At 41.9% G+C, this 144,179-nt stretch overlaps 5 protein-coding genes across 16 annotated transcripts; 2 read left to right on the top strand and 3 right to left on the bottom strand.

The window, feature by feature from the left end:
- Window positions 1-38,519: 38,519 nt before the first annotated feature.
- On the bottom strand, window positions 38,520-40,543 carry LOC140068776 (tigger transposable element-derived protein 1-like). The gene has a single exon (XM_072114172.1). The coding sequence runs from the start codon at window positions 40,427-40,429 to the stop codon at window positions 38,636-38,638; it is 1,794 nt and encodes a 597-aa protein (XP_071970273.1). The 5' UTR covers window positions 40,430-40,543; the 3' UTR covers window positions 38,520-38,635.
- A 2,708-nt stretch (window positions 40,544-43,251) lies between these two features.
- On the bottom strand, window positions 43,252-53,418 carry BAG5 (BAG cochaperone 5). Of its 3 annotated transcripts, none has more exons than XM_072115948.1 (2): window positions 53,279-53,418; window positions 43,252-45,678 (listed from the first exon to the last, which is right to left on the bottom strand). In XM_072115948.1, the coding sequence occupies exon 2, from the start codon at window positions 45,646-45,648 to the stop codon at window positions 44,290-44,292; it is 1,359 nt and encodes a 452-aa protein (XP_071972049.1). In that variant the 5' UTR covers window positions 45,649-45,678; window positions 53,279-53,418; the 3' UTR covers window positions 43,252-44,289. The 3 variants fall into 3 exon arrangements, with proteins under 3 accessions (XP_071972049.1, XP_071972050.1, XP_071972052.1); XM_072115949.1 differs by lacking the exon at window positions 53,279-53,418 and adding an exon at window positions 50,938-51,034; XM_072115951.1 differs by lacking the exon at window positions 53,279-53,418 and adding an exon at window positions 49,932-50,063.
- A 92-nt stretch (window positions 53,419-53,510) lies between these two features.
- COA8 (cytochrome c oxidase assembly factor 8) lies at window positions 53,511-61,424 on the top strand. Its single transcript, XM_072115952.1, has 5 exons — window positions 53,511-53,644; window positions 56,903-57,100; window positions 57,391-57,454; window positions 58,049-58,139; window positions 61,293-61,424. Exons 1-5 carry the CDS (start codon window positions 53,534-53,536, stop codon window positions 61,378-61,380), a joined length of 552 nt encoding a protein of 183 aa, XP_071972053.1. The 5' UTR covers window positions 53,511-53,533; the 3' UTR covers window positions 61,381-61,424.
- A 16,922-nt stretch (window positions 61,425-78,346) lies between these two features.
- On the bottom strand, window positions 78,347-81,686 carry LOC140068775 (protein kinase C delta type-like). The gene is made up of 4 exons (XM_072114171.1): window positions 81,435-81,686; window positions 80,384-80,478; window positions 79,811-80,124; window positions 78,347-79,614 (listed from the first exon to the last, which is right to left on the bottom strand). The coding sequence occupies exons 1-4, from the start codon at window positions 81,631-81,633 to the stop codon at window positions 79,134-79,136; spliced, it is 1,089 nt and encodes a 362-aa protein (XP_071970272.1). The 5' UTR covers window positions 81,634-81,686; the 3' UTR covers window positions 78,347-79,133.
- A 10,137-nt stretch (window positions 81,687-91,823) lies between these two features.
- KLC1 (kinesin light chain 1) lies at window positions 91,824-141,936 on the top strand. Of its 10 annotated transcripts, XM_072115942.1 has the most exons (17): window positions 91,825-92,024; window positions 112,186-112,447; window positions 112,827-113,057; window positions 114,558-114,636; window positions 116,096-116,321; window positions 116,659-116,746; window positions 118,609-118,710; window positions 119,735-119,908; window positions 121,044-121,143; window positions 122,237-122,286; window positions 122,618-122,682; window positions 122,798-122,906; window positions 125,195-125,365; window positions 132,602-132,732; window positions 135,011-135,077; window positions 137,985-138,005; window positions 140,361-141,936. In XM_072115942.1, the coding sequence occupies exons 2-16, from the start codon at window positions 112,187-112,189 to the stop codon at window positions 137,985-137,987; spliced, it is 1,857 nt and encodes a 618-aa protein (XP_071972043.1). In that variant the 5' UTR covers window positions 91,825-92,024; window position 112,186; the 3' UTR covers window positions 137,988-138,005; window positions 140,361-141,936. The 10 variants fall into 10 exon arrangements, with proteins under 10 accessions (XP_071972040.1, XP_071972043.1, XP_071972042.1 ...); XM_072115939.1 differs by lacking the exon at window positions 137,985-138,005 and having other exon boundaries at window positions 91,824-92,024; window positions 125,210-125,365; XM_072115941.1 differs by lacking the exon at window positions 137,985-138,005 and having other exon boundaries at window positions 125,210-125,338.
- The last annotated feature ends 2,243 nt before the right edge of the window (window positions 141,937-144,179 follow it).

Here is a 144,179-nt window from a genome sequence, read left to right as displayed (position 1 = left end):
CCCCTCCAACCATCCGGACTCAGCCATATACGTCAAGAGGTTCGGGTGTCTTTGCATTGTAAAACTTGGCATAGAAATAAGGGCAGACCTGTACTGGCGTGGACATGAACACCCCGTGCCAGCCCACTTCCCCGCTGGCCGTACCCTCTCCCCAGCCAGTCAAACACCCCCCCCCCATCACGCCCCCAGGTGGTGAAAAAAGAAAATAATCGTAAGTGCTAGCAATAAGCTAGCATTTGCGATTATTTCAGCGCTTCTAGCCAGTGTCCTGGCGCAGAAGCCCTTCATAATAGCCCCCAGTGTGTTTAACCGATATGATAATGAAGGCAATAAGTTTTAATATGAAATTGTTTAAAGGAAGTATACTACCAAAATCAATTATGATAAACCAGGGATACTTAGCATCATGACTACTTACAGCTTTTCCAATTTGATCTGAATAACACATCCCCATTATTGTTGGGTTGGTACAACAGTACAACAATCTTTTGTATACCGTATATTTTTTTCTGTTCCGCCATATTCTGATAACTTCTTTATACTTTGGAGTGAAGAGCTGCGTAAGGTATCAATCTTTGTGGGATGACCTAATATTTTTTTGATGCCACTTTGATTCACACATTTGGCCATATTTTTCATTACAGAGTTTACCATATGTGATAATCATTTTTCTTGATAGATCAGGCATTTTGCGATGCAGGGACCTAACAAGTTTATGATTATGTTTATTTTTATTTCCTTTCAAGTAAAAGAGTCGATTTAAACTTTCATGTTTATTTTTTTAACTTTATTTTAATAATTTTTATACTTCAAGGGGTCTGTATTTCAGTAATATAGTTAGTATACTGCATCTGAATTATACTCCAGATACCTTCCCCCGATGAAGTCACAGGGTACAATGAAGAACAATGCAGCACTTAAAGGGAACCTGTCAACACATTTTTCACAAATCCAGCTAGTGATAGGTTCTCATAAAGCTTTATTAACTAACTGACACTCTTTTTTAAGCGTAAAATTTTTCCGTCCCCGGGTAGCCTGGCTTCATTACAGCTTGTGAATAGGCACTTTCTGGCGAAATTACTGATGCAGAATTACAAAAAGCCTTCCTCTTCTCACACAAGATGCCACTCCCCTGTAGTGCCCAGGAAAAGAACTATTAAATATTCTCCAGATGGTATGGGTGCCCTCCTCAGCACCATAGAATTTTCCCTGAGGTGTCAGATGTGTGTTGGTCGATGCGGTGCACAGGTGGGTACTCTAGTTCATATCTGGTGGAACTGTTCAGTGCTCCAACCCTTTTGGAATAAGATACCTACCATCAGGTTACCGGTAGGAGGGTCACCCCATCTCCCCATAAAGTTCTGTTGCCGATTATACCTGGCTCCATCTCATCTATCAAAAAAGGCCTTTTCCCCCACTTCCTAGCTGCGGTACACACTGTAATCCCAAGACATTGGAAGAGCCCTCAACCTCCCACAGTGGCCGAGTGGCTTCAGGAGCTCGGCTTCATCAATGGAATGGAGATGGTGGTCAATGACTCAGCAGACGATCACTGCATGGGCCCCATGGCACAAGTATCAAAGTTCCAAGGAATTCCAAGACCTGTTCCTTTCATAAATAGTGTGTGTCTTCGTTCTTCCAGCCCACAAGACCCCAGTCTTAAGTGCTCCCCAGTCCCCTCATGTGTCCCCCTTCCCCTCCCTCTCCCTCCGTTTCCTTTTCACGTTTATTTATGTTAATATATTGACATACTGTAACAGTTACCCATTTGAAATGGGTGCACATATCTGACCACATAAAATGACAGCATGCCTGGATGGAGTTCTAATCCTCTCCATGCAGGCTGCTGTGAATTCATGTGCTCAGATATGTGCATGGTGTAAAAAGTCTGACACAAAAATTGGTGCACGAAAAATGTGCCCCATTGATGATTGAGAATAGGACACACATATGTAGCTGTATCCCACTGTAAAGGAAAGCATCTGGCTTATACATTAAAGGGATTGAATGGGATATCCTTTTACACCAGAATCAACATATAAGCAGGTTAAGACGTGTGGACCACTGTAAAATTACAATAACTAATGGGTCGGGAGGACTAGGGAGAATCTTATGCGATTATATTGTACTGATCCTATAGAGAAGCTTGATGAAGCAAACTTATTGGAACGAGACTAAAAACAGAGAACCTTGTGAAGCAGATGGTAAATCATTTTTTCTTCTTTTTTGAGACATTATTTAAAGGTCACTTCCTTCAATTCGGAAGGAAAATGCGGAAAATGCATCCTGTTTCTATCTTTAAACCCACAGTAAGTAATACACTGCTATTTTGGATACAGGCTTTTATGATTGCCCATGTAGTAATACTGTATATACTCGAGTATAAGCAGAGTTTTTCAGCACAATTTTTGTATAAAAGTATAAAATAACCATGAGGGGGCTGGATCATTAAGCTCAGCTCACTTAGACCTGACTCTACTTGCTTCTAAAGATTTACCCTCTCCACAACTTTTTTTAACATTAAAAAGGGACAGGAATTGCGATTTAGGGGCAGTGCTAACTATAAAGGGGTGGGGTTAAGAGAGTCATTTGCACTGAAGGTAGCCGACACCCATAGTTTACCTAAAAGATAAGGGTCTTATAGTTCTTGAATGACACATCACTACAGGGTTGAAACTGTGTGGTGAGGGGTATCATGAGAGAGAGACATGACTGGGTAAGTGAGTTTGGAAGTGGGAGAACTTGGGGTGGGGGCAGACTGAGAACGGGGGAGAATATGTAGGGGGCAAATTGTGAGAAGGAGGCAAATATGAAGGAGGCTAGCTCTGAGGAGAGGGGAAGCAATTACGAAGGGAGAGGGCTTTACAGTGGAGGGGGCAAAATATGAATGGGGGCTCACTGAAATGAAGGGTCAAAGATGATGTGGTGCTTACTTTGAAGAGACAGGACAAATACAAAGGGAAGGAAGCTGAACTGAGGGCTGACTGTAAGGAGAAGGGGAAATATGATGGGAGGGCTGACTGTGAGGACAGGGGGCAAATTTGATGGGAGGGGGTTGACTTTGAGAAGAGGTGCAAATATGATGGGAGGGCTTATTGTGAGGAGTGGGCCAAATATGAAGGAAGAGCTGAGCTGTCATGAGGGGGAAGAATATGAAGGGAGAGATGACTGTGAGGGGTTGTTAACTGAGATCAGAGGGGGCAATCATCAAGGTGAAACTAAGGCCCACTGCACAGGAATGTGCTGTACCCAGGGAAATGGACCTGCATGCAGGTCATATCCCACAAACCGAGGACTTCCTTCTGTCCAATGCTTTGTAGTTGGTCAGTGAGATCTGACCTGAAAGTGTGTACATTTCCAAGGGCTGGGGGAAAAGTCATGTGCGGAGACAGAGTGATACCAGTTTTATAAAAAAAAAAATCTATTTTTTATAGCTGCATAACATATGTACACATCTTTTGAATATGCTACTGGCTGCCAATTGGTTGCCATGATAGTTGGGAACCTCAGAACGGTTCCCTGGTTGCCATTGGACAGATGTGCAGTGTATTCACTTGTCAGAACCCAAGCAAGATCTAGATCTGAGTTTTCTTGCTTGTAGTTCCACATCCAGGCCTTTGCTCTGCGGAGAGCTGCTTGATTGACTGTTCTAGCAGCCTCCCAGGCTGGGAATGGATGTACACCATCTCCCATCAGTGTACTCAGTATTCCAGCTTCTGAGGCACTGTCCAGTCACTGCATATATTCCTCATTCATTAACTGTTCTAGCAGCCTCCCCCGGCTGGCAATGGGTGTGCACCATCTCCCATTAGTGTGCTTGATGTTTTAACAATCAACTTGTAAGTCATTGTCCAGTCTCTGTATATATTCCTCAATTGCAAATAAACAAGTACTTGATAGAAAAGTATTTTGCTCTATTTTTCTTTTGTGGTGATTCTGACCTTTGTTTGTTCCTATTGACTATTCAACTGCCTTTACAATTTTGTACCGCCCAACCATTTTTTGTTTTTGATTCAGTTTTAATGACCTTGCTATTTGTCTGTCTCTCTTGTTTGTTTGTCTTTCTGTTCTGTGCGCAAACCCAGAATACAGACTATCACCCAGTTGTCGGCTGTGATTAGCAGGACCAGCAAGTAGGTAGAGACATGGGTTAAAAAGTATAGTGCTGCAGTTGTAAGACCATTAATATCTGATTAATACACACAACTGTGTCTGAATTTCCTAAATCTATATGTAGATATCCCTCTCATGGTTCAGGCTAAGAGTTGTTGGACAAACAAGGAAGATTTAAAGCTTTTTCCTTTCCATGAGAAGAAAAAATCTGGTTCAAGGAGCATTGAAATCACCGCTGTCAGTTTAGGGACACACTGCTGGGAAAATCTAGGACGTTGGCATCGCCTCTGTGTTGCCATAGTGATTCCAAAGACAAGCTTGATTAATAGGCCGCATTCCCAGGAAAGTTGATGCAGCAGCCAGCAGTGGTCTCATTTATAGTACAGATCACAGTTTATTACCATCATTACCACATATGGACACTGGATAGTGCTGCGTGCAGATATGAATATTGTCTTGAGAAGATGTTATAATTAAAGACTAGATGATGAGACATATACAATAAAACTGAAGAAATTACTGTTACCATAGAATCCTATAGTCGCAGATGTAAACACAGGCCAGAAGTACAATAAATTCACCTAACAAGGCAAGAATAAAGCAAGGACTACACAATGATAAATTAACAGATGAAAAAAAATGAAAATGCAATTTTACTATCATGTCATCTAAAGTTACTATGTTTGGCTCCATGCACATAATACAAGGGATGCAAAACATTGTTCCATGGACCGTTGTTTACCTCCCATGTGTAGTCGGCTCACTCGTCACTAACAATAATAGAAGACTTGATGGGTCGCAAAATGTACAGGAATATGATCTCCCCTATGGGCAGTCAGCTCATGCACGGGATTGTGGAATCCAGGGCCTTGTGCATAAATCCATATAAAGTGGATGGATAGTTGTATAAAATATGTCTAGCACAAGCCGTATATAACATTCATATGCATGTAGCTTTGTTTTAGAAAACTAAAGTTGTAACACCACTACAACACATTGGGGATTATTTACTAAGGGTTTGTGGATCGCATTTCCGTCGGACTTCCTGACATTTTTCGGGATTTGCAAAATTGGGGGGCGGGCCGTTGGACGATCCGACTGATTCAGACTTAGTACGGGATTTAACATTCAATTTGTGTCGCAAGACAATGCACTTACATGCACCAGGAAGAAGAAGGTGAACTCCGTCGGACCTGAGCGGGGAAGCGACAGATGCAGGATATCGGGCACACAATTTTCGTGAATCGCGGCAGATGTGCATTCCGGTCAGACAATGCACTTTTGGGGATCGCGCAGGACGGGTAAGTAAATGTGCCCCATTATTTGTGGAATGGGTGAGGTTTAACCTATTTGTATCAGTTGTATATACTGTATTTCTGTAAAGCTATCCTAAGCTACCTGTCTACTTACGGTATTGCAAGTATTGTGTTTCATCCTTTTGGTTTTGTGTAAATAGTTTACAGTGGATATTATGCAAAATTACATAGGTTAATAAAATATGTCAATTACATTTTTGGTGAACCATGTAGCGTTGTGATGTCCTTTTCTTCCTTTGATCTTGCATATCCATTGTGCTACTCCTTCTTTTGAGATATATAACTATCAGTTAAAGTCTGTTTTCTTTCTTATAGCTATTCATGATCCCACGATGGCTGGAAAGAAAAGAAACAAAGAAGCTGCTTTGTTAACAGAAACTGACTATAGCTAGATGACTTAGAGGCCATTATATGATGCTCTAGTGGTAGGACCATCCAACTGTAGATAAGATTCATACATGTGTAGAGGTTTCTAAAGTTTGTACATGTATTATCTTTTTTCCAATACTTCAAGAGGGTGACCATGTACTAAAGACTTCAGATTGGTTACAGTCTTCAGAGTAAAATGAGTGCAGCAGGAGACTGACATGGGAACCTCAAGTGATTTGGAAACTGGTTATTTGTTGTTCTGACCTTTATTTGGTTTTATATTTATAGGGATGAAACCCCTTGTTATCCCAATCAGTGACTGATGTTCATGCAGAGAACAAATAGGATATGATCAGCAATGGATCAGGCTACTACTTTTTATCTGTACATTATTCTTATTATTAATATTGCACCATTAATACCCTGGTGCTGTACATTCAGTGGGGATTCACATACAGTACATTACGACAAGAACAGATGCAAGAATACAATTACTACAGAGATCTGAAACAATTGGAAGGAGGACCCTGCCTGTGAGATCTCACAATTTGGATTGGTAGATGGAGATACAAGGGGTGGCAATCATTATTGACTTACCGACAAAAAACTGTCATTCTTTTACCTGTTCCTGCGCCACTTGGGAATTCAACACTTTCCCCTACACTTAGAGCACGCTTAGAGCTGAAAAAAGCTGGATTGTGGAGTGCTATTTCACCTTCATGGAAAGTTAATCAGTCGACCAGCCGACGGCACGCCCCCAAATTTGTGTTGCATCATGTAGTATAGCACCCCCACACACACACATAATGCAACTATATCATATAGCTTCGGTACTCCTGAGGATGCCACTATTGTGGCAAAACATGATTGACAGGAGTGACAATTGTGCCGTCCTTGGGATTGTCAGGGATAATCTCTCAGGGACTATGAGGGTCCAATACAAATAACAGTGTCCCCCACACTCTCTCCTTATACACAATCGGGAGACACCCATTGAGAATTACTGTGTTCTTAAATCGTATTACTGTAAATAATTTTAATGATCACAATAAAAGTTATGTTTTAGGAGAATCCAATGGGCAGGGATGTGTGCTGTAGTTACTGAGCGCACTGGCCTGTAGCTTGGTGACCTTTCTAGTGGATGGACTATCAGTGGCTTAAGCACCAAGTCTGGGTTCAGGATGCAAGTTCTAGGTGCTCTAGTGTGCTTGTCATAATACTGTAAAGAGTAGACAAACCACCTCTCCCCACAACTACCAGATAACAGGAATACCGGCTGTTCAAATTAGGGAGCATGTAAAGGTGTCGTGCAATATGCAAATTGTCACTACTGAATTTTTCTGTAGATTTATTCTGCAGTGGAGCAAGTTTTGGAATATAAATCCCTGGGGGTCTATGTGGATCAGAAACTTGATTAGCACTTTCATGTGAATCAAAAGGTTAAAAAAATTATGTTCATTAAAATCTTTTAATATTTTTAGTTGATTATTATATGGCAGTGTGTTATTCTTTGCAGCTGCAGCGTAGGTTCCTGTTCCGGGAATCACAACATGTGAGTGCAGGAAACATTTAAGAAAATTAGTAGGGATCTAGGAAACCCGGATTATGATACTCTAGTTGGTCAGCAAAATTTTATTCCATTTTCTTTGATATGTGTAGTGAGGGTAAAACCCATAGGTAGCAACACTCAGCCTCTACAGGCGCCATTTTGGACCAAGCGGCCATTTTAGTTTTAGCCGGGGGTGCTGCTGACCTGTGTATAGACATGTCATGATTCAGACTTTAGTGCAAACAAACAGAGTGACATGTTAAAGGTACCGACTCAATATATAGTTTTTGAAAAAATATCAAATATCTTTATTTAAATTCATACTACAGACAAGTTAAAAACATTTAAAAGCACCAACATGTGCAAATTCATGTCCTATGTAATCAGTCAAATATGTGCAAAATGATGCAAGGATTACAATAGCAGCCACGTAGATAAATGCAAAGAATAAGCAGTGGTTGCTGTAAAACCCTCTCCCCTGTAATGGCCGCACGATGCAATCAATTTCCTAGTATAATATAAAGCATAAATAAATACAATCAAAGCTCTATATGCTGTGAAATGGCTAAATAAATGAAAAGATATCACCGGGATAACAGGATATGTATTAATGTTTGTTTCTTGTTGTATTGTTCTTTTATGGAGTAGTTATAACATCAGCATTTCCTTTTTTTAGAATGATAAAGTAATTATTAGTATTTGTGTGCAACAGTTATTTCTTCCTATTATCCATTGTGACATCACTGATGTATTATCCATGTACTTTGACATCACAGTGTGTATTTTCTCTGTACAGTGACAGCAGCGTGTAGTATCCCTGTACTGTGACATCAGCATGTAGTATCCCTGTACAGTGAAGCAGCGTGTAGTATCCCTGTACAGTGACAGCAGCATGTAGTATCCCTGTACAGTGACAGCAGCGTGTAGTATCCCTGTACTGTGACATCAGCTTTTTAAAATGTCACAATGGATGGGATCCCTAATCTAAGTTTAGCTATGGGGCCCCATGGACACCAGTTGCACACCTGTTTTTGGCTGACTCTTCTTGCGCTAGATATAATTTCGAAGAAATTTAATTATGGGAACATTGATTGGCAGTAGGCAGACAGATTGCCTATAGGTACAGCAATAACTCCCTGTTTTACTGCACAGACACGGGCATGTCATAAATCTTATTCATTATGTATTCTGAGTGTCAGCAGTCTCCTAAGGCTGAGCTTCTTTTATTTATACTCAATTCAAATAGAGACTTCAACACATTGTAAAAAGGTGACCCTTCCGGGGAGGAAGAACTAGTCGCAGAGAAGGTTTGGGTTGTTGGCATAATATATTTTATTCACAGCTAGCCAGAGAGAGAGGCGGAAGAACATGCTGGACCACTTTCTCTTGCCTAAATCTGGACAATCCTCAGGATGGAAAAGGAGGTTCACTAAATCTGAATCTGTAAAATCTGTCACCATATGGTATTTTCTGTGGAGCGCCACCACTGGGGAAATAAAGTATCGCACATTGTCTGTTTACATTGAAGAGGCTTCATTATTTTTAATAATTCAATCCACTTACCTAAACTATGGCTTTGTGCACCAGTTTTCTGGCATGCAAATGTCCCAGATCTAGAGACTTTTTGAGCCATTTGCTCCAGCTGCACATGCTGGGGAACAAGGCGCCCTGGCGCAGGTTATAGCTGGTATAGTTTTGGTCGGACCTGGTGTAAATTTTGATACTGGTTCGCAAGTGCTGTGCTAGAATGAACAATAGGTCAAACCTTTTAGTAATTCTGAAGATGATTAAGACTTGGACCCTATAGATGTAGTAAAATGTGGTAAAGCAAGGTATAGAACTAGCTTGGGAGGGGATCAGGGACAACTGGAAGTGTTTGTGGTTGCGTATGCCTCAGGTTGGATCGCATTGGTGTGTGTGCATTGCTTCTGTTGCGCATCCCTTTTTTCTCTGTTGTGTGTAGCAAGCAGCGTGTTGTGAACCCACTGTGCTATCTAACTGGTTTGGCTTTGGGCCACACACTAAGGGTGTTATACCTGAACCTCTCCGGTATTCACAGGGATCTGGACTTTGCTGTGGAGAGATTACAAGGCCGGTACCTGTTGTGGTGTCCCAGTATAGATAGCAGCCTTGTACGTGGTACCAAGGGGGTCAGGCAGAGCGGGTAATCAAAGTCGGTCAAGAGTTATGGCTGGCAGCATACAAGCAGAAACGTATACAGGCAGAACGTTGTGGCAGCCAGAACAGGTTCAGAATACAACCCGGGGTAAATATACCAGGGAGCACGGAACAGGAACAGAGTCAGGGACAAGCCAGAGGTCACACACAGGAAAACAGCAGGAACAAGCAGGGAATGTGACCAGGCACCGAACCGGTCACCAGCGTTACATTGTGTCTCCATTTTGTGTCCGTTTTTGTCTCCACATCTGCAAAAAAAACCTTAAGGTTTAACATTGCTTTGAAAACGCGGTGGCTGAGTGAGTAGCACTTCTGCCTTGCAGCACTGGAGTCCTGGGTTCAAATCCCACCCAGGTAAACATCTGCAAAGAGTTTGTATGTTCTCTCCGTGTTTTCGTGGGTTTCCTCCCACACTCCAAAACATACTTTTAGGTTGTTTAGGCTGTGAGCCCCATTGGGTACAGGGATTGATTTGACATGCTTTGTGCAGCGCTGCGTAATCTGTGTGCGCTATATAAATAAAGAATTATTATTATTATTATTAAAACATAATGCCTGGTTTCTCAGCCTAACCAGTGAAAAAAAAAACTGGCGTTTCATCAGTTTTTGTTGCGGACCCATAGATTTCTATTGCCTTCTGTGATCAGTATGATCAGAGATTGATCAGAAATCAGCCAATGTGAAAACAATGGCTTTGTGAGGCATCTGTGGAAATCGCGGAACCACAGATGTGAAAAACAACGCCAATGTGAAAGAACCCTATAGGTGTGCAGCACTTACATTTTGCTATGGGATTATCCGTTCTTTAAAGACATCTCTACAATTTTGCCATCTACATCTTTATTATTTTATTTTTTATTTTTATTTTCACTTCATCTCCTGCAGTTTACGTCACTCTATCCATTTTTAAAACCACTGAATTATTCACAGTGAAATGTCACCTTTCATTGTGGGGAATCCAGCGTGTGAAAGAGCAAGGTTTATAGCTGGCAGGGCCGACTTACTGGAGAAGAGACTTTGGCTGACATAAAAGCTTGTTTGTTTCCATTGCTAGGCTGGATGACACGGGGGACACCAATGTCCCACCAGAGTAAATTTTAAATTATTCAGGATAGACACTTAGCTAAATAAGTCAAGTCAGCTGAAATTTCTAAAGTGAACCTTACAGGAAATCATGGAAGGCAATAAAAAAAGGCGTAACCATGTCTTTCTACTTTTTCATCTAATGTGCATTTGGTTAAAAGTGGTTATTCAATTCAATTTGTAGGAAGGAAAATACCAGATAATATGCCTTAATTTTCTATTGGAGATCCATTGATATCATTCCGCTGCCCATGTTCTTGGCAGGAGGCAGAGCAGCTTCAGGAGGACAAGTGGGAGTGTGGGAAGGGATAGGCACTATAATGTTTAAATGCTCCCTTTGCACTATTGAAGTCTAAGATCCCTTAGACTAGTGAGTGTGAAAATGCAGCAGCGGGGCAATCATACGCCGGCGCACAAATGCCAGCATATGATAAATATGCCCCATTGTGTAATTTTTTTTTACACAGTACCTTGTGTTACATTCATGACATGTTACCAGTGACATCATTGCAGGTCCTTCACCCTTCTAAGAACAGCAAACTGTACACCATGTATGTGATTATATTAAATCAAAGCAGCCTCCATGGAGGATGGAGAGGAGTAGAAGTCCATGGAGGCTGCTGTGACTCTGGTCACATGACATGATGTATAAGATAAAACCTGAATTATGTGAATGTAAGTGAAATTTTTTATTTTTTGACAATTTGTCAGTTAATACAGCTCTATAGGAACCTGTCACTGGCTGCAGTGGTGTAACAACAGCTGTAGCAGCCATAGCGGTTGCTACGGGGACCGCTTTGCTTATGGGCCCAGGATGGACGGTAGAGTCAAAAATCTCAAAGCTTGACAGTGGCGCAGAGGCAGAGCAACCAGTCCCGCCTATGCACCTCCTCTGCAGGGTGCATGGCCACCAGCTTCCCGCATCGAGCTAGACGCTGCCAACCCAACAACACAGCCACCTCCCCGCCCTCCCCCACAGCCAAGTCTCTGTCTGTCCCCAAAGCCACCTCTCTACCAGCCCTGCCCCCACAGTCGCCTCCCCGCCTGCCCCCACAGCAACCGCCACAGCCAACACAGCTATATTTATGTGTGTATATGCTGTATGTGTGTATATATACTGTATGTATGTGTGTGTATATGCTGAATATACTATATGTATGTATGTATATGCCCACCAACCTTAATCTGGCCCTCACACATTTGTTGTGGACACCTCTTAAATACATGTGCAAAGTCAGACAAAAAATGGTGCAGGTGCACTGTGCATAGTGCACTACCATAGACTTGAAAGGAGGCTGAAGACTTAAACGGTTTTCCTACAAACACAAGTTAGGCTCTATCCACAGGATAGGGCCTAACTTGCTGATCAGTGGGGGTCTCAGTGATGAGACCTCCACAGATCACAAAAACGAAGGGTCCGCTGGGGTCCCACATACCTCCGTCAGACCCCTTGTCGCTCCATTAGAGTAATGGAGCAGACGGACGTGAATGAGCGTTCTGCTCCATTAAAGGGGTATTCCCATTTCAGCAAATTAATGTTATTGTTTGTAATATAAAAAATTTATACCATTTTCTAATATACTTTATGTATACATTTTTCACAGATTTCTAGACCTCTGCTTGCTGTAATTCTATAGAAAGCTTCTCTGTTTGCTACCAGTGGACAGAAATCTGACCATGGTCACACAGGTGCGCAGCTCATTAATATCACAGAGGTTAATCAGAGCTGTGTGTTATAACGAGGCGCACACCTGTCTGACCATGGTCAGATTTCTGTCCATTGGTAGTAAAAATAGAAGCTTTCTATAGAAGGACAGCAAGCAGAGATCTAGAAATCTGCGAGGAATTGATACAGAAAGAATATTAGAAAATTGTATAACTTTTTATAATACAAACAATTTAATTTGCCATAATGGGAATACCCCTTTAATCTCTATGGAGCTGACGGAGATCAGTGAGCGCAGAGCTTGGCAATTTCCCCACCAGACCCCACGTTTTTGTCGGTGGCTTATTCTACTTGGTGGCTGCATAGGGAGTCATGGTGTCAGTGGTTGGTGCCTTGGTTGGGGACAGGAATGTGTCACAGTAGGTTTTCTCTGTGTAAGGCAGGGTTTTCTGGGGTAGTAGTGCAGCATCTTTTAGCAGCCGTTTGTTTCCATATCCAGGATGCTATTTGATGTATAAAATGCTATTTGATGTGTGGTTTGGGGTTGATGAGGTACCTCCTTACCTTTTTAAGACTATTCCACAGTCCTTGGGCCACAACAGCAGAGGAATTTGAGGAACCTGCAGGAGACAAGACCAGAGAAATTATGGTGAAATCAAGCTTGCGATCGTACATAAGTCGCCCATAGGAGGCAATGGCCGCACGGATCGATACCGCCCTATCTTTCCCCATGTTACAGGGCGTGCGTTGTGGATTGCTATGGAGAGGGGAGTTGTCACCCCTCCTCCTCTCCATGGCGCTGGACATATGCCTGCCCGGCTGTAGCCGAGTGTGAATGCTCACTAATGAAGATAAAGATAAAGAATAACATAATTAATTTTGTCACTGCATGAGCAAAGAGAAGGGGGACCTGGAGCCCAGAACATGCACTCGTTTGTTTGTGTGCATGAGACCTAAGAGTGTCGGGTCCTGCTTTTGGACCTGCTATTAGTTGGTCTAAACTGTGGGCCACAATGTGACGCACCCTCCTAATTTTTGTCGCACTGACTATTTTATACCCCTTTTGCAGAGACCATATCCCCTTTGTCGGCCAAGTCGGATGAATGGTTTATAACCCTTCATAAATGTGGCAGAAGGCTCTTTTGGCGCAGATAATGCCAGAAGTCTGGCCAAGGTGCTCTCTGCTTATACATTTACTACACTGTTTGATAGGGGTGGAATACATCCCAATGAGCGCCCCATAGTGACCTCTTCATGTGGACCCAACATAAACTATAACTCACCTCTTCTATTCTTTAGACATTTCAGTCTCCACCACTTTTGCCTTGGCCTAATAAATAAAAAAAATAAGCTGATAAAACCTCTCTGTAAGGTTCTGTATATTGTTAATGTTCTGAGTCATGTTCTGAAAGCAAAAACTCCAATGTATGGACGACAGAAATGTAGTCCCCCCCTGTATATTATATATATTATAGGGGAGACTCCATGCTGGGGGAGGCCACTTCCAACTCTGATTCTACAGATCTATAATAGAAAACATACGGATCAATGTTCAATGTATGGACCCAAGCAATGTAACTACACTGCTATATTATCTATATACTTACTATAGATTCCATAATGGGGGAGGCCACTTCCAACTCTGATTCTACATGTCTATAATATAAATATAAGGATTGTATGGAGTCCAGGTACATAATATACAGAATAGTGGTATCATATAATTACCATTTTTCGGGGTCTGATCCATATATACGCCACCACCAACTGTTGGGGAATATGATGAGATACATGATATATACACATCAGAATATTGTCATTCATAGATATTCGGTCTGATCCATATATACGCCACCACCAACTGTTGGGGAATATGATGAGATACATGATATATACACATCAGAATATTGTCATTCATAGATATACTATAAGGTGACGTCACCGTATAGTCCTATAGAGACAATTAATCACATTGCCTATGTTCCAGACAATTGGTCCTCTATGAGCTGTGATATTATGGTATTTCCGTTATGGGTGTCTTATGTATTACATGGAAGATTTGGGACATTGTTCAGAAGATAAGATATGATACATGTTACCCATTGGTCATTGCTCTACACAATGGGGGAGATTGATCAAACGTAAAAGAGGAGTCATTGCCCATACTAACTGAAATAATAAATAAATAGGTCAGACAAGTTTTTTTATTGTCCTGTTCTAGGTAATTTGTAAAAAAATCAGAAAACATGTCTTATAACAATCTATGATTCAAGTCACTTTCATTGACAAATAGCACTGTAATTGCCAAAAATCAAAATGGGTAAGGAAATTTTCTAAAATGAGATATCTTGAGAAATAAGCAAAAAAATATGTGACAAATATTTCTTTAAAAAAATCCAATGCTACAAAATTTCACCCTCTATCTCACCCACACCACACCTCGGGCATCAGGTGGGGTAAATTCAGCAAACTATAGAATAATGATTTGGGTGTAGTAGTTTTCTGTTCTCTTTGGGGGCTGGTGTAATGTGAGTCTCCTACCCTCTGAAGATAGAGCATTCGAGATTTGAAAAATCCCTATTTTTTTTTTTATTTTTATTTATAAATTTTTTAATATACATGTTAACAGTTCATCAAAAAATTGCAAGCAGAATTGTAGAATAACACGTTATAAACTCCACAACAAAAAGGCATACATTGCCTGATTATAAATCTTATTATGATACATACTGTATTATCACATTAACAACGTATACGCATATATGAATAACACGTTATAAGCTCCATAACAAAAAGGCATACAATGCCTGCTTATAAATCCTGTTACGATACATACTACATAATCACATTACCAACGTATACACATATACATTTATAATGTTGGTCATCCAGACCAACTTACAGATACATATTCTGCTTCTAACTTATTACATACCATCTATCCCCAACCCTCCCCCCTCCCTTCTTCCCCACCCAACCCCGGTAAGAGGCAGGAGAAAAAAAAAAAAAAAAACTCATATTTCCTCCTCGCCTTTACCTAACCATCTCTTTAGCCATGCTTCTTCCTTCCTTATCTCAGCATATTTAATTCTTTCAAATTTTTTTAATCTATTCAGTCTATTATACCAATCTCTGATCGTCAGGGGCCTAGTTGATTTCCAACCATAAATCAGCATACATCTTGCTGTTTGTAATGCCATCACCAACCATTGTACTTGGTCTCTGGAGCCCTCTATATCTAAAGTGTTCCCAAGTACCAGCACATCCGGTGATTTATGGAAACTCAGCCCGGAGATCTTATTTATCTCTATTAGAGATGAGCGAACATACTCGTCCGAGCTTGATGCTCGTTCGAGCATTAGCGTACTCGAAACTGCTCTTTGCTCGGACGAATACTTCGCCCGCTCGAGAAAATGGCAGCTCCCGCCGTTTTGCTTTTTGGCGGCCAGAAACAGAGCCAATCACAAGCCAGGAGACTCTGCACTCCACCCAGCATGACGTGGTACCCTTACACGTCGATAGCAGTGGTTGGCTGGCCAGATCAGGTGACCCTGGGATAGACTAGCCGCTGCCCGCGCTGCTCGGATCATTCTGTGTCTGGATGACGCTAGGGAGAGAGCTGCTGCTGGTCAGGGACAGCGTTAGGGAGCTAGTAGATTACTGTTAGGCAGGAGTGATTCAACAAGAACCCAACAGCCCTTCTTAGGGCTACAATAACGTTATACTTTTTTTTTTTTTGTTTGCTTGTGGCTGGGCTTGCTGGCACTAGTAGTGCAGCTAGTACCATATTGTGAGGAATTTGCAGGGGGACTTGCTACCGTTGTGTTTAGCTCTTAGTGACACACATATCCACCTCAAACACCAAAGTGGGAAAATGTATTAGGGGTTGGATTTCAATTAGCCACAGTCTGTCATTTCCTTTTTATTTTTCGTTTATTTTTTCATAACTCAGCGTCATCTCATCAGTGTGCTTTCATACTTGGCTAGAAAATAGCCAAAGGAGAATCCAAACGGCTTACTTACGCCTACAATAGCGTTATATATATTTTATTTCTGGTTGATCTGCTGGTGGCTGTCCTTGCTGCAGTGCATATACTAGCCAATTGTGAGGAATTTGGAGTGAGACTTGCGACCGCTGTGTTTAGCGCTTAGTGACGCACATATCCATCGCAAAGACCGAAGTGGGAAAATTTATTAGGGGTTGGATTTCAATTAGGCACAGTCTGCCATTTCCTTTTTATTTTACGTTTATTTTTTCATAACTCAGCGTCATCTCATCAGTGTGCTTTCATACTTGGCTAGAAAATAGCCAAAGGAGAATCCAAACGGCTTACTTACGCCTACAATAGCGTTATATATATTTTATTTCTGGTTGATCTGCTGGTGGCTGTCCTTGCTGCAGTGCATATACTAGCCAATTGTGAGGAATTTGGAGTGAGACTTGCGACCGCTGTGTTTAGCGCTTAGTGACGCACATATCCATCGCAAAGACCGAAGTGGGAAAATTTATTAGGGGTTGGATTTCAATTAGGCACAGTCTGTCATTTCCTTTTTATTTTACATTTATTTTTTAATAACTCAGCGTCATCTCATCAGTGTGCTTTCATACTTGGCTAGAAAATAGCCATAGCAATAGGATAGCATTGTTTGGTTTTAAAAACTAAAAAACACAAAAAAAAACTAAAAAACACAAAAAAACACAAAAAAAAGTTAAAAAAAAAATTAAAGTTATATAACTTTCATTTTCAAAATGTTTAACCCGAGGGCTAGGGGTAGAGGACGAGGACGAGGGCGGGGACGTGGGCGTCCATCTACTGCAGGGGTCAGAGGCCGTGGTCCTGGGTGGGGTGAGACACCACCTGCTGATGAGGGAGCAGGGGAACGCCGCAGAGCTACACTCCCTAGGTTCATCATGTCTGAAGTTACTGGGACTCGTGGTAGAGCACTGTTGAGGCCAGAACAGTGCGAACAGGTGATGTCGTGGATTGCCGACAATGCTTCGAGCTATTTGTCCACCAGTCAGTCTTCCACGCAGTCCACCCATGTCACCGAAATCGGCACTCCTCCAGCTCCTGCACCTCAGCCTCCTCCCCCCCAGTCTGCCCCCTCCCAGGAAAATTTGGCATTTGAACCGGCATACTCTGAGGAACTGTTTTCTGGACCCTTCCCACAGTCACAAACCACTTGTCCGGTTGCTGCTGAGCAATTTTCCGATGCCCAGGTTTTCCACCAGTCGCAGTCTGTGGGTGATGATGACCTTCTTGACGTAGTGGAAGAAGTGTGTAAAGAGGTGTCCGACGATGAGGAGACACGGTTGTCAGACAGTGGTGAAGTTGTTGTCAGGGCAGGAAGTCCGAGGGGGGAGCAGACTGAGGGATCGGAGGATGATGAGGTGACAGACCCAAGCTGGGTTGAGAGGCCGGGTGAACACAGTGCTTCTGAGACGGAGGAGAGTCCTATAGCAGAACAGGTTGGAAGAGGCAGTGGTGGGGCCAGACGGAGAGGGGCAGGGCCAGAGCAGGTGCATCAGCGCCAAATGTGTCACGTAGTGAAGCTCCCGTGGCGAGGGCTCCCGCGGCGAGGGCTAGATTTTCAGAAGTCTGGAGGTTCTTTAAGGAAACACCGGATGACCGACGGACTGTGGTGTGCAACCTTTGCCAAACCAGGATCAGCAGGGGTTCCACCACTACTAGCTTAACTACCACCAGTATGCGCAGGCATATGAATGCTAAACACCCGAATCAGTGGCACCAAGCCCGTTCACCTCCGGCCGTGCACACCACTGCTCCTTCCCCTGTGTCAGCTGATAGTCAGCCCCCTGCCCAGAACCCTGGCACAAAAACCCCATCGTCGCCTCCACGATCCTCCACAGCATCCACCAGCGTTCAGCTCTCCATACCCCAGACGCTGGAGAGGAAAAGAAAATATAGTGCAACCCACCCGCACGCCCAAGCCCTTAATGTCCACATCTCCAGATTGCTTAGCCTGGAGATGCTGCCCTATAGGCTAGTAGAGACCGAGGCCTTTCGCAACCTCATGGCGGCGGCCGCCCCTCGGTATTCGGTCCCCAGCCGCCACTACTTTTCCCGATGTGCCGTCCCAGCCCTGCACCAGCACGTGTCAGACAACATCATCCGTGCCCTGACCAACGCCGTTTCTGACAAGGTCCACCTGACCACGGACACGTGGACGAGTGCTGCCGGGCAGGGCCACTATATATCGCTGACGGCACATTGGGTTAACTTGGTGGAGGCTGGGACCGAGTCTGACCCTGGGGCTGGTCATATACTGCCGACGCCGAGGATTGCGGGGCCTACCTCGGTCCAGGTCTCAAAGGCCTACTATGCCTCCTCCTCCTCCTCCCACCCCTCCTCCACCTCCTCCTCCGAACTACCATCCGTGGGCATGGCGCCATCAGTCGCTAGCTCTAGGCACAGCAGCAGTGCCGTCGCTAAGCGACAGCAGGCGGTGCTCAAACTGCTGAGCCTAGGCGATAAAAGGCACACCGCCCAAGAACTATTACAGGGCATCACGGCGCAGACTGATCTGTGGCTGGCACCGCTGAACCTGAAGCCAGGCATGGTTGTGTGTGACAACGGCCGTAACCTGGTGGCGGCTCTGCAACTCGGCAGACTGACACATGTGCCATGCCTGGCCCATGTGTTAAATCTGATAGTTCAGCGTTTCCTCAAGACATACCCCAATCTGTCAGATTTGCTCACGAAGGTGCGCCGCATCTGTGCGCATTTCAGGAAGTCCAGCACAGATGCTGCCACTCTCAGGGCAGCGCAGTGCCGCCTCCAACTGCCCGCTCACCGACTGTTGTGCGACGTGCCCACGAGGTGGAATTCAACATTAACCATGTTATCCAGAGTTTACCAGCAGCGCAGAGCGATTGTAGACTGCCAGATGTCAACTTCCACCAGAACTGGTAGTCAGGTCAGTCAGCTTCCTCAAGTCTACAATGAGGAGTGGACGTGGATGTCTGATATCTGTCAGGTGCTGAGTAACTTTGAGGAGTCAACACAGATGGTCAGTGGTGATGCCGCCATCATCAGCCTCACCATCCCGCTGCTTGGCCTGTTGAAAAACTCTCTGATCAGCATGAAGTCGGAAGCTTTGCGCTCGTCACAAGAGACGGGGGAAGAAGATTCCCTTGTTGATAGCCAAAGCACCCTCAGGTCTGTTTCTCAGCGCATATCGGAGGAGGTGGAGGAGGATGAGGAGGAAGAGGAGGAGAATGTTGGCGAGACACAAGAGGGGAGCATTGCTCAGACCTTCACTGTTCAGCGTGTATGGGCAGAAGAAGAGGAGTTGGAGGAGTTGGAGGAGGAGGAAATGGGCAGTCAGGCCAGTGAGGGGAGTGAATTCTTGCGCGTTGGGACTCTGGCGCATATGGCAGATTTCATGCTAGGCTGCCTATCCCGTGACCCTCGCGTTCAAAGAATTTATTCCAGCTCCGATTACTGGGTATTCACTCTCCTGGACCCACGGTACAAGCAAAATCTTTCCACTCTCATCCCTGGAGAGGAAAGGAGTGTGAGAATGCATGAATACCAGCAGGCCCTGGTGCACAAGCTGAAACAGTATTTCCCTTCTGACAGCGCTAGCGGCAGAGTGCGTAGTTCTGCGGGACAAGTAGCGAGGGAGAGTAGGCGAGCAGGCAGCTTGTCCAGCACTGGCAAGGGTACGCTTTACAAGGCTTTTGCCAGCTTTATGTCACCCCAGCAAGACACTGTCACCTGTCCCCAGTCTCGGCAGAGTAGGGCTGATCTTTACAGAAAGATGGTGAGGGAGTACGTAGCTGACCATACCATCGTCCTAAATGATCACACAGCTCCCTACAACTACTGGGTTTCAAAGCTGGACATGTGGCACGAACTGGCGCTGTACGCCTTGGAGGTTCTTGCCTGCCCTGCCGCTAGCGTCTTGTCCGAGCGGGTTTTCAGTGCAGCTGGTGGCATCATCACCGATAAGCGTACACGCCTGTCGACCGACAGCGCTGACAGGCTGACGCTTATTAAGATGAATAAAGCCTGGATTTCTCATAATTTCCAATCTCCACCAGGTGAAGGAAGCTCAACCTGAATAATTTATGCACTCCTCCTCCTCCTCATTTTCCTCCTTCTCCTCCTCTTTGTACACTAAAGCAGAGGAAACTGGCTATTTTTTGACAGGGCCCACTGGCTCTAGCTATAGTACTTTATGCATTTAATTTTTCTGGAGGGCCACCTACCCGGTCCTCTGTTTTAAACAATTTTTGGGAGTGCCACATACAGGCACTCAATCTATTCAATTTTTCTGGAGGGCCACCTACCTGCTCCTCTGGTTTGAAAACTTTTTTGGACTGCCACATACAGGCACTCAATCTATTTCATTTTTCTGGAGGGCCACCTACCTGCTCCTCTGGTTTGAAAACTTTTTTGGACTGCCACATACAGGCACTCAATCTATTTCATTTTTCTGGAGGGCCACCTACCTGCTCCTCTGGTTTGAAAACTTTTTTGGACTGCCACATACAGGCACTCAATCTATTTCATTTTTCTGGAGGGCCACCTACCTGCTCCTCTGGTTTGAAAACTTTTCTGGACTGCCACATACAGGCACTCAATCTATTTCATTTTTCTGGAGGGCCACCTACCTGCTCCTCTGGTTTGAAAACTTTTTTGGACTGCCACATACAGGCACTCAATCTATTCCATTTTTCTGGAGGGCCACCTACCTGCTCCTCTGGTTTGAAAACTTTTTTGGACTGCCACATACAGGCACTCAATCTATTTCATTTTTCTGGAGGGCCACCTACCTGCTCCTCTGGTTTGAAAACTTTTTTGGACTGCCACATACAGGCACTCAATCTATTCCATTTTTCTGGAGGGCCACCTACCTGCTCCTCTGGTTTGAAAACTTTTTTGGACTGCCACATACAGGCACTATCCAAATTAAATTGTCTCCATAGCAGCCTCCACACGTTGTCTCCATTGCTACCTCCAAAAGTCGTCCATATAGCTGCCTCCATACATCGTCCCCTTATCAAACGAGGTGTGTCAGGCAGAAATTTGGGTTGTTTTCATGGATTCCACATCAAAGTTGTTAACTTTGTCGCCACCCTGCTGTGTTATCCAAAAAATATACTGGCAAACTTTTATGATTAACCGATATTATTTCAGCGCTTCTTGCGCATCTGTTTACATTCCCCTCACCCGCCATATCCCAAACTTATAAGAACGCTACTACACTTAACTTGGTGGAGGCTGGGACCGAGTCTGACCCTGGGGCTGGTCATATACTGCCGACGCCGAGGATTGCGGGGCCTACCTCGGTCCAGGTCTCAAAGGCCTACTATACCTCCTCCTCCTCCCACCCCTCCTCCACCTCCTCCTCCTCCGAATTACCATCCGTGGGCATGGCGCCATCAGTCGGTAGCTCTAGGCACAGCAGCAGTGCCGTCGCTAAGCGACAGCAGGCGGTGCTCAAACTGCTGAGCCTAGGCGATAAAAGGCACACCGCCCAAGAGCTATTACAGGGCATTCCACATCAAAGTTGTTAACTTTGTCGCCACCCTGCTGTGTTATCCACAAAATATACTGGCAAACTTTTATGATTAACCGATATTATTTCAGCGCTTCTTGCACCTCTGTTTACATTCCCCTCACCCGCCATATCCCAAACTTATAAGAACGCTACTACACTTGATCTTATACAAAAGGTTCTTAGAAGTGCTGTTTGGGGAGTAGCCTAGAGACAGGGGCTTGGATTGGCGAAAGCTCGCCTGGCAGCGGAGCGCCAGCTCCATGCCAAGATCCAACTAACATAGTTTTAACTGCAGCACCTTTAATCTACTACTAGTTCACTGCCTCCATACATGGTCCCCTTATCAAACGAGCTGTGTCAGGCAGAATTTTGGGTTGTTTTCATGGCTTCCACATCAAACTTGTTAACTTTGTCGCCACCCTGCTGTGTAATCCCCAAAATATACTGGCAAACTTTTATCATTTACCAATATTATTTCAGCGCTTCTTGCGCATCTGTTTACATTCCCCTCACCCGCCATATCCCAAACTTATAAGAACGCTACTACACTTGATCTTATACAAAAGGTTCTTAGAAGTGCTGTTTGGGGAGTAGCCTAGAGACAGGGGCTTGGATTGGCGAAAGCTCGCCTGCCAGCGGAGCGCCAGCTCCATGCCAAGATCCAACTAACATAGTTTTAACTGCAGCACCTTTAATCTACTACTAGTTCACTGCCTCCATACATGTTCCCCTTATCAAACGAGCTGTGTCAGGCAGAATTTTGGGTTGTTTTCATGGCTTCCATGTTAACTTTGTCGCCACCCTGCTGTGTAATCCACAAAATATACTGGCAAACTTTTATCATGTACCGATATTATTTGAGCGCTTCTTGCTCACCTCCTTTGGTTCCTCTCTGCCACCCATTGGTTTGAAGCCTGAGTCCATTTAGGGTATGTCGCCATGACACTCTCTAGCCTGCTGCCGCTGCCTCTGCATGCCGTCCCCTATAGTGTCAGGGTCAATTATTGGATGTTTTAGATGCTATCTAGCTTCATTCTGTCACTCTGTCATGGCCATGCTGTTGCCCATAATTTTGGCATAATGGTGCGATTAAGCAGCCTCAGAGGCATCCATGCATGCTGCCCCTGCTGTTTCCTGTCCATTTCCGTGGTGTTTCCAACCTTTTCTGAGGTTCCCAGGTGTTTGGCCAAGCTTCCCTGTGCAGAGCCTTGGTCCCCTTGAAAAATGCTCGAGTCTCCCATTGACTTCAATGGGGCTCGTTATTCGAGACGAGCACTCGAGCATCGGGAAAAGTTAGTCTCGAATAACGAGTACCCGAGCATTTTAGTGCTCGCTCATCTCTAATCTCTATATATATTCCCTCCCAAAATTGTGATACCTGCCTGCAATTCCATAACATATGCAAGAAGTCTGCGTTAATTTCCTGGCACCTTAAACATTTTTCTGTCTGTGTTTTCTTAAACCTATTAATATTTTTGGGGGTGTAGTATAACCTATATAAGATTTTAAGTTGTATTAATTTAACAGCTTCAGACATTGCTGGATTACCGGCATTCTGGTATATACTTGCCCATTGCCTCTCTGAAATAGACCCGATATCTTCTTCCCACTTTCTTTTGCTACTATGATACAAGCCATCATAAAGGTTTGTTGAAATAAGTCTGTATATTTTGGAAAGTGTTTTTTTCCCTCCTCTTATTTTCCCCAAATATTCCACCACATGACTCGTATCTACTTTTAAATAGTGCTTTCTACTTATAGTTTGGATTCTGTGAGATAATTGAATATAGTGAAAATAGTGTTTCTCCTCTATTTTGTACAAATCCTTAATCATATTAAACGACATTAATTTCCCATCTACAAAAATTTGTGCAACTAAATCAATACCCCTACTTTCCCAGAATCTCCGATCCTTAAATTGCTGCAACTCTTTTAGGTAGTGATTACTTCATAGTGGTGAGTATATTATACTATCATTCAACTCGTGTTGTTTTTTTACCCAATCCCATGTTTTACTAAAACACCTACATATTGGTATCCGTGCTAGTTCTGAAAGTTTCAACGCCCCAGATTCCAGAAAAACAAACCCATTATTAAATTCCATATTTACCCTTTGTGCAATAGCTTGAATTATTCCATCATCTTCCCCCCCTAGTACATATTGCAATATCGAAGCCACAAAATAAAGAAAGAAATTTGGCAATGCCCAGACTCCTTTTCCTTTGGGCTTATAAAGATGTTCCAATTTAAGTCTCACCCTCTTCCTACCCCAAATTAACTCATTCAAGAGTCTCTCAATAATTTTAAAAAATTTGCCATTTATCCATATAGGTGTAGCTGTTGTAACATGAAGCAGTTGGGGTAGCAAGATCATTTTGACCAATGCTAGTCTGTCTGACTGTGATAGTGGTAATTTAATCCATGCAAATATTTTCTTACGGATTTTTTGTATTAGTGGCATTAGGTTATTTCCAATATACTCTTTTGGTTCAGTAGACAGTTTAATACCCAGATATTCAATGGTGTCTCCTTTAGCCAGCACCGTCAGATTTCCCCTGTTTTCAAAAGAGAATTCATCCACTGGGAGAAGAGAGGATTTACTCCAATTTACTTCTAGTCCAGAGTATTTCCCAAACTCTGCTATTATATCCATAATGATCGGAATAGATTCCTCTGTATGTTCTACTGTAAACAGTATGTCATCAGCATACAATAGCATTTTATCCTCTGACCCGTTGCGGCCCCATCCTGAAATACCTATTGAATGCTTGAAGTGCTCGAATTTGGTAGCATTGGATAGCTTTTAGAAAAATATTGTATATATTTTTTTTAAGATTTTGGATCTGATGTGTATTTATCGAAGTATCCCCTTTGTGAATTTTTTGCACACATTTAAAATTTTTGGCGATTACAGCGCCATATGTCACCAAAATTGAAAAAGACTAAGGTTGAATCAATGTAATTTTTCTAGTGGAACCCAAATCTGCAATAAAGAAAATTGGGGGTTACTATTTAAGATTTTTAAGTTGCCGCCCTGCCTAACACCAGGGAGTGGGGGTTGGGTTGGTAGCATTGGATAGATTTTTGAGAAACGCCAACCGGGGCTTTTTGTTACACCCTGTATATATGTGTATTTATGCACTCATGTACTTAACGTCATCTCAATATCCGCTTCTTCATTCATCTTGTTGTCGTCCACCTTCTCTTCTTTGTTGTCACTTTCCTCCCATGCTCACTTCACCTCCTTCTTCATATTCTTCTTCTCAATGCTCTTATCCTCCACCTTCTCTTCCTTGTTGTCAATTTCCTCCCATGCTTTCTTCACCTCCCTCCTCCTCTTCTTCTTCTTCATGCTCTTAACCTCCATCTTCTCCACCTCTCCGATTTTAAATACTCCCGACTCCATCTTGTCCATCTCCTTGTTGTTACCCATCCTTTAAGTAATAAGACAATGAGGGGGTCATTTATTATGGCCTTTCAAACGAAATTCTGCTTGTGCTTCTTCTTTTTCCCCCTCTCTGCGCCTCTTGCGCCTTAATTTATAAAGCGTTAGCACCACAATATTGGTGTTTTCCGATACTCTTGACTTGTCCAGGAGCCTACTTAAACCTGTAGCCGGCCCTGAGTTTATGTAATTAAATGTATAAATGTGTGTGTGTATATATGAGTTTATAAATGTGTGTGATTGTATATATGTGTGTGTACAAATATGTATAAATATTTTTTAAGGAGAAGGGGGGACCCATGCAGTAATCTGCTACAGGGACCTGCCTCTCCTAGTTACGCCCCTAACTGGCTGTATATGTGCAAATGTGGTGACAGATTCCCAAATGTTTTGGACGACAATAATCCCCAGGCCTGAAAGATTTTCAGGAACAAAAGATGGGACCCTATTGGATCAGCTAAAGGTTACTGTGTCCTTTTCTAGAAAATATCTGCACACTCTATGAGACAAGAGGCAATTAGCCTTCACATAATCTGAAGAGAGAAGATTTGCTGCTGCTATAATGACAAGTACAATTCCCAAGTGGTCCTTCAGAAACAGATGACAATACAATGAGATCATACAGTATGATATGTGCTTCATCTGCCCAAGCAAACATCTTCTGTAAGCAGCATGCTTTAAATATGGACTGGGTTCTGGATTTAAGGACATGTCCCTTATTAATAAATAACAAACAACTAAATGACCAACCATTTCTATTTGACCTATTAATATGTTTCCTAAAGCCTTGGCATGCAGCTCTGACGTAATATACACATTCCCTGGAGATCAAAATTAGAGCACACACAATTTGCTAAATGTCATTGTATAGTCTTATGTGAATATATCCTAACATGAGTAAAATAGCTTATTTCATAAACTGTATATATTCTAAAGCACAGAATAAAAGGTAAATCAGATAAGTGTAAATCAGATAAGTTTCATGTCCAAACCAGGAGTGGAGTGAAAAAAGAAGAGGAACAGAATCTCCCAATTAAATGTTCCTACCTATGTGGATAAAAGACTAAAGTAGCTGATAATGATGCTTAAAGGACACCTGTCATCAGGTCTGTGTCACTTGTCCTGTCACCTCTACCTGTTGGAGCAGCTCACAAGGATCCCATCCCAGCCTTTATCTAGTTATTTCATACATTATTCATTGTAAAATCATCTATTCTTTATCATATAAATGAGGCTGGTCACATGGTCAGAGGCAGTGATGTCACCCCTGTTACCCCTCCCCTCTCCTCCCCCTGCTCATGTCTGTGTGTAATGTATAGTAAAGCATGGCTAGTGTGTGCTGCATCTGCTGACATGCTGCATCCTCCTAATATAGAGAGACACAGACATCAGCTACACATGTTCTGCTGTAACATGGCTGCCTGGAGCTGCTGTATCTCTCCTAAACACACACACACATAGGCTGCAGGGGGCGTGGCCACCAGCACCAGGAAGCACATCACTATACAGCCTCACATCATTATACAGGCTGTCAGTCATGCACTGGGGGTGTGGCTGTGCCTCCCACTCATGAATAGAGTGGACAGGTTGAATATGCTAATGCTTCATTGGACATTTCACAGGTCATTTTGGTGAGTCCTTTTTTATATCATTTTTTGTGGAACATTGAAATACACACAAATATGGCATATCTTTGAAGGACTCTTCAGTCTATGGTAGAACTAGACATTTGGTCTATTCCTTTTAGACAGTCTAATTGCTCATAAGTGCTCTCATTTTTTCAACACTTGTTATTTTTTTATCAATAATTTTAATTATCGACATTAAAAGTTACATTTTATTCACTCTTTATACTGTCTACCTATGTGGATGCACCCTCAGCCTAACTTTACAGTTTCACTGACTTTACAAAAACGGTGTGCCGTTCCAAAGTGACTGAAAACCTTCGGCAGCTGATTGTCCGGAAGAAGGCCAAAAGGGGTGACCCTATTAGCCATTGCAAGAAAAGTTGGTTGTTCCATGTCTGTTATTTTGAGAATTTTGCATCTTTACAACATCACAAATATACAATCATTCCCCTCAAGTCCCCTCGAAAGACAATGCAAAAGAGGACAGTATAATGCAGAGAATCTCCATGGGTAATTGTTACAACACTGCAGCTGGAATCAGCACTGAACAGGGTAAGGATCTGTCTCATCATACAGTGTCACAATGTTCAAGAGCATTTGGACTGGAAGCCCACTCTGCAGTGACCAAACCTCTCAGGATGAAAAGGCTGGACTCACCTTTGCTGAAGACCATGTTGTGCAGAGGAGAAGTGTTCCACGGTTCATGCTAATGATTAAAGCAAGTTTAAAGTGAACCTGTCATGAGGACTGTCATTTTAACATGATGACAGGTTCCATTAGCATCTGGCATGTTGATTTCAAAAATGCTTTTGTCATGCATCTGAATAATTCCATTGCTTTTTAATAGTTTTTTTTAATTACCTGGCCCCCTGCCAGAAGCATATGGTGGGAATCCTGGGGGGAGTTCAAATGGCACAAGTCATCTTATCCTCACTGCATACTCCTCACTCATAGCCCTGCTGATGACAGGGAACGTTTTGAAAGGCATGTGCATCAGGCAAAAAGACATCACAAATCACATCAGTCTTAATGAGGTGCAAACACAATGGGGCACATTTGCTTACAATGCCACTCGAGTTCACTAAAAGTGCACAGTCTGTCTATAATGCTGCGTGCGGCGATTCACTACGATCGTTCGCCAGATATCATGAATGTGTCGCTTCCCCGCACAGGTCCGACAGAGTTCACCATCTTTTTGGTGATGCTCCCTTAACATAGGGCGTCCGACACAATTTGAAAGTTAAACACAGCTCCCAGTCTGAATCTGTCAGACCGTCCGATGGCACGCCCCCTAATTTGTGTCGCATGGAGGCCAGCACAGCTGTGCCACAAAAGGGTTGTGTGCGACACAATCGCAGCACACTTTTTAAATACCTGTGCAGGCAGTTTTAGCCATGAAGAATGTGCACTGTCCAACTTAAGTGCAGCGCGCCACCATTAGTAAATGTGCCCCTTTGTGTGAGCACAGCCTATAGCCATATTCACAAGAGTAACTCCTCCCTGAACAAAGATGGGTTTAGACACAAACGCATCAAGTAACATGTTTTGACGTGTTAAAAAACACTTGTTGCTACTTACTAGACGCAGGCATTTAGATCTAAACATGTCTGCAATCAGGGAGGAGAAACTCCAAATTAGCTTGAAGTAAATTTTAAAACGCAATTAAATCTTTAGATCATGGACTTAAGGTCAGGCATTAGGTAGAACCTTTTATTAAAAGCAATCTGTGCCTCTGTCAGCACATACTGTGGCCACTCTTATCCCCCCCTCCCATATTGTGGCTTCTCATCATCCCCTCATATTTTGGCCCCTCTCATCATCCCCTCATATTTTGGCCCCTCTCATATCCCCCTCATATTGTAGACTCTCTCATCTTCCCCTCATATTTTGGCTACTAATTTCCCCCTCTTATCCCCCTTCATATTGTGGCCCCTCATCTTTTCTTCATATTATGCCCCCTCTTCTCTTCCCCCTCATCTTGTGGGCCCAGATACCCCCTTAAATTGTGGCCCCTTATACCCCTTTATCTTGTGGGCCCTTATATCCCCTTATGTTGTGGCCTCTCCTCTCCCCCTCATATTGTGGTCACCTCTCATCTCTCATTAATATTGCAGCCCCTTTAATCTCCCCCTCATAGTGTGGTCTCTCATTTTCTTGAGGCCCCTCATATTCTGGCCCCTCTCATATCCCCCTTATATAGTGGCCCCTCATCTTGTGGCCATTCATACCCCCTTATATTGTGGCCTCTCATCCCTTCCTCATAGTGTGGTCTCTCATTTCCCCCCCATATTGTGGGCCCTTGTACCCCCTCATCTTGCGGCCCTCTCTTACACCCTCATCTTGTGACTTTTCATCCCCCCTCATTTTGAAGCCCCTCATCTCTTCCTGCTTTCCATGTTTTAAATGTATTTTTAAAGATAATAAACACTAAATACTTACCTGTCCCCATCCCACAGCAGCTCTTCTCTTTCCCTGTAGCTGTGATGTCTGCAAATGATGAAATAATCACTCCGCAATTGCCGGCATCACAGCACAGAGGAACAATGATGATGGAGTGCTTTCACCCTTTTAAGCGTGAGTTGTACTGAAGACATTAGCTATACAGACCTATAAGCTTCTTACCCATTTATGTTACACTGTAGCTGAGTAGTAAGGTCAATATATCAATATCCATGGCTTAATATTCAAATCATGTTTCCTGATTGACAATCCACTTCATGAAGCCCCTGGGATTCCTTCCAATAGAATGTTATTGATCCATCCATTGACTAGTGTGAGTAGTGGGGTGCTGCTCATCTGCTCATGTCATGCCATAAATATTATCAGCCATCATTAGCTTGAATGATACAGGACTCAACTGATACAGGTCCTTAAAGGGCTACTGCAACTGTGGGCCTCCTAGAAAGTAAAAAAAAAGAAAAAGAAGCAAAGATTTATTTGAAATATATTTTAGATATTTCTTGCAGCCTTGTCGTTTTTTAAGCCCACAGGGGTTCTGTAAATCTTTAGAGACCTTCTTTCACAACAAAATAGTGTCAAATAGTGCGGCTTCTTTTTGGAATCCAATCCAGATAGAAGGGGGAAGGGCTTAGTCAATCATATTTGCATATCAACACATGTGATTGGTAATGAGCACCTCGTGTTTCGGAAGGTCCGACCTTGCGTAGTTTTGAGTAAAAATCTGTAAACATGTGAATGTTCACACATTTTCAATAAGGTCGCAGGCAAGGGGTAACAGCCTGTGCAGCTACAGCACAGAGGGGCTCTGGTAATGCCATTCTGACTCATTACCATCATTTTAAAAGTTGATTTCGAAGGTAAGAGGTCATTTATATCAAATATAAATAGATTATTACAGTCATTGTGCCTGGATCATTGTGTAAGTATACTTGGTTTATCATGCTTCATTTTTTGATGGTAGATTTCCTTTAAATTCTTAAATTTAGGCTTGCTTCTCATGTGCTATCTAGTAGTATAGAGACAACCCGTTCACATTAAGCTGCTGCCTACACAGACAAGACTAAAGCAATGCCTTTGATATGAATCCATTATCTGATAGTAACAAAGCTGTTCCTACTAGCTCATGCCTGGATTCTCACATCTACTGTGACAGCTGCAGCCTATACATGATTCATAGCTTTTCCTAACCCAGGATGATGTATCAGACTGTTAGAGGGAGGCAACACAAGGAGTTCTGTAACCAAGAGCTGCAGTGCCAGAAACACATGAGCTGATAGCACCATCTGGCGGTGGAATCATGCACTAACGGTCAAAAGGGAGAGTAGGACAAAGTAGAGGTTATCCATGATGAACCGATGCCTGAAATGAGTACAAGGACAGTAACACACAAACTGAGTGTAAAATTTTCAGTAAAAAAAAAACACTCCAACCATCATTCATTTTATTTTGTAGCTCTTTATATTTCAGATGTGTCAGATATTTTCATCAACTTCCTTGAAACCTGTGCAGGAAAAACTGACTGCAATAGGTTGACCATCTGAAGTAGGACATGTGGTGTTTGTCAAGGATTGAATCAAAGAAATAGCATTAAAACATATTAAGAACGTGCAAACTGCTTGTACATGTATTTATAAAGTGTCTGCGCCAGTTTTGTGGCGTGGTTGCATTGTGCTGGCCGCACCGCGAAATTCTGCACCTAAAGGAGCGTTTCTGTGCAGAGTTGGACCATGCACCACATTTATTACTGGGAGTCGACAAAATTGTGTAGAGTGCTCTGAGTTAAAGGTGCACCAAAAAAAAGATGCACACTACCCAGCAGTGCAGGGGGCACCAGATTAATAAAACCGTGTGCTAGTATTTAATAATCTGGCGCAATCTGCACACTCGAAAGGAAAATTGCACATAGTACAATTCACTCTACTTTGATAAATCATGGACCATTGTGTGCCGGTGTATGAAAACAAAAAAACACATCCCTCTGATGCACTGGATACACCAGGAGGCCCCTATCATTATGTATTATTGTATATGTCTCTGTATATAAGTGAACATGTCTATCATTATATGTATATATTGGTGTATGTGATGTACATGTCCATCATGCATTAATTATCATATCTATATATGAAGAGTGTGTAGGTCTATCATGATGTACTACTGTAAATATCTGTGTATGTGAAGTACCTCCTCCACATTCATTATAATATCTTGTGACATCACATGCTATAAATAAGAGGAGAAAAGAAGAGAGGGATAGGATAAGGCAGGTAAGACGCCAAAATGTCTCACATACTGCTCTGGGGGTGTCCCAGAGGTCTTATGACCCACTGAGGAGTCTCACAGCCCACCCGTTCTAACATTTAGAAGAAAGGTAGTGATAAATCTCCCCCATGGTCTTCTCTGGGTATGACTAGTAGTCACAACCTGCTAAGGGGGTGGCCCAGGAGTCTCACGGCCTGTGGAAAGCCTGATAGTCTCATGGCCACTAGGTGGATGGTCAGTGGGTTTAATAGCCTTTTCTAGGGGTGGCCCAGCAGTCCTATGGCCTGCTCTGCAGGTGGCCAAGAAGCTCTGGGGGTGGTTCAAGATTCTCACAGCCCACTCTGGTCCAGTAATCTTACAGCCACTTTGGTGGTGGTCTAGGAGTCTTAGGGCCAGCTTTGGGGGTGACCCAGGATTTTCACAGCCCACTCTGGGGATGGCCCAGGAGTTTTACAGCCCATTCTGGAGGTGACCCTGAAGTCACACAATCCGCTTTGGGGATGGCCCAGGAACCTAAAAGCATGCAGCCTGCTCTGGTGGTGGAAAAGGAGTCTAAGAGACAACTTAGGAGACTCTTAGCCCACTCTGGAGCTGGCCAAGGAGTCTCAGGGTTCTCTCTGGGTTTATAGTACATGTCTACCTTTAGGTACTACTGTAGCTATCTGTGTGGGGGAGTGCAGGTGAGTACTAATATATATATATATATATATATATATATATATATATATATATATATATATATTTATATGTAAAGTGTATATTTCTCGCATTATGTACTACTGTAAATATCTGTGAATGTGACTGTATTGATAGTCTAACAGCCAGCTCTGATGGGGTCTCAAGCCTGCTCTAAAAGTCACACAGCCAACACTCAGGAGTCTCACAGCCCATTGCAGTGGTAGACCAGGAGTCTTGTGGCCCACTCTGGGGGTGGCCTAGGACACTTATGGCTTGTTCTGTGAGTGGGCCATGGGTCTAATGGCTGTTATGGGGACAGCCCAGGTTTCTCAAAGTCCACTCTTATTGTAGTTTAAGGGTCTCAGGGCATGCTCTGGGAGTCCTACAATCTGCTCTAATGGTGGCCCAGTAGTCTCAAGGCCCACTCACTGTGCACAACCTTATAACCCAGCGTCAGCATGGGTTTATGAGAGATCGGTCCTGTCAGACTAATCTGATTGGTTTCTACGAGGAGGTAAGTTCAAGACTGGATCTGGGAGACGCTGTGGATGTTGTATATCTGGACTTTTCAAAGGCATTTGACACCGTGCCACATAAAAGGTTGGTATATAAAATGAGACTGCTGGGAATAGGAGAAAATCTTTGTATTTGGGTAAGTAATTGGCTTAGTGATAGAAAACAGAGGGTGGTCATTAATGGCACATTCTCAGATTGGGTTGATGTTACCAGTGGAGTGCCACAGGGGTCAGTATTGGGGCCACTTCTTTTTAATATTTTTATTAATGACCTTGTAGTGGGTTTACACAGTCAAGTTTAATATTTGCAGATGATACTAAGCTGTGTAAAGTAATAAATACTGAGGTTGATAGTTTAGCATTACAGAGGGATTTGTGGAAGCTTGAGGAGTGGGCAGAGAAATGGTTGATGAGGTTTAATATAGATAAATGTAAAGTTATGCACTTGGGCCATGGAACCAAAAAGTATAATTATGTTCTAAACGGTAAATTACTTAGTAAAGCTGGAGCTGAAAAGGACTTGGGGGTATTGGTGGATGGTAAACTTAATTTTAGTGACCAGAGCCAGGCGGCTGCTGCTAAAGCAAATAAAATTATGGGATGTATCTATCAAGAGAGGAATAGATTCTCATGATAAAGACATAGTTTTGCCCTTATACAAATCCCTGGTCAGACCACACATGGAATATTGTGTACAGTTTTGGAAATCGGTGTATAAAAAGGATATAGTAGAGCTGGAACGGGTGCAGAGGAGAGCAACCAGGATTATTAGGGGAATGGGGGGATTAGAATACAATGACAGATTACAAAATTTGGGATTATTCAGTTTAGAAAAAAGACGACTGAAGGGAGACCTCATTACAATGTACAAATACCTGAACGGACAGTACAAGGATCTCTCCAAAGATCTTTTTATACCTAGGCCTGTGACCAGGACAAGGGGGCATCCTCTACGCCTAGAGGAGAGGCGATTTTACCATCAACATAGACAAAGGTTCTTTACTGTAAGAGCAGTGAGACTATGGAACTCTCTGCCGCAGGAGGTTGTTATGGCGGACTCTATGTACATGTTCAAGAGAGGCCTGGATGCCTTTCTGGAGAGAGAAAATATCACGGGTTATGGGGATAAAACATTTATTTAATTCTTGAAGGTTGGACTTGATGGACTTGCGTCTTTTTCCAGTCTTATATACTATGATACTATGATACTCTGGTCCAGGAGTCCTACATCCAATGGTCCATTATGCGGATGGTGCAGCAGTCTTGCACCACTCTAGGGGTTACCCATGACTCATACTGTCCAGTCCACCCTGTCTAGTGATGGCCTTGCGAGCCAAAAAAAACACTTCTTTCAGAGAGATAGCTTCATAATGAGACCATTCATCTTCCCAGGTAAAACCCAATAGGCACAAGGCCACAGAAGGGGGGACTGATTTATTCAGGGTATCAGATTGCATTTTTTATACTTGAATAATTCATTTGTTGGTGAGTAAGCCAAACATCCAACTCAATTTCCCAAACTTCAACTCCAACTCCTCAATTTCCCAAACTCTGACTCCACGGTCCTGTTTTCATGCTCGCTCTAGCAGTGCTGGAGATAAATGTGGGCAATCCTTCCCAGTGCCTTGTTTCTATAATCTATAGCAGAGGAGCTACATGCCTGAGCATGTTTATAAAATTAAAATGTAGTAGTGACTGGATCTCAAAGCTTCAGGTCTATAGCTCTTTTCTGATGAATTCCAAATATAAAATCCTCAACAATATTTCAGAAAACACACCAAAATTCCAGTCTTGAATTCTTGGAATTTTTTTTAAATATTGATTATTTATTTGGAATTCATCGGAAAAGAGCTATAGACCTAAAATGTTGAGCTCAAGTGACTACGACTTATGATTTTTAGATATTGACAAACGAATTGTGGGACCAGTTTGGGACTGCATTATTCGTGTTTGATGGCTACTGTGTGGGTATATGCCGACACAAGCTTTGAAAAATGTATATAAAGTGCACCACAAATTCATCTCTAAAAGGGAGATCAGGGGTGCACAAGCCGCACTTACAGGCCACATGCAGCCTGTGGTCTGCACCCTACTGACAGAGTCCAATGAGCAACTGTTGCAACATAACTGATGGAAGTTTTCATTAGTGCAGGAGACCGGATAGCGGAGAGTGGAGCTGAAAAGTTCTCACTGCTTCCAGGTTCTCTCCTGCTGCTCCGCTGTGTCGTGACTCCTGACACTGGTTGTATGCGTCAAAATCAGGACCCAGAGCAGACCGCCCACAGGAGAGCACCCAGGAATGGTACAGGTCAGCTGTAGTATACTGTTCCCGGGTCTTCTCCAATCCTGGCACAGTTCTGAGAAAAAGCTGCAGTGTGGCGCAGGGAAGAAGAGGATTTATTTATGTATTTGTCAACTCTAGGTCTCAAGTATTATTAGTTTTATGCTTTAGGGGTCTCCAGTATTAGTAGATTCATGCTCTGGGGGCAGTGCTATTATCTACGCTGGTGTCTGCACTGTTATTGTCCGCTCTGAATGTTGAATTTGGTTGCTGGGGTGGTATTTATTGTTGTACTGTGGCATTCATCATTTCTTTTTTTGGCATTTTGTGCTGTAGTTGTTGGTGCATCTCTGATAGTGGCTACTGATACAGCCCCTTGAGCAGTATGACAGCATAGCCCTTTGACCAATAATAATAATAATGTAATATTGATCAGTCTTCTTTTACAATTATCTTATTTACATTGTGTGCTTTAGAATATATACAATTTATGAAATAAGCTTAAAGGGGTTCTCCAGTCACTATATGTACTTTATTTTTTTTTAACTAACCAGTTCTTTTGCATATTTTATAGTTGCACACCCTTACCTCACCACCCTGGGCTGTATACTTTCTTTTCCTTCACAGCTCACTGCTGCAGCTGCATCACTCCAAGATGGCTGCCCCCATTCTGCTTTAAAGAAAACCCTCACCTCTTTATGGGGGAATTTGAGAATAATTTCATTATGGGGAACTCAGAACACAGTGGAAAGATCAAGATGTTCAAACAATACATTGACGATCTGTTCCTGATCTGGGCCGGCACTGAACAAGAAGCCCATGACTTCCTACGCACTATCAACGCTAACTCTTGGGGCATTGCCCTCACCCTAAACATCTCACCACTTCGCATTGAGTTTTTGGACCTTCTAATCTCGGTGGATCCCAAAGAGACAACACTAATAACAGAAACATACTTTAAATCTGTTGACGTGAATAGCTTTTTGGAGTTTTCTACTTCCCATCATAGAAAATGGCTTAATAATATTCCATACAGCCAATTTAAACGGATACGGAAAAACTGCTCCTCCAGACCAACATACATAGAACAATCGGGGATTCTGAAGGAACGGTTTTTACAAAAAGGGTATCCCCTCAACATCATTAAGGACGCCTACCAAAAGGCGAATAATTAAACTCAGGATGACTGCTTACTTTCATCTACAAAAACCTCCACGTCAGAAACAAATTGGCATCTTAATTTCATCACCACTTACTCATCTGACCATACGACTATCAGATCAATTTTAAGCAAACATTGGCCAATACTCCAGCAAGATCCTTATTTGGCAAAGACCCTCTCCAAGAACCCCATGCTTACATTTAAACGAGCTCCGACTCTAAAAACACTTTTGGCACCTACAAGGTTACGTTCCATCACGAAGAACGCCACCTCTAATTCCCAACACAACACCTTGTCCCCATCACTAAAAGGCTCTTTTAGGTGTAATAGTTTAAGATGCCTGACGTGCATGATTATGCAACACAAGGCACAAACTTTTACGTCTCATACTACATCTGAGACATTCTCAATACAATCATTTGTTAACTGTTCCTCAGACCATGTTATTTATCTACTAGAATGTCCCTGCTCCCTTCAATATGTTGGCCGCACAATACAACCCTTTAGGGAGCGCATCAATACACACCGCAGTAAGACTAAAGCAGGGTACCTACTACACAGCGTCTCTAGACATTTTAAGTTCCATCATAACAAGGATTTCTCCCAAGTTAAGGCAAGCATAATAGAACAGATTCCAAAACATTTCCCTAATAGACAAAACCAACTCATAAAGAGGGAGAACTACTGGATCTATAAACTTAATACCATGAGTCCATTTGGTCTAAATGAAACTATTGAAAAGATTTGATTAGTCTTCAATAGATACATTTTGGTGGTTACAAACACTCAGCATACCTACATTTGATTGGCATGACATACCCGACTTCTAATAACATTGCCAGAATTGTCGACTTAATCAACTCTCCTCTGTCCTTCAATATAGGCTTACCTTCTCCTATATGAATTTTCACTGTCCATCCCCCCCCCCCTCCTCCTGAAATAGACCCTCCGGAACTTACTCCACCTTACCTATATCTTCGGACATTCCTCCTCGCAGCAATCCCCGAAACTCCGCCTTACCCCTCTTCACGCACAGTTCTGAGGTCCGGCGCATGCGCAATATACTTGGTCGCATCTCCCAACCATTGCGCATGCGCCATCCCCCTCCACCGCTATTTATAGCCGCCACGCACCACCAGCAGCGATCATTCAGTCAGCTGCTGCCGGCAGGAACAGACAAGATACTGAGTAAGTCTGCACTAGCTTCTACTCCCCACATCACCTCGACACCTTACTCATTACGAACTTCCTTACGTTTTTAGTCTCACGGGGTCATCTTAAATATAGGTCCTTTGAGGCTTAGATGTCCCTTCCATACTCCAGTACAAGAGGTTAGTCTTTTATTTACATTTTATGTCTCAATATTGTTTCCCACCACATATCCCCTCTATCGGACGCCCCTAACATACAATATCTTTCCCCTATAGCAATCAGCTAAAAGTCTGCATATATCCTCCTAGCACAGAGAGGTTAGTACTACATCTTGGTCCAAACTTTTGATTTCACTTCTAAATATTATGATTTTAATTAATTATTTATTGATGATCTAATAATTGTTTATAATGAGTCTGGCTCTACATCGCTATTTTAAAAACTTCTATGTATTATTTATGAATTTTATGAATCTTATATATATAATATACTTCATTAACTCACTCAGAACCATTATATATTCTGTTATATTCTGTTGTTTGGGACATATGCAATTCCTATCAGCTACTATTTTATGACCACTACTTTTATACTGTTAAAGCTGTTACCGTTTTTTTTTTTTTTTAGCAACGTGGTATATACATCATGTTAAACAATACTGTGTATTCCTATTGTGAAATCCCCGAATTATCGTGTGAAATTACTACTTTTACCTGTTACAGAATCATCTGGACCTGAAGAAGGGGCCAATCCCGCCCCGAAACGCGTAGTCCATACTTTTATAAAAAATTTTAACCCAAGATTTTTGTACCCAAAAATATTGTTGTAATAAATTTTGACCACTGAAAATTCACATTTATACGTGTGATAACTGCCAACTACCTGTATCTATGTCATAAGCAGCGCGACCGAAAATACTGGTTAAAAGACAAAAAACCACTCTTAAAGAGAACCCGTCATGCAAAATAACCCCCCTAAACTAAATACAGGTAGTCCTCGACTTACGACGTTGATCCGTTCTTGCGCGGCGTCGCAAACCGAATTTTGACGTATGTCGGATCATACGTTCATTGTATCATACTTAGCCTATCCTACCCTACATAATTATCAATAAACATAGGTACAGTAAAATATTGTGCAGTATAGTACGTTTAATAATGAAATACTGTACTGTGCTGTAACAGTAATAAACAGTGTACTGTACTGTAATAAACAATGTAACAATTCCAAAGAGAGAACAGGCTTACTTATTGGGAGGAAGCTACAGAAGGTGCTTGAGATACTGGGGCAGCTGAGTCAAGAGGGGCAGCTGAGGTAGAGGGTACAGGATCTGTTGCAGGATTTGTTGCAGGCAGGATCTTGAAGTACTGCAGCAGGTTAGTTTGGAAGGAGACCATCTTCTTCTCCTCCAAGATCTCCTTGTAACAGCTAAGGGAATCCATGACTCCTCTGGCAACCCTAGTGTACCTTTCCATGTTGGGATCCTCAGCCTCAAACCTTGACAACCCTTCCTGTATCAGGGCAAAACCTGCTGCCAAGCCCTGCCTTGTAAATCTCTTAGGTTCTGGGGTTGGTTTGTCTTCCTCTTCCTCTATTATCTGCTTCTCCAGTTGAATAAGGTCCTCAGCAGATAACTCCTCTCCATGAGATGCCAATAGCTCTGTGACATCATCCTCCTCCACCTCCAGATTCATTGTCTTACTCATATCAACAACGTTCTTTATGACGCTAGTCACTGACTCTTGGACCTCTGTGACATCATTCACAAACTGGTGACACAGTTTTTTCCACACACCATTCATACTGGTCTGCTTAACCTCATCCCAGGAATCAGCAATGTTATTCACAGCATCAAGGATGTTGTATGTTTTCCAAAAGTCCTTGAGAGTCAAGTTCTTATCCTTTTCAGTTGCTGCTAAAGCATTACCAATGACCCTTTGTAGGTAGTAGGCCTTGAATGTAGCAATGACTCCTTGGTCCATAGGCTGTATTAGGGCAGTGGTATTAGGTGGAAGGTAAACCACCTTGACATTAGGGTTAAAGTCATCCAGATGGGCAGGGTGTCCAGGGGCATTGTCCAGAATTAGCAACACCTTAAAGGGGATATCCTTGGAGGTACAATACCGCTTCACGTCTGGCACAAAATGGTTGGTGAACCAGTCATCAAACACTGCAAGTGTCACCCATGCCTTCCTATTAGACTTCCAGATGACTGGTAGATGACCTTTTGAAATACCCTTGAGCGCCCTTGGATTCTCAGCCTGATATACCAGCATGGGCTTCAGTTTGTAGTCGCCAGCAGCATTGCCCCCAAGAAGCAAAGTCAGTCTTTCCTTGCCGACTTTATGACCTGGTGCTGTCTTCTCCTCCTTGGCAATGTACGTACGGTTAGGCAAACGTTTCCAGAACAAGCCTGTCTCATCCACGTTGAATACTTGTTGAGCACAGTAACCACCCTCCTCAATTATCTTAGCCAATTCTTTAGGAAACTCAGTTGCTGCTTTCTCATCAGCACTAGCAGCTTCACCTTGCACTTTAATGTTATGGAAATTGGCACGATCCTTAAACCTCATAAACCAACCCCTACTCGCCACAAATTCTTCACTTTGACTTCCTTCCCCCTTTTCTCTTTTCAAAGCCTCAAACAGTCGCCTAGCCTTCTCCTGAATAACCATAAAACTCACAGGGATACGGCGTTGATTTTGGTCTTCCAACCAAAGCACCAATAATCTTTCCATCTCAATAATAAGCCCACTACGCTGCTTTGTTATCACTGTTGCTTTCATAGGAGCAGATCCTTTCACATGTTCAAGGATACGATCTTTATCCTTGATAATCGTAGCAACAGTAGAACGACTAAGTCCTAATGACCTGCCAATTTCTGTTGCTGTTTCCCCCTTCTCTGATTGCCTTATGATACCTACTTTCACCTCCATGGTGATGGCCTTCCTTTTCTTTGATACACTATCAGATGAGTCTACCTTTCGTTTGGGAGCCATAATGAAGGGTGTTATGCCGTGCAGGAGACTCGTTTTTCTCATGTACAGTAACCGGGTACAGTGTGCAGTACAGTACTCTATGACTTCCGGCGCACGTACGGTTCGACTTACGACGCAAAACCGCGTAAGTCGGAATGAGACGTATAAAGCGTCGTAACCACGAAACGACGTAACCCGAGACCGTCGTAACCCGAGGACTACCTGTATATTTTCATAAACTGCCAATAGAGAGCATTGTCTCTATCCCTACATTGTCCCTCTACATGCCTGTAAACCTAAGCAATGAGGTCCTAAAGCTGTATGCAAATGGCCTGTGAAATGTCCAATGAAGCATTAGCATATTCAAGCTGTCCACTCTATTCATGAGTGGGAGGCACAGCCACGCCCCCAGTGCATGACTGACAGCCTGTATAATGATGTGCTTCCTGGTGGCCACACCCCCTGCAGCCTGTGTGTGCATGTGTGTGTGTTTAGGAGAGATACAGCAGCTCCAGGCAGCCATGTTACAGCAGAACATGTCAGATTCATGTGTAGCTGATGTCTGTGTCTCTCACCTGTATATTAGGAGGATGCAGCATGTCAGCAGATGCAGCACACACACTAGCCATGCTTTACTATACATTACACACAGACATGAGCAGGGGGAGGAGAGGGGAGGGGTAACAGGGGTGACATCACTGCCTCTGACCATGTGACCAGCCTCATTTACATGATAAAGAAAAGATGATTTTACAATGATTAATGTATGAAATGACTAGATAAAGGCTGGGATGGGATCCTTGTGAGCTGCTCCAACAGGTAGTAGTGACAGGACAAGTGACACAGACCTGATGACAGGTGCCCTTTAAAGACTACATCTCCCACAATCCCCCTGGTCAGCACAGCTTCTTCGTACAGAGGAACGTGCAGCCACACCCCCACAGCAGGGAACAAGGAGCTGACTGCACATGTCAGACCAGGGAGCAGAGACAGTATACAGGTCGTTTCTATGGAAACTGTAAGTGTAGCAGGAGCTGGCAGTGCACAGGAATGACTTTGGTTTCATGAAAAGGGGGCAGAAGATTTAATGACACTGAATTAGTAAAGTGATAAGGTATAGTGAGGTCAATCTTTGTCACCGGAGAACCCCTTTAAACTACTGCTACTTTATTCATGTCAATATTTGTTCACATAGGACTACACAATGACCTTAAAGGACATCTACCTCCAGGATATACTGGTGTGTGCCCCTTCTGGCAGTATCTGCTCTTCTTTAAGCTTATTATGCCCTTGTTTTTAAGAAATAAAGCTTTTAAAAATTATGACAATGAGCCCAAGACTCCATGCTCCATTGACATCTATGGAGCCGAAGCCCCTCAGGTTCATTGCAATAATTTTTAACATTTCTTTTTCTTAAAAACAAGGTGCTAAAAAGCCTAAAGAAGAAAAGATCCTGCCAGGGGGTAATACAACAGTATGTCCATGTGCTTGGTTTACCACCCTTCATCCTGGTGGTAATGTCCTTTACCATTTTGGAAATCGTTTGTTGTTCTCCAGTGCATATATACAATATCCAATAACCAGGACAATAGCAAATAATGACAATGTTGCAGGAGGAGCATTCATTCTGAAACTTTATTAAACTTGTATAACAAGATATCCCAGAAAAAAAGACACTCATCAAAGCAATGCTTCTTTAATGATGAATATGCCAGTACAGCTGATAGCTTCAGAGTAGCAGCAAATAAAAGTTACAATCATCAATTGACAGAATTGCACATGAATTCTTCAGGCCATACATTACATTGAAACTCTTTTTACCATATACAAATGTGTTGCAGTTTTGAATGTTTAGCGCCGTCCCAGAGGTGTAACATGCTTTACAAGTACTTCATATGAAGAAGGCTCGCAGGCTGGCAGATATTGCCTTTACTGAATGGCTTCCCAGTAAATGAACACCTAAAAACACATCATGCAGTATAAATGGGGATGGATTCTCTTGAGAAAAATCTACTTATTACATCAGTTACCATTGGTAGTATGATATGTTTTTACTGTGTGATCATAGATGCTGGTGAATGTATAGGACTCTCCTTCACCTGTGACATGAACCTGAATCCTTTTAAATAAGATCATCTGTATTTTAACTAAATACGTTTAGTCGTCCTGTATTAGAAAAAGGATTAAGAAGACTCCGGTTAAAGGCGCCAAAATTGCAATACCAGATACAGCCATTGGCCAAGAGTGGTACAGGCTCTACAAAACACAACCAGAAAATGTTGACCATGTATTCCAACCCTAGAGAATCACTTTAAGCTAATTAAACATTATGATATAATGAGACCCTCTTTTTCCATGCTGTAAAATGGGTTTTCCAGGATCAAGATATTGATGACCTAAGTGTCCTCTCCAACCTGCTACAGGTAGGGATCACAGCTCTTTAGAGAAAGCTGTGGCCTATTTTTTATGTTACTCAGTGTAACTACCTGCACTCAGTTAACTTCCGTTACCTTGAATGGAATAAAACTGCAATACACTGTATTACTGCTACTGTGTACTATATGCAGGAAGCCAGACCAAGGTCAACTAGCACTCGCTCAAGGGCTGAAAATTTTTAGACATTTGATTGGAGGTTGTCAAAGTTGGACCCCAATGATCTTCTTCAATGGTTTGAAAGGAAATCTACCATGAGAATAGTCTAAGGTAGACTACTTACACTTACATGTGCATTTCTTCATCTTCTAATAAATAATAATTCCTCTATATAGTGCTAACAGATTACACAGCGCCGCACAGAGTTTGCCAAATCAGTCTTTTCTATGGAACAGTGTTTCTTATAACCTGGAATGCTGCCAAATTCCGGAAAAAAAAGTTTCTTTAAAAAAAAATACTAAGCCTTATGTCATTTGAGGTCTTTTCAGCGCTGTTTTTTTCAAATTTTCTCAAGCCCCCACTCCTGTTCTGTCGTACTCCACGCAGAAAGCCAGAGAACGTGCGTTAGAATCTATGTGAATAAATTAAAGGATGAAAGCTCCGAGTGGGGCTCCGATGATGTAAGCTTGAGCACCTCAGGCTAATTAGCATATTTTTAAAAGCTATATTTTTTTTTCAAAATTAAGGGCAATCCAGGATATAAAGAGGACATAAAGAAGCACAAATATAAGTGTAATTAGTCTACCACCACCAGAATCAGTGATTCTGATGGTATATTTCCTTTTAACGTTATATCCAGATTTGGATAAAACCCATTAAACAGCATTCTAAAAAAGAAGCAATGCCACACAAGCAGATTTGTGCATATGGTCCTAAATTCCTAAAATAAAGAATCATAACACAAGAACGTAATGCCTGCTTTCCCCTCAGGAGGCACTATGTGAGAACAGCACACTGGCTGTCAGGTTGCCTATAGATCGATGAACATGATCTGTTCAGCTTACTGTGGAGAGGCTCTTCTAACAAAAAAAGAAATAGTGTCACAACCAGGCAACTCAAAAGAAATTGTCTATCATCTCCATCAGTTACGGATTAATAGAATCAAACATGACAAACCAAAAAGTATAGCAGTGCAAGCGAAAAACACATGCCGCAAATCACAGCAATTGACAAGATATCGGACAACACTAAACTTGTATAAACTGATAGCTTATTGGCTAAAACCCAATAATTGCTTAGCCCCATATTCCATAAGGTCATCACTAACTGCTAGTACAGGGGCTTCTTACAAGTTTTTTGGATCAGATATCGTTGTGCAGCTCAATTGTGTGTAGGAATGCTTCTTTGGAAAAATATTTATAAAAAATGAAAAAAAAACAACGTGTTATAAATGAAATCCGGTTTTACACTTGGCTTAGTGACCACACACGTGTTATCTTCATCCTACAATCATACATTTTGTGCAAGCTTAGGGTCAGCTAAAGCGGGTCCTAATATTCCCATTCATCGGTCTTCATGTCCAGATAGCTCAGGATATTGTTGGCAAACTTTACCGCTTGCTTCCTTGCAATTTTAGAACGTTCATCGCCTTGTGAATCAATGGCGTCCAGAGCCAATAGCTGCTTGGTGAGGAGCTCTTCCAGCCGCATATAATTTTTATCTGCTCTCCTGCCATCAAAGGATAAGACCTCTTTCTGAAGCTCAGACAGGCTCCCGAGGACTTTCCATACAGCAACATGTGATGGGTGTTCAGGATTGACTGGATCGCCAATGTTGTGTCTCCTTTCGAGCGCTTCCTTGAGGTCAATGTAAGTAATGACAGCCTGTACCTCCACCACTGCTCTCCTCCTCGCTTCTCGAATGCAAGGATTCCTCCCCACGGTCACTTCATCTAACTGTGCGATGAGACTCTGAAGTTCTGATTTGGTCCCCAAATGAATTTCAGAGACTCCGTTTTGTCTTTCCAAGAGCCTGGCTTCTATGTCAGCCAATCGCTTGCGAATCATTTCTATTTGGACTATGGACTGGTTCTTGGCCAGGTCATAAGCACTGGTGAAGTGGGCTTCCTCTTCAAGGTCTAGATATTTAAATAAGCTGTTTATTTCTTCTACTACCTCTTTTCTGTATGTCCTCACTTCGACATGGCCCGAAACATCTAAAGCGTCCAGTTCAGCTATAAACCCGGAAAGCACACATGATAAGTGTCTGTAGGTTTCACATTCATTTACGCCAGCAAGGAGTGCGATTAGGCTGGCACGGGCCTTATTGACTTCACCCATAACAGAATTAATCTTAGATATGGATGGATGAGCATCAGCGGAGAGGGGAAGGGCTAGCACCTGTTGCCTCAAACAATTTTCTAGTATTTCTTGTATAGCAAGAACTTTAGTTAAAGTGCGATACCTAGCTTTTCTTAATGAAGCTCTGCCCTCAGTCTTGACTTGTGTAAGTCTCATAAGAATGTTCTGAATGCCTTCCTCAAACTCCTCTGTAATAGATCCTCTTCCTCCATACAATGGACCTATTTGTTGAGCTACAAGAGCTTGCACCTCCTTGAAAATCTGTTCGATCTCCAATCTACAGGGATGGTTTGCAGTCTTCTCCAATTCTTTTAGAAGCCTCTCCACCTCATCAGTTGCTCTCTTCCGGGCTTGCTGAATGTTCCCCTTCCCTTCTGTGTCTATTGATTCAATCTCAAAGAGTTGTTTGGTCAGAGCTTTCTCCAACTTTTTGTACTCCAAGTCACTCTGTAATCCACTGTAGCTAGCCACATTCTGCTCAAGGTCTTTGACTCTCCGTTGGATCTCTTGAAGGGCTGTGATCGAAGCATGTTGATTACCCATATCCATACTCAGATAATCCACCGCTTATAGTTTAAACTAAAAGAGAGAAGAAGAACAGTGCTCAGTGACAGAATATCAGACAGGTAACACTACAGTGCATTTATATAATTATGTTGAGGAGCAATTCCAGTCAAGGCATTTGGGCATCTACATCATCCATAAAGATTACATTGGGGGGCGGCGATCGGTTGCCATGGTAGCCTCGGGTCTTCGTTTGACCCGAGGCTGAATAGCTTCTGCAGATTCGTTACAATGAGCCAGTAGCTCATTGCCATATATAGTAAAAATGCCATATATTGCAATACAGAAGTATTGCAGTATATGGTAGGAACGATCTGACCATCTAGGGTTAATGTACCCTAGATGGTCTAAGAAATAGTGAAAAAAAAAAAAAAAAAAAAAAAAAGGAAAAAAAAAGTTTAAAAATTAAAAAATTAATAATAATTCAAATCAACCCCCTTTCCCTAGAACTGATATAAAACATAATAAACAGTAAAAATCACAAACACATTAGGTATCGCCCAAAATGCCCGATCTATCAAAATATAATAATGGTTACGGCCGGCGGTGACCTCCAAAACGGGAAATGGCGCCCAAATGTCTGAAATGCGACTTTACCCCTTCTTACATCACATAAAAAATGGAATAAAAAATTACCAAAATGTCGCACAGACCTAAAAATGGTAGCAATGCAAACGTCGGCTCATTTCACAAAAAATGACACATTCCCCAGCTCCGTACCCCAAAGTAGGAAAAAGTTATTAGCGTCAGAAGATGGCAAAAATGTTTTTTTTTTCTTTTTTGTACACATTCGTTTAATTTTTGAAAATGTATTAAAACACAATAAAACCTGTATAAATGTGGTATCACCGCGATCGCACCGAACCAAAGAATAAAGCAGAGGTGTTATTTGGAGCGAAGAGTGAAAGTCGCAAAAACTGAGCCCACAACAAAGTGCGGGGTTTTTTTGGTTTTTTTTTCCACATTTGGAATTTTTTCCAGCTTTGCAGTACACGGCATGTTAAAATAAATAACGTTACGGTAAAGTAAAATTTGTTACGCACAAAATAAGCCCTCATACAGGTCTGTACACATAAAAATGAAAAAGTTATGGATTTTTGAATCCTGCGTCCTTAAGGGGTTAAATCCCCCATACACATTATACACCTGTCAGCTGAATGGTCATTTGGCAGACAACTATATCTCCGAATTCCTCAGAAATTAGTTTGAGAAAATTGGCTTAAAGTGCGTATATAAGGGAAATAATGAGGCCTTACAACAAAATAATCGGACAGCTTATTCCCAATTTGCTTGATACTCATCTCCCGTATATCTGCCACAAAGGAAGAAGCGGGTTGTTCCAAGCATATTACATGGTCAATTGAGGCGATTTTAATCTAATGTGTGTGGTGGTAAAGGGGGGGGGGCTATAGAGCATTGATCTTTTAAGGATGATGAGCGTCTGTGTGCAACCTCACATTTGAAGATATCCATAACATGCCAAAGGAATGAAGTTCAGCTCTTATAGAGGTATTCTCATCTTGGGTGTATATCTGACGCAGGATTTGTTGTAAATATATGATATTTTCAGGACCCTCCTCTGGGAACGGCAACTTGAGAATAGAAGTCATCTGGTGCTTTCTATTCAAGTCTACAGTAGAGTTGAAAAAAAGCAAAGTGTTTCTGCCATTTCTGTCTCTCCTATAGAGTTATATATCAACCAGATTCCACTACTTCACTGTTCAGTCGGCCATGGGGATCAGAAGATCACTGTTCCCAAGATTGGTGCAGGTCCCAGAGGTGGAACCTACATCTATTAGGTCTTTATTCTGTGTGTATATCATACCCAAGATAAGGAAACCCCCATCTAGCCCCGTCAATGACCCCCTAAGAAACATCTGCCATAGATTCCTTTTCTGAATGGGAAGCATAACACAATATGCAGCACTTCTATTTCTAAGAGTCAGACACTGCAGCAAAATTTACCAAGCCCAAAAACTCCATAAGGTTTTATCATGTCATGACATTGTCGGTGTGTGTTGTAGCTTCAGTTTATCTAGGAATCCATGATGTCCATGTGATCAAAGCCTTAGGGGCAAGTAGCAGTGATAAACTTCACTGTTTCAATCTTTTATCTTGAGAAAGGTTCAGTTTGATTTGCATATGAGATAATAGTTATGTATAATGATAAAACTAAAGAAATATGCCCTTTAAATAAACTAGATGTCAGATACAGAAAGTCTCCTCAATTTAATTTCAGTGAATGTAAAAACCGCAGCTAAAAATAGTGGCAGTGTCTGCTGTGCTGGTGATACAGTGTGATGATGCAGAGTAATGCGCTTGCCTGGAATCTGACTGCAGCGACAAGCTCTTAATCTGCAGGCTATGACTGCGGCAAGGAATATTTCCATACATAAACCTCAATCCTGAACCATACAGCTCACAGAACATCATGTGTTCCCCTAACAAGCCAGGGCAGGAACGTCCACTCCTTACATGGCTGGAGTGGAGTCCTCAGGGAATGCAGTATACTTTATGGGAGGGAGGTGACAATAGTCACCCTCTAGGAGACCTGGCATCTGTGTGGCTCAGCAGAGGAACATAAGGTCTAATCTGATCCATTTGTGTAAAATGTACTAAATATAAATATAAAATATTGTTTCAAATGGTTTTTTTTAGTAAATTGTTGACATGGCTCCTGAGATTGATCTAATTCTGCTTTATATTATTATTTCTCAACATCGTTTCTAAGACAAATACTCCTACTCAAATCATTTACATTAAAGGCTGGGACCATACACTATAAAGGTGCAGTCACACGCGGTATGCCCGCCGGGTGCTGGAGAGGAGGAGGAGGTTGCCCATCCACCCTCCATAAGAAACAGCGGCGCGCGGCCGCACACTCGTGAGGTGATACAGCATGCTCTATCTTTTCCCGGCGTACTACGCGGAACGGTGTCACACATGTGTGGCAACGGGCCGCCATTGCCTTCTATGGAGACATACATGTGGCCTCAAATTTGCGTCCCCCAGACAGCCATCTGAATGAGCCCTAAGATGTATAAAAAAAGCACTGCACATGGTTATTCCCAAGCTCCCCCATATCCTAGATGGTACGATTCACCCACATTTAAATAAGGAATAGGAAAACTCGCTCTCTCATGGACAGCCACCTCTCTATGCATTCACTGTTTGAATGTACAACCCATGTACCCAATATCTATGCAACTTCCTTTTTACGATCATGCACTGTCTGGATTCATTCAATAAAAAAAGGTTTGTCTCGATAGCTGAAGCCATGGTCCAGTTAGACATGTTTCCCATTAAAGGGAATGTAGTGATGGGGGGTCGTATAGTTTCTAGCATATAAAGGTACTCTCTCTGAATTAAATCTATATCATACCAGTATGGAGACCCTAAGTAGTATCCACTATCAAGTATTTCACCTGCACAGGTCCTAGGACTATTTAATACTTAAAGGAAATCTACCATTTGCTTTAATGCACTATGGACTAAACATACCTTGAGAATGCTGAAGCTACACTGATGCAGACACATATCTTGTTTAATCCCTGAACTGAGTGGTTTTGCTGAAAAAACTAATGGTAGATTTGCTTTAATTACAACCCATCCAATACAGCTACGGTTGAAGTTTAGAAGAGCATTTAGTGTTATAGGCATCTGCACATCAATAACAGGACTAGGTTTGCTGTCATAGTGCTGACAGAGATATTTATTCTTTTACCCAGTGCAGAGTCAACAAACAACTATAGGTTCCAATTCCCTACATGCTGGATACATTCTGCCATTGACCCTATTGTCAGCTACAATATTGCAGGCAGTCCCCAACTTAAGGGCATCCGACTTATAGACAGACCTCTCTGCCCACTGTGACCTCTGGTGAATTCTCTGGATGCTTTATTTTAGTCCCAGGCTGCAATGACCATCTGTAAGGTGTCTGTAATAAAGCTTAATTAATACTCCTTATCCTCATAACAGCAAGAAATTTGGAAAATTAAATAGTCACTGGGACAAAAATTTTTGTCTGGAGCTACAATTATATAATATACCCGTTCCGCCTTAATTCTTATTCTTTATTTATATAGCGCCTAGAGACTTGCATACAGAACCTATCTTGTACTTATCTCGGGGACTGCCTGTATAAGGAATGGGGTGAAGATTCGCTCTGCACACGTGTCACATGACAGTACTAGCACTGGAATGGATACTAACAAGCTGTCATGTTGAAAAAAATAATAGCAAACGACAAAACATGTTTCCTAACCTACCCGAGAAGAATAGCCAGGAGGTCTCCTCTAGAGGTTGCTATGGAAGGAGTGGGCTTGCTGGGTGTGTGGACAGGACCTCCTTTAGTATCAATCATACACCAGTCAGGGGTTGCTTCCTCCTTGCATTTGCTTGAGTCTGGGAGCGTGGCAATCATTTTTTTTAACTCTTGTATGAGCAGGTTGAGACATCAGCCAGGGCGGAGTATAAAGAATATTAATATTTCTAGGATTGTATGTGCTTACGTTGAGGGAAGAGCCTGTCAGACAACCTAGGACTTCACAGTCTTGAAGTCACCTAATAATAGTCTTCCAAGTGTTCTCTACTAGTAGGACACATCTCCACCATCAATAAAGGGTTATAATAACTTAAGGTTGGGCTGGTCACAAATACTACATGCAAAGCCTGATGAGGAGAATCATTTGGCAGACAAAACACACAGTGGACACCTACACCTACTAAACAACCACCAGATCCTAAACTAGGCAAGAGTACCTATGTACTAAAGGCCAAATCTGAATTGTATAGGGATAGTGATACTACTAAGCTACTCAAGATTTCCAAAATGACTGAATCACTAGTATAGATGACAGTCAGGAAACACTGGACAACTAACTTATTAGGGGGGACTCAAATAAGACACAAAATTCCCCTCCTGCCGTGGAAAGAGTGGTAGCCAATAGCATGGCTGCATAATCCTGGCTAACAGAAAGGCCTCCTACTGCTGTCTGCAGGTAGATAACATAGCAATTAGATAAGTCCAACCCCTTTGCTATATAGCGTCACTGGAGGAAAGTCTCATGTGTATTACACTGCATGAGACTTTTCTCAAAGTATTACATTTCCTGTGCAAGCATCCATTTTTTTTGATAATCTGCAGTAAATATGTGGCAAACATATACTCATATTAAATAGTGATATGATTGATAAGGATTTTGCATTGCAAAACTTCCAGGATAATAGTCATAGCCTTAAAACATGGAAACATTCTTATTTATAATTGCTTACCTCTTATAACAAAACACAAGTTGCTACTTATCTAACACAAATGCTTTGGTCAAAATGCATATGGTTTCATGGAGAAGTTGGAGAGTGCATTTCAAGGTGCAATCCAATGTAGCAGCATTCTGCCTCAAAATCAATAAAAGAAACTAAATTGGAATCCAATTCCTTTCACAGGTTGTTCTGTGAATTTCACCGAAATAAAAATAAGCTTTTATCCGGCATACACTGCTCATAAAAAGTTTGACATATTTGTCTTGTGGGTGAAATTTTTAAATGCCCAACTGTTAAATGTTTCATTACTTTTTGCACTCCACGCTGTTCTCTTCAAATTCATATCTTGCTTTTGCAGGTCAAAAAGTGGGAACATAAGATGGAGGGCAGCAGTGATTCCCAACATATGGATATACACTGGGATATGTCCACTTGTTCCGCCCCTCCGATCTGAAAGTGGGAGGAGTGAACATCAGCAGGATTCAGTGATTTACTGTCATTGATGTTCCGTGTGATATAAAATGTCATTATTTGGAAAACCCACAGTGTAGAAATAGTGGAGGCCAGGGATGGATGCCACAAAGTTGCATCCATCCTCCCACACCTTGTACTAGTGTCCACTGAGCATATTCTGCGCTCTCCAGCAGGAAGAAGCATTGAAAAATTAAGTCTTCTGTGTTTTTTAACACGTACTGAGCAGATGGGGCAAAAAACATGCCCTTGTCTACCAGTAGAACTTTAATTACACCTTTCACGTATATGCCGGTAGCTTTCCTGCTATATATGCTTAACGTGTCCTAAAGACAAAATGTGAACAGCAAAATTTACACCAGGTCTTTGATCCGTGAATCACCCAATAAATTTCCTGATCAATTAGAATTGGTGTTTAAAGAGTCATCCTTATCATGTTGTTCACATTTTGGCTTTTTGAGACTAAGATGGTACTACTTTTGAACAGTACCTGCTTCAAACAGGGTGTCCTCAGATAGATGTGGTAACCGAGCTTAGGGTTTCACAGAGAGTCATCATCAGGTTGCAACAAAGATACTGGAAAAGTCACAGAAAAGTGTAGAAAAGTGGACATCCTTTGGTCACATTCCACACAGTGGACCACTTCACTGTGAACAATGGGACTCATTTACTAAGGGCTCCAAGGCCGCACTTTCGTAGGGTTTCCCAACTTTTTCCGTTTTGCACTGAATTCCGCCGGATTTTTGGCGCAAGCGATCGGATTTTGCACCGGCTTTCACACGACAGAAATCGGGGGCGTGGCTGACGGAAAACCTGACAGATTAGGAAAAACCGCAGAATTAAAAAAAAACAAATTGTGTCGCAAAATCAAGCACTCACATGCACGAGAAGAACTAGGTAACTCCAGCGGACCTCGGCGCAGCAGTGACACCTGGTGGACATCGGGCGCACGACCTTAGTGAGTCACCGGAAGACCCGAATCCTCGCCGGAGAACGCGCCACTGGATCGCGACAGGATCGGGTAAGTAAATGTGCCCCAATGTCTTGAAAAACAGCATGATACATGCCACACAACTCCAGGCACAATTAAGGGAAGCAAGAGGCACCCAAATGTCATGTCAGACCATGTGTAACCATTAAACGGCTTTTCCCATGAAACAAGTTAGGCCCTATTAACAAGATAGGACCTAACTTGCTGATCAGTGGGGGTCTCAGTGATGAATCAGTGATCACGAGAACAGAATATGGCGAAATTTTATAAAAATTTTTTGTACACAATTGTTTAACTTTTAAAAATGTGTTAAAAAGCAATAAAACCTATATAAATTTGTCATCACCGCGATGGTACCGAACCAAAGAATAAAGTAGAGTTCTGTACACGGAAAAATTTAAAAGTTATGGATTTTTGAAGGTGGAGAGCGAGAAATCAGTGAAAAAACCCTGCGTCCTTAAGGGGTTAATCCAGTCATTCTGCCTCTGCAGGAATAACACAAGGCCTAGCTGTAATTGATGCCTGAGGCCACATGATAAGTTCATGAGATTTTGTGGGGTGTATCCAGTGCTGGCGTTTGATTTGGTATCGATAAATAGTTTGAGAAGAAGAAATCGCCCTGATATGTGTTACTATAATATAATGTCACTGCAGCGGGACTTTCAGTGAGTGGTATATAAGTTTGTGTGAGTTGCGAGGTAAGTAATATCGCAGTATATCAATCCTCGCCAAATTACTAGTTATAATAACATTCTGATGTTATCTGACCCTAAATGATGAGACAAGAAAGCCTAGTGCTCCGGCAGTGGTGATGTTATGTACAGCTGTGTCTCCCTGTCTCTCAGCACTAGGAGGCAATGACAGGTAGATGACAACATGGCAGCCACTAACCTGTCACCCCAGGCGGCGGGGGGAGGGGAGCGGGCGCCACACCTCTTCCAAACTCTACACTTTGCCACACCCCTCTTCGGGCTCCCGGAGATCCCACACAGTGGGCTCCGGGTCAGTGACGGGTCACCATGGCCCAGTCTTTTCGCTGGAAAAAGCGGTCTAAGCACTCCCACGTTGTCATAGCCACAGCGGAAGTGACTTCCTGCCGTAAAGCGGCGCATTGAACAGCCGGCGCCGCCATCTTTGAAGGGGGTAATGGCGGCGTCCTGTACCCGCTTGACCCTTCTTCGCCCTCACACGGTACCGCTGCTGTACTACCGCACTCGGCACTGCGGAGACTCTGACACAAGAGCGGGAACTGCCAAGGTGACGCCATTTATTTCCATCCCCTGTAATATTTCACTAAGCTCCCAGAGTACTTTGCGGCTACAAGCCTGGCACTGCAGTCATAATGCGATTCCAGGGCTATATACTAGTGCCCTCAGAGTAGTGCCTGCTGTATTATGTCATAGTGTTCAGATATCTATGTAGTGGCTGCTGTATTATGTGGTAGTGTTCAGTTATCTATGTAGCGGCAGTCATGTGCCCTATACTAGGGGATAGGAGAAGAAAAACAATGTCCCTTCCCACCTAAATCTGTGGCCACCTCAGACCACGTAACATCACATGTGATCCAAGGAGACCAGTGATTAGCCAGTGATCCCATGGCCAGAAGACCAGTGGGATATGGCGGCTGGAATACAGTAATTTATTCAGGATTCCTGGAAAACTCCTTTAAACTAATTTAGGAAGAGAACAGACGGCACACCGATACCATCTACCAGCACATGTCCACATAAAGTAAAGATTCGATAAATGTTAGCTATCAAGTTTTTTGCTTCTAGGACTATGTGTGGAAAATATAGGTTTTTTTAGGGATAGTTTTTCGATGAATACCGTGCATAAATATGTAAGAAAATGGGAAAGTGTTATGGGGATATTGAGTGTAGAAAATTGGAAGAAGATGCTCTTTGAATTGGAATCATAGGTGAATTTATTTTAATACTGTACACAAGGTGTACTATTCACCGACAGTCCTGTGTAAGATGAGGCTAAGGTTGATGCTTCCGTTTTGGTTCCGTTTTGTAACAGAATCAGAGGGCTCTGGGGTGGGCGATCACATATGCGTTTCCATGCAAACGAGTGTGATTGGCAATCAGCGTCCGGTGACTCGCATTTACACAATACAAGATATCGGGCACTGATTGCCGATCGCATGTGTTTGCATATAAACGTATATGCGATCGGCCGCGGGCCGCCCCAGTGCGCTTTAATTCTGTTACTAAACGGAATCCAAACGCTAACATGTGACACCACCCTAAGGCTACATTCACACGAATTGATATATATTGGCGCCGGGGATGAGCACTGCTCACCCCCCCCCCCCCCCACCCTCTCCATAGAGTAACATAGGGCCCGGCGCCTTATTCCATCGAAAGATGGAACGGTACGGTACGGTGCCGCAAGTGTGCAGTACCCTATCTCTCCCCTATGGCGCTGTGAGGCCATTGAAGTGTATGGGGGACGTACATACGCCATATATACGTCCCCCATACGTTCGTGTGAATTTAGCCTAAGAGACCAATCTAAATGCTGAAAATGTCAGTCTTTGGATGCAGATTTCTTTTTCATCTGGTGTGGTCTTGCCCAGAAGTATTACATTTTAGGGAGGAGGTATCTAGCAGGATAGATGATTCTTAAGATTAATTCACCCTTTTCAACACTTACTGCTATCTTTGGCTTGGTTGAAGACTTGAAGATAGTTAATGAGCATGGCAATTGCCAGCGGACACAGGGAGGTGTGGGAGGGTTATTAATTTTTTTTTTTCTTCTTTTTTTTTTGATCATAGACGCCTGATGGGTAAAATTAGGGCTATTGGTTTGGCAGAAATCATTTGCAGTTGGATTGAAAACTGGCTGAAGGATCGTATCCAGAGAGTTGTGGTCAATGATTCCTACTCGGAATGGTCACCAGTTATGAGTGGTGTACCTCAGGGTTCTGTGCTTGGCCCACTACTATTTAATATATTTATTAATGATATAGAGGTAGGAATTAATAGCACTGTGTCTATTTTTGCAGATGACACCAAACTGTGTAGTGTAATACAGTCTATGGAGGATGTTCATAGGCTGCAGGGTGACTTGGACAAACTGAGTGTTTGGTCATCCACTTGGCAAATGAGGTTTAATGTGGATAAATGTAAGGTTATGCACCTGGGGGCCAATAATCCAAAGGCAAAATATGTCCTTGGGGGAGTAAATCTGGGAGAGTCCCTTGTTGAGAAGGACCTGGGGGTACTAGTAGATCATAAATTGAATAACAGCATGCAATGTCAATCAGCTGCCTCTAAAGCTAGTAGGATCTTGTCGTGTATCAAAAGTGGTATGGACTCTCGTGATAGGGATGTAATATTACCCCTGTACAAGGCACTGGTTCGGCCTCACCTGGAATATGCTGTCCAGTTCGGGGCACCGGTCCATAAAAAGGATGCCCTGGAGCTGGAGAGGGTTCAACGTAGAGCCACAAAAATGATAAGGGGTATGGAGGGTCTTAGTTATGAGGAAAGATTAAAACAACTAGATTTATTTAGTCTGGAAAAGAGACGACTACGAGGGGACATGATTAATTTATTTAAATATATGAATGGTCCATACAAAAAATATGGTGGTAAGTTGTTTCAGATTAGATCAAATCAAAAGACGAGGGGGCACTGTCTCCGTCTGGAGAAAACAAGGTTTAATCACCGGAGGCGACAGGGCTTTTTTACTATGAGAACTGTCACTCTGTGGAATAGCCTGCCTCAGGCGCTGGTCACAGCAGGGACAGCAGAGAGCTTTAAGAAGGGTCTAGATGCCTTTTTACACCTAAATAACATTGCTGGTTATGTTATATAGAATTGTTTCCCCTAAATCCCTTCCTCATCCAATCCCTTCCCTTCCTTGGTTGAACTTGATGGACAAGTGTCTTTTTTCAACCGTATAAACTATGAAACTATGAAACTATTTGGAAAGAAAGAACGATTTGGATGAAAGAAAGGATTATTATTAACAGAAGCCATTTAAAGTCCAGTGAAATTATGGACAATGGAATAGGACTTCCTGGTCCTCATACTTCGGCAGCAATAGGACCTACTTTATTATTTATGGCCGTAGACTGAAACACTGGGACATAGAATTTATAGCCATGTGTACCATAGCACGGCGGCGTCCGGGAGAGGAGGAGGGGTTGAGCAGCGCTCCCCAAAGCAATATATGGCGCACGGCGCTGTATTACTAGGAAAGAAAGGTCTGTCTGTTAAAAATAGCAGACAGAACATGGACCAGGGCATTCCTATCCCATGAATGTTTTCAGTCTGTTATGACCTGACTTTTCCTGGGGGTGGCACTGTGACCATAATGTTTTATAAAGAGTCTCGTATTTAGAACATCAGATCGACCTGACAGTTTCCAGTCTGGTTTATCAGAGTTATTTATAAAGTATATAAGCTTCACTATTATGGTTCAAGAACATATAGGATGGACACTGTGATTTGCAGCTAGAAACATATTTAACAACATAATTCTTGTATTTTTCCCTCTTTGTAGGCTGTCAGCTTCTGTCCCCCTGTGGAGTCTAAATATGACTGGATTGGTCCTCCTGATAGATATTCCAATCTTCGACCAATAAAATACTTTGTACCAGTCGATGAATCTGCTTTGGAAAGAAAACTCAGGGAATTGCGTCAGGAAACAGAAGATTGGAACCAAATGTTTTGGGCTAGTCAAAATCTGACTTTCATAAAGGTAAAATCCCACATTGTCTTAAAACCAAAGTCACATGTAAACGGAGCGGTTATTAAATATTTGGAAAGTATCCATATGATATTGCATTGAAATTTTACCTTAAAACGAACAAGACTATTAATAAAAATACTTCTATATTCCTATGTAGCTTATCGTCTCATGCTCTTTTGCTCAGTTACAGACCCTTGCCAATCTAGGCAGAGCCTATTACTCAGTTTATCCTGTTAAAGAATTCCTGGATTATGAGAGTAATCCCATTGACCTTATGAAATATACTCATTTATTTTTAGGAAAAAGAAGAATTTATTGTCTCCAAACTTAATGCATTGGGTTTAGGGCAGAGGGATGAAAAAGGTAAGGATTCCTAAAAGTGTATACTATCTTTATGTGCTGTTGTTGCTGTATGATTTCTGCAGTCTAATTAGTTTAGTAAACTATGTTATTAATAGGTAATGTACCCTCTATTATTTGCTGAGCTTCATGGATGTCTGAATGTGTACCGTCATTGTGTAAGATAGGCATCGGATGAGTTTTGTTTTATTACGAAGTCTCCATGTGTGAATGAATATTATCTTTTTTTTATCAACTCCATTAAAGTATGGAGAAGGGGTTTCCAAAGCTGTTTTGGACCTTTTTGTAATTTCGAATCAATACGGGGAAGTCAAAGTACAGAGAGGTAGAGGAAGCATTGGTGCGTGCGGTGCAATACAGCTTCCACTTCGGACACCTCCTGCTCCCATCCCCCTCGGCCGCCCTATGCTTTTAATGGACACGGATTAAAGTGAGTATCCCCACTGAATTATCACTGTACTGTGACATTGCTGTGTGCATCAGCTTTGTAGTATGACACACTGTGCATTTTCTAAATTTCCAATTTGTGATATGAGGCACCAAGGTTTCTAGTAACACCCCTAGTTGCCAAATTATAATTTTATTTTCCCTTTACAGGACGTAAAAGGACGTTAGATGCAGAAGTGATGGCAGATTTTTATAAGGATTTCCTCAGCAAGAACTTTGCAAAACATGCAGTATATAACAGGTAACTGTATATACAGGGTAACCTCTTACTGCTCAAACCCTTTTTGGATCGTTGCATTTTTTGCTCCCCATCTTTAAAAACCTTTATTGTTTTTGTCTGTGTATGGAGCATTTTAAAGGCTTGTTTTCTGTGTAACAAAAAGTACCGTATATACTCGAGTATAAGCAGAGTATAACTAGAAAAACTCATTGAGTATAAGCCGATGGTGGGAAATGCATTGATTAAAGCCTCCCAGTGTATAGCCTGCCGGCCCCCCAGTAGTGTGTAGTCTGAGCCCTCCAAAAAATAAATGGATCGGGACACTGAGCCGATGCTGGAGTCGTGATAGATTGAAGAAGACCTGACAGGGAGACGTTTTTTTCTTGACTCGAGTAGAAGCCGAGTTAGGGTTTTTCAGCACATTTTTTTGTGCTGAAAAACTCAGCTTATACTTGAGTATATACAGTACTTCCTTTTGGTGGTATTTAATTTTTCATGCTGAGTAGTGGGGGGAGAATTCAAATGCTGTGAACTTGGCAAAAAAAATGCCAAATACCAAAATTGTATATGTTTTACAGTGTTAGGTTTCAATAGGGTTTTTAAAAATGAAAATCTTTTGGACCAAAAAAATTCTTCATTTTGCTATATTCTGACCTTGAATGACAAAGTGTAGTTTTGGTCATTTAGGCGCTATTTTAGTTACGGCTCACCGACGGGAATAACCATTTTTATACATTGACAGATCTGGACGCAACAATACTGGACATGTTTATTATTTTTGTTTCTTTTTAAATTAGTTCTAGGGAATGGGGGGGATTTTAACTTTATGTCCCCAATGACGTGACAGGGAGCAATGATCACAGAGAAGTTGGCAGCACCCATGTGCCATTCGGCAGTTACATGCCACCAACAGCTTAGCTGGCGGCATGTGAAAGGTGAACACCAACACTCAGTACCAGCACCGATCATGGGTTGTCAACGCTGGGTGTTTGCTTCAATATACAACAAACGCATGAGCCCTGATCTATTAAACTGGCTCCATCAGACAGTTTCTGTCTGTTTTTGCACTAGAAATAACGTGCAATCTTCTTGTACATGTATTTATAAAGTGTCTGCGTCAGTTTTGTATTGCGGCTGCACTGTGTCCGACAAAAATTTGCACCAAAGGGGGGCGTGTTAGTGCTTAGTCAGAGTTTGCAACAAATTTCATACACTGACTCGGCAGAATGGTGCACACTTCCAGAGCGGTGTGCACCAGATAGTTGAAGATTGCGTGCCAGTATACCATTATTTGGAACACCTTGCACATTTGCGAGGCAAACTGCACTTTTGTTAAATCTGGGCCATGGTCTGTAAGGAGATGGCTCAGCCCGTGAGCTCACCACTGCTCCCCTTGCCATACTGTAAAATAGGTTTGCAGCAAGGGGTTAAAAGAGATCTGACAACAGTTTCCAACTTATGACAATGCTATGTAAGTTATGAGTATACCATCTGAATTAAACATGCACGCTCACTGAATGCTGACCATCATTGTCCCTCGTCTTGGCAGCGTCGCTTTGAAATGGTTAGAGGTGTTGTCAGGGATTTAAAAAAAAATAAAAATATATATATATATATGTGTATATATCTGGGGAAGGGGGCTACAGAAACAATAAAACACTTATACTGGGGAATAGTTTGAATGCAGAGATCAAAGAACACAGCACTATGAAGAGACTCTTCAGCTACAAGTCCGGCTACAATCCTGCAATATACAGGCATTCGCCAGGTTACGTACAAAATAGGTTTTTTAGGTTTGTTCTTAAGTCGGAACAAGTACATTTTATAATTGTAACTTCAGACAAAATTTTACTTTTTCTACATAATATAACAGATCCTGTATTTTTAGTATGGACAATAGGAGTCTCTCCAAATACATATCAAACTTCAAAAAAAGAGAATCCAACTTCAAAAAAGAGAAATATCTCCTCAAACAAAGGTTCAAAACATAAGTTCCATCAAAATCCTAATTTTTATTTCAAATTTCATAAAGGAATAGCAATAAAATGTACTAAATTTAGCAGTAGAGGAGGTGCAGCAAAACAGGAGGAATACCAAAAACATCCACTAGATGTCTCTATGGAGTTTAAGTTTACCGATGTAAATTCCAATGGGAATGTGCAGCTATGGAGAAAGTCTATTGTTAGTGGAACCAAAAGAAGGAGCAAATGTACTTATGTATAAACAGGTAATGTATATCTAATACAAAAGTGCCACGTTTACAAGGTTCAGAACTCGCCTAAATGTTAGTGGTTGTTGGAATCTCCTGTTTGGAAGCCCTGATGCGTGTTTCGATTATGGTCTCCTCAGGAGGTGTGTCTAATTGGCTGTGTGCACCGGAACCTACTAATCTGGGCAATGGACCAATGAAAGGAGGGAGGAGGGCCTAGAGGGTATGACACAAAACCTTACATAGGGGTTTCATTGGTTGGAGGGGGCGTGGTTGGAGTCGCGGTAGGTGTTGCGCTGACTCCGATACGTGTCTATTGAAAAATGTTACATTTTATTGTTCTTTTATGAAACTTGAAATAAAAATTACGTTTTTTACGGAACTTATGTTTTGAACCTTTGAGGGGATATTTTCCTTTTTTAGAAGTTAAAATTTCCTTTTTTTCTGTGTGACAATTCGATTTTGAAAGTTTTGTGCTGTCATAGGAACAAGGATTATCAATAAAACTTCATTACAGACCCCTTACAGCTGATCATTGCAGCTGGGACTTAAGCAAAACATCCAGAGAGCTTCATCAGACGTCACAATGGGCATAGAGATCTGTCTGTAACTAGGGGTTGACGGTAAATCGGCTGTCCTCAAGTCAGGGACCTCCTGTAACTCCTTTCTCACAGTTCTGTGGTTGCTAACAACACAATGTTATGGTTACACATGTCTCCTCTATCTGTAGCTTTGTATGGTCGAAACTGCTGGTAGACTTTCTATGATTGCTTTTTGAATACCTATAGAATTTGCTACTCATCTGATTATAGCATTATATATTGTGTATTTCTTAGGGATTTTTATTAAACTGTTCTGAAGACTTTTGGCAGTGAGGTTCTTACATAATTTATATAGCACAAATCCTACATGTATGCAGGGGCAGTTTTAATCTCTAAATGAAATCTGTTTTCTATTTGTTTCAGAGAATGGTACAAAAGAAATTTTACAATCACATTTCTTATGGGAAGAGTCAAATTACAGAGGGCGTTAAAGAAGATTGGATGGAAATAGTCTACATTGTAAAATATTTTTTATTAAAAAGTCTATTGGTCACATCTTGGGTCTTAAGAACATTTATTTATTGTGATTCACATTGCTGTCAGCTAGTGTGCCTGGGGACAGTCTCCTCTTGGCACTCACACTTCTCCAGAAATGGCTGCAGGAGTTATACACCACAGTCTCTTTTCTTAATGACCTGAGGTGATAACTGGCACTTGAGGTAGAGGAGGCATTATACAATCATATCACTTGTACTACATGACCACCGTGCACTCGCCATAAAATTCCAAACTTCATTCATGCCATGCAAACAGCATGCCAAGCACTCGTGAATCGTCTCATGCAACTCGCGCTACCACATATTCACTAGGTTTGCGCCCTGCATGGCATAAATACGGTAATGTCTGGAATTTTGTGGTGGAAATCTTAATTTTTTCTTCAATAACAGCAGTCCTCACCTCTTCTTTGCTGCAACTGTGCACAACAGGGGCATCATAAAAAATGGTGCCGGTAAGCGGGTTACTTTGTGGGCCCTGGAGGTTGGGTAAGGGCAGTGCATGCAATTTTTTTCCCAAGACTCTGGGTGGAGGAGCCTCTTTTGGTCCATGGAAAAAATTATGCATTTTGCCGGCCCCTGGTTACGGAAAGGACCACTGCCTTAAGAGAACTTGAAGCTGTAAAAGTTTGATGGTATTAACAAGCAACCTACTATTAACAGGCATCTGATGACAGACATAAAAGCCATGTAAAGTCTATAGTAACACACAATTTAGATTACCAAGGGGAGGCTTACTTCCATTTTGCGGTTGACCTGATTCTGATGTTGAGAGTTGTATTTAACCGGAACAGCTTCCGTGCCAATGTAATCCTCACAATGTACCTGTTAATACTGGTGTCTTTATGCCCTACAGATGGGTCTTGATGTCTTTATGGGGTTAAAGCTTATTCCACAGTATCCCAAATGACGAGTTTTGCAACATCATTGGCACATATGCAGGGCACTGATCCAAGTATAACATCTAGTTGACAGATTATAAGGCGCTCTATGATCTCTTCTTGATGCCTTATATGTTCTTATAGAAGAAATAAATTCAGGAAAGAAGAAGTGCTTAAAGGAAATCTACTATCAGATTAAGGATTGTAAACCAAGAACACTTACATACTGGAGTGTGTCCCCTCTAACAGGCTTTGCTCTTGATTTAGCTTCTTATGCCGTTCTTTGTACAAAAACAAGTTGTGAAGGCAACTGACGTTTCTGACCATTTCGGTACGCAAGGTCACTTAGTTAACATTTTTTTAGACACTCCCAGAGCGCATGGGTTCTGAGAGGCGCAGGAAGTTATTTGTCCACACAACTTCCAGATATGGCACAACAATAAATCACAACCCTGAATGGCTATAAGACCCTTTTCACTAGCCTCCGTAAAACAGAACCTTATCAACTCAATTTAAGCTGCCACCAGTTCTCCTTTAATACAAGCCCAGTCTGTAATGGGATTATATAGGGTAAGGAACCAACCCGGTAGCATGTATATAAGCGAGAAACATGGATGTTGGGGTTTGTGGATTGATGATAAAAGAGCAACACTGTTAAAGTTTTATACAAAGGTAGCACTACAAGTATCAGCAGATCAGTAAGTTAGTTACCTTGTGTGTGTGTGTGTGTGGGCCGAATGGAACCGGATAGTCCACACCTTAAAGGGGTTGTTCGCTCTTTGTTTACTTCCAGTGGTTAGAAATCTGTCCATGTGATGTGATGGGCATACATTTCCACGAATCACGATTATCACAGAGAGTAATAGGAACTATATGATGGTAACGGCTCGTGCATCCTTCTGTCCATCACATCACCATGGACAGATTTCTATCCACTGGAAGTAAAAATAGAAGCTTTGTAGCAGGACAGCAAGTAGAGATCTAGAAAACCGCAAGGTATTGATGCAGAATGTATATTGGAAAATTGTATAACTTTTCCTTACACAAATCATATAAAATATTAGCATAATATTTAAGATCTTTCTCTGCACTTGTTGGTAACTTGGTTCCCAGACAAGACAATGGGGATTCAGAGGTCTCTGATTCTATAAGGTGTAGACCCACCTCTGCCCACTCCCAGGAGGGGTCATGGGTCCCTCCTACATGGTACAGTATGACGTCCAGAACCTTGGAGAAGTCACAGATTCTTAAGGGGAGGCGTTCTGGTATCATTAGATCAGGGTGAATCCCTGGATCGCATTGATACCAAACCTGACCCATTTTCGATGTACCTATCCAGAGATATTTATATCTCTGGATCCAAGAGTGCTAGAGCCTCGGGTATTGGGCCACTACGATCCCCTGAAGATAACAATTCCAAAAATGTTGTTGCCCTTGTGCTGACGTGGACCATAACTCCATAATTGTCCCTAATCAACGTATTGGTTTAAGAGTTTTTATGACTCTTTGTCTCCTGTTTGAAAATGGAGGGAAAATCATCTCAAGCCTTTGGAGACGATGCTGCTACAGAGATCTTTTGAAGCCCGGCTACCTGCTGTGTTAGGTAGCACTCTTGCTAGCTCCATTAGGCTAATTACACTGAGGGGGGGGGGGGGGTAGTGAGGAATTTTGGAATTTTCATAGTAAAAGGCCTCCCTCTCCGTCGCCATATTTATCACACAAGGCTTTAAAAATTATGCAAATGATCCTGAGGGGCTCTGGGCTCTCTAGATGTTCATGGAGCCTGGAGGTCCTGCCAGAGGGGGCACACACCAGTATGTCAGTGTGGTTGGTTTACAATCCTTCATGCTGGTGGTAGATGTCCTTTAATATGTCACACTGTGCAATGTGCAACCATCTTTATTGTTGATTGATTCTTACAGAATTAAAAAAAATATATATTTGGTGCGCCTTTATGTGAAATAATGGCCATATAGGCATGTGCCTGAGGCCTAAGAGAAAAGAAACAGATATTTCTATGGTGGATTTCTGTTACTATGCAATTCCACTGCTGTCATTCAACTGCTTGTAATCTTTTTTTTTTACTAGGTATTTTTTCTCTGCCTGTCATGTTTGCTGCACTGTAACTAATTAGTCATTTCCTCCTGAATAATTCTGAACAGCAGGGAGGCTGATAACTGAGTTTTGGCAGAGTATTCCCTCTACTATGTTTTGCACAAGAAATTTAAAGTGTACTTCCTACCAGGAATAAGCTGGGAATCTAAATCTGAAACCGTTCAAGATTCACAAGCAAAATTTTGCAAAGCATGGGGGTTCTGTATGAGGTTATGTTTGTTTGGTTTTAATAATTACATTTCGGTCTCCCACAATCATTAGGGGACATTTATCAGGGCTTGTACATAACACAAATCTCCCTATAAAGTCATGCTTTTTTGATGCACATTTTCGGCATGACAATCTGAAACATTCGGGACCCAGGTGTCAACTTGTGTCATCGTCCGCTGTGGTCCAGAGGGTCCACTAACCCCGAGCCTTGACACAAGCCATGCACCTGTATGACATCGCATGACCACAGACCAATGTTTATCCACAGGAAGTAAACAATGAACCTTCCTATACAAAGACAGCAAGCAGAGATCTAGAAAACCAAAAGGAATTGATACAGAAAATATATTGGAAAATGTAATAACTTTTTATTACACAATTAATTATTTGGTTAAAGTGGACATCCCCTTTAAATATGAAGTACATCGGTTGCTAATGTTAGTTTCTCTCACAGCTTTCAACCTTCTGAATGGTGTTGCAGCACATTTGCTATATGAAGCAGATTGTGGTAATTTTTCTAATACCCCTAATAGTAGTATAATGATATGGGGACATTTTATGAAATAGTTGAATGTATATGACATAAAGGGGTACTCCAACCATCAACATTCATCAAGCAGAAGGTTAACCTAAATTAATAAACTGGCCTTGGATAGAATTGTAAAGGTCAATGTACAGGCGGTCGGTCCCCTACTTAAGAACACTCGACTTACATGCGACCCATAGTTACAAACGGACCTCTGGATATTGGTAATTTATTGTACTTTAGTCCTAGGCTATAATAAACAGCTGTAACAGTTATCACATGTGTCTGTAATGAAGCTTTATTATTATTATTAATGCTGGTTCTAATGACAATCCAACATTTTTAAAATCCAATTGTCACAGAGACCAAAAAAGTTCTGGCTGGGATTACAATGATAAAATATACAGTTCCGACTTACATACAAATTCAATTTAAGAACAAACCTACAGACCCTATCTTCTATGTAACCCGATGTCTGGTGGTCATTATTATCCGTCAAGGGACAGATCTAGCACAGCCGTCATTTTCATTATTCTGCTTCTTTTCCAGAGCAAACCCCCAGGAGAGAACTTTTTGGACTGTTTTGGAGAACGACCTCTAAGCTGTATGCAATATCCTTCAGCCACTGAAACCCCTAAAAATAACCTGAAATCTGATTCATTTGAGACAAAGATTGAATGAAGACTGTGAAGCTGGCATTGTTATCACTAAGCCGCCACTTCCACAATCTTAATTAATCAGGACTTTCCATAAGCTTTGATTAATGTGTTAATTAATATACTTGGCATATTTTTCCAGTAAATGAGCGCTTCCTGGAGATGGGAACAGGATACGGGGTATGAAATTTCAGTATCTAACATCATACGCTTATGCTGTACATTGATTATTCTTCATATCACTGTTGAAAGCAAATGTTCCTGCAGACATATTTTCACTTAAAGGTTAGTTTTAGAAAATACTATGTAGTCCCAGTATAATGGTACAATTCTGAAATGCTAGCTTAAGATTGTAGGATTTTTTTTTGCAAATATTTTCTGGAACCCATAAAGCTAAAGAGCTGTCTTGCTTTTTGTTGCACATTGGCGACCTCGACCCAGATATGCTTCCTATATCCAAGGTCAGTTTGAAAGCCAGAATGTGAAATGGGGTTGGGTGTTGATGGAGAAGGTGCTGGGCACATCTGCCCCCTCCTGCGTGCCCCCCCTGTGTGTAGTTAGCCATGCCCCTTTCATACCATATTTTGTTGGTATGAAAGGGGCTTATGTTGGTACATAAGGAGTTTTTCCTTACATACAGTGGTGGCCAAAAGTGTTGGCACCCCTGCAATTCTGTCAGATAATACTCAGTTTTTTCAATCAGAAATTCTTTGGTATTATTGTCTTCATTTAATTTGTCTTCAATGGAAAACACAAAAATTGTCAAAAAGCCAAATTGGATATAATTCTACATGAAACATAAAAAAGGGGTGGACAAAAGTATTGGCACTTTTTGAAAAATCATGTGATCCTTCTCTAATTAACAGCACCTATAACTTACCTGTTGCACCTAACAGGTGGTGGCAATAACTAAATCACACTTGCAGCCAGTTGAAATGGATTAAAGTTGACTCAACCTCTGTTCTGTGTCCTTGTGTTACCACATTGAGCGTGGAGAAAAGAAAGAAGACCAAAGAACTGTCTGAGGACTTGAGAATCACAATTGCGAGGAAGCATGAGCAATCTCATGGCTACAAGTCCATCTCCAAAGACCGGAAGGTTCCTGTGTCTACTGTGCGCAGTGTCATCAAGAAGTGTAAAGCCCATGGCACTGTGGCACCTCCCTAGATGTGGATGGAAAAGGAAAATTGACGAGAGATTTCAGTGAAAGATTGTGCGAATGGTGGATAAAGAACCTTGACTAACATCCAAACAAGTTTAAGCTGCCCTGCAGATCGGGGGTACAACAGTGTAACCCGTACTATCAGTCGGCTTCTGAATGAACAGAGACTGTATAGTAGGATACCCAGGACAACCCCACTTCATACACAGAAACATAAAAAAGCCAGGCTGGAGTTTACCAAAACGTTTTGGAAGAATGTTCTCTGGTCAGATGAGACAAAAGTAGAGCTTTTTGGGAAAAGGCATCAACAGTTTACAGGGAAAAAAGCGGGCTTCAAAGAAAAGAACACGGTCCCTACAGTCAAACATGGCGGAGGTTCCCTGATGTTTTGGGGTTGCTTTGCTGCCTCTGGCACTGGACTGCTTGACCATGTGCATGGCATTATGAAGTCTGAAGACTACCAACAAACTTTGCAGCATAATGTAGGGCCCAGTGTGAGAAAGCTGGGTCTCCCTCAGAGGTTATGGGTCTTCCAGCAGGACAATGACCCAAAACACAGTTCAAAAAGCACTAGAAAATGGTTTGAGAGAAAGCACTGGAGACTTGTAAAGTGGCAGCAATGAGTTCAGACCTGAATCCCATAGAACACCTGTGGAGAGATCTCACAATGGCAGTTTGGAGAAGACACATCCACATCTCAGGGACCTGGAGCAGTTTGCCAAAGAAGAATGGTCGCCATTCCAATGCTCTCCAGCAGAGCATTGTAAGGAACTCATTGATGGTTACCAGAAGCGGTTGTTCACAGTTATGTTGCCTAAAGGTTGTGCTACCATGTATTAGGCTGAGGGTGCCAATACTTTTGTCCAGCCCATTTTTGGCGTTTTTTGTAAAATGATCAATGATGTCACTTTTTTTTCATTCTCTTTTGTGTTTTTTCATTGCAAGAAAAATAAATGAAGATATTAATACCAAATAATTTGTGAATGCAATCATTTTCTGAAAGAAAATTAGTATTATCTGACAGAATTGCAAAGGTGCCAAATAGAATTGCAAAAGGTGTGCACCAACTAAATGTTATGTCCACATACCCTAATGTCACAGATAAATTATTTTATAAATTTTTCATCTGAAACTATTTGCATTATTGCTATTATTAATGTATAACTTCATAAGCTGTGCCAACTGTTCCTTGTTCTGTGGTTAGCACTGGGGAGGACAGCAGCTGAGCCATGCTGATGAGTGATTTCATAATGGTCAGATGGCAATGGAATGTACACTGGGTCTATGGTGATCACAGATGCAGGCCAGCTCATGAAGACATATTTTTTAAATTTTAAGGGTATAGTGAAGCAGATTGGAATGTATGGAACAGGGTGGAAAAGTACTGACACTAAAAAATACCTACTGTAATAAACAATTAAAATATTTACAATGTACATTATGTTAATATATATGTACTTTAATTAACCTTTGTATATCTAAAATCAAATTGTTCACATACATTTCTGCACAGACTATTCAGCTATTCATCTATATCCTCTCATATATACACATATACAGCCTCTGTAACTCCCAAGAAATACAAAATTGCTGTTTTAACTGCATAGATTCAGACGGTAGAACACATACAACACCATGACCATGTTAAATACAGAGCAAGAGCCAAGATCATACCATAACTACAGCCCCAGTAGCATATATAAGTGCATAACCAGAGTCAAACCCAGTACATAGGGTAAGTACCAGAACACAACTTATTACATATATATAGCACCAGAAACCAGCTTAGTGTATAAATATTGAGCATTAAGAGCAGAATTGTGAGCAATGGAAACGCTTACAGATGATGTCCAGCCAAGGCTAGTCTCTGAAAATGTAGCAACATTTAGGTTCCCTGATTCATCACCATGTTTTCCACCTTCTATACAGTCACAGTGCCCCCAGTAACCAATAGCTACAATGCTTGCCCCATAGTAGCCAATAGTCTCAGCGCCTGCACCACAGTAGTCAATATTCATAGCACCATACTGTTTAAAATGATGCCCTTTGATGAGCTTGTTTAATACATAGACAACAGGTTTCACGTTTTTCAATGGACGCTTCGTCAGGTTATTACATTACATATATGCAGGTGTGTATTTATAGCCATTAACTTATGTAAAGTTAACACCTCTTCTGAATAGGACCTGCCCCTTTGTGGTGATGGATAACATCACTAAGAATAGCTTATTAAAATCTACACTCACCGGACACTTTATTAGGTACACCATGCTAGTAACGGGTTGGACCCCCTTTTGCCTTCAGAACTGCCTCAATTCTTCATGGCATAGATTCAACAAGGTGCTGGAAGCATTCCTCAGAGATTTTGGTCCATATTGACATGATGGCATCACACAGTTGCCGCAGATTTGTCGGCTGCACATCCATGATGCGAATCTCCCGTTCCACCACATCCCAAAGATGCTCTATTGGATTGAGATCTGGTGACTGTGGAGGCCATTTGAGTACAGTGAACTCATTGTCATGTTCAAGAAACCAGTCTGAGATGATTCCAGCTTTATGACATGGCGCATTATCCTGCTGAAAGTAGCCATCAGATGTTGGGTACATTGTGGTCATAAAGGGATGGACATGGTCAGCAACAATACTCAGGTAGGCTGTGGCGTTGCAACGATGCTCAATTGGTACCAAGGGGCCCAAAGAGTGCCAAGAAAATATTCCCCACACCATGACACCACCACCACCAGCCTGAACTGTTGATACAAGGCAGGATGGGTCCATGCTTTCATGTTGTTGACGCCAAATTCTGACCCTAGACTAGGCAACGTTTTTCCAATCTTCTACTGTCCAATTTCGATGAGCTTGTGCAAATTGTAGCCTCAGTTTCCTGTTCTTAGCTGAAAGGAGTGGCACCCGGTGTGGTCTTCTGCTGCTGTAGCCCATCTGCCTCAAAGTTCGACGTACTGTGCGTTCAGAGATGCTCTTCTGCCTACCTTGGTTGTAATGGGTGGCGATTTGAGTCACTGTTGCCTTTCTATCAGCTCGAACCAGTCTCCCCATTCTCCTCTGACCTCTGGCCGGTGAGTGTAGACTGATAATAAAGAACAAAATAAAGATTTTTGTGAGGCGAGAAGTGGCTGCTTGGGGAGAGGGACAGTACGAGATGTGAGGGGATGGGTTCACTGATGCAGGTAGTGGGGTGAGCAGAGGAAAGTCTGGACACTTCTTCCTCTATAACTGGCTCAAAGGAAGGGCAAACAGGGTGAAGTATTGGAAGGAAGGGGATTAGTGGAGTTAGTGGATTGGGATTGGCTGCACCTTTGTTGTTAGTAAAGACTGAAGATGATTGAAGAACAGTAGACCTGTTAGGTGAGGGCAGAGTTAAAGGTTCTAAGCATAAATTTGAAGTGGAGAAGGTCTGCAGATGTGCATGATTTTCTCTAGATGTTCGGCACACCTGGAGCACTGGCGAAGAAAGGGTTTGGGGCATGTGCAAAAGCTGCCTACATCTGTGTCGAAAGATTTAGACTTAATGAGGTGCAATATCATCCAGGGCACTTTTGAGGTGGTGATTATAATGGGTACAATCAAGGTTAGCACAATAGAAAGAGGAGATGGTAGACAAAGTGTCTGTGAGACAGTAAGTATCAATGGCACGTGGGTTCCAGTAAGTGTGAAAGGTGGGCATATTCTGTAAAGGAGAGAAACTTTAAAAGAGAGAAGGTTATGGTCTGAAGTGAAAAGGTAGTGCAACACCCCTGCCAATACATAGGCAGGGGGGTAGCTGCGAATAGTGCCCTTTCCCTGTCAGGATATACAGTATATGTTGAGCCTGTGCAACTCATCCAGTAGATAGTGCTAGGAGAACTTGATGTAATTGCAGCTGTAGACACAGCCTGGAAGGGCAACAGTTAACAAGGTGTATGTAATCATCCAATGTTGTGGCTGTTATGTCAGATGGGATGTTATTGGAGAGAGGCTACCACCTGACCAGGAGAAGTATAAAAACCTCATGCTCAGAGTGAGTGACTCCATCTTGGAGTCGGTCAGAGAGAGACAGAGTGAGCAGCACATGCCAGTGCTGCCACAGATATTAATCCCAGGAACTTTTAGTGCCTCAGGCCTACTACCTCGCCTACCGCCTGGCACGCAGGGCGAATCTGGAGACTCAAGCCCAGAACTGCAGCTTCCACCACTTGGACACAGTTCTCCCTGAACCAGCCCATCCTTCATCTACTATCAGGCTGTGTGCACCTTTTCTGCAGACCACTCTCCATGACCACTCCAGCAACAATAAATGTGCTGTTAACCGTTTCTGGCTGTTGCCTGCTGTTCAATAAAGAACTGTAAGTTGATTTACACAACGTTGCCTCCATCTGATCCCTGGATATGGCTGTATACCACCATAGGCTACCCCATCCATTACCAAGGGACCCATCCTACAAACACTCAGGGGTTGCCCCAGGGAGAAACAAGCACTTCTGCCTCTACCTCCTTATTTCTTGCACACACCACCTGCTTGAGACCTGTCAGGTTGTAGGACAGCCCTCTGGTCCCCATACCAAGCACTGTGACCACAGCATGCCCAAGGCCGCACTAGCGAGCCACTCAGGTATTCTGGGCCCCGGCTGCCTCCAGGCCACCAAGAAAAGGCTAAGCCCCGGTGGGGGACGTTGCAGTAGTATAAGTGAAGTCAGAGACTGAAGACAGTCTAGTATGTTTCTCTCCTGGTGAGTGGGAGAATCGGAGAGTTGTCAGAGAAGAGGAAGTTAGTGATAAAAGTTGAGAAGCTGAAGGGAAGATGGGGGTGTTAATAGGAATGTTAAAGTCTCCCATGATGAGTGTTGGAATATCACATGACAGAAAATGAGGAAGCCAAGAACCAAAAGAGTTGAGGAACTGGTGGGGTGAGCCAGGAGGATTATTTGCTATAGCCACATGAAGGGAGAAGGGGTAGACTATCCAGAGGGTGTGGACTTCAAAAGAAAGGAAGATGTGGGAGGGCCCAAGAGAAATTACTCTTAACCCCTTCCCGACATGTGACGTAATAGTACGTCACATGTCGGGTCCCGGTACATGGAGAGTGCTCGCGGGCCGAGCCCTCTCCATAGCCGGTAAGTCTTTGCTGCATATTGCAGCAAAGGCTTACCGGTAACACCCGCGATCGGTTCCGGCTCCAAAAAGACGCCATCTTTCCCTCTTTCCGGGCGCCGCCATCTTTCCGTGGATCGTCGCTCCCCGTGACGTCATTGGGGAGCGGCGATCCGTCGCCATGGTAGCTTCGGGTCTCACGAAGACCCGAAGCTACTTCGGGTTAACCCATTCATTACAATGTGCTGTCAGCACATTGTAATGTATGAGTAATGAAATCCCCATATACTGCCATACTGTAGTATGGCAGTATATGGTAGGATCGATCAGACAACCTAGGGTTAAAGTACCCTAGGGAGTCTGAAAAATAGTAAAAATAAAAAAAAAGTTAAAATAAAAAAAATTATAATAAAAAAACCTAAAAATTCAAATCACCCCCCTTTGCCTAGAATTGATATAAATATAAATAAACAGTAAAAATCATAAACACATTAGGTATCGCCGCGTCCGAAAATTCCCGGTCTATCAAAATATGATAACGGTTTTTCACTGCGTTTAACCCCGTAACGGAAAATCGCGCCCAAAGTCGAAAATGGCACTTTTTTGCCATTTAAAAAAAATTCAAAATTCTATAAAAAGTGATCAAAAGGTCATACAGTCCTAAAAATGATAACATTGTAAACATAATCAAAATCTGCAAAAAATGACATCACCCTCAGCTCCGTACACCAAAGTATGAAAAAGTTATTAGCGCCAGAAGCGTAGACATGTCATTTGGGGTGCACAGTGAAATCCGTAAAATCCAAGCCCACAAGAATACGACACAAATGCGTTTTTTTACCAATTTACATGGAAAAATAAAAAAGTTACAGATTTTTGAATGTGGGGAGTAAAAAATGAAAACGCAAAGTCGAAAAAGGGCCGCGGCGGGAAGGGGTTAATTGGAAAAATGTCCTGTGCGTCATTAGATTGAATGTAATAGCGTTATGTTTTTACAGCGTTATAGCAAAAGCAATCCCTTGTATAGCATTTTAACACTTTTGTGGTGGAGATGTTTAGGGAAGAATTAACTGTTATTTTATGCTGTTTCATATGACTGGGTGCAAACATATTTTTGAGAGTTGTGTGTCTACGATAAGTGAGGTATCGTTTTTTTTTATTAGTAAATCCCATTTTTTAGGACATTATAGATTTCTTTATAATAACTATTGAAACTTGTAATGAAATTGCATGATAGAGTTCTGTCTTTTCCTCCCACCTCATGAGTAAGCTTTATCTAAAATATATTTCAGAAATCCCTTTTCCTCAAAACGTTTTTGTAGGATAGCTGCCTTTTTGTGGAATATTTTTGTTCCATTTCTGGTAATGTGAACTTGTAAAATCCAGATACCTATTTATATCCACTTTTTAAGAAAGTGGATGTAATGATTTGACCTGGTTTTTGTTTGATTTCTAAATTTAGAAAAGTAATTTGACTATTGCTAGATACTGTGGTGAAACTGATCCCCCACTCATTTCTGATTAAATATTCCACAACCGCTTTTGCTTTGGCTGATGAACCGGACCAAATGAAAAAGAGGTCATCAATGTATGTTCCAAACATTTGGATGTTTATTACAAGGGGATGACCTGAATGAATATATGTTTTTAAGCCTATGTTCCCATAAATTGTCTGGCACATGAGGGTGCCATTCTGGTCCCCATGGCTGTAGTGCAATGGTGTTGCAGTTATATGCATTGAAACTTTTTCCATTGTCCCAGTAAAACGGAAAACACACAAACGGAAAAGAGCATTTGGTGGCAAGGGGTTAATCCTTTTAGGATGCAGACACTTTGTGACTTAAAGAGGACCTGTCACTAGATTTTGGGTAAAGGGTTACAAGTCACCTAAAATTAGCTGCCACTTGTGCCCTGTACCTTAATTACAGTGAAGCATGCCCCATTATTCTGACAGCTCTGTGTCTCTTCAAATCTCTGCTCTGCCTCCATAGGGACGTCTGCTAATATTCAACTACATACATATAAATCTCTATGTACAGATAGAAAATATAGTGTAATTTTTTTTTTTACATGGTGCCTTGTGTTACATTCATGACATGTGACCAGTGACATCATTGCAGGTTCTTCAGCCTTCTAAGAATAGCAAACTTTACACCATGTATGTGATTACATGAGATCACAGCAGCCTCCATGGATGATGGAGAGGAGTAGAAGTCCATGGAGACAGCTGTGACTTTATGTGGTCAGATACATGCATGGGATACAGTTTGGTATTGTTAAGAGGCTAAAGGACCTGAAATGAGGCAACTACAGATAGGACACACGCCTCTGATTCCAGGTAATTTAAGATAAAAGGTCCGTTAATAGGGCTTTATAGGAACCTGTAACTGGCTGTATGTGTGCAAATGTGATGACGGGTTCCCTTTAAGGCTCAGCTCATTTTTTGTAAACTGACTTGTCACTTATATGGCTGTGACTTTTGAACGCGTTAACTTACCAGAGTGATTGTTTTTATGACATGTTGAACTCAGTGTAAATGAAACATTTTGGCTGATATGTTTTTTTGTTTATTTATTTAAAAAAAAAAAGATTTGTCATAACTTTTGAAAAATTTTACCATTTTCAAAATACTTAATTATCGACTTTTGCGACAATGTTACCACCCAATTACTAACTAAGGCTACATTCACACGGACGTATAAAAACGTCCGTATACGTCCGGTTTTTTACGGGTTACATACGGCCACATTCATTTCAATGGACAATACGTCCAACCATTTATATTGCCGTTTTTGACACTGGAGTGTACGGACCGTATACTGGCCGTATAAAAATATAGAGCAAGTCCTATTTTCTCCCGTATTTCAGTTCTGTATGCCCTAAAAGTCTATGGGCATGTATAAAATACGGGTTAAATACGTGCTGCATACGGATGAAAAACGTCACGTATTTATACAGAAATACAGCCTGTAGATACAGGACTGGAGAAATACATGTCCGTGTGAATGCAGCCTAACATGTCCAACGTGTTAGTTAGTATACTTTGTTTTCAGCGTTTTTCAAATGTGCTTTTATTTCTAACAAATAATACGGTATACAAATCAATCAGCGATTCTCTGCATTTTTAAGGACAAGGGGCTGTGAGGTGTCTGTAATGAAGTTTTATTAATAATCCTTGTTCCCATGAAAGCATAACATTTTGAGAATCCAATTGTCACTGGGGCAAAAAATGTTAAAATGATTAAATATACCAGTTCTGATTTTCATACAAATTCAACAGTCAGGGATGTGAGTCTATGGACCCTCTGGACCACGGCGGGAGATGGTACTAGCTGAACCCTGGGACTGGAGTCTAAGTGGCACCTGGTCTTCACCAGAGCCTGCCGCAAAGCGAGATGGTCTTGCTGCGGCGGGGTACCACCAGGTCGTTCCACGGTGGAAGCCAAGGTAGCGATGCAGGAGACAGTAGGACTTACGTCAGGAAACCGGAGCTGGCACACGGAACAGGAACACAGGATACACTGGAGACACAGGACTGCTAAAGACACAGGAACACGGAAGAACACTGGTAACGCTGAAGACTCAGGAACACCGAGGAACACTGGTAACACTGCAGACACAGAAACACGGAGGAACACAGGGAACGCTGGAGACACAGGAACATGGAGAAACACAGGTAACGCTGGAGACACAGGAACACGGAGGAACATTCCTGACACTGCAGACACAGGAACACGGAGGCTTTCTCTTTACAGCAATACTTGAAGATCCTGCAGGGAATGATGGGAGTTGCCGGAGTAAATGCATTCCCGGAAGTGGCCAGCGCCAATCACCTGTGCGCTGGCCCTTTAAATCTTGAAGTACTGCCGCACATGCGCCCTAGGGAGCGGGGCCACGCACGGGGCCTGGTCTGGGCAGAAGTGTGGAGAGGTAAGTCCACGGCAACAGGAGTGGGCCAGGAGCGGGGCAGCACGGGTGCACCCGCGATCCACAGTATGGATCGTGGCGGTGCCCGTGACATCAACTTCAAGTAGAAACCTAAAGAACTTATCTTGTACATAACCCGGGGACTGGAGCAATATGGATAAAAATGGATGGGGAGGGGGGTTATATAAGATAGTTGAATAGAAGATCCATATGTAAAATTAAAATAAACAAAAAAAATAAAATAAACTAAATTGAAGTATTATATATAGCAATTGATGAGTGATTTTTATTCTTTTTAATTGTTTGAAGGGGAGCCCTAGTTTATGTAAATAATTTGGTGGGGGCATAACAGATAATTTATAAGGTTTTTTTTGTCCCCGCTAGTCCAGATTTCTTTTGGTGTACTTTCCGCCAGTTTGGATGGCTACAACATAATTGTGTCTGAGTTTTCGCTCGGCCAAAGCTACGACCCTTTTCGGAGCAGAGTCGGAGCAGGCGGAAAATCATTTTTTCTGGCGCCTCCAGGTAATAAATAGGTCGGAGATCAGAACATGCGGTGAGAGCGCCACAAAATTGGTGGAAACGTAAATGTCCCCCATTGTACTTACACTGACAAACTATTGGCTTCTGCCCAAAGGAGCTGCAGGTCATGTGTCCTGCTGGCAGGTCCTTTCAGAACATAACGCTAACAAACACTGCTGCGCTGTACACTAGAAACGCCATCAGCGTTTCATGCGGCAGTCACCGCCCCAACATGAATACGCCGGACCGCTTTGAGAGCGGTCTTGCGTTTCTAGTGTACATCGCGGTAGTGTCTGCTAGCATTGTCGGAGGTTTCTGATAACGCTAGCAGTGTAACCCTGCTGCACCTGTTGTAGCACTAGGAGCTGCTTACTTTAGATTGGGCCGCCTTGTCAAACGCAGACAAAGCGGCGCGTGTGGCACCGGCCTTAGGGTGCAGTCACACTTTGCATTTTTCAAAACGCTGAAGACAGACTTGGCTAATTAAACAGCTGTTAACGTTTGTGTTTACAAAACACAACTGTTTATGTGATGTCACCGATATATCGAAAGTGGAGCGTGAACAGGTTAAAAAAAATTTGCGTGTGTTTTTACTTTATATGCCCCCCAAGAGGTCACATTTTCACTTTTTAAATTTTTTTTTTGCTTTTAGAAATTTTCCCCTGTAACAGAGGCATCTATAAAATGTCACTGGGGATTCTGATCAGAGCTGGACTGGGTCTAATAAAGGCTTGGCTCCTAGCGTGATGCTATGAGGAGCCGAGAAGGGAGAAGCGGTAACAAACCGAATCTCCCTTCTCCCTAGGGTCTCCGGGTGCCTCTGACCCCCGGAGAGTGGGTCCTGCTCTAAAGACGTCACTGCAGATTCTGGACCTGCGCCCGTTGACGTCTAAAGTAAGCGGGCGGTCCGAGTTAATTAAGCAAATCTCTCTTCAGTTGCCTGTTAAATAACATGTGACTGCACCCTTTTAGTTAGAATATGTAAAGGGCCCCAATACAGCCAACATTTGTCTCTCCAGGCTGCTTAACATGCAATACTGTCGCATTCATAACAAAAATACTTATAAAATAGAATTCTGTGTTTCTTTGCATAAACAAAGCCAATAAATAGATGCAAAGTGAAACCAAGTTGTCTTAAAACCAGATTTATCACCAAGCATCAGCCACTCGGAATAATCTACCACATTTTGGAATGTATAGTCTACAAGTGCCCTACACATAAACTGAAAATGGGCCAAAACCACCTATTTCTCTTCTCTGGTGGCAGATGTCGGGAGATAGGGTTCAGCCCAGTTGGAAGTCATCTGGTCGATACTTTTTGCTGTTTGGAGTTAAACTTCTGCTAGAAGGGTCTGAGCAGAGCATCGCTTGTTTTGGGTAAAATCAGATCTTTGAAGTTTTTTTTTTTAAATCCAATGATGGAAGCATCTGAGGCTGGCACATTGTAATATAAACAATCCTCTGCAACAATATTAAAGACTATTGTGTGGTGAACATTACATAATGCTTGAACTAATCTTGATTGTTATACTATACTATAAGGAATCTGCCCCCATATCTTTTTTTTCAGTTTTTTCCATTTTTACATGACACATTATTCTGTACAGGTGCCACCAGAACATTGCTATTCTCAGGTTATTATAATGTCTTGAAATCCTTCATCAGCTGATAAAACTTTTTTGTTCTAGTGATAACCTTAGTTTTCCATTAGCTAAATACCGATGACTATTGGATATTAATCTATAACATATATTATGTTATCATATATTACTCTATATTAATTCAAGAGTGGGGAAACACAGCAATACAACAGAAATAATGAAAGTACACAAGATATAAGGGTGAAAATAGAGAATTTTATTGAAATAGCAATTTTATTGATGAGGGGGGCGATTGATTTGATAATTTCTAAATAAAAGTCAAGGATATTTTAAATCCACTGACTTTTGTTGATTCAGGGGAAGGTGAAAAACCCTTAAATAAGGGGAAAATTCCTTCCCGACTCCACCTAGGGCAGTCAGACTAGATCCCTGGAATAACTCTTCATTAATCCAGGGGAAGGCGAAAAAACCTCATTGAGCCAATTAGCTTTACATGAGGAAAAATTCCTTCCCGACCCCATGCATGGCAGTCAGACTAGTCCATGAATCATATACTAAATAATTTGTTTCTGGAAAGTGGGCTAAATTGTATTTAAAATTTTGAGGGGGCAAATTAATTTGGTTTGGGGCATTTGTGTTGATCCAGAGGAAGGAAAGAAAAAAACCCTTTAAGACAATTTGTCCGGATTTAAGGGGAAAACATTCCTTCCTGGTGCCAAATATGGCGGGAAATATTCCCTGGATCAAGCGCCCATACTCACCCGATACTCACCATAAAGATGGAAATCTGTGGTCTCAGGGTGGTCTTTGGAGCCAAACAAAACGCAGGCTTGAAGGGTCGTCGGGTCGGGCCAGAGGTCAGAAGAATCAGAGCCAAGAGACTGGGGCAGCAATATGATGACAAACGGCAGTAAAGCAGCAGAGAGGCGATGTCCAGGGCAAGCCAGGGTCAGGTCTACAAGCAGTGGGCGGAGGAGGCACAGAGTTCTGGGAAGGAGGCACAGGGGTTACCCCCCGGCCTAACCAGATGGTTTGTCACCAGAACAAGATGGAATGGGTGGCTGTGCTCTCCTCATCTCCAGTTCCTCCCAGCAGATGGTTCGGAAAAATGGGTGGTCTCTGATGTTACCAGACACACCCAAGCGCATCTCTGGATCCTTCTGTAGCAGGTTCAGTATAAGATGTTTCAGGTCTTCGTCAAGCCATGATGGAATCTTTGGCTTCTTTCTGGTGATCGAGAGAAAGACCTTTTGCATCTGGTTGAGGTCATAAAAGGGGGATTTTCCAGATGACATTTTGGAAACAACCATCCCAAGACCCCACCAGTCCACTGCTACAGTGTAAGGTTTATCCAGGTGCACCTCTGGGGCCATGTAGCGGTATGTTCCAGTCTGTCCGCAGATCTTAGTGGAAGCGGTCAGACCGTCCTGCGCCAGCCCCAGGTCTATAATCCGAATATGACCATCTTCATCCAGCATGATGTTGGCTGGTTTGATGTCTCTGCAATGAAAAAAGAACATTAATACTTGTTATAATAGTTGTCATAAAGAAATATTATTTGGAATAATAATATTTGGTTAGAAACTGCACCACTAGTGTCCATGGATGCATATGGTACCGACATAATCTGCAAAAACGGACACAGCCCATGAATATCAATGGCATCCCAAAATCACATAAATGAAGTTTCTCTTACCGATGGGCGATGCCATGGCCATGGAGGAACTGGATGCCACAGATCAATTCTGCCGTGTAGAACCGTACAAGCTCGATGTTAAGCTTGCCGCTCTGAATAATCAGAGACTCGAGGCTGCCCCCGGACAGATACTCCAGGATGAAATACATATGGCGCTTAGACTTCAGTGAGGCACTGAGGTGAGACACGAATGGACAGTCTCTAGCAGCCAGGAGTATCCGCCTCTCTCGCTCTAGGGCTTCCGCATTGTTCCCAATGTTGATGATCTTAATGGCCTTATAGATGTTTTGGCCGGGAACTGATGCCAGCATCACCTGAAGAGAGAAAATACAAGATATTAACTGTTACACTGCCAGCGCTGCAGTCCGGCTGGCAGATAAGAAGTCCTCACATCATATGTTTATGTACTGCAAGGACTTCCATTATCAGTGAGGTGTGCCGTATGTGGGGCCGGGCCGACATGCGGGCCCATATACACAAACTGCATCATGTGCAAAAAGCCTAATTATGTGCAAGATAGACCTGGGGTGTTATATATCTAATGAGGATGAATTAGAAGTGTGTAAATCTTACCTTGCCGAAGCTGCCCTTGCCCAGCACCTCATGGACCACAAAGCCACCGATGGTATTTGGGGCAGTAGATCCAGATGTTACAGAGGTGCTGGGTCCTAAAGGAATAAAATAAGGAATATCATATTAGTCTATATAGGAGACATGTAATGGGAAAAGCAGAAGACATGAGATTAGTCTCTATAAAGCCACTTTCACACTCCTAGTATTGTGCACCAGTATTTGTAAGCCAAATCCAGCATCAAACTGAAGAGATACAGATCTTTCCATTTTACTTCTTCTCTTTCTAGGTTCCATTAGGAAACATGTGGATTATCATTGTAGCTGCCCTCCAGTGTCCCCTGAACAGGAAGAGTCATGGGGCCAAGAGCAGGTTCTCCTGTGATAATCCAGCTCTGTTCACACCTTCTTGTTTCGCCTTAAGCTCTGTCTCGCTGTTACACTCTGTGCTGGGGTGATGGCCTGGGTGCCCACAGAGACGGATCTGAGTGCCACAGGTTCGCCACCACTGTTATAACTGCTTACAGATAAGTCTATGAGGTGTATATTGCACGGTTACATGTAGCATACAGATCACTAGCCTGTAGGTAATCCCCATACTATTACACTAGACACCACCCTCAGCACCTTTTACTTTATGGCCTAGTGGTGTAACTATCATGTAGACAAACCCCACAGCTGTGATAGGACCTTCTGTTTCATGACATGAATAAACTACTTTCTTTCAGCTGCCACTAGGGGGAGCTCAGTGCATCTGCCAATACAGAGTCTAAAGACAGTTGAATTAATTCCTATACACTGAGCGCCCCCTACTGGTGGCTGTAGGCATTTTAATGAATTGGAACATTTGTGTATATAATTATACACAAATCACTAACAAAGCTGTAATGTACACAAGGATCTGTGCCCATGCAAGATCCCACACCAGGAAAACGCCCCTCTCCCCTGTACATTTGGACTGTTTACATGGGAACATTTACAATAAATACATTTGGAATAAAACCATATTGTACATTCATCATAACAGGCCCCAAATAAATAGATGGTCCTCTACCTGTTCTTGGCCCTTCATCCTCTGACTCTCTGGCATTGGGTCCGGTCCTCTTCTTCTTTTGGGCGTCTTCCGCTTGGCTGTGATCTTCCCTCTTCCTCTTCTCTCCTCCTTTCATCTTCTCCTCTTCTTCTCTCTTCTTGTCATCTTCATCTTGTCCTTTGGATGTCATCTTGCGCAGATCCCTTGCGGGGCAATCCATCTCTCTTCCACTTGCAGCGGTCGACAGTTGGAAAGTGAAGGGCAGTTGGGCATGCGCCAGTCACATGACCCCTGGCATCTTCAGGTGGCACCTGCCATGTACCTGCTCTGCCATATATACTGTCATGTAGGCTTCATGGGGGCATCCAGTGTGTGGATGGATATGGACATTCAATGGATAGAATGTTACAAAAACATATAGAAATGAGGTTCTCTTTTACATATCTGTATAACTGGTGTATCATGGTTGACCCCATATTTGGGGATGGCTAATACACAGATTTAATGAATATTTGGTAGATGATAGAATGGAATGATCCATGGGGGAATGTTTTGTCCAAAGTAACATTAACATGTATTCCCTGGTCTTCATAGTGTCTGGGTCTTTCCATTAAACTTGTTCCGTTTACTCCATGGTCTACATTGAGTCTCTGCCCCATTTCTCCAAGAAACATTGGTGACATGATCACCTTTCTGGGGCAATGGGAATGTCCTGCATCTTCTATTTTAAGGTCTATTTCTAAAAAGTAGAAATCTCAAAGTCCAGGACAGAAAAGATTTTCAGTGTTTACTCACATGAAATAATGAAATAAAACCTCAAAGGCTGTTGTCTATAATGTCTGGTATGGAGACAAGATCTAAACTAGGATTTTACAGAAGGGAGGCCCATGCTCCCATGATGTGAGGAATAGGTTCAGTATGTATATTGCTGTTCCATCCCTCTATATGGGACTACCAAACAGAGGTATAGCACTAAGCTATATATGGCAGAGGGTATGCTAGATCTGCTACTCACAGGGAGAACAGCAGTTGTACCTCCATGTCCTATCTACATCAGAATGCCCCTTTATTAGCTGTACAAAAGTAGGGCAAGGGGTACAGGACATTTTTCAATGTCCTTCTTGGGAATGAGAATGTTTTTAGTGTAAGATTTAATAAAACTATTAAGAAATTAAAGCCTATATAACTTTTCATTATATTTCCTGGTTTTCACAAAAATTTTAGTAGATATTTGTTCTGTAGGAAACCATAGCAAGTAACCACTTACTGGGGCACATGTATCATATGTCTGGATTCTTCCATCTATTTTGTGAGACTTTTTTTGGCTTTCCTGGCGATCAAAAGAATTTGCGACTTTTTAACCCCTACGGTACTCAGCCTCATTTGGCCTTAAGGACGCGCTCCCATTTTTCAAATCTGCCCTGTGTCACTATAAGTGGTTATAGCTTTGGAACGCTATGAGATATCCAGGGGATTTTGAGATTGTTTTCTCGTGACACATTGTACTTCATGTTAGTTTAAGAATTTGGATGAAATCTTTTGCGTTTAGTTATGGAAAAAAACTAAAAAAAAAATTCTGAAAAATTCTTTATTTTCAACGTTCTAAATTCTCTACTTTTGATGCAGATAGTCATAGCACCCAAATAAATTCATAACTTACATTTCCCAAATGTCTGCTTTATGTTGGCATGGTTTTTTAAGATTCCACATATTTTACTATAATGTTATGAGGCTCAGAATTTAGGTATAATTTTTCACATTTTTTGTAAAATCATAGCGAGACTATTACCCCATTATGGAAACTACACCCCTCAATGTATGAAAAACCACTTTTAAGAAGTTTGTTAACCCTTTAGGTGTTTTATAGGGGTTGAAACAAAATGGAGGCGGAGTCTGCAAATTGTAATATTTTTTCACAATACATTCATTTTGGGTGGAAAATTAAATATTTACAATGGATTAAATGAAAAAAGGCTCCACAAAGTTTGTTACCCAATCTCTCCCGAGTACACGGATACCCCATATGTGGTGGTAACCTGCTGTATGGGCGCACGGCCGGGCATAGGAGGGAAGGAGGCGCCATCCAGATCAGATTTGCTATGTCACATTGTACAGGCTATAATTTTTTTCTTTTTTTTATTGTGCACCTATAGGGGCTTATTTCTTTTACCACATGAGATGCACTTTTCTGGTACGTAATTTTGGGGAATCTATAGGCTAATTGGTGAGATTCTATTAACTCTTTGTTGGTGGAGGAAATGAAAATCATCACTTTTTAGGAAGATTTTTATGGGGTTTTTTTTTGGCCGTTTACCATACCATAAAAATAGTATATTATTTTTATTCTATGGGTCGCCACAATAACAAAAAGACCCCATTTATATAGATTTTTAATTTTTTCCAATTTTTACTGAATAAAAAGTAATTTGGCAAAAATGTTGTTAATTTTAGCATCACCGTCTTTCATATTTCGTCTTTTTTTCGCCTCACAAATCTGTTTAAGGGCTTATTTTTTGCGAGAAGGATTGTTCTTTTTAGTGGTCTTATTTTAGAGTGCATAACATTTTTTAAATCACTTTTTAGAGCATTTTTTATAGGGCATTAATTGAAAATTATCTTTTTTTTTGGAGCTTTTATGGGTTTTTTTTTTAAGGGGTTCACTTTGAGGATCTAATAACAATTCTGTTTTATTATGGAGATTGTTACGGACGCAGGGATACCAAATATGTGGGGGTTTTGTGTATTTTATTCAATTGTACTGAATAAAAACCAATTTGGAGAAAATCTTGTTCATTTTAGCATCACCATCTTTTCATATGCATAACTTTTTTATTTTTTGGCTGACAAATCTTATTTTTTGCGAGAAGAGTTGTTCTTTTTAGTGGGCTTATTTTGGAGTGCATAACATTTTTTAAATCACTTTTTAGAGAATTTTTTTATAGGCTATTAATTAAAAATGATCTTTTTTTGGAACGTTTTTGCGTTTTTTTTCTACGGCGTGTACCATGCGGGTCCAGTATCGATTCTGTTTTATTATAAAGATTGTTACGGACGCGGCAATACCAAATATGCGGGGGGTTTTGTGTTTTTTATACTTTATTAAGTGTTTTTATAGGAAAGTGACATTTTAGGGGCTTGTATTTTAATGTATTTATTTTTTATTTATTCTAATGTATTAACTTTAGTGTTTTTGACTTTTTTTTTACTTATACATACTTGAACTTCAACCAGTGATTCTCTGATCACTGGTTCAAATTCGATGCACTGCTCTACAATACTATTTTATTGTAGAGCAGTGTAAACTGGGGTCTGACTGCCAGGGAGACCGGGCAGCTACGGGGCACATGCCAGTCCTCGGAGCTGCCCAGAAGTGGATCGGATCCCCCGGTAAGCGGCACTGGGGATCCGATCCACAGCGCAAACACCCTTACACGCCGCGGTCATGCTTGACCGCGGCGTGTAAGGGGTTAACACCCGCGATCGGAGCCGGCTCCGATCGCGGGTGTTGGCGCAGGCTGTCAGCTGTGATAGACAGCTGACAGCCGCTGCTTCTGGTGCCGTCTGGAGCCGGTGCCAGAAGCAGGACGTTATAGAACGTCCCCGTGCGCTAAGTATCTAGCCCCGGGGACGTACTATAACGTCCTGGTGCACCTAGGGGTTAAATGAAAAGTCTTTACGCAAACAGTTCCCCAGTTAATCTCTACGCCTGTTCAGGGGCAAACTAGATTTGCGCAAAAATTTGCTACTTTTTTGCAATTTTCACATCTGGATGCAGGTGATAGCTGATGGGAGACCGTTTTAGACACAAAAAAAGTCGCAAATGAGCATATGCACCGTGAAAAGTTTCAAAAATTAAAGAAAAAGGCAAGCCAAAAGTTTGATACATGTACCCCACTGGGTCTTATGTGGTTTTCATTCTCTTCTTGTTATTTAGAATTTTTGGTCATGGCTTTGATTCAGAGCAATTTAAATGACAAATAAACAGATTGGACATTTTTGGGTCTGGGCTAAATCTTGATATTTGATGTTATTCATGTCTTGAGGATGACCATAGCTTTACCATACTGTAGGTAGGTGTGCTGAGATTATTAAAGGGAACTTGTCACCAAGGACCTAATTTTCACTAAATACAGGTTACAGATGCCCTGTAACCTGTCTTTAATGAAAATGTGGTCCCTGCTGATAGGTTTCCTTTAAACTAGACAAAAGAACAAGAATAAGTGATGAATTAACTTTGGTAAAATAATGTTCAGCAAAAAAAGAGAGCTACTTATATGAAGTGTTAAAATATTTATCAAAAATATAGTAAAGTTTTTTAAAAAGTTTTATGGTGATTTTCACCTGGCTATATTACAGTTTCTTTTTCTGGGTAAATAAATCTGTGAGAGATCTGAAATGATTTTAGAGCTCACACTAGCTATCATGGAGGGATACACAGCTGATATGAAGCCGCTGTAGGGAGGGGATCCAAGCACTGAACTTCTTTCTCAGTGCTTTCTGATAAAAAAAAGCCATTTTACTTTAGAAGCCATCAGGAGCGGCGTAGATCTTTAGTAGATTCAAGTGTAAGGCCTCTTCCACACTAGCGTTGCGTTTCACGTCAGGGTGCAATGCGTGAAAAACTGACGTTTTTGGCTGCATTTTTGTTCCATTTTTACTTGGAGTAATTAGCGTTTTTGCGTTTTTCACGCGCGTGTTGTTAGCGTTTTTTCGCGTTTTCGGCGCATTTTTCACGCGCGATTCAATGGGAGACTCGAGCATTTTTCAAAGGGACCATGGTTTGGGATTAAAATGTGTTATTTAATTGAAAAATAATGTCTTCTGATAAATTGCAAACATCTGCGATCTATTCTTCACTGTTCCGCGCGTATATTATCTCCCGACAATTTAGCAGATGTGAAGAACAGTGAAGAATAGAATAAAATCATTGTACACAGTGAACACAGTGAACACAGGATCATTTAAGATAAAAACACAGTGCAGAACACAGTGCAGAATAGATTACAGATGTTCGGCACATCTGCTTACTTGTCGGGAGATACGCGCGGAACGGCGCGAACAAAATAGCATGTGAAGAACAATATATATGTGTGTGAAGAACACATTGCAGATGTTTAAATACATCTGCAATGTGTTCTTCACACATATATATATTGTTCTTCACATGCTATTTTGGGCGCACTGTTCCGTGCGCATCTCCCGACAAGTAAGCAGATGTGCCGAACATCTGTAATCTATTCTGCACTGTGTTCTGCACTGTGTTTTTATCTTAAATGATCCTGTGTTCACTGTGTACAATGTTTTTATTCTATTCTTCACTGTTCTTCATTGTGTTTTTTTAATTAAATGCTCGATCGCGAGCAGGGGAAATAATGTTATTCTGGTCACCTAGCAACCCTTACGTTTAAAACGCATTGCACTCGCATTGCACTTGCAATGATTGCGAGTGCAATGCGTTCTTGATGCATCTCCATAGACTTGAATGGGGCGTGAAAAACGCGTGTGACCCGCAAAAATAGAGCATGCTGCGATTTTGACGCGCGTGTAAACGAACGCAAGCACGCGCGTTAAAAACAACGCTAATGGAGAAAGACCCATTGAATACAATGGGACAGAGTGCAATGCGAGTTCTGTGCGTCAAATGCACGCGCAGAACTCGCGTGTGAAAAACGCCAGTGTAGAAGGGGCTTAAGAGTTTATTGGCAGTTGTATTAATTCTGATGCACACAGCTCCCCTTAGTGGTGGCAGCTATGTTTTTATCAGGTAGTGTACTGGATATTTATCAATGGATAGGCAATTAATACAGTATCATAGACGACCCCTTTAACTGGTAAACAATGTAGGACGAAATAGATTGTCCTAATTAGCGGGTCGTTGCTGCATTTGGACATTCTATTTGGTCCTGCTGATCGCATTGGCACTGCCAGTGTTCCAGAGCGTTCCACAGCAGGAGTCTGGCTGTTACATATAGCATGGCCCTTGCAGCGTCTGCCAGGCAGGGAGATCTCTCTATACCTATAAAAAGGTATAATGTAGCTTGTAGTATTATGTTGGTCTAGATCATATTATGGATCCATATTGTACTGATCTATCATATAGCCATATACATGGTGTATAAAATATGAATAAACTCTCTAATAAAATTTTATTTTATTTTAAATATTTTCATGAATAGGGAAACGCCCCAGGAGGCTGGTGTAAGACAAAAAAAAACATACACCAGTACTGGATAGAGTATTTACATTTGTTTACAGTGCCAGTCATGCCTCTTATTTCCGTTGTGACTGGAAAATAACACCGCATGACACATAACATGACCCAGGGCACAGCGGGCATTGTAGAATTCAGTTGGACCCATTTAAGCCCTCCTTTGGAACACAAGGAAGTTAGTTTGGGAGACATCCAAGGAGAGTTAGCAAGTATGATTTAATACCTCCCAACTTTGGTGGCATCAAAAGAGGGACAGAAGATGTGTTGTGACAAATTCACACACACCTCTCCACATCCTCCTCATATTGCGGCCCATCTAGTTTTCCACCTCATATCTTGGCCCCTCTCCTCCTCTCCCTCATATTGTGCCCCCTCTCCCTGATATTGTGGCCCCTCTCCACCTCTCTCTCATATTGTGGCATATAATGACTGACACCAGCAAGAAGAGGAGGGAGATGACCAGAGCCCTCTCTACACCCAGCTCCATAGTGGTAAAGTTTGTACTGCATGATGCTATATGATATAAGGAGTCCCTGCTTCCCCACAAAAAAACAGCGTGATGCTACTGTACTGTGGGGAAGCAAGGACTTTGTGCATCATGTATCACTGTGATGCTCAGAATCCTCTTGTGAAATCGAGGCAGGTCATGTATTGTGATTCACAGACGAACTACAGGCGTGTGACACTAGACATCATCTGCGTTTTAGTTGCAGCAGGGGTGTGGAAAATTTCAAATGAAGACTTGCCACCCAGAATCCAAAGCAATGATTGACATGGTATAGTTCTATAGCCTGTGGATAAGTTTCATATACACTCACCGGCCACTTTATTAGGTACACATGTCCAACTGCTCGTTAACACGTAATTTCTAATCACCCAATCACATGGCGGCAACTCAGTGCATTTAGGCATGTAGACATGGTCAAGACAATCTCCTGCAGTTCAAACCGAGCATCAGTATGGGGAAGAAAGGTGATTTGAGTGCCTTTGAACGTGGCATGGTTGTTGGTACCAGAAGGGCTGGTCTGAGTATTTCAGAAACTGCTGATCTACTGGGATTTTCACGCACAACCATCTCTAGGGTTTCCAGAGAATGGTCCGAAAAAGAAAAAACATCCAGTGAGCGGCAGTTCTGTGGGCGGAAATGCCTTGTTGATACCAGAGGTCAGAGGAGAATGGGCAGACTGGTTCGAGCTGATAGAAAGGCAACAGTGACTCAAATTGCCACCCGTTACAACCAAGGTAGGCAGAAGAGCATCTCTGAATGCACAGTACGTCGAACTTTGAGGCAGATGGGCTACAGCAGCAGAAGACCACACCGGGTGCCACTCCTTTCAGCTAAGAACAGGAAACTGAGGCTACAATTTGCACAAGCTCATCGAAGTTGGACAGTAGAAGATTGGAAAAACGTTGCCTGGTCTGATGAGTCTCAATTTCTGCTGCGACATACGGATGGTAGGGTCAGAATTTGGCGTCAACAACATGAAAGCATGGATCCATCCTGCCTTGTATCAACGGTTCAGGCTGGTGGTGTCATGGTGTGGGGAATATTTTCTTGGCACTCTTTGGGCCCCTTGGTACCAATTGAGCATCGTTGCAACGCCACAGCCTACATGAGTATTGTTGCTGACCATGTCCATCCCTTTATGACCAAAATGTACCCAACATCTGATGGCTACTTTCGGCAGGATAATGCGCCATGCCATAAAGCTGGAATCATCTCAGACTGGTTTCTTGAACATGACAATGAGTTCACTGTACTCAAATGGCCTCCACAGTCACCAGATCTCAATCCAATAGAGCATCTTTGGGATGTGGTGGAACGGGAGATTCGCATCATGGATGTGCAGCCGCCAAATCTGCGGCAACTGTGTAATGCCATCATGTCAATATGGACCAAAATCTCTGAGGAATGCTTCCAGCACCTTGTTGAATCTATGCCACGAAGAATTGAGGCAGTTCTGAAGGCAAAAGGGGGTCCAACCCGTTACTAGCATGGTGTACCTAATATAGTGGCCGGTGAGTGTAAATTCAATCTTCTATATTAGTTGAGTAAATGGCTGTGTTTCCACTGTGGCTAATTCCAAATGAATATGCAGCATTTACAAACAGATGTAGAAATAATTGCCCACAGACATTTGAGATTGTCTGCCACCATAACCATGCCTGCCTCCTCCCTCTGTTAACAAGAAGTCAGTCCTTGATGTGAAGTCCAGCTCAAGGCTCTCAAGACATCACCCGACTATCGGGAACACACATGGCTTCGGAATCCGATGGAGGAAAAATCGGGTTATATAAGTAGCAGGGGGCATGCAGAAATTATTAAAAGAAGAGCAGCGGGTGCCCTGTGTGACGTGCACAGGAGCACCTGGCGCTAATTTACATAAATCGAAACATTGATTTCTTCAGAATTGACATCATTTTATGGATGACGAAGTAGAGAAGTCCCTGCATCACCGTGCACTCAGCTTAATGTGAGTGTGCTTGGTTTACAATGTGCTGTTCTAAGTGGAAGATTTCCTTGAAGGCCCCTTACACATAAGTGAGTGAAGATACATCCATCTTGCATCACACCCGCAGCCTGTAATGACTGGAACGCCTGTCCTGAACGCTGAGCAACTGGGAATGAACTGTTAATTTTTGGCATGTCAGTTCTGGTTGTCAGCAATCGGGTCGAATGGCGCTACGAGTATGATGCCAGTTGGACTCATCACATGCGCTTGTGTGTAAAGGGCCTTCATCATCGAGTGCTCTCACCCATCATAACAAAATGGGGATGACTACATCCCTGGTGTCTAAGAATAGTCTTACGTCTAAGAATATATTTTATCTTAACTGTTTTCATAGACTGTAAGCTCTTTTGTCACCCCCTCATCCTCATAGACTGTAAGCTCTTGTGCTTCCCCTCATCCTCATAGACTGTAAGCTCTTGTGTCACCCCCTCATCCTCATAGACTGTAAGCTCTTGTGTCACCCCCTCATCCTCATAGCCTGTAAGCTCTTGTGTCACCCCCTCATCCTCATAGACTGTGAGCTCTTGTGTCACCCCTCATCCTCATAGACTGTAAGCTCTTGTGTCACCCCCTCATCCTCATAGACTGTAAGCTCTTGTGTCACCCCCTCATCCTCATAGACTGTAAGCACTTGTGTCACCCCCTCATCCTCATGGACTGTAAGCTCTTGTGTCACCCCCTCACCCTCATAGACTGTAAGCTCGTGTCACCCCCTCACCCTCATAGACTGTAAGATCTTGTGTCACCCCCCTCACCCTCATAGACTGTAAGATCTTGTGTCACCCCTCATCCTCATAGACTGTAAGCTCTTGTGCCCCCCCTCATCCTCATAGACTGTAAGCTCTTGTGTCACCCCCTCATCCTCATGGACTGTAAGCTCTTGTGTCACCCCCTCATCCTCATAGACTGTAAGCTCTTGTGTCACCCCCCCCTCACCCTCATAGACTGTAAGCTCTTGTGTCACCCCCTCATCTCATAGACTGTAAGCTCTTGTGTCACCCCCTCATCCTCATAGACTGTAAGCTCTTGTGAGCAGGGCCTTCACCCCTATTGTTCCATATGAATGTTTGTACTCTGTAATGTAGTATTTTATTTGTATATGTCCCCTATGATTTGTAAAGCGCTTGACAATATGATGTATGTTATGTAAAGATTAATATTATTATTAATTGTTTTATTCCAGCTATGGTATAGTACTTTGTGGTGTTTGCATTGTGTTTTTTTAACTACATTGCAGCAATGGGTTTTAATAACAGATCGCAAATGTCACGTGTGACTGCACCCTTAATTTTTCCCAGAAGTTTTGGGTATGTATTTGCATGGTCGGCCCCTTTGAAGTGAACTCACATGTTGCTATACGTAAGTCCCAAATGTTCCAGGACTTAGCAGCGGGCGCATGTAGTGATGTATACCAACATAGACCGGGGGGGTTCTGCAGGGTCTATATTAGAGCTGACATGAGGACAGAGGGAGGTAGCCCCCGCTATTAGCTTACAATTTGTAAATCTCTCCATTATAACTTTATCCACCACTCATATCAGTGGAATGATTTCCAGGAGGAGCCTTTATTATTGGGCTGCAGGACACAGGACATCCCCGGGTGACAGCCGCGGCGCCCCCTCCCCCTATGCTGTCACTTTAAGAAGTGACACATTACGTCATGGCTGGCCGCGGTGCATTGTGGGCGGGGAGGAGAGAACGCCATTTTCATTGGGGCGCAGACAGAGGCGGACACCGGCTCAGCAGCTGCAGGAGGAGGATGCGCCCCGGAACCTCGGCTGTCAGCTAGGAGAGGCCTGGGCCCGGGCCTGACACAGGAGGACGCCGCCGCTTCCCCGGATACCTCAGCTGTCACCATAGAAGAGCGCTGACACTGACCGCTGAACGGTATGAGGGGGCTGTGTATACACGGGCGGCCGCCAGGGGGCAGGGACCAGGGGGAGCCGGGAGGATGCGGACACTGTCATTGTGATGCTGCAGAGGAGGAGGCCGGCACTGCATTGTCATGGGGGGCCCCTCGTGTCCTCTGCGAGGATGGAGGCTGCATTGTCATACAGGGCGGGGGCCTGTCACATATTAGGGGGGTGCAGGACCTGCATTGTCATACGGAGGACCAGCGTCTTTACCAGTGATGCTGTCAGCATTGATGAACCTATTATGTGTACACCATGGAGGCTGCATCACTACAGAGGGCTGAAGTGTCATGGATGGAGGCTACAGCAATATAGAAGGGATCTAGTGTCATAGATGGAGGCTACAGCAATATAGAAGGGATCTAGTGTCATGGATGGAGGCTACAGCATTATAGAAGGGATCTAGTGCCATGGATGGAAGCTACAACAATATAGAAGGGATCTAGTGTCATGGATGGAGGCTACAACAATATAGAAGGGATCTAGTGTCATGGATGGAGGCTACAACAATATAGAAGGGATCTAGTGTCATGGATGGAGGCTACAGCAATATAGAAGGGATCTAGTGTCATGGATGGAGGCTACAGCAATATAGAAGGGATCTAGTGTCATGGATGGAGGCTACAACAATATAGAAGGGATCTAGTGTCATGGATGGAGGCTACAACAATATAGAAGGGATCTAGTGTCATGGATGGAGGCTACAACAATATAGAAGGGATCTAGTGTCATGGATGGAGGCTACAGCAATATAGAAGGGATCTAGTGTCATGGATGGAGGCTACAGCAATATAGAAGGGATCTAGTGTCATGGATGGAGGCTACAACAATATAGAAGGGATCTAGTGTCATGGATGGAGGCTACAACAATATAGAAGGGATCTAGTGTCATGGATGGAGGCTACAACAATATAGAAGGGATCTAGTGTAATGGATGGAAGCTACAACAATATAGAAGGGATCTAGTGTCATGGATGGAGGCTACAGCAATATAGAAGGGATTTAGTGTCATGGATGGAAGCTACAACAATATAGAAGGGATCTAGTGCCATGGATGGAAGCTACAACAATATGGAAGGGATCTAGTGTCATGGATGGAGGCTACAACAATATAGAAGGGATCTAGTGTCATGGATGGAGGCTACAGCAATATAGAAGGGATTTAGTGTCATGGATGGAAGCTACAACACTATAGAAGGGATCTAGTGCCATGGATGGAAGCTACAACAATATAGAAGGGATCTAGTGTCATGGATGGAGGCTACAACAATATAGAAGGGATCTAGTGTCATGGATGGAGGCTACAACAATATAGAATGGATCGAGTGTAATGGATGGAGGCTACAACAATATAGAAGGGATCTAGTGTAATGGATGGAGGCTACAACAATATAGAAGGGATCTAGTGTCATGGATGGAGGCTACAGCAATATAGAAGGGATTTAGTGTCATGGATGGAAGCTACAACAATATAGAAGGGATCTAGTGCCATGGATGGAAGCTACAACAATATAGAAGGGATCTAGTGTCATGGATGGAGGCTACAACAATATAGAAGGGATCTAGTGTCATGGATGGAGGCTACAACAATATAGAATGGATCGAGTGTAATGGATGGAGGCTACAACAATATAGAAGGGATCTAGTGTAATGGATGGAGGCTACAACAATATAGAAGGGATCTAGTGTCATGGATGGAGGCTACAACAATATAGAAGGGATCTAGTGTCATGGATGGAGGCTACAACAATATAGAAGGGATCTAGTGTCATGGATGGAGGCTACAACAATATAGAATGGATCTAGTGTCATGGATGGAGGCTACAACAATATAGAAGGGATCTAGTGTCATGGATGGAGGCTACAACAATATAGAAGGGATCTAGTGTCATGGATGGAGGCTACAACAATATAGAAGGGATCTAGTGTCATGGATGGAGGCTACAACAATATAGAAGGGATCTAGTGTCATGGATGGAAGCTACAACAATATAGAAGGGATCTAGTGTCATTGATGGAGGTTAGAACAATATGGAAGGGATCTAGTGTCATGGATGGAGGCTACAACAATATAGAAGGGATCTAGCGTAATGGATGTCATATATATCCATATGCAGGAGATCTAGTGTAAAGGATGGAGGCTACAACTATATGGAGGGATCTAGCGTATTGTATGGTGGATGCAACTATATGGAGGGGATCTAGTGTAATGGAGGAGGCTGTATCGTGCCAGGCATGTCTATGGCTCATAGATAATTCAGTTCCTGCAGATGATCCTTGTAGCTGTGGGAAGTGATTATTTCCGTCAGATGGAAATGCATTGCACTTCTCAGAGCTGGTTGTGAGCCCCTACTACCATCGCTCACAAGCTCCTGACAGCTGTAAACATTGGGTGATAACTCTCTATGTAGATATTTATTGCATTTCTATCAGTGTAACGCGTGGCATCACTTGTCTGTGGAGGGGATATTGTCATTGAACACGTGTCCTGCCATAGGGGAGCCGGCATGTTGTGGGCTTTGGTAGGTTGTGTGATGGTTGGGGAGGGCTGATCCTGTGACCGGAGGATTGTATTGTTCTCGGTCATACATCCCTGCTATGATGTGAGGGATGGAGGCTGCATTGTCCTCCTGCTCTGTAATGTGTGGAGGATATTGGCTGCCTTCTCTATATACTCTCTGCAATGTATACTTCCATTATTTTGGGTGGAAGAGTAAAGCATACTGTGTATTTCTATGGGTGGGTGTATCATTGTGGACTATGTAGCTATCCTGTACGAATGTGTGTAGCATTGTCAGAGGCTGCGTGTTGTTACTCCTTTATGAAGGATTCGGTCCCATTGGACATGTGCCATGGATACTTTGTATTGACATGGGTGGGGTTCAGCGATTGGGTCCCCTGAGGTTTGTTGGTTGTATTGTCATGGAGTAAAACCTTGCTGGATATGTAATAATAAGATTCTGTGTTGTGTCATACAGGTGTGGTATTGCTCCTCGCTGGTATTACTGATGTGTAATGGATTTAGTAGATAGATGATGGGAGAATTTTTTTTTTTTTTTTTGTATGTGGGTGTCCTGGCAATGGTGGCCTGTGTCTTTTTATAAGTAGTGAGTAGTGTTGTGATTCTCGGATGGTCACAAGGAGATTTGGATAATGTGATAGGGTGTGTTGTCATAGGGAGCTGTCCTAGGTTCTTCATTACAGGACACGGTCCTTTTTAGTTTCTTGGTCTTTGTGGCCATATTGGATGTTTGTGAATATGTAACAATTAAGGTCTTTGATTCTGAAGGTCTTTGACCCCAAAGGAGCTGCTTATTGAGTGAAGCCCCTGGTGAGGATGGGCACTGCCAAGACACTAATGGGGAGGGATTTGTCCTGTGTTGGTGCAATTAACCAGAAATTGATGTAACTAATTCCTGTCATGAGCTGAAAGAAAAGTGGGAGTTCTTTTCCCTCATTCTGTATAGATTTCAGATAGATGGAGTATCTCTGTAGTGGCCTTGTACCGGGGGGCTCTCCCATGGTTTTGAGCAACAAACTGATATAAAGCAGAAAGCAGCCCCAAGTGTGACAGACTGCGTCCAACTAAAGATCATATACTAGATCCATAATGCATATGGTGCTGAAATGTAGCCCAAAACTCCTGGAGCCGATGTCCTATGATGAGCACAGAATATGTTTTGCAGTAGCTGTACCCTGTGTATATCCTTGCAGTGTATTACAACACCTGGAATTATAAGGTACAGTATAATATTGGTCTGTCATGTCAGGAGCAGCTATTGTGTGACAACCACCAATGACTTACATACCGGTTCTTCCACCTAATCATTTATGTTATTATAGATCACACCAATACGGGATGACGTTGTCATAATTTTCAGGTCGGAACAGAAATGGATCTTAAAGATTGTTATAGCCGGTTACTGTCTCCTCCAGCCCGTCCCCTATAGCTGTGTTTCTGGAGTGTTTCAGGAGTTCTTCCATTCTATTCCTGAATTTTGAGATTAGGCTGATGTAGTGTGTATAGTTTGCCAGCAGCTGAATCCTAGTCACTGGTTGTCCTATGGTTGCCTTGGCATCTGGTCCACCCTGTCCAGGGCTTCTTTTTGGTATTTTAATGATATATAAAGAAAAACTGCATATCATAATCTGTGCTGCTTTTATGCTTCTCATGAGTTGTTGTGGTGTCCCATGTAAAGAATTGTGAGACTACAAGTCCCAGCATGCCCTGAGAAGCTGCAGCATAGGCTGCGGATCATAGCACTCCTTGATCTGAGTACATTGCAGGGATTGTCAGTCTCTTCTCACTCAACCCCTGGGATGAGATGCTTGTGATGATCACTCATGAGAACAGGTGGATCAGCAGCAGGATGAGTCATTTCTCTATAGACACCTACAGAGTCACCTGTCCTGGTGTGTGGCTATACCACAAATCCCAATCCCATGGTATAGGGCAGTGTCATGGCGTGTCTATCAGATCTGTTCATTCTGCCTCGTCCTTTCCCTCTGAGAGGAGCGGAGATGCGTCACTGATCTCTTTATCATCTGTGCCAGGCTCGTCATTTCTTGTGTGCCCAGACGGTGCTGCCGGCCATCGCTCTCCTCACCTCTCTCCATGCAGCTCCCAGGAATGATCTGGAATATTATACGGCATGTGCTGGGAATACAACATAGGAGGATAATAGGGATACTATGTAACATGCAGGAATGATAATATATATAATACTCAAGGATGTATGGCGGGCGTCTACCATGGGGATCCCCTGAATAGAAGAGTCCAGCCCAAGCTGACCTCATCCTTCATTGTGTATGTAGTAAGAGTCCAGGCAGGTTTCCCATTACTACAGAGCCTATAATATAAGGGGAAACAAGAAAAGGAAATTGAAAGTTGATCAAATTTTGCTGGATTGATGTAGATCGAAGGAGTTTGTAGCAGGGGGAGAGGGGGGTGATCATGAGATGAGGTAAGTAAAGTCTTCTGGTTAGGGCTGGGTATAATGTGGATATAATGTACATATACCTTGCACATAGAGGCTTCTTTGTTACCTTCATGTCCTGCTATTAAACTCTTTTCATGTCTGCATGGCAACACTTGTTCTCTTGGAAGGTGAATATGAAAAGCTTCTCTTCTGTTTATGAGATGTGGCCTGGTCCTTATTCTGGGCTGTTCACGACACACCCTGCCATGATGCATCGGGCACCGTCACCCTGCTACTACCTCAAACAAAGAGCCTGGCAACAAAGCCAGACAAGCACTGGCTGAAACGTGTGGCCTGCTGGATTCTCCTTGTGCCCACATTGTTATTTAGGGCATACTGATTATTTAGGGCATACTGATTATTTAGGGCATACTGATTATTTAGGGCATACTGATTATTTAGGGCATACTGATTATTTAGGGCATACTGATTATTTAGGGCATACTGATTATTTAGGGCATACTGATTATTTAGGGCATACTGATTATTTAGGGCATACTGATTGAGATCTATAGTAGCTGCACTGCTATGTCCATGTATTCTCCTAGGGTGCTGGGATGATTCCTCTATTATTCAGATGTTCTGCTTGTCAGACAGAATCGCTACCCTTAACCCTTTCTGTTGCTCGATATTGTATGATATCTTGTTAATTACTCAATATGTGGGTTTTGGAGTAGACATTACTTACATAATGGAGCATTTGTAAATGTGTTATTTTGCCTTTTGTTACCCTCTTATTCCCAGAAAGTTCATGATCCAGTGCTGGGGCATATAGAGCAATTGGAAGGCAGGGGTTGTCCTAATAATGTTTGCTAGTGATATACAAACTAATAATGCACACAGCTGCTTGTAGGAATTAAAATATAGCCACCTATGAACATGAACTTCCTAAAGAATAGTTGCAGTGGAAGAAGATCACACCTGCATTTTTTGTTAGGACAAAAACAGACGAGCATGGTCTGACCTGCAGTGGCCAGATTTCACGGACTGACTACAGTGCTGAGAATGGGACTCCTAGTGATTATATTATGCAAAAAGTTCCTTTAACTCCTTTGTGACCGCTGTATCGTGCCAATATTGACCATTTTTAAATGATCCATCACACAAAAAATTAGATTATTTGTATTTATGAACCCCAAATGTGTATAAATCAAATCTACAGGTCTTTTTGCAAAATATAATCCCACGTTGACGAAAAAATTTCAAACATTATGACGCTTGGAAGGTGGCGATGCAAAAAGTTATTTCAACCCCCCAAAAGTATCTCATTATGCAAATGAAGGTCATTAAAAAAAACACCTATATATTTGGTATCACTGTATGCGTATTGACGCAACGGAACAATTAATGTGATGTTGAAAAAAAAACTACGGCAGATTTACGTCTTTTAAAACAAATTTTATATTCTGCACAGAAAGAGTTAATAAAATTCACTAGTAGGGCATATGAATTCCAAAATTGTGCTATTAAAAACTACAATAGCGCCACCCCCACCAATAAAACGAGACCCCATTTAGCTATAGCGAAGGGAAAAAAAAAGGAATGGCCTGGGATTTGAAGTGGCAGACGGGGATAAGGGGTTAATGGTTGCACTTTGGTGCTGCAGCTGACACCGACACCGTAGTCGGTCAGTGATTCAAGGACAGACCACTGTTGTATGGAGTTGTAATGTGTCCCCAACTGACACGTCTAGCGTTGTACGCAGTAGAAGGCTGCTATACAATTTAAGTTCGGTATAACTTCTTTAGTCCACGTGTAATGTAATGACTTTGGGTTAGCTACGTTAGAATTAGACAGCATAGTCCTATTACAGATCCTATAGAAAAATGCTGAATCTCTGTAGGTTGCAGTGTCTGTGGTCTTTGCTTGGTTACACGTCTTTGAATGGTGAGTGCTAGACAACCTTGGCTTTCATATGGTTTGATATACTTATAAAGTAAGAGGTAGGTTATAGGTATGTGTGCTTGGTTGCTGGTATGGAGGAAGTTTGCTTCTTGTGATTGTTATGTCTGTGCATGACGTGTGTACCCCTGCTGCATACTGGGAGACCTCAGCTGTGTCTACTGGAAACCCATCCTGGCAACAAAGAAGGTCCCCCGAGACTCCTGATGCAGTCTATTTTTTTCTTTAACATCGCAGTAAGAGAACCTACAGCTCTTTCAAGCAGACAAGTTGGAAGCGTCACGCCCTGGAAACACACAGCTGCTGTCAGGAACGATGTCAGGCTCTCACCAAATAGCATCTGTACTCTTACAAGATAATCGCGTCCGTGGGATGCAAACATCTGGCGCCATCTGAGAGAAGGATTATCTTTACCCCCTGCACGACACGTGTGGTTTAGTTTCCTATAATGGTCGTGCCCTGGGACATCGTCCTGTCTAAACATCAATATCAAAGGACAACTGGTCATAAAAGGACACACAATAACATCTAAATCTTATAATCAGGTTGCCATTTTGCTTCCTTTATTTCTACATACCCTAGACAGCATATCAGCCTGCATTGTATCCAGACAGGACAGATAGGGTGTTATATATATATATATATATATATATATATATATATATATATATATATATATATATATATATATATATATATATATATATCCTCACACTGTGACTGCGGTAATGCTCTTATATTTATTATCCATGATCTCCTTCCTTCTAAAATCATGTTATTGAGTCTGAAGTGCTACCTGGGCCCTTCCGTGCTGCAGCTTCATAGGCCGTTTCATTGACTTCCCCCTCCTCCTTCAGGACATTCTCTTCCCTTTGCCTGATGTAATCTCACTGCAGCATAGGACGTTTCAGCACACAGTAGGAGGGGGGTGCTCCTTGCACAGTGTAATAGCCTGTGAAGTTGCAGCATGGACGGGAGGGGATATGTGGTACCCTTCTGGCTCATTATCGTAAGTTGATCTTAGAAAGAAGGAGACCATGGATAACAAATATAAGGAGATTACCTTACTAATAGATCCAGGCTGACACAATGATTAAGTGTTCGTGATTTATCAGGCTTGATTTGGATGGCAGATTTCCAATATAGATTTTGATACAGAGGTAAAGTACATTCCCTTGTATTACTGTGGGTGTTCTATAATGCAGCCATAAACTTAACATAGGTAGCATACGCAATGCAAACCGCAACATTGTCTATATTGTAACAGTGTTCTGCATGCCGTGTTAGTTTTTTTTTTTTAATGTAGGGTCTCAAATTGTAACACACAACATACAGTATGGGTCAATTTTTAATGAATAAATGTTAAAAAAAAAAAAACTCTCCAATGTGTGCATCAGTGTGTACAAAGACCAAGATAGTAGATACGTGACGTGACGTTAGCGGCTACGACTATCACACGCTGGCGCCCACCATCAGGACGCCGGCGTTCCTTTTGTTTAATACCTTTGTGTCCTGAATGAATGTAGAACATAAGAATTCATTCTATGCAATCTCATCTCCTGACGAGCCTCACCATGAGGGGCGAAACGCGTAGAGGTGGAGAGATGAGAAGTTAGGACATTCGTTATTGTAGCACTAGGACTGTTCTAAGAGCAGTGAATAATCCTTGTTAACTGCCTTATTGGGTACAAATAGAACATAAGGCAACGAGACTTAAGGCATACGCTACAGACCTACCTGCTCACTGGCCATTGAGAAAATATGCACCTGCTAACCTCTCATGCAGAGTGCGCTCTCTGAGCCGCAATAGTCCTCTTTTATTATCAGATGTGACAAAATCTACTATTTTGTCTTTGTACACACTGATGCACACATTGGAGAGTTTTTTTTTTTTTAACATTTATTCATTAAAAGTTATATTTTATTTTCCCCAACTATACCTGTGACTCCTTCTCCAATATTTGTATTTTTGGGAAATACCTAACTGAGCTCCTCAGTGACAGTATGGGTCAATTAAATTGATAACCACACAGGTGTAGATATGCTAGAGCACAAACATTTAGCAATATCTTACACCCCTATTCTATCCTAAAAGTACGTGTATAGGACTTTGCCCGTTGGTGTCCCTGTTGATCACCAAAATGTGCTATAACATGAATAATTCCTTTATTTATATAGCGCACACAGATTACGCAGCGCTACACAGGACTTGCCAAATCATGAAGGCCTCCAGTGTTGAGTAGCTGAAAGTTTAAAGGATACCTGTCAGCAGTTTTCACCTTACAGAACAGTAGCTCAATATCTGTACAAACATACCATTGTATGTGGTGTCAGAAGCAGCAGGACTGTAAAAAATGCATTTATGTTGCAGGATTGGTGTGTGATATCTCTTCACTGTACTGCTGCACAGCCCCTCCCACCTGAGTGACTGCTGTAGAATGCAAACAGAAGCCGCTACATCAAAGAGAAGGGGCTGTGCAGCAGTACACACAAGTGCTCTGAATCCAGCTACAATCCTGGAATATAAATACATATTTCACAGTACTACTACCCAAGGGTAGTTTTACACTTGCCAAGTTTGCCTGCTGCAATGATTCCAGCGTCGTCTTTGCTGCATATAAGAGCAGCAGGAACTCCATATAGCACTCAGATTCCCATCCACGAATAAGGACCCTTCACAGTCTGTGGTTCATGGACTGAACTCGGCAAGTGAGAAGCTGCCCTAACACTGCCTACAGCTTTGTGTGGTCGAAGCTGCTGACAGATTCCCTTTAATAGTTTGTAATTATGTGATTGGTTATACAAGGCACTAAGCCGCACTTTCCATAAAGTTACGCTGGTCACTTGGAGTGTTTTGCCCAGTGTCTATGGTCACATAACACTGTGTCATCTGCTGTGTGCTGGAGCCTGTGAGGAGGTGAGCTCATATTTGTGTGGGCTGAAGCTCCATTGACTCATAGTTACCATCTTCAAATACTAATATTTCCACCGCCCTGTGTAAAATCCTTAGTAATAACTGACTGCATTAGTATATGGTGAGAAAATGCTGCAAACTGGTCTGAGCAGATCCCACACCACATTAATGCATTATACATAGGGGCAGGTTTGTAGACCTGTTCACCTTTTTGCCTTTTTTTTTTTACAACCAATATGATTAAATGGCACGTGCCTTTACTGGAAGACCGGGTATGCGCAAAAAGTAATGGCAGAATTTTGCAGTGTTCAGCTAAAGGAGTTGCAAAGTGAGACTATTTATGACCAACTCGGGCTGGCTGCAGATGAACATGTTCAACCCATGGAAACGGACCCGTATGTTGGTCCGATACAGCTGACTGAGCACAAGTGCTGCAGAATATATATATTTTAAGCTTAAAGGGAACCTGTCACCAGGAGACCCATTTTTAGCAGTCCCCCAGTCCCCACAGAGCATAGTACATACACTGCCAAAGTGTTTTTATATAAAAAAAGGTTTTACAGAAAAAAAGATATGTTATATTGTACCTTTCATTAGCATGTGCTGTGTGACTGGCAGTTGCCAAATGGGAGGAACTGGAAAGGAGTATTTCCCCCCCCCCCCCCCCACCCTTAATAGGTAGATCCGTGGTGGTAGGTTTCCTTTAAGAATGAGCATTTATTAAACGTTTCCTTTTAGACGCTTTTGTTAAAACTGCCCTACGGTGTCCATACAGAAGGAATCCACTGAGCGATAAGAGGTTTGTGGTTCGTGCATCTGTGTACATGAGGTGCATTACTAGAATAGTCAGGGCTGCAGCTGCTTCATTCATTCCAATCTTTGCCCCTGTAGGCTCATTGTGGTAGGTTGAGGCTGCGTTCACACGTTAGGTTTGGATTGCGCTTCGTGTGGCAAATGCGTTTCAATAGTTTCGCAAAATGCAGGGCGCTAGCTACTGATCGCATGCGTTTCTGTTAAATCGTTTGCAATCGTCCCGAGCCCCTTCCCGTTCCTTCTGCATTGTATAGCTTCATAGAGAACCTGCCACATTGAACCTGCAGATAATTGCATAAAAGTTAGAGAGCAGGAGAATCTAACATATGGTGATTGGTTGGCTTTGGAGTCAAGTGGGTGGTTCTACTCATCCACGGCTACACAATCCTATAGCGAAGGCATCGCAGCCTATAAAAGTGACTCTCATCTTAGTGGCCATAAATATCTGTTGTCCCTGAGCTCCTGTTTGTCTTCCCAGTATCCTGAGATAGAAAATGAAAATTCCTTTCATCCACAATTTTCACTTCCTCCTGTGTTGGGAGCGTCCTCGTGATGCGAGGGAAGTCCTCTGAGGTGTCATGTAAGCCTGTGTTCTGTATATATGGTCAAATACCCCCCATCCCCATTTCAGAAAAATGCTATTAGAGCAAAACTTTTTTTTTTTCCTAATTAAAATTCGGTTCTGTTAGAAGGTTATTGGAAGGTCGCTGGAAGAGCGCCTCTTATTCCCTAGTGATGTTTATTTTCTGCTGCAGCATCGCTTCCATTATTGATGTTGTACTGCATATAGCTGCGTTGTCTCCTGTATTATTGGGCAGTTCTTAGGGTTGTCGTCTTTTCACCTTCACATTGTAGACAGGAATCCTCTGTAATCACAGCAGGGGGGTGCAGCGAGGAAGCAAACGCCTAGTTGGTAAGGTCACGTTCACACACTGCAGTTTTGTTTAAATGACTAAAGGCCACATTGTTGTAAACCCCTTTAATGCGATTGACAGCCCTGAGTTAAGGGGGTTATTTCAGGATATATATGCATTTTGAAATTGCATCATGGATTTGATGGGCTCCTCATCCCATAATAACTAGTGGGCTACTCCCTACTATGTCGTATGCAGGATGCTATGCTGTGCTTAGTCTGGCCATCATGTGATCCTACAAAGCTGACCTCGCTCTGCTATAAGCTTGTCTGTGGGAACATGGCTTCAGGGATCTTTTTCTCTGTTTTTCTAGTTTTGTGCCTCCCCCAAAGCTTGGGACACATCGCAGTCAGAGGAGAACAAAGGTTGCCGCCAGCTATGTTTGGTACAGATAGACCAGTTAGTGGGGTTTATTGATCACTGGAAACAATGATCATGTAATAGAAGTAGAAAGGTTAATGCTTCCTGGAAATGATACTTTTGAATCACTTGATAGCGGACATGCTGGAAGGGGTGTACATACTTTACGTGTCCGTACCCACTGAGGGGATTTTATGGTGTTCTATCTGTGATGTGTTCTGCATGACCGCTCTCCCGTTTCAGGAAGGAATGGCTATATGTTAGTGCCTTCTGATTGGCTGCTCACATTTTAAAGGGGCAATTCCATCCTATAAGTTACCGGCTTATGCTATTTAATTTTTATTAGTCTGACCTCTGGGTCACCTATTGAATCTGAGCATTAATGAGAGCTGATATAGCAGTGGTGGCGAACCTATGGCACGGGTACCAGAGGCGGCACTTGGATTGCTCTCTGTGGGCATGCAGGCCATCGCTCCGGCAGAGTTCACCAGACAAGACGAGACTCTTTCGAGGTTCTGGGGAATTTAAGGGATATTTCTTTCTATGAAAAGATTGAAAGTTGAACAAGGAGCAATAAGTTAGTGTGATTTGGGTTGCAGTTTGGGCACCCGATACATAAAAGGTTTGCCATTACTGTGGCAATATGGTCTTATACAGTCTTTCTTTCTATAGAGTGACCTCCCAGCCATCCAGAAGTGTTTACTTAATACATGTGTGGGATGTCTGTTTTTCAGACTCCACATGATGATGATGTTTTTTTTTTTCCTTCTGTTTTGTCCATCAAAAACACATTTAAAACAAATAATAATAAATTTTGTTTGAATTCAACATAATCTTATACTTTTCACAGAACCATTGGTGGCATTACGCCATTCAATTGTCCAAAATAGATCATGTCATTTTGTCACCAACACCGGGTCTGAATCGAGCGTTATGTTTGCTTTCCATGGAGACCACAGGCAGCACACACTTAAATATGGAAGTGTGAATAAGCCTGAGGTTGTGGTCACATGTACCATTTTCATTCTGCTTAGAAGTGGAATCCTAGCACACAGGGTCATTCCACAGCCTGATCGCATATGAGTTTCTGTTGAATCGGTTACCAGCACCCAGTGTCTTGTATTGTTAACCAGCAGCCGATGTCTTGCAATTATCGACTGCATGCAATTTTATATAAATGCATATGTGCTTTGATTCCGCTTATGAGTGGATTCAAATTGTGCAGTCACACATGGTGCTTGTGTTTACAAACGCAATGCAAGTACCTGGGGACGGGCCTCATATATACATTTCCATGGAAATGCCTGCGATCTGTAACCAGCACCTGCTGTTTTGCATATAAACAATGCAAGACACCAGGTCCGGGTTATCATCCACATCCACATACAATTCTAGCAATGTAGGCTCCAGCAAACGGACTATAAAAATGTATTTTGTGATAAGTCCCCCCAAGTGTTCCTAATATGGAATCCGATTTTGTAAAAACCTGTGTTATTTGGTGGGGGGGGGGGGGGGGGGGGCAGGCCCGGCGTCAGCACCCGGCTGACATGGGCAAGTGCCGGGGCCCCACAGCTCCAAAGGGGCCCACCACGACGATGTGGCACCGTATTACGGGGCCCAGGTTCGCCGCTGATTTCAGGCCGCATAGGAGGTGGGCGGAGAGGTAGTGGGACGGGCCCGGGAGCAAAGTATAATTCGGCATCCCACTCCCGGCCCATCCCTTTACCTCCCCTGGCTGCTGCTGAAGGACCTTAGCAGCCCCGCCCTGCACTACCCACCTCGCATGTTGCTGCCCAGCCCTCTGCTCCCCGGCACACCCATCGCTCCTGGCCCGCCCTGCACTCCCCGGCCCGCCCGCTTCACCTGCGGCCCGGACCGTGCGCCTTCCGGCCGAGTGGCTCGCGTCCGGCCTGCGCGCCGAATGTCCAGCCCGGCCGCCCTCTCCTATGCGGTCCACTTCACCTGCCACCCTGTCCTGACCGAGTGACATCCAGCTGGGGTGAGTATGATTGTACATATGTAAATGCATGTATATGTGTGTGTATGTATGCTGTATATACTGGATGTGTGTGAATGTATGCTGTGTATAGTATATCTGTGCGTATGTGTTGTATATATGTTGTATATCTGCGTATGTGTTGTATATACTGGATGTGTGTGTATATATGCTGTATATCTGTGCGTATGTGTTGTATATACTGGATGGGTGTGTATATATGCTGTATGTCTGTGCGTATGTGTTGTATATACTGTATGTGTGTGTATATATGCTGTATGTCTGTGCGTATGTGTTGTATATACTGGATGGGTGTGTATATATGCTGTATATCTGTGCGTATGTGCTGTATATACTGGATGTGTGTGTATATATGCTGTATATCTGTGCGTATGTGTTGTATATACTGGATGGGTGTGTATATATGCTGTATATCTCTGTATGATGTATATACTGGATGTGTGTGTATATATGCTGTATATCTGTGCGTATGTGTTGTATATACTGGATGGGTGTGTATATATGTTGTATATACTGGATGGGTGTGTATATATGCTGTATATCTGTGCGTATGTGCTGTATGTACTGGAAGTGTGTGTATATATGCTGTATATCTGTGCGTATGTGCTGTATATGTGTGTATATATGCTTTATATCTGTGCTTATGTGCTGTATGTACTGGAAGTGTGTGTATATATGTATATCTGTATATGTATATCTGTGCGTATGTGTTTTGGTATTTTAAATGTCTGTTTTTTAATGTCGCTACACAAGTTCACTGTTAAGGGGCCCACTGAGGCTCTATCGCCTAGGGGCCCACTGAAACCTGGAGCCGGCCCTGGGGGGGGGGGATTTCAGTTTTTGTAACGGAGGTGTATAGAAGATGAGGGGCAGGGTTGTGGTGGTTATTGTTGATTTCAGCTAAATATTGATGTCATTGTAAAACTTGGCATATGATATCTAGGCGCAGCGTAGCCACCCTGATCTCCTCTTTGTCATTGGTGACTTGGCTTATTGTAATGCTTGGATTTTGGAATCTGTATAACGTGTCTGACCAATCCTGCAGCATGCACATACCAGCTACCCCTCCCTAGCCGTGCGATAGTGTAGTACTAACCCTCTCACTGCTGGATTATTGCAGTCACACAGTTCTGTGTGCTGGGGACATAAAGCTGTCATATTTTCAGGCAGGGCAGTGATTTGGTTCTCTATTGGCCGCCCTTGACCTCCTCAGTCAGTATTGACCATGTTTAATTAAGCAATAAATCAAATAACTATAGAACGAGCAGAGTCCTGTCCTATTAATGTGTAACAGATCACTACAAAGTGGTTTCCACCATAGAAACTGAGATCTACACCCGGGTACTTGGCTTCCGTCATGAGACCTTGGGGGAGATTTATCACAATTGTCTGAGTTAAAACTGCTTTAGTTGCCCATGGAAACCAATTGGAGCTCAGCTTTAGTTTTATAAACGGGAAAATTAAAGCTGAGCTGTGCTCTTGGGGTGATGCCACACGTGGCGTTTTTGGTTTGTTTTTAAGCATGCGTTTTCATGCTGTTAAACGTATCCGTTTTTTACCATTTACATTGTGTTTGGCTGCTTTGAACCTGTTTATCTTGATAGATACAAAACAGCCAAACAGGTTAAACATGCAAAAACACATCCATTTTCTGTGCGTTTAAAAACGCACCGAGATATGTCCAAAAACCTACCCTAAGACACTTCTGATAAATCTCCCTGCGTTGTAAGTGATGGACCCCATGAACATTGGGGGTACAGCAGGGCACCTCATCTTATTAGTAAAGTGTCCTTCAGCCTACATGATTATAGTGTGTTTTACAAGTGACAGAATTGCTATAATTCTATTTGGGTGAGAAGGAAGATGATTCTTACTATTCGAGCTATTAGATGAAGTAAAAGCTTGGAATTGGTAATCCTACATATTGGTGACGTCTCTCCATAGACTCTGCTGCAGCTCTTCTATTCACAGGCAGATGCTTGGGTCTGTCTCTGCCTAATGAACACTGTAATTCATATGGAAACATGAATGTGGGCAGGAGAAATCCAGCAGCTCAGGCTCACATATAAGGTTCTCCTTAGTAACACAATTTCTTGTTTTTTTTTCTTATCTTCTTATCCAGTGAGCTTTCTCCACATCTCCCTGGCTTCATGTTTGCTCAGCCGTGTTGTATGGAGAGATTGGTTTTTCTTCTCTGTATTCTTGATTTTTTTTCAAGATCTACCAACCTTCCCATTGTTTAGTCTTGCCATGTTAATACTAAAGTGCAGTGTCAGAGGACCATCCTGTAGGCTTCTACCCTATAGGCCTTTGACTGGATTAAAGGACCCTGAGATTGTTCACACTAAGGTTACTTAGGTGAGCCCTATTAATATTATATTATTTGATGAGACTTAATATAAACAAAATAGAAAATTATCAGGCCTTTGGCACAAAAAAGCACCTCCTACCTGACCTACTGATGCTTTTTTGATGTGGATACTGACGATCCACAAATCCTGTGAATAATAAAAATCCTTATTTATATAGCGCCATCAAATTCCGTAGCGCTTTACAAATCATAGGGGACATATACAGATATAATATTACATTACACAGAACAAACAGACGTATGAAACAAGAGTGAGTGCCCTGCTCACAAGAGCTTACAGTCGATGAGGGTGTTGACACAAAAGGTAAAAAAGCTTGTATACCTAACTAAGGCATGACATGGTACCTAATCCTAATGCATGCAGTTCAGCTTATAAAGTTCTGGGGAGTCCCGATCCTTCTGGAGTCAAAAGAAGCAGCGCATAATGCTTTAATCTGTCCAGTTTTTGGTGATTTAAGCTTTCAGGGTCCCCAGGTGTTGTATTGAGATGGCTAAGCTATAGGTGGTGTAGTAGTTTGCTACTGTTCGTGGCTGCTTCTCCCTTCTGTAACTTGTTTTCATACACAAGAATGTGTATCTAGGTGGCTTAATGGTCCCTATTCTTATGGCAGGTTCCCAGTAACTTTTGCACAACCATTGTTTTGCCCTGGCTGTTGTGCTAGTCCCAGAACATGGTTACAACTCATCAGTGGCTTCCACGTTGAAGGTGGATACTACCATCGTTCTGATCCTGAGAACGGGATCGGGGTGATCCAAATACAAGACTTGGAAGTGTGAGGATATAGCGGCCAAGGGACTATTGTGGAGCAGAGAATATACTGGGCTATTGTCCTTGTGACGTCTTGATATCTTCTTTCCTGTTGGGCCATGTTGCGGCACATAAGATCCTTTGTATACTTTGCGACTTCTCTGTTCTTTGTGGCAGTGATTGAAATTGATGCCTTTAGGGCTTGGTGCACAATGACCATTGATCACTATTGATCAGCGCATATGCTGTTCTCAGATGTGAATAACCCCCATATCCAGTAAGTTATCACAGGTTTGTACTAAATCTGATTACATGCGTACGTGGTGGTGACTAATAAATGGCGCTCTGTTGTAAATGGACATACAATGGCCACGTTACGTAGAGTAGATGTTTAGTCTGACTATGTTGTGGCATTTGCACATATTGGAATACCTTTAATCCTTCCTACTGCAACAATAGCAGTAACAAATTAACAACTAGGTACACTGTCTATTGCCTGACAGCATTAACACCACATCATCCGATTTCGGAAAAGTGTTTAATTTTTTTTTTTTTTTGAAGATTTTGGTATCTTTCATTCTTAATAAAGTTTTTGATATAACGGTCTAACATTTTGGTTCAAGTGACCTGGGGGGCAGTGGTTGCATGGTAAAGACCAGGGGTTACATTGTATGGTATTATTACAGTAGTCTACAACCTGTTGTAAAAAGAGCACACGGTGTGGAGCTTCTCCTGGATGCAGATGCACCACGTGTTCTGTATTGTATCACATGATATTTAATAGTTGAATCTCCTGCCTTGTCTGCAATCACGGGATTTGTATCCTGGCAGATAATAAAGGGCAGGAAGTTTTCATACTTTCTTGGAGACTTCCATTGTAAATATGTATTGTGTGATGATTCTCCAGTGTGTGGAGACTTTGGCTGATCACGTTGACTTCTCCTTTTTGTTTCCAGAAAAACGCCCATTTCCTTAATACGGACTGGTTTCCTATTGCAAAATCTAACTTTGTCTATACTTTCTCAAATGAAGATGTTTGATTTACTAGAGTCTGATGTATTGTGTGGCATATATTATGGCATTTTTTTGCCTTAAAATTTTAGCATTTGACAATTCTCGCAAATTGGTAAAGAGAGTGAGCCAACCAACACCACTTTTCACTCCATAGTTATGTTATGAATCCAGATGTAGCAGATGGTTATGAAATTTTGTTACAAACTAGTTACAAATTTTCAACTTCTTTTGAAGTTGTAGATATTACATAGCATGTGCTACATTTATCGAGCTGTGTAATCCACTATAATAAATTCTATTATAATCTGATGTACAAAATACATTCCTAGAGCTCCTAAGACACTCCAAAAAAGTGGAGTAAGATCCTTCCTAATACTTAATGTTCTCCATTGACCTGTTGGTTTACAGTGTTTTGTAATTGTGTTTTGAGCTTTTGGCCATTTTCTGTTATGATTTTCTTTGACCTGTTTTTTTTTAACAAATTGAAAATAATCCCATAAAACACAATAAAGCCTTCTGTAATTAATTCTGTATGAACTAATTATTAATTCCTAAAAATAGAAAGAGAACAAAGTTGCCAGAGGGTGCAGTATAAGTTGGCTTTCCAGATTACACAATGACATTTTCAGACTAGCTGCGCTAGTGTTGTCCGCTCTATTCTGTTATGGAGGTGGGTAACAAAAAGCTAATGCTGATGGTAAGCACAAGTTCCAATTGACTTGCATGTTTGCAAGTTTTCCTTTAGTTCGGCTTGCGTTATTTCACAGTGGTGTGAACTGGCCCTTAAAGGGGTTTTCCTACAAAGCAAGTTAGGCCCTATCCATAGCTAACCTAACCTAACTTGCTGATCAGTGGGGGGCTCCATGATGGGACCCCTACTGATCACTAGAACAGGGGTCCGATGTACTCTCGTCAGACCCCCGTAGCACCACCAAAATTTCCGGCCGTACATGGCAGGGACATCGTCTCTATGGAGCTGAAGGAGATTGCCGAGTAAGGTGCTTTGCAATCTCAGTCAACTCCATAGAGATAGCGACGGTGGTACACTGGACCTCCGCTCTTGTGATCAGTGTGTGTTCCCTTCACTGAGACCCCACCGTTCAGCAAGTTAGCCTAACTTGCTGTAGTGGGAAAATAGTGTAACCCGTATTGTACTTACACTAAGTGGTCAGAAGCCAGCAAATCATTCACCTGCCACTGCTTCTGGCACGTCTTCTGGTGTCCCATTCCCTGCAGGATATCCTATAAGGGATTGGGGCGGAGGGTCCAGCTTGCAATGCATTTTTTCAGAGGAAGTGCATGCAATCTGTAGCTAGCACAATGTGCTTTTTATGTAAACAATGCAAAATGTGTGCTGCTTGTTACAAATTGCATGTGATTTCTCTGAAACTCTGATGTGGTTTCCTCCTGTTCCTGTTGCGTTGTGTTCCAAAACAAAATTCAACGTGTCGCCTACCCATAGCCATCGCACTGCATGAAGGACCAAGTCCTTGCCTCTATCGTAATAGATGTTCGGACCCTGGAGCTCGTGGAGGAGGTGTGCGTGTAAAGCAAGTAGTCTCTCCTCACAACCCCTCTCCCACCAATGACACTGTGTATTGGGGTGGCCAGGGACTGCACCTACACCGCTTCATAGACATCCCCCACTCTCCTACAGCCCCTGCATATAATAGGATAACACAGGGTAACGCCCACATATATATATTATGAGGGAGAAGGAGTGACGATACTATGGTATGTACACTGACAGGAGGAACTATTAGGGAGGAGGGTGTGATTATACTATGGGACGTACACTGACAGGAGGAATTATTATGGAAGGGGGGATTGCCTTCACAATGGAGTAGGGACTCCAGGGTTCAGCTAGAAGTAACTGAGGCAATTTGGAGGGCAGGAGGCAGAGCTAGAGCAGTGCATGCTGGATTTGGTTGTTAGTACACACAGGAAGGCAATACAGCCACTACACAGCCACTGTTAATCCACTTAGGATCTTAGAGAGGATCCTGGTGACTGAGCTTTTTTGTATTTTTTTTTTGTATTTTTTTTTTTTTTTTTTTTAGTCACAATCACAGGGTTTGTAAATTTTGTGATTTGTCTTTGCAGAATGTATGACAACATGTCCACGATGGTGTTTCTGAAGGAAGATAAGTTGGAGAAACTCACCCAAGATGAGATCATTTCTAAGACCAAACAGGTGATACAAGGCTTGGAAGCCTTAAAAAATGAGCACAACTCCATCCTGCAAAGCCTTCTGGAAACACTGAAGTGCTTGAAGAAAGATGACGAGAGCAACCTGGTGGAAGAGAAATCCAACATGATCCGCAAGTCTCTGGAGATGCTGGAGCTTGGGTTGAGTGAAGCACAGGTAATTGTATGGTGCACCGCCCTGCCTCTCATCAGGGAATATGTCTATCTGGAGCAGATGCTGGGTCACTAAACCAGTTTTGCAGATTGCATATTTTTCTTCAGTGTCATTGTGTTACATCATGCAGTGTGAAAAGTTATAAAATATCCAAATATCCAGGTCGAACCTGGCATACTTGTGCCTAAAAACCTGCGAACCCTAGGCAATGCGCAAGAAATTGAAATTATTTCAGTGCTTCTATGGCAGACACTGGCTAAAAAGCACTGATAAAATCCCCCCCATAGTCTGTTTTGTACACCTTACTTTAATATCTTGGAATAAAGCTGTATTGTACACAGATGTGTTGTCTTTTTGTAAAATCTGATGTTTGATCTTGTAGGTTATGATGGCCTTATCGAACCACTTGAATGCAGTTGAGTCTGAAAAACAAAAACTGAGAGCCCAAGTCCGACGGCTTTGCCAGGAAAATCAATGGCTGCGGGATGAGCTGGCCAACACTCAGCAGAAGCTTCAGCGCAGTGAACAGTCTGTGGCCCAACTGGAGGAGGAAAAGAAACATCTCGAGTTTATGAATCAGCTGAAAAAATATGATGACGATATTTCTCCATCGGTTTGTAACTTTAATGTTTCCTCCCCTCCCTTTAATTAGTTTAGTTGTTGGGAGAAATGATCAAAAGTGAGTTACTGTTTTTTCTTTAAGACCAGAAAGTAACAAGTTTTAATTTTCATTATATATAACCCACACTGATCTGATATTGCTTGACCTATCCTATGAATGGGTCTTCAGGATAAGAAACCTGGAAAGCAGCTTTAAGCAAGTATTTATCAATAAATGACCATTGTAATGGCATATATCACATAGTGGGGGAGTTGCATCAATCAATTTACTACAGAATACTGTAGTAATTTGTACCAGAAGTACAGTGCACCACATTTATTGAACGGTTTTAGACCATTTCTAGGTCTTTCATCTTGTCTGAAAAGAGGTGTGACCTTGGTAAAAAAAAAAGGGGGGGCGTGACCGTGTTGGAAAATGACCCATGTGCCAGAAAATTAAATATTGTGGTGCAGCAAACTAGACCGCCTAATAGGAGGGGCAAAGTACGGCTCACCAGTCTTATACTGCATCAGATTAATCATCCAGCTTCAGACACAATGATTAATCTGGCGCAGCAGAGATCTGTCTAGTTCTACTCTGCACTGGTCTAAAGACCCATACATTAATACATGTGCCCCTAGGTCTTTAGCCAACTATACTTGATGATCCCTTTCCTTATCAATGTGCTTTTGGTGATCAAGTTTTGTTTCATTAGAATCTTGGTATACCTGTGGTATCCCTAAAATGCTGGGCTATAATGGCAGTATAGGGGAGCGGCCACAATTGGCGCTTGGATTACGTTTACAAGTGCAATTCGGCTCGGCCGCATCGCATATGTTTCCATGGAGACTCATATGATCGGTAACCAGCTTCCGGTGTTTTTCATTGCTTAAATTCGCCCTAAAAGTGCCCTGTAGATAAATGAGTCCATACATCGTTCTGGGAAAGCAGCTGGTGAGGCATTAAGCCATCCCTATGTTAATGCTATGAATCCTGGTTATTGAAATGGGGGACAGAATTCATAATAGATGCATGAATGCACCTGTTCCGCTAAATGAAAATCCACCGGTATATATTATTAATGGAATAATAGATACTGTTGTGCAAGCTAATTTCCTTCTATCTACTTTTCACAGTAAGCAGAGATACAGTACCATAAACTAGAATGGATATAAAACTATGTTCTCATAGGACAACAGTCCTATAATAAAATAAAATTAAAGCAATTTTAAGAAGTTCAATGTAATAATAAAAAAAAATCCTTGAGGTTTTCTCCTTTTATATAGAGGCAGCTTGTTGGGTTAAGAATGGGTAAATAAATGTGCCGTACTCATCCAGCATTTTATACTACTGCATATACCAATGGTAGTAAAAGGTCAACCACAGACCAGTCATTCCTATCATGTATGTGGTTTGAACACAAATGGACGCTGATCGTGGGTGATAAGGAGGTTTGATGTGTAGAATAATGCAAAATGTTTCAATTTTGTCTTTATTGAATTCTCTTTTCAGGATGATAAAGACAATGACTCCTCGAAGGAACCTTTGGATGACCTCTTCCCTAATGATGATGACGATCAAGGGCCAGGAAGTAAGTAGCTTGCTTGTTGTATTGGCAGACACTTAAAACATGTAACGTGTATATAGTTGTTGTGTAGAGGACCTTCCCGGTAACATCAGGTACCACTTCACTGGTGCAACTGATACTTCTGCACTTTAGGTCACAGAAAATAAGTATTAGGGCTTCCACAGACTACTGTGAATCACAGAACGACTGTGGATGGATCCATAGCTCAATACTAATCATGATCACATCCCACAGGGACTCCTTGCATCATATACCACCCTTTACACTGTGGAATTGGGCACTTGGTGGTCCTGGATTCTATGACAACCAAGACGGTGTGAATATGCTCTAGAAGTATGTTCTGACAAGTTTAAGACAATAGTACAATAGTCAATGTGGTCACAGTCATGGCATTATTTATTGATATGACACAACTGAGCAAACTCTGTGCAGTCACAGAACTCTAGTATTAACCCCTTAGTGATGCGGCCCGGAAAGGCTCTAGTGATTGGGGCATTTTTAGCAAACATAATTTCTTTTTTCTTTTGTTTGCGTGCTACCTTAAATTTTTGCTGCATTTTTCTTTCGCATTAAAGTGGAAAAAGGCTTTTTTGGGGTAATTTATAGTACATATTTTTTTAAAATGAACTCCGAATGAACATTATTAATGAATTCCCTATTTTGTTTTGGTTGTTCTGATATATAATAGGTGTAGTCTTGGACAGACAGGGCGACTATGGCGATGTTTTTAATTATATTGGGAAATGTGAATGTAAAAGACCCCACAGGGACATTATAAATTTTTTTTTTTCATTTACAGGTTTTCCCCTGTAACTGGGACATCCGTAAGAGCTGATCAGAGCTGTGCTGGGTCTAATTAGACCCAGCAGCTCTGATTAACCTCTTTAGATCTGGCAATCACATGACCGTCAAGTCTACAAAGCCTGCAGCAGCGCCGCCTCTGCTCCTCTTTACATCGCACTACCTCAGGGCGATGCTGTGAGCAGCGGAGAAAGGAGATTCTGTAATCAACCGCATATCCCTTCTCCCTAGGGTCTCCGGGTGCCTCTGACACGCAGAGACCCAGACCATCTAAAGACATCACTGCACTCCCCGTACCTGCGCCTGCTGAAGTCAATGGGCAGTCAGAGAGGAGTTAAACACTGAGGTCCTTGAGAAGAATAATTGTATACAGTGGTGATAGTTTCTAGTTTTGTTACAGCAGTGAATGTTACTATAGTGCAGTATTGATACCGGCACTAACTAAAGTGATGTTATGATTTCAAAATGCCTTGGCATTCACTAGTGATTTTTTGCTGTACAGTGGGGATACCCAGTGCACAAAATAAACACTGGTATAAAAAAGCACAACCCTTTTCAGGATGAATTCGGAGGACTTGTGTTATTTATAAAAAAAATTCACAGGCCTTAGATATTCAGTTCTGTCTTATTACCTATGTTTAATTCTGCGTGTTGTTTGCAGTCCAACAGCCTCACAGCAGTGCGGCCGCAGCTGCCCAGCAAGGAGGCTATGAGATCCCTGCACGATTAAGGACCCTCCATAATCTGGTGATCCAGTATGCATCACAGGGCAGGTATGAGGTGGCTGTGCCCCTCTGCAAGCAAGCCCTGGAAGACCTGGAGAAAACCTCTGGCCATGATCATCCCGATGTCGCCACAATGCTCAACATACTGGCTCTGGTGTACAGGTAAGGGGCATATGCACTTTTATCCGAGATTGACTAATCTACTATTGAGATCAGTAATTGACTGAAGCTGCGATATGCCCATTACAAAACTATTAAGAAACAATGGAAGGGGGTGAGTGTAGCGTTATGTCTCTGTACCTATAGGTGTGCTACAGTCATATGTTGCATTGACATAGTGTTGACATAAATGGCTTGTAAAGGCAACATGTGACCTCTGGCACGGATGGAAGTAACTGGTAAGATGGGTTGGTTTAGGGATACTCTGACTGTACATATTTTGAGGTTGATGAGCACCCACTAATTTTTTTTTTAAACCCTATCTTAACTTGTGTTCTAGGGACCAGAACAAATACAAAGATGCTGCCAATCTGTTAAATGATGCACTAGCTATTCGTGAGAAGACCTTGGGAAAAGATCACCCAGCGGTTAGTAGTAACATATTTTGATCCTGTGTATATTTCTATCCTCCCATCTTCTCCTTTCTAATGTGGACTTGAAGTGTTAACATTGAGCATTAAACTCAACAGGAAGTATTGCTAATGACCCTGGTGTTTACGTGAAGCAGCAGGTAGGGTTCTACAGATGTCCATATGCCACTTGCCAATCACCTCTAATAAGCACTGCATGCAGAGTTCTCTCCATTAAAGCAGCAGTCTATACTGAAGAGCATGTTACTTTGTGCAATAAATCTGAGGTGAAAATAACCAAAATACATACAAATTTCTGAGACTAATTAGTGAGGCTTGTGGAAATCTATGTAGATGCTGCAGTCTTGCTTGCAAAAATTACTGCAACAAATCCACCATATTTAAGTTTCCTATTGGACCAAGTTAAATGTGTTGTCCAAAGTACTACTACTGATTACATATCCTTAGGATAGGTTATTAAAGGGACACTCCAATCAAAACTAATTCATTGATTAATGCTTAAGGGAGGAGCATGACTCTAGTTTCTAGCAAGGTTCGAGGAATACAATGAAAATGAGTCTTCCTCCTTCCTTCAAGTCCTGCACCATGCATTATGCAATGAATTAACTTTGACTGGAGTGTTCCTTCAATAACCGGTTGGTGAGGGAATGACTGGATATATGCTGTGCTGCAGTTTACTAAACCTATACAGCTCTGTAAAACAGCAAAGATGTTGTACACTCCATCCCAAGCAATCTAGCAAACTGCTAGAAGGCAGGGGTGCTGAGAATTGGACCATCACTTATGTGCAAGAACAATAGTGCTTCAATGTTAAAGCTGACTAGTTTACATAGCTGCTGCTTTAAATGAACTTTACTCCTGTAAAATGATGTCTCACATCTGATTTTGTTAATTTACGATTGACATTTAAAGGGGTTGTGCCAAATTGTAATCTTATGCCTAATCCACAGGATTGGTGGAGCTGCGAACACTGGAACCCTGTTCTCATAATGAATGGGAGCAGCAGATTGAGCATGCACCCTTCTGGTTTAATACCTTTTGGTCATTACTGGCTTTTGTATTATACCAGTCGGGTGCCATTGTGTCATTTCTCTGTTATTTCTCATATAAATACAAGAGCGTGTTAGCGCTTGCCATGTGTTCCTTTGCATTCTGACAATGTCCAGTCTGACAATTGACCTTAGGAATGGTAACACCCAGTTGTCAATGTACTGGAAAGACACAATGCCGTTTTTTAATCAACATTTTATGGACAATGGTAAATAAAGTTGGCAGTCCCTCTTCAAAGAAACACCATGATTATCAATGAGGGCAGAAAGACAAGATTATATTTTTTTTCTACATGACTGATCTTGTAGAAGCCAATTATAATAGGTGTTAGCAGTAATCTGTGCATTCCTACTACACCCATTTTTCAATGTGCTGAGATTGAATATCTATTCATTTTATTCAATAAGTATACCCATAATAAGAGACTTGCTCAAGTGAACATACTGTATCCAATGACTTCTGACCTGAAGCAATAGACCTGTAGCCCTGAAGTGCCACACACTACGAATCTTTATTAGTAACCTCTGCATCATCTGTATTTTATAATTAAAATTGTTAATTTTTGCTTCTGGAAATTTTCTATTGTTGTGTTCTGATTTTAATGGTGTCCTGTGATGTCAAGCCTAAACGAATATGTGACAGATGTTCTCCTCTTCTGCACTTTAATGCTAATTTCTTCTTTTATCGTATCTCGGTCTGAATTGATTTTTTTCAATGTTCTTTACTTGTCCTTGGAGACTCTTTGTACTTTGATGTGATTGTGCTGAAATTGCTGCCTGTGATAATAAGAGGCATCTTACAATTTGCAGGTTGCAGCCACCCTTAATAACCTCGCTGTGCTGTATGGGAAGCGGGGGAAGTACAAGGAAGCTGAACCATTATGTAAAAGGGCCTTGGAGATCCGGGAAAAGGTAAGTCATACAGGAATAAATGTATAGAGTGCACTGTGTCCTGAAAACTGTAGTGGATAGAAGTTACAGGATATGTCTGGTGTGACATTATGGACCCCTTAAGGGTATACAAGATCAATTAGTTATCCATTTATTTATTTTTTCCACTAACGCCCCCTTAAACACACCGGTTTTGGGAGGCTCAGGAAGTGAGAGAGTTGTCCAGACAACCTCCTATACGCCATAAACAAAAAAGAGTCCCGCAAAACAATAAATACTTCTATTGGCCCATCGACACATGAATAAATAATGTAGCAAGAACAAGAAGAATCATAACGACCATGAATTGTTAACAATCTTTATTAGAATACATACAAAGAACAAGAGACCAAAAAAATAGATAAAAACACTTAAAAAGTGCACTGGTATACACTGCAAAGACTTAGTGAGGTGAAAACGATACAATCACCATCACAAACCCCTCTGGCTGTAACAAATTCAAGCAGTGTTTATGTAAACAATTTTTGTAAACATGAATGTAAACAGATGATGAGATGCATCACAAGTCAATAGGATAGATAGGTATATACTAAAAACCCTCTCTATACAACCTGTCAGATGAAAAGGTTCGCAAGGTGTGTCAGTCAATAAACAGACAAAGGAATACGTGAGGGGTAATGAACACACAGGGGTAATGAGATGTAAGAATTCACCCCACATGTTACGTCACACAAGGTGACTTCATCGGGGTTAAAACTGATGCTCTGCATTTAATACAGTGCAGAGCATGTGGCATGTACTGCTATATCTTCTGGGCTACTGTTACCAGTAGTGGAACCAAAGTTGTAAAATCGCATTACATCCTATAACAATGGCTCCGATACTGCATTTGGCTTCTGGCGGACAGCGGTACACACCATTTACTAGAACATAGATAAGAGTGCTTGGGTCCTGATGCTATTCAGACAAACAAATTACACTATTAACTTTTGGGGATAATGGGATTTTTAGGAGCTTTTCATAATTTTATGGATGGATGTTTTAGGTGCTCGGAAAAGACCATCCAGATGTAGCAAAGCAACTGAACAATCTGGCTTTACTGTGTCAGAACCAAGGCAAATATGAAGAAGTGGAGTATTACTACCAGAGGGCATTGGACATCTATCAGACCAAATTGGGACCAGATGATCCAAATGTGGCAAAAACTAAGAACAATCTGGTAAGTGTTATCGTGGGGAACATTTACCACTCGGCAGGCATCCTGCAAGCTCTGCTGCCCGTCACATTTATCAAAGTGGTTTTGGCTACTTGACAAATTAGGCCTAGATGTGTATTGGTTTGTAATATGTTTGCAACTTTTGCAAAAAAAGTAGCTGTTTTAGGTGCATTGGTGTTTGTTTGTTTTTTTTTTATTCAAGTAAGTCGCAACAACTGCAAAACAAATTATTGCTACATAGACTTTAAATGTCTTTAAGGCTTAGTTAAGATGATCACAGAATGATGACTTTTATTGGTAGAACCCCCCCCCCCCCTCTAATTATTCTTTAATCCTGAGGTTTTAACCCCTTTATGCCTGAGGGTCATTGGTGCCTGAAAGTCCTGGTCAATTTTTGCAGTTCTTTTCTGTTCTTTAAATGAGGATCTCTTTGGAACAACTTTACATATGATAACAATTTTTAATTGTATATACTTATATACATTTGAGACTTGATAGAATGATATTATCAACTTTTTAAAAGAATTAGACTTTTTTTTAATGAATTTGTAAAATTGTATAAACCTTTACCAAAATATGTTATAAATGTATGCAGTGTGTATCACCATTTTCCAGTTTGAGGCAGAGAATGCATGTACTCCTTGGGCATTCTGCTTTCAGTTCACAGGGTGCAGGGGGGCTCACTTCAGCTGCCATACCTCCTGAACCATGGCACAATTCTGAGGTCCTATTAAAGACGGGAATCTCCCTTTTAATATCACAGAAGGGGATTGTAAAGTTGGTGATGAAGTGAGATCTGTATTTAAAAATCACATTTTTTTAACGCAACTTTAACAGTGGATATTTCTGGTTCAGTTTCACCTATAAACGCAATCCTGATATAATATAAAAGGGAAACACACAGTGTGTTTCTAGTTGCCACGGTTCAGGACATGTGACAATGAAATCTGGACACACTCTTGACGTATGTGGTATAAAATATGTTCTCTGCACGGGGCATGTGCAAATATAACATATATAACAAAAAATGGCTTCATTGTTGAAGACTAAAACAGTCAGCATAATAAGGAAGATGCTGGCCTGTTTGTCCTGTATCCATCGCCCCTGGAAGTATTGACGTTCTTATTCCATGTTCCAGGCTTCTTGCTATCTGAAACAAGGCAAGTTTAAGCAGGCCGAGACTTTATATAAGGAGATCTTAACACGAGCACATGAAAGAGAGTTTGGATCTGTGGACGGTAAGGTCTATTGCTGTTTTATAAATGTGTTTCCCTGGTAATTTAATTATTTTGTCACTGTTAGACCAGTCTGACACAAATTCTTTTTCTATTTAAACTTACTGCGTGCGTCTCCAGGAATAACTGGCCCGTATGCTGAACAGCTGAACTCTGCATGTCCGCTCAGTTCTGCTGTTCAGAGTTCGAGCTTGTCGTTGTGCTAGGCACACAGCTAGTTTGACATGACGGGAAAAAAAAGTATTCGGCTGTCTCTTTGTACTAAAAACAGAGTGGTGCAACACACTGGTGCCTCTGCTCTATAGAAAAGCTGTCCGGGAAAAAAAATCACAGTATACGTACTAGAAGTGCAAAACTTAAAGAACCTCCCTTTTCTGCAGTGTAGCCTTCTGTTTGCTCTGCTCAGACACAACCTTTGTGAGCAAGTTTTACTCTGTTTTATGCTATTAATTCAAAGATGTGCAGATAAACACCAACATCTGTGCCTGCTGGGAGGGCAGTGTGATTATCATTCTGTATTCTCCTATAAAATCAGTTGGCAAGTCCTCTTCTTTATAACCGTGTGGCAGCTGACTAATCACCGATAGTAGCTATGATTGAGTTAATGTTCCATCCTGTAGTAAATCTGTGGGTTTCATCCAGCTGACCTGGTACTTGGGATGGTAACCCCCATGAGACAACAGAAGGGAATGTGCATCACTATAATCGCCATTAGATTACATTACCCAACTAAAGGAAAGAGCTCTGTGAGAGTAGGACTACATTACAACACTACACATACCAATGTTTTATTACAAACTACCCTGTTTCCCCGAAAATAAGACCTAGTACATTTTTGTTCAGCCTTAGAAATATAAGGGTTTTTATATTATCTGTGGTTTACATGTCATTTTATATTGTTGTAAAATGTCTAAAAGTTCAAAAAAAATCACTTGATTCAAAGATGATATTAATAGAAACTAGCTCCTAATAGATGAAGGCTCAGCTCTACTAAGGGATTATACTTAGAAGTATCTTTATCCCCTGTATCCTGTTCCGGCTTTACATAAGTAATGCGTTAATTATGTCAATGTATTTCTTTTCATTCATTTTGTAGATGAAAATAAACCAATCTGGATGCACGCTGAAGAAAGAGAAAAATTCAAAGTAAGTTCCATAAGTAATATCACAAGACACTGATATAGATGTGTTTCTACTGATGGATCTGTATATGACTCCCAGCTGACACTATACTTGAGGCACATCTCTGTTGGCTTCCATATTCAATATTTATATGTTGCATCTCTCTAAAGTGGTTGAGGAGATGGAATACTGGCATTTAGTATTCAGAAATGTGAGAGTATGTGCTGGTTACGATCACAGTGATCATCCAGTTTCATTTCAGTGTTTCTTAAAATAGTTTTCCTTTTTTGTAAGTATATATTGTGATATTGTATATATTTCACATAGGCTGAAACTAAATGTATTTATGTCTTAGGGGAAACAAAAAGATGGCACATTTGGAGAATATGGAGGCTGGTACAAAGCATGCAAAGTGGACAGGTAAGATTGTACACCAAAAGTTGTTTGATTTTTAATATTTATGTAGCGAATGTATATACTTGTGCACATAGATGACATACTCTACACACAACTGAGTAACCATATATGTGTGCAGCCCAACCGTGACCACAACACTGAAAAATCTTGGAGCACTTTATAGACGTCAGGGCAAGTTTGAAGCAGCTGAAACACTAGAAGAAGCAGCGATGAGGTCAAGGAAGCAGGTAAGTGACAACTGGACACATTAAGTTCAGACACAAGCACATTAAATTTTGCCATTTTAGCTACACACTGTACACACTTTAAGATAGGCTTACACATTGTGCTTTTATTATTAGTTCTAGAGAACCGTTAAATCATTGAAAAGGGGTTCATGTATATTGCAGAAAGACGAGCACAAAGAAGTACGAAAGATATAAAACTAGACTGAACTGGTAGGAGACCCCACATATGTTATATACATACTATGCTGTAGAATGTGCAGCATAATGCATATATTATGGTGAACATCCTCCATTATTTAGTGTAACAGGACAAATGACAGGGTCCCCTAACACTGCAGGTCCCATAGCAGCTGCTATGGCTGCTACAACTGTAGTTACGTCCCTGCTCTGCATGAAAGTAAGAAATGATCATCCAGTAATCTACTACACCACAAAGAAAGATATATTAAAACATGTTCACCTACATAAGATTTAAAAGATAAACACATGGCAACATCACAGTATGAAATGTACATGCACTGAAACCTCTCTAAGGAAACCCCTTCATAAAAAAAACTGTTGTTTTTATTCAATGACTGATTTTTTATTTTTGCCATTTCACTCTATGGACCTGCCCCCTTTGCAGATCACCCCTTTTCTTTGCAAAGAGGTCTGCTCAAAAAGGTTTTGCTGTATATATACTGTGATGTGTGCGCAACAAGATCAACCCACCCTCCTCTCATCTCCAGCATCTAGATGCAGATTCTAATGGCAACCAATCAAAAAAAAGGGAGGGAGAGCAACCAGGGGGACAAGGTAAAAACCCTGCCAGCAGGCAAACAGCTGCAGATAGCTAATGAGAGTGAATACGAGTATTGCTTATTTCAGCTTAGTGCAGAGTGAGGAAAAGTTTTTTACAATTGTTCTACATACACACAATAGGGACACTTAAATCCACCTATGTTTACTTTGTGTTTTTGTGTTATTAAATTGTGGTGATATTTTAATTTTATATTCTATAGTCTTGTGGTTGTATTTGCATGCATTTATCAGTTAATTTGGAAATTATTGTGTGTAATGCGAAACATTGGATGAGCCAAGAATTATTATTTTCTGCTGATAAAAATGTGGCATTGACCCATTTTATCCTTATTTTCAAAGTATGAAAATGTCCATTATTTTTTACAGTGGATAAGATTCACTTTGATCACGTTTACTTTATACAGTTTCCGTAAAGGGATTGGCAAGGAATTAAAATGGATGTCCTATTTTGGGAATACAGCCAACCCTCTCTTTACTACTATATAAGTGTTCATGGAGCTTGGCCTGGCTCTACATCTGCTGGGATGCAGGTTCACCCTACTGGATCGACTAGTTCTGTCTGTGCAGATTATTACAGCAAACATTCACCCTCCACTGACATCCAGTGTCGGGACAATCTTTTCCATGGCTATAATAAAGATTATTTAGCCGCTTGAAACATGTAAGCAGGTGATTTTAAATTGAAAGGGAAGCCGTTGCCACATTTTTCACAAATAGAGGTAGTGACAGGTTCCCATAGAGCCCTAGTAACTATCTGACACCTTTCTTTTAGCTAAAAATTGTTCCCCTGAGATTCCCATATTTTCAAATTTATAGTTTTACCTGGTATCTAAGCACGGCTACAGCGAGTCGAGGTGGGCGTGGCCTCCTCAGGATGGAGAGGAGCTGCTGGATTCAGCCCATCTGTGTATGCAGCTGTAATGTCATGTGACCAGGGTGACATTGCAGGTCCTATAGCTTTTGTAGCATTAGAAAACTGTACACTAAGCATATATCTCATGAAATCACAGCAGCCTACATGGAGAGAAGTAGAAGTCCATGGAAGCTGCTGTGATTGTTTTATTTGGTCAGATATGTACATGGGGTATAGTTTTCTAATGTTAAGTGGCTTAAGGAACTGTTATGTCAACCTGCTCACATGACGTTAGGCCACTCACCCTTGACTCGCTCCAAAGATGCATAGATACCAGGCAAGAATATAACTCTGATTTTATGGGGATGTGAAGGAAACTATTTTTAGCTAAAAGCTGGGTGTCGGTTAATATTTCCCAGATGAGCACAGTTGTCAGCAGTATGGCTGTCCCATTGTTTCGGCTGCATGTATCGTACGTGTTCTTGCACGTGCTCTGTGGACTGTAAAAGTGTCAAGGTGTCCGTGATGCACGCTACCTGGAAAGAAAACACGTTTTTCCTTCCAGGCCTTGATGTTCTTCATCACCTGATTCCTGACTTACTTAAATCTTGCGGCCTTTTCCTTGTAACACAAGGGTCCTGTCTCACAGGGACTAGACAATGTCCACAAGCAGCGAGTGGCTGAAGTGTTAAACGACCCAGAAAGCATTGAAAAAAGGAGGAGCCGAGAAAGCCTGGATGTGGTAAAGTACGAGAGCGGTCCTGACGGAGGGGAGGAAGTGAGTATGAGCGTAGAGTGGAACGGGGTAAGTACAGTACACAGTGTGGGCCAATTCTGACCAATCCTAAAACACATTATTATGATCTGCATGCTATTATAATCTGCATTGTGATAACCGGAATAATTTACAGACAACCTCCTGCCTGAAACATTTATCTCCGTAATTTCTCATCTGATCTTTTCTCCTTGTCCTGCAATGCTGATTGACCGTCCTGCCTTCTCTTTTACCTAAATCACTATTTATTATTTCTAGTTTAGGGTAGAATAGTCACATTTTTAACCAAGAAATCCACTATGGCCCCTTCATTGTCCAACAGAGATTATTGTTCATTTCTGTTGCAAACTGACAATGCATTCCTTGCCATAAGACAGTAATCTGAAGAGAAGAAACATGTATGTAAATGTACTATAATCTCTTGCCATCTCTTGTTCAGTGTTATGTAGAGAGAATATGCATGCTCAGCCACATGCTTACTGGGATGCCCTGTCTCTAAATAGCAGGACATGGTAGCTGTCACACCAGTGTATTATTCTCTGGCATTTCACGTCTTATCTGAAATCATACTATCTAATGGTTAATTAAATCCTTCTCCATCGCGTAATTAATTTGCATGCTTACATTTCTGTAGAGTATGACTCTTAATCGAAAGAGGCGCTTTACTTTTGACAACCCGTCCTTAATTTTCACTCTCTGGATTGTAAGCACGTTAACCCATTAATAGTGGTAGTCTGTGACTTTTTATAACTTGTCCAGGAATTGTTTACTGTGAAGGATATGGAAAGAGAAATGGTCCCCCAGGGTCCTGTAGCGACGAGGTTCATCATTTATTTAGCCACTGAGGCCAGTGATTGGTTACAACAGTCTTGTAAGCAGTGAACAATTGGTGGCACTGGAGAATATAAGCTATTTGGACCAAATTCATGTAGATTGGCACACAACTCAAAGTCAGATCAGTTCAAACAAAACAGTTTTTGATGCGGATTTGCATGCCTCTATAAACCTCACTACAAATAACACAAATCTGCATCAAAAGTGCACATAAAAACTGCTCTTATTTGATGCAGATATTCTGCATGACAATCCACGACGTGTGCAGATGGCCTTATTCCAAGCCCTGCATATGGTGAATAGAGTGTAAATTCAGGACTGGTTGCTCAGAAGTAGCTATTCATCCACCGTATACACCATCCACCTCTACTACAAGACTCTCAATCAGCATCAATTTCACTTTTGCTCAATTTCCTGTAATGGGAGCCATAACTACGTGCATCCTGGGATCCTGCCTAATATATCCTGCTGATTTCAGACTGTGTACTGTACTCTTCCCTTCATTTCTGCTGGACTTTGCATGTTCTGTATTAAACTTGTGTTTGTCAACGTGTTAATGGTTAATAAGGGAGATTATAACAGTATTTCTAGGTCTGTGTGTCCATAGTGGCCCCTTGTGTGTCCATAGTGGAATTAACCCTTAATGTTTTTTGCTTTATATCTGTGATGTGCTATTAACTGTTTGGGGCTGCACTTTACAGAATCTAAAGGTGATAACATAGGAAATTACAACTCTTCTTCTGTTAGCTGGGGTGAAGGTGATGTTGACTACAAAACCAAACCATACTTTTATGTGTGATCCATGTATGACATCCCGACCTATTTTTTCCTTTTTTTTTTTCTTTTTTCATGTTGTTTTTTTGTGTATTGAGAAAAAGTACCACATTCCATATACTTTTGTCTTATTTTATTACATTTTCTGCTTTTTCTATGTTCTTGCATGACTTTTTTTGTTTTGTGTGATGCATGTTGTATGTAACCTAATTCCTTCGTGCCCAAACTCTGAGATGAAGTAAGGTGAAGCTTTAGAAGTTGAAGACCTAAAACATGTCTATAGATAGTTTTTGGGACTCCTTATAAACCGTTGGAATTCCACAAAAATTTCAAATAAGGAGGTTATGGTTATATCAATAAGCAGGTAATACTTGGACTGATGTGGATCTTAAAGGGATCCTATCAATAGAAAGTGAGCTAATAAACCACTTTCAGTATGTTACCAAGTAGCTGTACACCTTCCAGATTGTGTTTCTTTCATGACTTAGTGTGGTGGCATCATTCACAATATCTATTTTAAAGTTAGCTATGAATTGGTTGTATGAAGCCAAGGAGGTGGAGATTTTAACACTGAAGTCAAGATCTCTCTTCCTCAGAAAGCCCCTTTACTGTAATTGATGGTCCTACATCCAGAGACGTCACTAATCATATCTCCTGAAGTCTGATGCACAATGTCAATCACAGAGGAGGAGGGGTTCAGAGCTTGACTTCAATGTTAAACGCTCCTCCTCCTTGACTTTATACAACCAATTTACAGCTCACTTCAAAGCTGATTTTCTGGGTAATGCCACCACACTGATTGGCAGTGGAAGTGGTTTATTAGGCCAATTGCTGATGATAGGATCTCTTTAAGGCTTGCCTAGCCTTCACCGATGACATATTCTCTGCATATGCCATTACAATATGAGTTGGCTTTAGTGATTTAATGCTTCATGAAGATTACACATTTCAAATAGTACCCAGACCCTCAATCCATATCTGGTCCCCTTATTTCTTTGCAGACTACTTTGATCACAGTATATTCTGAATATACAATCTATAGGTGTAGACGTATATAATTCGCTTTATTAGCCATTAGTCCATTTGTTAGTACATTGTACATATTATATGGTCTTCTTTATTTTTTTTGTTTAGTAGATTATTAGAAATGTAGATACAATAAGTAGATTATATACAGTACAATCTTTACAATCCTAGCATGCATGTACCCTTTGCATGGCCATTTTAGTTTTTCCAGTGATGTTTCTAGGTCCCCCCCATGAGATGTAAGGAATACATGAGCTATGGTGGTCAGAGATAGACTTGATGTTTCAGTCTATTATGTGAAGGGTCCCTTTAAGCATGTTATGCAAACAACTGTATTCACATTTCATTTTTTAAATTCTTTGTTTCTCTTATTTTCTTCCATACACACGACATATATGTGATTTCTTGGAATCGTGTATTCATTACATATTATTTTCAGTGTGTGCTATATGAAACCACTTATAACAGTCCTTATTATATAGTTTTATGATTGCTTTGTAGAAGTATCGGCCAACCCCCAAAGGTTTTAGGTTTTTCCCTAGTAAGATAAAATTTGATGATTGAGCAGCCACTCCTAGCATTTTCCCTGGTATCGGACGTCCAGGGAATCCAATGCAGTTGGAAGTGGGAGCATAGGTACTTGATGTATTATAAATATGGACATAATACTTGGTGATCCTCCAGTGTGTATATTCTATAATACCTGTAGACTTGCCCTACTTGTAAGACTATAGGGACTTGGCTGTCATAAGTGGTTTTGAAGCACTTCCTCTTACATTCATCCTTTGGTCATTGTGCTATTTCTCCCTTTGCTAAAAGAATAGAATAGTTCTTAAGCATTTACAATATAGTGGCTTGTGTACATGGACACCGATGTCTTACTGTGTGGACCTTGTTAACAAGCCCTTAAAGGGGAAATCCATTTAGGGTGACTATCCCATTTGGTGACGTCTGATCTTGGGATATCACTATTTGCCAGTAGGAAACCCTTTGGCACCGTTCAAAGATTTCACTTACATTCTAAACAAAGGGACATTAAAATCAAAATGGGTGAAGATCTGCCCCCCCATATATCCCAACCCACTGATAATGGCCGTGCTGGCTATTTATGTGGATGAGGACATCCTGACTCTCTCTACACAGGAAATAATGAATATGTTTAAATGTCTCAATTGCTTTATTAATTCTTTATTTAAAAAAATTAAGAATTTCCTATAAATATAGTCATGTTGTCCTTGGATGCGAATGCCCCTTTAACTTCAGTGCCCAATCCTGCCACATTAAATATGTGTTGTTTAATCTCTTCTCACTTTCAAAACGCATGCATTCTTGGCCAACCCAAGTGTGCAAGTGTGTTGGGAGGGATAACATTCTGGGTGACATATTTTATAGTCTTTAGAACCTTGTGTTTTATTTCCAGTAACAAAGAATTGAGCAGTACCCACGGGTTTGAGTTGTATAAAGCCCTCTTATTCTGGATAACCACGGTGGTCTAAGATCAGACGACTCCTATGTATCTATCACCTATAGGAAATGTGTTTTCTTTTTCCCCTTTAAGTTTCTATAATTTCAGGACTTTCCAGATGTCTGGGCAGAAGTTAAAGCTTTCATTTCTTAGATCATGATGTCTACTGACAGGAGAAGGTCTGACTATATGACCTAGAAATACTGTGAAAACAGGAACGGGGGGAGGGAAATGTGACTGCAATCTCCAGTGTTTTCACGGAGATGTCTTTTTCTTGTGTCCATTTTTCCTTTCCACAGGCGTAGATGCCTTGTGTGATTCTAATTCTGTCTCCTGCATGACGGACGCGCTCCATCTTCAAGCTTTAACCTCTCTCTCCAGTACTGACTGCTGTGTCCTAGCACATCTTCTGTAGGATTCTCGTCTACACCGTCACACACACGTACACCTCCTTTGTAAATTGACCATTTCCACCACCACAGCTGATGATGATGATACTTTTTTCTTTAACACTGTATATCTGTAGCTTTGTCCACACTGTAATCTAGCTATGGAGAATTGTAATCTGATCATGAAGCCATGTGTTATTATAATGTATTAAGTCACTAGGAAAGCACTTCTCAGCTAGCCGCTCTATCATGGAAGGTAACCTATTATCTTGAGGTCTGTTAACGGCATGAACTGGACCTCAAAACAGACAAGCTGTCCGCTGTAGAAATACAAAGCATGTTCTGCAAGTGCTTGAAACTGGACGTGGAGACCCATTGTGTGGTTACCATCGAACGTTGGATTGATGGATCTCCAGCGTTGAGTTTTAACTGGATTTAGAGCTCTTTTTCAGTCTTTAGTGTGACTTTATGGCAGTTGTGCTTCTTCTACTAATCCTAAAAGTGTATGGTGATTTGTGTATAAGTCTTTCTAACTTCTAATAAACTCTCTCCACCTGACCTATGTCTGCGTCTTCTTGTTTGCTTGGTTTTCTTTCCTAACTCTTCTTTATGAACCTTCCTATTCCATCCTGGGTAGACCTTCTCTGGTCTGAGTGACAGCTAGCACCAATAGTCTGAATGGGCAGAAAGGATAAAGCTGCTCGCTGTTAGTGACTTATCACCTGGACAATAAAAGGATCTGGCAAATGCAGCTCTTTAAAGGAAATCAAAAACAAGCATGATAAACCCGGGGCGCTTACTCATAGATCCAGGCACTGTGACTGCGGTAATCTTCTTATATTTGTTATCCATGGCCTCCTTCCTTCTTAAATCAACTTTTTAAAATTTTGCTAATGAGGTGGCAGTCACAGTGCCTGGGTGTATGAGTAAGTCTCCTAGGTTTATCATGTTTGATTTTGATTATATATTTTCTTTAAAGCTCCTAGATTGTTGACTAATCCCACCAAAATCATTAGTTGCTAGTTTATAAGGTCATCTTTACATCTACAAATATTGAGGACTATATCAGGTAGTATAGCATATTGCTACAGGCACCATGAATAAGTTTCCTCTGAAATGCATGTAATCGGTAAGGGCACCACCTGCTTTATATCACGTGCAAAACGCGTGCTCAATCCTGTCTGCATATGTTTCAGTGGATCAGGTAATCAAACGCGTGAACTGGGCCATAGGGTGATCCCACACGTGGCGTTTTTGGTCCGTTTGAGTCCATTTAAAAATGCATCCATTTTTGGCCGTTTTTGACAGTTTACCATACGTTTGGCTGGTTAGAACCTGTTTATCTATTAAGATAATCAAGAAAAATGGTCAAAAACGGATGCGTTTTAAAAATGAGCTTAAACAGACCAAAAACACCACTTGTGGCATCACACTTAGGCTGTGTTCACATGTTGCGTTTCATTGTGTGTTGAAAAACATTAAAACAGCTGAGGAAAGGCGATTTGCCTAATTAAATTTGCTAATGCATGTGTTAACACATCCCGTTTATGCATTTCGTAAACGCAAATGTTAACAGTAATGTAATTGGGCAAATCACTTCTCATCTGTTGTAATGCGTTTCAAAACGCAACATGTGAACACGACCTTGGGGTTTAAGTGCTTGATAAATAGGAAAAATTTATTTTTGTGTATAGATTTACTTGTAAGGACACAAAGGCATATAAATTTATAAAAAATGTTATCTAAATATTTTGATAATACATGTTATACAGAAATCCCATGCAGATAATATTTTCAGTGTTACTAATTATATGGCAGACTTGAATGTGTCCTTTGCTTCACACCGGTGCCTAAAGATGATGTTATAAGTTCTAGTAAAGTGATATATAATATAAAGCTTACAATGTATATGGATGTGGTACGTTTTCGATTTGATTGGGTAAAAGTGATGTGTAGGCTACAGTAAGTATGGTGGGGTGATAAGGAAGAGTTGTGTGTGTAGAAATAACCTTCTCTTGCCAATAGTTTAATCTTAGACTGTAGGTACATTATTCCTGTGTTTGCTCCATTCACCTGTGATGCTTCATTTAGCATATACTGTACCTGTCTGTAGACTAGTGTAGTTATTGCTAGATCTGTACATGTTGCTGAGCTGTTTTTGTCATAGCAATAATTAATTCGGCTACTGCATGACCTTCAAGATGACCTTTCATCGCCAACTCTTTGCAGCCTTTAATAGGCGCAGCTCATTCATTGTGCGGTGCACACAGGTAATCATTGTCATTATTTTTGGATATCTGTCTGATGGGCGGAGCCTAATTGGCATACTGGCTTCTGAAACTATGCTAATTAGGCTGTTTTTCTTCCAAATGGGTGGGTCTGCCCCTCTGACAGTAGAGATGATCAGATAATGGCATTAATTACTTGAACGTTGGGGAATGGAGAGAGCATTTCCAGAATCCATGGAACAATGCCTAGGCGATGGGGTCAGTGAAGATGGTGAATTATCCTCTTCAAGGGGTCTTCATATATTATAAAGTTCCAGAATATCGTTATGATATGCCGTCACTTTATGATCTATGGGATCTGACCTTTCCTGGAAGTGAAGGGTCTGCAACATTGAGCACATTCAACACCTTGACGTTTTCCTGGGCACCAAGTACCAGCTCTGCTACATCTATACTCTAGTTGTCATTTTGGTCTTCTAAAAGCTTCTCCTGATCCAACCGCTACATAATAGACCACTGTATTTTCATGCGTTTTAACCTTCTGTTCTAGGATGGCACTGGATCTTTAAAACGCAGCGGTTCATTTAGCAAACTCAGAGCTTCCATACGACGCAGCAGTGAGAAACTGGTTAGGAAGCTGAAAGGCGGCAGTTCACGAGACGGTGAACCAAAGAATCCTGGGTAATTATCGTAATGTAGCTGAGGGGCTACCTCTCTAACACTGTGCTGGATGGCGGAGAAATATGCCAAGTGCGCTGTGCGTATTTCTTCTACCACTGTTGGCTTATAGGGAGTGCTGATTTTATTTTCTCAGGGATCATAAATAATTGTGACAACGGATATTAGATGACTATTTATGTACAACTGCTGAGAAAGATACATTTATAATCTAGAAAGAGTTTCTTGGTTTAAGGGTTGGGCCTGGGTATGAAAAATGTGTAAATAGATCATGGATAGATATATTTTTATATTTTTGTAGATCACGGACAGATATTTTTATTTCTGTAAGAAAAAAACCTTTTACCATTGTATGTCAAATTAGTGGAATGGCATTTGAGTTTATGTGCGGATGACACGCAGACCACAAAAAAAGTAAGGCTATATTCACACGAACGTATGGGGGATGTATATATGGCCGACGTATATACATCCCCCACAGCCGTCGATGGGCACACGGCGCCATACCATTCCATAGCTGGGCAAAAGATAGGACATGTCCTAACTTTTCCCGTAACACGGCGCCGTGTGCCATATATTACTATAGAGAGGGGCGGGGTTGAGCAGCCCTCCTCTACGCAGCTACGGTACCTGTGAATGTAGCCTAATACAGTTGTTCCACAGGGAAGCATTTTTCATGGATTGCGCAGATTTGCCTGCATTAGCCCCAAAGCCATGTTTTTACCTCTAGAATTTTATTGTTACAGCAGTCAGAGCTTATTTTTCTCTGATGCATGGCTCCAAATATTAAAGATACAGAATTAGATTATTCTGTAGCCATTACCAAAGAACTTACTGTACGCTTCTTACACATTGTGTTTAGTATTACAACTGTTTGTAGTAGACTTCTCCCAGCTGTAGGTATACAGTAATATGATTACTAGAAACTTTACGGGTATAATACTCCTGCAATATTATAATTTTCTATTGAAATGGGCACTAGAAGTACCAGGAACCTCTGGAAAGTTTCCATTTTAAATATTAAAAATGCATTTTAATATTCCCCAAAGATAAATGTGTGTTAATATGTTGTGTTTTTTTTTTTTTAATTAATTTAAATTTTTGGAAACCTCTTGTTTGCCCTAACAAGGTCATTTTTAAATGCGACTCCTCTTGTGGAATGTGTGTAAGACCTACTAGCAAATAAATTGACTAAGTTTTAACTGTGGTTCATTTATTTTATTTAAATACATGGTGTTTATTATTTTCATATTTTTTATATAATTTTGTTTGTTAGTGTCTGAAATGTTAATGAAATGTGCTTCTAATAATCCAATGCTCTATGATTGTTGGTCACTTTTAACCATCTAATGGGATGTTCCTAACCAGCGTTGATTTCAGCTCTTCAGCCGCATGGTTCTACTAATGCAGACTGTGTTATGTACATTTGTCTATTCTTTGTTTCCTTCGCTCACAGCTTTGGCCTGAACTAGAATTTCAGAAACTTGGTTTCTAGGCTCTAGTCAATGGATTTTTATTAACTTAATGTTTGCTGTAAAACGGGCAGGAATAAGACATGCTCCATCTTTTGTGCCCACACTTTCCCAGTCAGCAAGGTATGATGCATGCATTTTGTGCACAATAGAAGGCTATGGGGGGCCATGAATTAGCTGCAGTCTTTGACTAGTTCATGGCCTCTGCACATGGCCTAACACTGCCTGCATGGCTTAACCCCTAAAGAACAACTTCATAGCCTGTCTTCATAGGGGTCGAAGCTCTGTTTCTGATGTAGAGATTTTTTTTTATCTGCTTCCCTTCACACAGCCATATAATCAAATATTAAATTCTGGATGGCAGCAGCCACTGTGTGGGGAGCTTACTGGGTAGGTGATGTGTATGATTGATGGTCCCACTACTAGACTCCCACTTATCCCAAGAACACCGGTCCAGTGCCCACTGTTAGGAGTTGGCAACAATGTTAGACTGATTAAGATAGCGAAGAATGTTAGTTCCCATGTCGGAACGCCGCTCCATTCACATGGGAGAAGTGGAACCTCTGTTCTCTTGATCAGTGGGGATCGTAGCAGTGGGAATCCATCTTAAGTGGGAGGCCCAATTATTCCAGAATAGGTCCCTTCTATAAAAGATGATGCATAGTGTCCCAAGCTGCGACAATATCTCCATTCATGTTGAGCCTTAAGGAACAAGGTGTTAGGAAGGGGCATTTGTCTTGTATAACTGTGTCTAGACCTCCAGTGATTCTCATTGGTTTGTCCTTGCATGTCCACTACCCTGACTGCAGCATGAAGCGTGCCAGTTCTCTGAATGTTCTTAACACGGGCGGCAAATCTGCTGAGGACCACATGCAAGTAAGACGCCCAGTCACGTTATTACATCCTCATTTAGTGCTAGTCTGTGTATGTCTGCTTGTAGCCAGTGTGAATGTCACCTAGAATTAGATGCTTTATGTTCACCTACCTAGAATTCAGATGCTTTGCTTGTGAAGGTCCATAACGGTAGATATCCTACCTCCACAATGTAAGCTGTAGAGAAAGAACTAAACGTAGACGTTACTGTGCTGATGTGCTACACGTGTCCACTGCTCTTTACTAACTTAATAACTGACTAACCTGATCTTCCTTCACTTTGTGCCCGCTTTTGATCCATTTCCTGCAAAGACACTTAAAGGGAATGGCCACTTTGCCCCATGTTTTTTGTATTGTGTGTAACTTTTGGGGGGGCAGGATATTAGGTAATTTACCAATCTACATCTATAAATGTTCTGCATCACTTTCTTGATATGTAAAGTGAAGCCTCCTGTCTTTTACCTCATCGGCCAGGCACTCCTGACCAGATGGAGGGTCATGTGATTTCTCTGTCCATGAACAATTGCCTGATAGTATTCATAAATATATCTGATCAAGGTCCTGGCAGGGCAATTGTTCATGGACAGTTAGAGATCACATGACCCTTAATCCGTGGCCATTTTATGGTCAGGAATGTCTGGCTGATGAGGTTAAAAAACAGGAGACTTCACTTTACTTATCAAAAAAGTGTAGCAGAACTTTTAAAAGATGTAATATTGGTAAATTACCATAAATATCCAAGTACAAGCCGACCCGAGTATAAGCCAAGACCCCTAATTTTACCACCAAAAACAGGGAAAACTTATTGACTCGAATAAAAGCCGATGGTGGGAAATGCATTCGTCACAGCCCCCCAGTAGCGCACAGCCAGCCCGCCCCCAATCGGGTGGAGGGCGAGTATGTACATTTTTTTTTTTTTTGTTATTGACTAGTGTATAAGCTGAGGTTGAGGTTTTTCAGCACATTTTTTATTAGACTTACACACACACCACAAAAAACATGAGGTAAAGGGGCCCACTGCTTTAAAAAAAAATCTACCATTTGATTTCATGCACTTTAAACCAAACATACCTTAAGAATGTTGTAGCTACACTGATGCAGAAACATATCTTGTTTAATCTCTGAGCTGAGTGGTTTTGCTGAAAAAACTATTATAAAATTATGATGATGAACCTCTGTCGCTCCTGTGCCTGCTCAGCGCTTTTCCTCTCACATTTAGTTCTGGACTGTTTCAGAGGATGATGTCATCACTGTGGTGTCGCTGAGAGGCAGAAGTAATCAATCGCTGCACCAACCGCCAGCTGCTGTGTATGAGTCATCCAGCTCATGCTCCAGCTTAGTCCTGTCTGCACAGTTCAGATGGCTCCATGTAATGTGTTTATCAATGGCAGGTTGAAGCAATCCAGCTTTCCCAAGGTCCTGAATTTTATAATTGTTTTTTCAGCAAAACCACTTGGCACAGGGATTAAACAAGATATGTGCCTGCAACAGTGTAGCTACATCCTTGTCAAGGTATGTTTGGTTCATAATGCATCAAATCATATGGTAGATTTCCTTTAATGGTAGTCTCTGCCTCTCTTGACTGTGCACTTGTGCTTTAGTCTATGCAACAGACTATCAAGATCATTAAAGGGGTTGTCTGATTTAGAAGCCTATTATCAAATCGAAATTTCAAGTTAAAGGGAGGTGAAAGTCTCCAATTTGAGACCAGCTGGAAGTGGCTACTAAAAGCTTCTTGCTCGGGAGCACTCGCATGTGTAATTCCTCCTATTGGGGTGCTGCAGGGGAACTCCAGGTTCCCCTACAGATTTAAAAATAGCAACAGGACACATCGGAGAGGTTAGACACCTATTGGAAAATAAAATGTTCATTTGGGACGAATGGATGTATAATCAACTGCTGAAAAAGGTTGTCTGGTCCCTTGGCTATTTTTAATACTGATGACCTATCTTCAGGATTGTTCATCTGTATCAGGACAGGAAAGGGTGTCCAACATTCGGACCATTCGCCAAGCAGTTGTCTGGCTCATTTTATGAATACAGGACCTATATAGAGGAGGGGAGTGGATGACAGACTGCCCCTTCTGATACTAATCTATCCTCAGAATAGATCATTAACAATCCCTTATAAATTAATCATTCCTTTCCTATAGCGCCAACATATACCGCAGCGCTACACAGAGCGGAGTGTTTCTCCAATTTTATAGAGAATATGATTAGTGGGGTCAAACATCCACTATCATCCTAATGATATGACTTGGTACATATGGCCAAATACAGGCTGAACAATATGGTAGAGTGAACAAAAAGTTTTATCCCATTTGGCTGTCCTGATGGTAAAATTGTCTTTGTTATCCGTAGCATTAATTCCTATTAAGAAAATGGAAGCTCTGCTGTAATTGGTTGCTTTACAAATCTGACCCAATACTTATGATCAAATACGGGAAACCCTTCTTGCCCTAGCCCTGCTCACACAGCCCCTCAGATATACTATATAGCAGTGACGGCAAACCTTTTAGACACCGGGTGCCCAAACTACAACCAAAACCCAATTTTTTTTTCGCAAAGTGCCAATGCCACAATTTAAGCAGTAACTTATTACTCCCTGCTCTGTCACAGGTTTAAATTGCATAGGCACCTGAGGACACCAATACAGTAGGAATAAGGAGAAGAAGTTTGTATTATCATTGTAGCTTCCTTCTAGGGTCCTGGGCTGCCTGTGATTGCAAGAGGCCTTGAGTCCTGTCTGGCAAGGCCTGCCCTGGGGTGATGGCAAGGGTGCCCATGTAGAAGGCTCTGAGTGCCACCTCTGGCACCCGTGCCATAGGTTCGCCACCACTGCTATATAGTATCCTTCTTGTAGCACCGGTTCCGACTACAGCTAAACAAGAACATTTCTGTTCACTTGCAGTAAGAAGAGATCTAAAAGAAGGTGTGTAATTTAGATGATGACATTCCCCTAATTATTAATCTGTGAAAAAAACTGGACAACCCCTTTTAAAGATTTTTCCACTACAAGATAATACATGTATTATCTAGGATAGTGATGGCTAACCTTTTTGAGCTTGGTCAAAATTCATAAAAGTATTACTCAGGTGGTATGTCAACCCCACCCAACAAGAGGTTCTCTTCTCCCAGTATTGCTGAGAGGTAACTGGGGTTACACTTGCAGCAGGATGAGATTTTGGTAGCTGCTTTATGGTAATGGCCGGGGTGTGAGGAGCAAACATGTCTGAGATGACTTCTCTCTGTAGTCCCTGGATGTACCTTGGTCCAGCAGTCTGCCCCAAACAGGGTCACTATGGGACACCGTTCTAGTGTTCCCAGGTGTCTGGGTGCAAGTCAGCCAGGTAGCTGGGTAGTGAAGCCAGAGCTCCCAGCCACCCAAACTGCTTTCACTAATGGTGGTAAAACGTCCGCCGTTGCTGCTGGGCTCTCAGCAGGAGTAGTGCCCGACCCAAGATGCTGCCGCTATCTGGTAGTGGAGGCTGAGCAACAAGCGGACAGCGGCAGCATCTGGAGGTGGGGGACTCTCTGTGCCGCACAAACATCTTTCCTCCGCTAGTGAAGGGCACAGCATCGTGTTTCCAGGTCATAGGTTAGCCATCACTGATCTATAAGCTAGTATAGCACAGGGAATATTCTTTCTCAAGCGACCACAAAATGTTCAATATTTGTGACTGCAGAATTAACAATAGATGGGCATTGATTTACGATTTTACTTTTAAAGGGGTTGTCCAACGTTAGAAAAACATGGCTATTTCCCCACCCCCAAAAGCAGCCCCATTCTTGTCTATAGGTTATAAGTGGTATTTTACCCTCCTCTATTTACTTCAATCTAGCTGAATGGCAGTACCACAAATAACTAATGCATAAGTGTGGCCTATAATGGTTGTACAATCCCTATGACATCCCCTGCTTGTATTACTGCATTGTACAGCTAGACATATGTAGATATGATATGCATATAGTGGCATCATGTAGGATAACCTGTGTAGAATTCGTTAGATGGGGATTACATAGCGGTATAGGTGGTACAGGAGATGTCCATGTGAAGAGCTTATAGGTCTATGTTACATTCCTGCAGCTTTAGAGATGGCTTTTTGCTACCTTGTCACGCCAAGTATGGACAGCATCTTCCCTCACATCTTCTTCTGTATGAATGTTAAGATATTTATTGTTCCTTCGGATAGGTGATCAGTATGAGATCAGCGGGGGTCTGACATCCGGCCAATCACATCCATTTGTCACAGCTGGGTTTAATTCAAATGTGCAATTCCAAGTACAGCCACTATACTTTGTACTGAAGTCTGCCTGGTAGTCTGTCTGCAATCTCTCCAAACAGCTGATCAAGGATCAAAGTGTCTATCCCCTCTAGATCTGATATTGATTTTAATGGAAAGGATCAAATAAAACATTTGTGGATACCCCTTTAAATTTAGTAGCATATTTCTGTAGATCACAATCAGAGCAATAATTACGGCAAATCTGCCAACCACATGTATGGGTTTCGGTACACACATGCCTGCATTTTTTCACCTCTACAAAAAACACAAATAATTTTTTTTTTAAATGGGAAAACAAAGGTGTTCATTACAAATCGGCTGTTTTATCCCTGAAATGGCACAACTGTTAGGACGCTTTCACACGATGTGTCGTGTTTTTTTATGCGTTTTTAATTAATTCCAAAGGCTTCAGCCCTGATCACATATTGAAGTAACATTGCATTTTAGCAAATCCAATGGAAACGCAATGTTACTTCAACATGTGATCAAGGTTGAAGCCTTTGGAATGCGGCAAAAACGCATCAAACCCAATGCATCGTGTGAAAACGCCCTCAATGAGGACCTGTCACCAGGAATGTTCTTTAGTTGATGACTGACAGGTTTCAGTAGCCTATACTATGCTGACTTTAAAAATGCCAGCATTCTGAATCATTTCAATACTTTATAAAACTTTATTTCACATTATCTGGCTCCCTACCACAAGCAGTATAACAAGGGGAATATGAATGCCAACCTGTGTGGGTAGAGTTGATTTTCCATTTTCAAGTATATGATTTTGAAAAGAGACCGTAAAGGATTTTTGTTTTCAATTTAAGAGTCCGTTCACACCTGCTTTGTGGCTTCCATTACAAGTATTGGTAGATCTACCATACAACAGATGTCACAGGACAAGCTCCAATGCAAATGTGACCATAGTCTGTGTGGGTTTGCTTTATAGATCTTGTTGTAGCAATGATAACAATATTTTCTGTATTTTCCCCCTTCCTCACTTCTCCTTGCAGGAACGAAATCATTGTCTGACTGAAGCTCGAGGTTTGAGTGCTAGTCACACTGACCTGGCTCATTGAGCTGCACACGGGAACCTAGTTACCATGAAGAACGCACTGAGACTAAGCTTCCCCTCACCCTCCCCCCTTATAAGAAGCTTATTCGTGTCTGATAATGGATTGATGTTTTTACTTTTTCTAAAAAAACAAAGGACAAAAAAAAAATAGATTTTTAAATTAGTATATTAGTTTTTTTTTTAAACAGGACTTTTAATTTATAGATGTGTATGATGTATATAATTTGCCGCTTGCACTGTTGTCTGTAGAAATATAATATATAAAATGCTGAAAACGCATAACTGGGTCACTGTTACAGCAGCCAAGCCATAGGCCGAAAACTTGTGGGATTTTGGTTGTGTTTGAGGGTAGTTACAATGAAGACCACTTTAGGGGGTGGGTTATGAATCCTTCTTTTTTTTTTTGTAAATAACTGTTTACATGCCCGGACGGTGACTGCAAATGTCTTTACTTGATAAACCATGGACCACCCTCAATATGTTTTATTGAGTCTGATGTCTTCCATTGATACCATGATATTGCTGGAGTGAAATGTTATACCCATGTTCACAGCTAGGGAGAGTCTAGTTGACGCTTACAAATATAAAAATACAACATGAAGTCTGATATAAAAAAATACAAAATGGAACTACTTCCCATAACTGCAGAAAAAACGGAGACTACCACCTGCAGGACCATAACTATAGTAGGAGAGGCTGGGCCCTATAGCAGATCTGCAAAGGGCCCCCTTTCCCATTAATACATATTTGTACACTCGCATATATAATATACACCATATAACGGAATATACAAATTACACACACTCACACACACTATAACATCACATATACTCATCCATACATTTTATTCACACCTGTATACTCAGCTGCTTATCCCAGGGCCCAGCAGCTGCAGACCACATGGGCTGGTTCTGCCCTCCCCTCCCCTGACATTTCTTATCTACGTTGGTGTCTCAGCTGTGTAATATGGAAGATGTGCACTGTTATATACAGAATATGTTTATAATCGTGCACATCCTCCATTCTTTAGTGTGGACCAGACCTGACACTCTGGGCCCCATAGCAGCTGTTATGACTGCTACCCCTGTAGTTATCATTGGTTATCATGGGCAACCAGCTATTCTGTGTTCACCAAATATAGAAATCCAGCACTTATATAAAAATGGAATTTTCATCTCTAAACTCTAAAATGATTGTGGATCGTTCACAGAAAAGATTGAATACCTGAACTCCGAAATAAATAGCTGCACATAACCCCACTTTGAAAGCTTTATTTTATATTGCGTCTGCGAAATAATCAGTTTATACAACAGCGTTGTATTTTTATTTATTTTTTGTCAACTGAAGGAGCGATTTTCACAAAATGGTTGGAGTTTTGATGATTTCCTCCAAAAGGACACGAAATTGACAGGGCTTTAAATTCATGTGGTTGACACCCTCCTTTTCACATAAAGAAAAAAAAAAAAACCTTCCTTGCACATGTCCTGTGTAAAGTGAGTTTCAATTGTGCCACATCCGTGTTGTGTGCACCTAACATCAGCAGTGTATATACTTATATTGTATGTGTAAAATAATTGTTCATGCTGCAAATGAATTGGGACAATATGACAAAATTAAAAACCTTTTAAAGGTATCATTTACCAAAAAATTGCCTTGCATTTATCAAGGGGTTTTAGACGCCTTTTAAAACTAGTGTGACGAAACGGCATAGTCTAATGTGTGAAATCTGTTGACAACTAAGCCTTTAGGACAGTGATGGCGAACCTTTTAGAGCCTGAGTGCCCAAACTACAACCAAAAGCCACTTATTTATAGCAAAGTGCCAGCACAGCAGTAATTTAAGCAGTAATTTATTTCTCCTTGTTCTTTGACAACTTTCAATTGTTCAGCCTCCAAAGGACACCAACGCAGCTGAAAGGAGGAGGGCAAATTTGCCTATCATTGTAGGAAGATTCTGTAGGAAGATTCTTTGAGTTCTGTCTGGTGAACTTCATGCTGGGGTGATGGCCTGGAAAGGCCACAGAAAGGACCCCGAGTGCCGCCTCTGGCACCAGTGCCATAGGTTCGCCACCACTGCTATAGGAGGTGTAACATTAGACTAGACCAGTGGTGGCGAACCTATGGCGCGGGTGCCAGAAGTGGCACTCGGAACCATTTCTGTGGGCACTCAGACCATTGGCCCAGGACAGAGTTCCCCAAATAGGACCAAATCCATCAAACCTTTCTGCAGTCCCAGGAAACTTAAAGGGAACCCGTCACCACTATTTTCACAAATACAGGTAGTGACAGTTACTAGAGCTCTAGAGGAACCTATCTGACACCCTGCTTGTAGCTAAAAATTATTCCCCTGAAATTCCCATATATTCAACTTTATAGTTTTACCTGGTAACTAAGCACGGCTACAGCGAGTCCAGGTGGGCGTGGCCTCCTCGGGCTGAGTCCAGCAGCTTCTCTCCATCCCTATTACTATATGCTGCTATGTCATGTGACCAGGGTGACATAATCGTAGGTCCTATAGCTTTTGTAGCATTAGGAACTGCACACTAAGCATATATGTCATGAAATCACAGCAGCCTGCATGGAGAGGAGTAGTAGTCCATGGAAGCTGCTGTGATTGTTTATGTGGTCAGATATGTACATGGGGTATAGTTTTCATATTAAGTAGCTTAAGGACCTTTGATAATGTCACCCTGGTCACATGACATTAGGCCACTCCCCCTGGACTCGCTCCAGAGCTGCATAGATATCAGGCAAGATTATAACTCTGATTTTATGAGGATCTGAGGGAAACTACTTTTAGCTACAAGCAGGGTGTCAGATAGTTACTAGAGCTCTATAGGAACCTGCCACTACCTTTATTTGTGAAAATAGTGGTGACAGGTTCCCTTTAAGAGATGCTGCTCTCAATGCTATTTTAAAGTGACACTTCATTGGCTGTTTGGAACTGCGGGAAAAGTGGGAAGGTTTTGATGTGGAAGAACAGGAAGCAATAAGTAACTTCTTAAAAACCCATGTTGGCTCTTCACGTTAAATAAGTGGATTTAGCTTTTAGTTTGGGCACTCTGTCTCCAAAAGGTTCGCTATAACTGGACTAGACAGTCTATTACTCTAGCATCAGAAACGTGATACATCTGGTGCATGATAAAACTGTGTAGTCTTTAAAGAGAATAAACTACTATCCTCAACAGGTAGGAAATGAAATGTCCTTTCGAGAACTTCCTTTTCTGTAAAATCAGCCGCAAAGTCGGGCAAATATGACTCTTCTCACCTGAGATGAGTCAACTTTAGTGCTTGCAGGGGAAATGTCACTTCAGAAGCCCATATTTTCTGTTCTATAATACCTACAAACATGCTTTTGTTTTGTATTAAAGGGACTAAAAAAGGGATTAAACCTGTCATCAGGAGACCCATTTTTAGCACCCCCCCTCCCAGTTCCCATCGAGCATAGTACATACACTGCCAAAGCGTTTTTGTACCAAAAAAAGTGGCATTACTGAAAAAAATATGTTATATAGTCCCTTTCAATGCCATGTGAGCTGTGACTAGGTCATCTATGGTGGACCCGTGTCGAGAGAGTTGATGGCAGGTGGAACATCGCTTGATGAGGTTTGCAGGGGTATCGCTAAGCCAGGTGAAGGACATTTTTTATATATTTGAACAGGACACACAGAGGTGCGGTTTCCCAAGGGTAGGGGGGGGGGGGGGGGTAAACGACCCCTCTATAGCCACTCCCAGGGGACAAATGACCTGGTCACAGC

The sequence above is a fragment of the Engystomops pustulosus genome, chromosome 7 (assembly GCF_040894005.1).
Source record: "Engystomops pustulosus chromosome 7, aEngPut4.maternal, whole genome shotgun sequence".
Classification (NCBI taxonomy): Eukaryota; Metazoa; Chordata; class Amphibia; order Anura; family Leptodactylidae; genus Engystomops; species Engystomops pustulosus.
Note: the sequence above shows the minus strand (reverse complement) of the source record. Positions and strands in the feature narration are given on the sequence as shown.

Bases quoted from the DNA above. Each gene is read 5' to 3' on its own strand.
- LOC140068776 (XM_072114172.1), bottom strand. From the start codon at position 40,429: ATGAGAAAAACGAGTCTCCTGCACGGCATAACACCCTTCATTATGGCT.
- BAG5 (XM_072115948.1), bottom strand. From the start codon at position 45,648: ATGGATATGGGTAATCAACATGCTTCGATCACAGCCCTTCAAGAGATC.
- COA8 (XM_072115952.1), top strand. From the start codon at position 53,534: ATGGCGGCGTCCTGTACCCGCTTGACCCTTCTTCGCCCTCACACGGTA. The intron at 57,455-58,048 runs GTAAGGATTCCT...TTCCCTTTACAG, and splicing joins AGGGCAGAGGGATGAAAAAG to GACGTAAAAGGACGTTAGAT. The intron at 58,140-61,292 runs GTAACTGTATAT...TATTTGTTTCAG, and splicing joins AAACATGCAGTATATAACAG to AGAATGGTACAAAAGAAATT.
- LOC140068775 (XM_072114171.1), bottom strand. From the start codon at position 81,633: ATGGATTGCCCCGCAAGGGATCTGCGCAAGATGACATCCAAAGGACAA. The intron at 80,125-80,383 runs GTAAGATTTACA...TTCTCTCTTCAG, and splicing joins GCAAGGGCAGCTTCGGCAAG to GTGATGCTGGCATCAGTTCC. The intron at 79,615-79,810 runs GTAAGAGAAACT...TTTTCATTGCAG, and splicing joins GGCCATGGCATCGCCCATCG to AGACATCAAACCAGCCAACA.
- KLC1 (XM_072115938.1), top strand. From the start codon at position 112,187: ATGTATGACAACATGTCCACGATGGTGTTTCTGAAGGAAGATAAGTTG. The intron at 119,909-121,043 runs GTAAGTGTTATC...TCCATGTTCCAG, and splicing joins CAAAAACTAAGAACAATCTG to GCTTCTTGCTATCTGAAACA. The intron at 122,907-125,194 runs GTAAGTGACAAC...TTGTAACACAAG, and splicing joins CGATGAGGTCAAGGAAGCAG to GGTCCTGTCTCACAGGGACT.